This window comes from Capricornis sumatraensis, chromosome 1 (assembly GCF_032405125.1).
Source record: "Capricornis sumatraensis isolate serow.1 chromosome 1, serow.2, whole genome shotgun sequence".
In the NCBI taxonomy this organism is placed as follows: Eukaryota; Metazoa; Chordata; class Mammalia; order Artiodactyla; family Bovidae; genus Capricornis; species Capricornis sumatraensis.
Window position 1 is genome coordinate 189429282 of NC_091069.1, and position 121896 is coordinate 189551177.

Genomic DNA, 121896 nt, shown 5'->3' on the forward strand with positions numbered 1-121896 from the left:
ACAAGAGGAAAGTCATTAGCCCAGAGGGTGCTTATCATATGATTCTGTTATTGATGGGACAGAGAAACAGCTACCACATTTGTTAATGTTCTGGGAGCTCTGTGATCTCAAAGTTTCTGTCTGATTATCCATTGTGTGTTAAGATCATGTGTTCAGATTTTGATTTTGAAAGAAATAAAATCACTATAACTGCATCATACCTTCTCTTACTGAAAGGAGATATGACATCTTAATCCATATGTCAAAAAAGATAAAGTGCGTATTTTCTATTCAGAGGGAACATAAAGTTATGTAATGGAAAAAAATGTGAAGAAAATAAGTAGAGAAATATGTACCATGAAGATAGGTGGGAAAACCAAAATGATGCAAGTGGATCTGACGTAATTTCTGAATCTCTTGAAATCTGGGTAAGTGAGCTACTCTGCAAAGTCAAGTATGAGTCTCCATGTGAGGTGACTGTCTCAGGCTAGGGCACAAGAGAGGAACATCCCAAAGTATCTGGCAATAGATATCAGCAGCAAAAAGCTAAATCTGTAGAGAATATAAAGGGAAGAGGGATTGCCCAGATCAGATTTGGGGAAATATGTGCTTCAGAAAGCAGTGGAGGAAGTACATAGTGAACTTGGGTGTTATGTGGGTGGGGGAGGGAGGGGTGAGCAGTCAAAAAGACTGAGGGAGGGAGTAAAAGGAAATTGAAAAGCAAGTTTGTCTTAGGGACCCTTATCAGGGACTTCCTCTTCCTGGTTTTAAAAATATTTATTTTATTCATTATTTATTTGGGTGCACCAGGTCTTCATTGAGGCATGTGGGATCTTTCAGTCACATCATGCAAGTTCTTAGTCATTGAACTACCCGGAAGCCCCACTTTTCCTGTTTTTAATTCTCCTATAGTGTTAGCTGATGAAGACTTTCAGTGGGTTGAAGTCTCAACAGGAGACTCTTAGAGAACCTGTCTAGTTTCATCAGTCCGGAGGGCTGTGTGGCAGAGGCTCAGTCCTGGGTCTCTAGCTAGTTGCCTCTGTTCACACTGCAGCTCTGTCACCTGCCTAGCCATGGGAACTTGGGAGATAGTGGCCATCACTGCACTCTGTACTTCATCTTCTCATTTATCTTATCTCATTTATTTGAATATATAAAATGGGGATAGTAATACAAAATACAACAGTTTTAAAACCTAAAGAGTTTTGAAAACCAAATTATTTTTTATAAATCATTTGGTGGCAAAAGCTGACCTGAACTGATGTGGGGTTGTCCTTAATTTCATTTTTGCTACCAAGTGTGAATATTCATAGATTTCACTGCAGAAATATTGTGTTTGACTAGAGAGTGCAAAGTTGGCTTAAAGCTCAACATTCAGAAAACAAAGATCATGGCATCTGGTCCCATCACTTCATGGGAAATAGATGGGGAAACAGTGGAAATAGTGTCAGCCTTTATTTTTTTGGGCTCCAAATCACTGCAGATGGTGACTGCAGCCATGAAATTAAAAGATGCTTACTCCTTGGAAGGAAAGTTATGACCAACCTAGATAGCATGTTGAAAAGCAGAGACATTACTTTGCCAACAAAGGTCCGTCTAGTCAAGGCTATGGTTTTTCCTGTGGTCATGTATGGATGTGAGAGTTGGATTGTGAAGAAAGCTGAGCGCCGAAGAATTGATGCTTTTGAACTGTGATGTTGGAGAAGACTCTTGAGAGTCCCTTGGACTGCAAGGAGATCCAACCGGTCCATTCTGAAGGAGATCAGCCCTGGGATTTCTTTGGAAGGAATGATGCTAAAGCTGAAACTCCAATACTTTGGCTACCTCATGCGAAGAGTTGACTCATTGGAAAAGACTTTGATGCTGGGAGGGATTGGGGGCAGGAGGAGAAGGGGACGACAGAGGATGAGATGGCTGGATGGCATCACCGACTTGATGGACATGAGTATGAGTGAACTCCGGGAATTGGTGATGGACAGGGAGGCCTGGCATGCTGCAGTTCTTGGGATCGCAGAGTCGGACACGACTGAGCGACTGAACTGAACTGAACTGAACTGAGAGAGTGCTACCTGACTTGGGGTGTTAGTAATTTATATAGTACATGTATAAGTGTTACCTTTTAAAAGTCTGAAAAATTTCACATTTGGCTCCAAGATATTTGTGGATCTATAGTTCCTACTTCACGAGTTTACTGTAAGGATTAAATGTGCTTCTTCATATAAAGCACCTAGAAAAAGTGCCTGTCACATATTAAACTCAGTAACTGTTGGCTGTTATTATTACTATATTGTGTATTTTATAAAGGCCCACTTTGTTGAAAGCTGTGAGTTGAGAAACTGCCAAAATAATAACAGACAGGCTAATTTATTTAGGTGAATGTCAGGGCTCCTGATTTAAGCTTAGCTAGATCTTCCACATGCCTGGAGGGGTGGTAATGGTGAAAGGAGTGTTTGACAAGGTTCCAGAAACTGAAGAGTCAAAGACTTTCCTGAAATTAAGCAAAGAAACAGACAACAACAACAAAAAAAGGCAGAGAAAATTAAAAGCAGAGTTAAGAGCCACAAATTTAGTTGAAAGACCAGGAATCTGAATGAAAGGAGCCATTCAGGGTATAGCAGGGTATTTCTGCCTCCACACACCCTGATTCCCATGAATTTCTACCTGAGTCCCAGCAGAAGGGGACTGCAGGGAAAGAGCATTTTACAGTTGCTCCTAGTGACTCAGTATCCAGCTGGGAACATCTGAGCTGTGGATTCAGCCTTCCAGTGGCCTAGGCTCCAAGGGGGCAGAAGCTCCTGCAGCGTACACTGGGGTAGGACCTCAGGCCCACACCACCAGCAGTATTTCTGGTGGACACTGACAGCTTTTGCCACTCTTTGGGCATCTACAGTGACCAAAGGAAGCCATAAGAGGTTTCCTGTTTGAGGAAGAGCAGTGGAGAGGAAAAATCAGGGAAATATAGTTTAGTGAACAATATTGTGACTCTCTTTTTACTCCCAGCCTGATCAATGCAAAGGAAAACAACAATGGGAAAGACAAGAGATCTCTTCAAGAAAATTAGAGATACCAAGGGAACATTTCATTGAAAGATGGGCTCGATAAAGGACAGAAATGGTATGGACCTAACAGAAGCAGAAGATATTAAGAAGAGGTGGCAAGAATACACAGAAGAACTGTACAAAAAAGATCTTCATGACCAAGATAATCACGATGATGTGATCACTCTCCTAGAGCCAGACATCCTGGAATGTGAAGTCAAGTGGGCCTTAGAAAGCATCTCTACAAACAAAGCTAGTGGAGGTGATGAAATTCCAATTGAGCTATTTCAATTCCTCAAAGATGATGCTGTGAAAGTGCTGCACTCAATATGCCAGCAAATTTGGAAAACTCAGCAGTGGCCACAGGACTGGAAAAGGTCAGTTTTCATTCCAACCCCAAAGAAAGGCAATGCCAAAGAATGCTCAAACTACTGCACAATTGCACTCATCTCACACGCTAGTAAAGTAATGCTCAAAATTCTCTAAGCCAGGCTTCAGCAATATGTGAACTGTGAATTTCCAGATGTTCAAGCTGGTTTTAGAAAAGTCACCAGATATCAAATTGCCAACATCTGCTGGATCATGGAAAAAGCAAGAGAGTTCCAGAAAAATATCTATTTCTGCTTTATTGACTATGCCAAAGCCTTTGACTGTGTGGATCACAATAAACTGTGGAAAATTCTGAAAGAGATGGGAATACCAGACCACCTGACCTGCCTCTTGAGAAACCTATATGCACATCAGGAAGCAACAGTTAGAACTGGACATGGAACAACCGACTGGTTCCAAATCAGGAAAGGAGTACGTCAAGGCTGTATATTGTCACCCTGCTTATTTAACTTATATGCAGAGTACATCATGAGAAACGCTGGGCTGGATGAATCACAAGCTGGAATCAAGATTACCAGGAGAAATATCAATAACCTCTGATATGCAGATGACACCACCCTTATGGCAGAAAGTGAAGAGGAACTAAAAAGCCTCTTGATGAAAGTGAGAGAGGGGAGTGAAAAAGTTGGCTTAAAGCTCAACATTCAGAAAACGAAGATCATGGCATCTGGTCCCATCACTTCATGGGAAATAGATGGGGAAACAGTGGAAATGGTATCAGACTTTCATTTTTTGGGCTCCAAATCACTGCAGATGGTGACTGCAGCCATGAAATTAAAAGATGCTTACTCCTTGGAAGGAAAGCTATAACCAACCTAGATAGCATATTGAAAAGCCAGAGACATTACTTTGCCGACTAAGGTCCATCTAGTTAAGGCTATGGTTTTTCCAGTGGTTACGTATGAATGTGAGAGTTGGACTGTGAGGAAGGCTGAGTGCCGAAGAACTGATGCTTTTGAACTGTGGTGCTGGAGAAGACTCTTGAGAGTCCCTTGGACTGCAAGGAGATCCAACCAGTCCATTCTAAAGGAAATCAGTCCTGGGTGTTCATTGGAAGGAGTGATGCTAAAGCTGAAACTCCAATACTTCGGCCACCTCATGCGAAGAGTTGACTCATTGGAAAAGACTCTGATGCTGGGAGAGGTTGGGGGCAGGAGGAGAAGGGGATGACAGAGGATGAGATGGCTGGATGGCATCACCGACTCGATGGATGTGAGTTTGTGTGAACTCTGGGAGTTGGTGATGGACAGGAAGGCCTGGTGTGCTGCGATTCATGGGGTCACAAAGAGGTGGACACGACTGAGCGACTGAACTGTACTGAAACTGAACTGAACTGATGATCTGGGAAATTTAGTGTTCAGATAGAAAGTAGTAGAATAAACTAAGGAAAAGAAATGCTTGCTAAAAATGAAAGATTGTGTTCAAGTTGTAATTAAGTTGCTCCCAAATCTGTGCTTTTCTGAACCTGCTGTCCCACAAATCATACCACAGCTCTGGTGTAGAGCGATACAGTCGGGTCTCCACTTCCCCTAAGAAGCTATTGGAGGGGGCTTCCCAGGTGATCCAGTGGTTGAGACTGCACTCCCTGATCAGGGAACTAGATCCTACATATCACAACTTAGAGTTTGTATGCTGCAACTAAAAGACCTATCACAGGCAAATAATAATGTTTCCAAAAAAAAGCTATTGGAAATAATGGGCCAAAACACTAAGACTTTCAAAATGAAAAGGCAAGTGTTTGGAAGGGAAATTTTCCAGTTCATGTGGGGTCATTTGTGTTACTCCCAAGTAAAGCAGATGCCATTTTCAAATGTGCTCTCCTTAGCCCAGTGTTCTTTTCTTAGCATGATTAAGGACAGATCAACTCTGATTGCAGTTAGCAGAATTTGGGATTATGTTAACACTCTTAGCCCTTAATGATGAATGAGTCACAGGTCAGGCTGTGACAAAAGGCTTCACTCTATAAACAAGGGCTGCCTGGTTCTGGCACATCATTAATTGCAGAAGCTTAAATCCAGGATAACTGGATTTAGGAGGTTAGTCCATTTTATAATTCCTTGTAATAGATTTTGGCCCCTTCTCTACCATTTCCCTGCTTTCACATGTTATCTAGTAGAGTTGAAAAAAAAAGAAACAAGAATATCCTTCTTACTTTGGTAGTGAGAAGTTTCTACAAGAAGTCTCTCAACTTCAAAGTTTTCAAACTACAATATAATGCAGAGAAGAGCCAATGCTTTCTTCAAATGGGGTTTATTGGAGGAAATTCCATCAAGGAAGTATTCTAAGAACCTGAATCCTAAGGAGCCAGAAAGGCAGGACTCACCAGAGGGCTGAGGGTAGCTGATGGCATGCCAGAGCAAGGACTTGACTTGGAAGGGCTTAGGAAACCATCCAGATCTGGTCTGAAACTGTAGAGGAACTGGGATGAAAACAAGGTTGTTGCCAGAGCTGTAAGGTGGGATTTGGGCAGGGATGAGAGCCTGGCTGGTTTCAGGGGGCAAGAGAAGCTCTGGCCTGGAACTCGCAGGTAGGTATCTGCCTAGGTGTTCCAGAGGATGATGACTGTGACAACAGAAGTGGCCATGAAGAGCAGGTAGAGACAGAAGAGCAGGGTGTCCATCATGTGGCTTAATCGCACCCACAGACGGACCAAGTGCAGCTTCTGAGCCTCGTCTTCCTGCTGGTTCCTCACTGAGCCAGGGCACCCATTTAGCTCTGTCTCTCTGGGATGTGGCACCTTCCCCACCAACTCCATGGGCTCCTTCACACCTACGGTGAGACAGACTCAGCTTTGGGCCACCAAGGTCAGCTGGGGAGTTATGTGGGGAGGGAAGGAGGTGGGAGCAGAGAAGTGGAGGTGATGGAAGAGGAAGCCTGGGCAGTGCTGACATCCCTCACGAGGCAGGTGGGCAAGGCCTGTGTTTCCCTTCTGGGGCACAGCAGGGCAGCATGTCCTTGGGCTGGTGCAGTGTAGAAGCAGGGAGTGGAGCCAGCGAGGCATGGGTGGGGGCTGGGTGGTGGCCAGGTGCAGCAGGTAGGAGATGAAGATGGTCTCCAGCAGGCTGAGCACCATCAGGGACAGACACAGGGCAAAATAGACACCTGGAGGGAATTGAGCCTGCCTGAGGGTCAGAGGCACCAGCCAGGACTTTTTATTTTCTCTTTCCCCAGAAAAGAGGCCCTTTTCCAGGATCTCTTTTCACTCTGACCTGATTCATCGGTCTGTGCCGTGCCCCACCCTACTTTTCTTCTCCTAAAGGCAACAGGGGCCATACTGATGAGGGAGGTGCTACTGGAGGGGAGTAAGTCATTCATCATGAGCAGGAAGATGTTGTAGCCCAGCAAGAGTGTCATCTTGAATGAGGCATGGTTCTTACTTTCTACTGGCAGGTAGAAGCTGAGGGCTTCGATGGTGAACAGAAAGCTGCTGTGCACCAGGAGGTTTATGACATAGAGGGTGGGCCTGCGCCTGATGGCCACCTGGTAGGGAGGAGAGAGGGAGGCAATTGAGGAGAAGGCTGGGAGGCTGCCAATCCAGGTAAGAGCAAGAATTTAGATTTGTCCCAGATCAAACTTTCTATTAAGGAAATGTTACCTCAAGTCCCTTTCTCTGTTCTCCCTCTCCAGCAAAGTCATCTTAATCACCACATTGTCTTTCCATGGTTAATTCTACCATGCTGCTTACCGTTGAAATATATTTCATTCCTTCTTGGCCCATGTGTCAATTTTCTCCACCTAATTTTTTTATTCCTGCCAATGTGCTCTCAGCAGAATTGAGGGACCAAATTCTTAGGTATTGTGTGCATTGTATTTCTGCTTGCTTTCCTCATCAAGGTGTAATCTCTAGTGCCTTTGCTGGTAGATGTTTAAAACCAGTGGGAGAGAAAGCAAGACAGAGCAGCCATTTTGGGATCACCAGGATTTGGAATCATAATATCCCTAAGACAGTGTTTCATAACTTTTCCACCCCTTCTTTTTAAAAATAAATATAAAGATTCCTGTCCTCCCAAAAGTTCAAATAGCCTTGGCAGCCGGTGAGGGACTGAGGGACATGGAGTGGAGGTTCATGCTCATTGTAAATCACTGCAGTGGGAGCTTTGTTTCTTTCTCAGGGAGGATCCATTCAGTCAACATTTCCTGAGTGCCAGGTACTGTTTTAGGTACAGAAGATTTTTCAGTGAAAAGAGTGATAGAAACCTCTGCCTCCATGGAGCATGTTTTCTTGTGGGAGAGCTTACATTCTAGTGGAGGACATGAGCTATGCATGTAGAAGAAGATCCCACCCAGGGCCCCCTAACTCATATAGAAGACGATTTGGTCCTAGCCATTGGTGCCCGCAGTCATCTTCGTCATTTGATGGATACTCTGAAGTACCCACTCCCCCTTGCTCCAAACGATGTTCTTTGTTGTTTCCAAAATCTCCTGCGCATCCTGCTCCATGTCCAGGACCATCTTTTCCACTGCAAAGGAGACCCAGGCAATTCAGCCTTCCCCAAGCCTCCCAACCCCTTTGCCCAGACTGTTGGATTCCTTACCACTTAGCTTCCACACCCCTTTCAGTGAGATTCACTCACTCTTCCAAGCTTTCTGTCCTCTTCTTTTCAAACCCTTTCTTTCTCTTTCAGCATGTGATTCTCACTTACTTGTGTAGATGAAAGACCTGAAGGTGAGGGTGCAATTCTGTTCATCAAAGGGGAAATAGAAGATGTCCAGGTTGCAGATGCTGGTTACCCGCATTGGCTTACTGTATTTAATGTGACCATTACTGTTGACGTAAGCCATGAGAACTGGCGGAGTCTGATCTGTATCCATGCTGAGTGTGAAAAGGACAGAGAGGTAAAAACTGTGGGCTCCCCATCAGACCTAGCCCTCATCCTCTCCCAGGCTGCCCATTTCTGTGCTCCAGCCCCACTCATCTGACCTCCCCCTTCTACCTATCTGCGTGTTCTGAGGGTTTCAGATGCTGCTCCTTTCTGGTTGAGTCTGTGCTTGGCCCCCATTGGTTACATCATGCTCTTCCCTGGAAATATGGTCTCCTTCTTGCTTTTTTCAGCCCTGACACTCACAGCTCCTCAGTGAAGATATCTGGAAGCCACAGGTTCTTAGTTGCCATGCCCAGCTTCCTGATGCCCCCGCATTCCTCTGGGTTCCAGGTGATGAATGGATTGTACCAGATCTAGAGAACACCATGGAATGGGATAAACAGGAGATGGGAACTGGCTTTAGTCTTCCTCTGTCTCTTCCACTCCACATTCCTTTCTTTACTCATTTCTTTGCTCTCCCACTGCACCTCTGGTTACAACTGTCACACTGTCACTGACAAACTTGTTCTGCTTTCACTTCTTCCTCAATGCTCTCTGGGGAGACCTGGAGCTTGGCTTTGGATTCCCTGGGATGGAGCCACTGAAGTATTGGCTTCCATGATCTTGGTTTATGCCACTTGCTTCCTGAGCCCTGTCTCTGCCCTCCTTAAACTGGCAAAATAAATCAGAAAATTTTATATTTTCATTATTGGTCCGGCTGTTTGAACTTGTTGAATCTGTGGATATTCTCAGCTTTATCCATTTTAATCCTCAAAGTTGGACCTTGCAGTGGAAAAAGGGAGGTACTATAGCAAAGGGGAAACTGAGTCCATCATACCATATTTAGCCACAAAAATGATGTCCTCAACTGAAGCTGTGCATCCTGGAAAAACAGTTTTCATCTGAAATCATTAACTTAATGAAGTGAAATCCAATGACACCACCCACCTCTTAATCATTTCCAAGGCTGTTCTGTATGGCAATTATGAGTTTTAATCATAAACCACTAAAAAATGTAGGTCATATAATCCAGGGTCCATGAGAAATGCAAGTGAAAACACCAGTATGAGAGTAGTCCATTGGGATTATGTTTCTTGTGGTGTATCCCCCCAAAGGGAGAGCTTTTATCTGCATTGTATCATTGTAGCATTCCCTGTTATGCCTCCCTATCCCGTAGACTGAGCTCTTAACTTACAAAATCCAGTCAGTGCACCCACTGCTCATCACTAGATCATTACAGAGTTGGGTCAGGACTTACTACTTCCATGATGGCAGACAGAGTGAAGGAGATGTTAACACGAATGGGGATGCTGACATTGGTGGCTGGACGGAAGGCCCTTCTGGCAAATGCTGCTTGGAAGGCAGCAGGATCCACCCCATGCTGGTCAAAGCCTGAGCAATTGATGGTGAATGTATCTCTTCTCCCTGTAGGGAGAAGGAACTATGAGAAGAGTGCCAGGGCTGGGGTGTGGGGAATGTTTCTGCACAGAGAGACAGCAGGGGTTATGGAAGAAACAGGTAGACTCCTACTGCTTGGACTAGGCAGTGTGGGCTAGGCTGGAGTAGTAGGCAAATGGTGGAAGTTGATGAGGTGAGCTGAGTCAGAGCCCCATTCTCAATTCCATTCTCTCTCTCTCCATGCAAATCTTGTCTACATGTGTATGCAAACAGCCCTGAGCACCACTTTTTAGTGTCCTGCTATGTTCTTAACAATCTCACCACAGACCTCTGTCCTTGAGCCATTTGGGTGAATGTCACTGACAAATTTTGCAATCACATTTCTCCTCTTCACTATATGAACAGGGCATAGATGGTCATGAATTAATAATGAGAGAAATAATCAGGTGGGTAGTGAGAAATCCGGAGAAGGCAATGGCACCCCACTCCAGTACTCTTGCCTGGAAAATCCCATGAATGGAGGAGCCTGGTAGGCTGCAGTCTGTGGGGTCACTAAGAGTCGGACACAACTGAGTGCTTTCCCTTGCACTTTTCACTTTCATGCATTGGAGAAGGAAATCGCAACCCACTCCAGTACTCTTGCCTGGAAAATCCCATGGATGGAGGAGCCTGGTAGGCTGCAGTCCGTGGGGTCACTAAGAGTTGGACACAACTGAGTGCTTTCCCTTTCACTTTTCACTTTCATGCATTGGAGAAGGAAATTGCAACCCACTCCAGTGTTCTTGCCTGGAGAATCCCAGGGACAGGGGAGCCTGATGGGCTTCTGTCTATGGAGTCGCACAGAGATGGACACGACTGAAGTGACTTAGCAGCAGCAGCAGCAGTGAGAAATCCATCCGTGGGACCTTAAGGAAGGAACTCAGTTTTCAATTTAATGATTATATGTCTTTGCTTTGTGGTGTGATTGTTCTCTTCTAAAACTCAGAACTCATCACCACTGAGACTATCTTATAAACAGTTCCTTGATACACCTCTTATACCCAATCTTTTTTTAATCATACTTTGTGGGGCAGAAACAAAGAATGTATGTAGTAGCATCTCCTGGTCGAGTCTGTTTTTTTCTATCTCTAATTTTGTGCTATACCTCATTGCTTAATCTCAATAATGAACAAGAAATTACTCTAGACTGGGAAATTATACTGAAAAGTTGTGCTGAAAAGTCACAACAGAACTTTTCATCTACCTCAATTCCCTTGGTATCTTTCCTTTTCATTTGCTTAAGAGAAATAAGGCTTCCCCAGTGGCTCAGCAATAAAGAATCTACCTGCCAATGCAGGAGATCTGGGCACTCAGGTCCGATCCCTGGGTCGGGAAGATCCCCTGGAGAAGGGAATGGCAACCCACTCCAGTATTCTTGCCTAGAGAATCCCACAGACGGAGGAGCCTGGTGGGCTACAGTCCGTAGGGTTCCAAAAGAGTTGGACACAACTGAGGGACTAAACAACAACGACAAAGAGAAATAAGGAACAGTTTTCTTCTCTCAACAGCAGTTGATACCCAGAAACCGTGGGGTAGATTATATGCCTGGAAAGAGAATGACGTGGAGAAAGGAAAGAGGCCCATGGAAGCATGGGGAGTGGAGAAGTAACTTAAGGGAAAAGCCAGCTAACACTTAGGACCCTAGAGAGTGCTATACCAAACTGTCAGTGTCATGAATTTCCATTTTTCCAAAATGAACACCCATTTGTGAACTAGAAATAAAAAGAATTAGCCTGGTTTCTCCGTTCCCAGACTTTATATGGATGCTGTGCTCTTGTTCTTGTCCCATCTTACCTTGAAGCGGCAGGTAGAGGATGAAGCAGAGGAGGAATCCTTCCCAGCCTCGTTCTGTCTTCCTCTCCTTGGCTCTTCTCTGGGAACTTAGTGATGATGTTAATCTTAAAAGATCATAGGCCACACCTCACGCCCTAGCTTTGAATAATTCCGGTGTCAGGTGTCAATAGCCATCGCTCTAACACCCCCCCAGTGACAACAGAATCTCATAGAGGACTCCCCTACCCAGTGCCCTAACTAGACCTGAACCTGGTCTCCAAAAGTCATCTGACAAACCAGTCTGGAGAGGAGGAAGAAAAAATATTTTGTCAGTGGAGCAGTGCTAATGGCCTCCTCATACTTTAGAATCACTCTGGCATATAGGGCACCATGGGAAAGACACAGAATGCCTGCTGTTTCCTTCAAGTAGCACACACACTTGTTTTAACCCTGCTGTCATCTTTCCCCTCAAAATGGCGGGGGGCATCTTCTTTTATATAATCAACATCAGACTCAGAGGTTTTATATATGACTTCTGTACTGGCAAGTCTTAACTTTTGACTTTTTGAGTGTGTCAGAAGCAGTTTGGACTGGAGGAGGAGTGGGTGGAGGGGAGATGGCAGGGTTTTCAGCGGAAGTTGACTTGTAAGGTCATGACCAATCTGCATACAAATTCATGTTGCTTTTGGACCCGCTGGTGTTTTTAGGAAATTTATTAGTTGTCAACATTTTAAAAATTGGGAGATTTCATGTAAAAACTGTGTTTCTGGCCTCATTTGAAAAATAAGATCAAGCAATACTGGGCTCACATTTTTACTATACACAGTGCTTTCTGCCAGAGCTGCAAAGTGATTAACTCTTTGGATGAAGAATATTCTCTCTAGATCATCACAGTGTCTGTCACCAACTACTGTCTTACTCCTGACCAGCTCCCCTCACTTATGTTACCTCCTTGGCCTCAGTAGGTGTTCAATTTGCCTTTGAGTGTTAAGATTAATTTTCTTGTTTGATTCTTAAAGAGCCTTAGGAAGTAACTTCAAAATACCATGCCATGCCTAGGTGATCACGGTTTTGTCAGATTCAGTTCAGTTCAGTCGCTCAATCGTGTCCGACTCTTTGCAACCCCATGAATCGCAGCACACCAGGCCTTCCTGTCCAGCACCAACTCCCGGAGTTCACTCAGACTCGCGTCCATCGAGTCAGTGATGCCATCCAGCCATCTCATCCTCTGTCATCCCCTTCTCCTCCTGCCCCCAATCCCTCCCAGCATCAGAGTCTTTTCCAATGAGTCAACTCTTCACATGAGGTGGCCAAAGTACTGGAGTTTCAGCTTTAGCATCATTCCTTCCAAAGAAATCCAAGGGTTGATCTCCTTCAGAATGGACTGGTTGGATCTCCTTGCAAGAATGTGCAAATATTTGGTTCCTGGTAGAAGCCAGACATATGCGTACATGGGCCAAAGTCATCAGTGGTTTCACCTGTTATTCTAGAGTGATTTCTGTTAGGGAAAGCTCTAGGGAACCAAGGGAGATGTTGCTTCAGGGAAGAAGCTTTTCAGGCTAGTTAGTATGAGATAGTAAGAAAGGTCTAAGACCAAATCCTATTAGAATCATGTCACCCTCTCTCTGCCTCCTCTCGAAGGTTGAGAGGATAAAACCTGTCTTGCAGGAGTTTTATGTGCCTGGAGATAATATGTATACACTGCCTGTCCCATCCTAACCAGCTAATGAATTGGAGCAGCAATAAACAGTGAAAGTGGCAGTAAGAGTAGTTGTTATTGTTATCCTCGATGTCTTAAGATTATTCAGGTTGCTTCAGCCTGCATGGAATCTTCTGGACTTAAAATGTCTGAGTTGACTGAATCAACCCCAGTTCCCATGAGCAAGAGTGTTTCCTCTCAGCTTCACTCAGCTGAATGCTGACAAGGACAATCTCTCCATTCTTCTCAGCATCACTCTTCATCTTTTGAGATTTCTTTCCCCTTTAGGAAGTTTATTTACTTATTTTTTCTTTTTTAAAAAGATGAGTTTGGACCATCATTTCTCAAAGCATTTTCTGCAGAACTCTAGTTCTATGGAATGTTCAATGCTTTTCTGAAAAATCATTTTTCATTGTTCAAGTTCAAATAACTCTGAGAAATGATGAATTAAACAAGGAGAATCAGGTATTATTACTGTAGGATTTCTCAGAGTATTTAACTAAAATGTTAATGTGACTTGAAAATGTTGTGTATATGATTTCCCACATGTAGTTAACTTTTGGAAATTTCTTTTTCTCAGACTAACTTCAGAACTAGTACTCCATGAATATTTTTGGGAAAACACTGCTTTAGGTAAATAGAGTAAATCTAGAAGAAAGAAAACTTGAAAAAAATTTGTCTTAGATTTCCTGCAGATAGAATGTAGAATGCTGCAGCTTAGGTAAAAATCAAGAAATTTAAAAAATAAATGAGGTAAGTGGGTTTTTTTTAGATAAGTATTTTAAACCTGAAGTTTGATTAGAACCATGAGACCCCACAAACAAATAGGAGATAAAAGAAGTATCGATTTCAAGCTGTTTCTGAATCCCTGAGCAATATAAACTTAGACTGCCTCAAGGAGGAATTTTCTTTTCTCTCTTTTTCTTTAGATCAGTGACCTACCAGCCAGAAGCCATGTGTCATCCACCTAGATCTAATTTTAGGATGAGAATTTAAAAACATGCTTTGGTATTGTTACCTCTCAAAGATACTCAGAAAGAAAACTTTTTAGGAGCTGAAGGACAGTGTTGGTTTTTCTCATTTGTTGTCTTGCAGTCAATAGTGGGTATAATTTATGCTTTAAGAGTACATATTTTCCCCTTATGGAATTCAATAAGTGAATTATTTTGAATGAAAAATAAACACAGCCTGCATCAGCTTAAAATTTTCCTGACATTCATGCCAGAAATGTTATTACCAAAGTAGACCATAGATATTTATCACTTCGTCTGATCAAAAGCCCATATTTATAAAACATCACACCTGAGAAGCTTTTTGGAATGACTGGGAGTGACCATTCTTCCAGTCTGTCTAGGCCTGTCCTAGTAAGAAGGCTCCATCGTAGCTGGACTGTTGGTTCTGGCTTCTCTGGCTTAGTGGGACCCTGTTGCCTCTCAGTTGTGACCTAACGGGTTTCCAGTCCAATACTTCTTGATGTGGGAGAATCCCTCGTGCGTATATTACTGTTAGAGATGTTAGATATACTGAATCCATTTATTGGCTTGAGTAAGTAATCCTTACTTGTCATTCTGGGAGGAGTAAAATTCTAAGGCCTGTAAAATCCTACACTGTGATGTTGGTTATTTTAATTGAGTAGATTTATGTGGATGTTCTGGGTGGTGGCAACAGCTAGAGTAAAAACATGGAAGCTTTAGTGTTGAGAGGACCTCAGATTTGAGTAGAAGAGCGACAAGAAATGAAGGTGTGGTATTATGTGGGGCCAGATCACAGAAGGTCTTGTATACCAAGCTAAAGTTTAGTTTAATTGCATAGCCCAGGATTTCCCAAATTTGAATAAAGTTCAGATCTCTTTTAAGGGAAATAATTCTCCTAAACCCCTGATATTGACTTCAATTATTTATATTATAATATTACTTAATATGTATCTTCATAAAACCATGTATAATGTCCTTATGCTCATAGTTCTTATACCACTATAAAATTAAAATAAATTTATAAATTACTACATACAAGACTACAGAATCAACACATCACTAGTTTAATGAGGTAGATAATATTGTTTTATTAATATCAGATAATTGCTGTCATTTTTTTCCTCTTAATAATGAAGAGCTAGTTTTTAGAATACCTGTCTGTTATTTTGTTGAGCCAATTTGATAATTCATCTCAGTATGCTGCTGCTAAGTCACTTCAGTCGTGTCCGACTCTGTGCGACCCCATAGATGGCAGCCTACCAGGCTTCCCCGTCCCTGGGATTCTCCAGGCAAGAACACTGGAGTGGGTTGCCATTTCCTTCTCCAATGCATGAAAGTGAAAAGTGAAAGTGAGGTCGCTCAGTTGTGTCCGACTCTTAGCGACCCCATGGACTGCAGCCTACCAGGCTCCTCCATCCATGGGATTTTCCAGGCAAGAGTGCTGGAGTGGGATGCCATTGCCTTCTCCGATAGTAGTTCTTAAAACTTTTTTTAAAAAGTAATCATTCATTTCATTCTAACTACTCCCCCTAGTTGGGAAGTTATTATTGCAAAGGTGGGGAGTGTGTAATTCTTTCCTACATAAAGTGAATATGGGATATGATTTATCATAACATGCCTATACTGCTGTATACTGTGTGAACACTCAGCTTCTCCCACACAGTTCTCTATTAAAAATTGTGTGAAACCTTTGTCTGTAAAACATGTTATGATGTCATTTGGCTTTCATTCAGTATTGTTTACATTTTAAATCCCCGTCTCTTCTTTCCTAATTTGCCTGAGACCATTAAAGGCACATTATTCTGTTGTACTGTATTGTTTCCATGATCATGATGTTAAATAAAAGATTCTGTTTATTAACTAATCTTTAAATATATTTATATTTGGCTGCACCAGGTCTTATGTTAGTCGCAGCATGCAGAATCCTTGATCTTTGTTGTGGCATGTGGGATCTTTAGTTGTGACATGTAGGATCTAGTTCCCTGACCAAGGATTGAACTTGGGCTCCCTGCATTGGGAGCTCAGAGTCTTAGCCACTGGACCACCAGGGAAGTCCTAACTAATTTTTTTTTAAATCTTATTCTATGAAAATTGTAAAATTGATGTGCAAATGAGAAATTTTGTTTTATAATTGGCAGAAGAATTCAACACGAGTGCCACAGCAGATGTGGGGTGATCACTCTTGACATTAGCTCCTGACAAGCTAGCTAGGGGAGGGTGTTGGGGGATTGCTGCAGTAGAGCATTTCTTATGTCACTGAATGGCACCACCATCCATCAAGTTCTGCAACCAGAAACCAAGGTGTTACCCACGACACCTCTCTTTCTCATCCTGCTGTATCTAATCCATCAATAAGGTTTGTCAATTTTACCTCTTAAATTTTTCTCATGAGTCTGTCCACTTCTCTCCATCTTCTCCACCACAATTCTAGTCCAAACCACCATCCTGGATGACAACAGTCACTCCTAGTTAGAAACTTATCTTCCATTCTAAGCTATCTAATTCTTCCTCCAGTCTGCTGGCCTCAGAGACATTTTCAAAATGTAAATTTGATTTCTCAACCCTTAACCTATTCACTTTTTAAAACCTTGCCGTGGTTGGCTTCTGCTGTTACTCTAAAGACCTTAGCATGGTCTACCTCTGGAGACCTTCCCTTCCTTCTCCCACCACCTGGCCCTTGTTAAAGTTCCCTCTGCTTGGAGCGCTCTCTTCTTTGCCCCCTTCTACCATCTTCACTACTAGCTCCTACTGCTGTACTAATAGCCCCTAGACTTCTTCAGAGTAACATGAACCTGTCTTTCCCAGTACACAGCACAGTTACAGTTTAAATTTGGATTGATATTTATCTGACTCTAAAGCAATGAGGTCAGGAAGCTTGTCTATTTTGCTTCCATTGTATCTCCATCAAATATTGAATAAATGAGTAGACTAGGTACATTACATAATATAAATATATTTAAAGATGCATACAATTCTGTATTGGAACATAGATTCTCTAGCTCCTTGCTTGAAGGTTGGAGAGTATCATCCCCTAAAACACTTCAAAACACAAATACACTTCAAGAAGGGGATGCTTTGCAATTAATACCATGTAAATAAGTTAAGTCTTTGGCCCAAGCTATCCTTGGACAAGCCAAAGCAGTTGGTACCCTAATGTATTGAAGCTTTGATCCAGGGTTGTATAGTGTTCATCTACATATATATTTTTTAAACCTACATAAACAAACCAACATATTTAAAGTATTTCAGGGAGATTTTTTGAGGCTTTTTATTTTATATGAAGGTATCAGATATGCACTTTTGGTTACTACAGTGTTTTAAGCAGGGTCAGAAGTACTAGTATGCCTTGGAGAGGTGGCTTGAGGTGTGTTGAGAAAGAAGTTTTCTTCTCCCACTGGATGGCCAGAGGTGCTTAAAGAATTCTCAATAGATACATGTTTATATATCTATAACTTTATATATCTATATGTACATAAACCCTCAATATTTTTCTGATAAACTGCATGTATCCTTATAGAGAGGAGAAATTATTTATTCCTATGATACTAAAACTTTTTTTTATTATGACATACTTACAGGTTACCAAAAAGTACAGCAAATGATTTTAGAAGCAACCTGTGTACCCACTGTGAAGCTTTGTTAAAGTTTAACATTTATAAATCATTTTTAAAAATTGATGTATAGTTGATTTACAATGTTGTGTTAGTTTCTGGTGTACAGCAAAGTGATTCAACCATATTATATGTATATAATATAGATAAATATATATGTGTTCTTTTTCAGATTCCTTTCTATTATAGGTTATTATAAAATATTGAATATAGTTGCCTGGGCTTCCCTGGTGGCTCAGTTGGTAAAGAATCTGCCTGCAATGCAGGAGACCTGGGTTCGATCCCTGCATTGGGAGGATCCCCTGGAGAAGGGAATGGTTACCCACTCTAGTATTCTTATCTGGAGAATCCATGGACTGAGGATCCTGGCGGGCTACAGTCCATAGAGTCACAAAGAGTCAGACACAACTGAAGCGACTGAGCAAGCAGCACTCATAGTTGCCTGTGCTATACAATAGGTCCTTTTTGCTTATCTGTTTTATATATATTAATATGTATTAGTTAATCTCAAACTCCTGATTGTTTAGAAGTTAATCCCTCCCCCAACCTTTCTCCTTTGGTAATCATAAATTTGTTTTCTATATCTGAGAGGCTGATTCTGCTTTGTAAATAAGTTCATTTGTATCATTTTTTAAGATTCCACACATCAGTGATATCATATGGTATTGGTCTTTCTCTTACTTACTTCACTTAGTATGATAGTCTCCAGGTCCATCCAAGTCATTTCTTGAAGAAATAAAATATTACAGGACAGATGAAGCCCCTTGTGTATCCCGCTCTGTTCTCACTGCCCCCCAACAGTAATTGGACCTTGAATCTGTTCTTTTTCCTGCTGAAGCCTGGCTTTACATTTTTAAATACACATCTTCATCTATAAACAACATATAGTTTTATATGTTTACAAAATTAATAGAAATTAATTAAGGATGGGATGTTTAGATAGCATCACTGACTCAATGGACATGATTTCGAGCAAACTCAGGGAGATAATGGAGGACAGAGGAGCCTGGTGTGCTGCAGCCCATGGGGTCACAAAAAGTGGGACACAACTTACCAACTGAACAACACAATAGCGATGAATACAAATGAGGTCATACAATTTGAGTCTTTTTGTAACTTAATTTTATTTATTTATTTTTGGCTGTGCTGGGTGTTTGTTGCTGCTCTGGCTTTTCTCTAGTTGCGGCGAGCAAGGGCTACTCTCCAGGGCTTCTTGTTGCGGTAACTTCTCCTGTTGTGGAGCGCGGGCTCTAGGGTGTGTGAACTTCAGTAGTCGTGGCAGGCGGGCTCAGTACTTGTTGCTCCCGAGCTCTAGAGCACAGGCTCAATAGTTGTGGTACACAGGCTTAGTTGCTCCACTGCATGTGGGATCTTCCCAGACCAGTAATTGAACCCATGTCTTGTGCATTGGCAGGCAGATTGTTTACCACTGAGCCATCATGGAAACCCTTTGTAACTTATTTTTGCTTAACATTTTTTTTGAGGTCTATACATATTGATAACATTTTAACTCTTGTTCTTTAACTGTTGTATAATACTCTATTGTACAAATATCATAATCTTGTTCTCTTGTTAATGAAATTTAGATTATTTTCTCTATTATAGAAAATGCACAAGGAACATACCTCTTTGTGTGAGAGACCCTTTAGGGCAGCTTTTCTCAGATGATAGTATTAAGCCATAACACCTGAAGGTATTCACTGTGTATAAAGAATTAAGTTCTAGGCATCTAGAATGAGTATGCTGTGCGTAGTTGCTCAGTTGTGTCCAACTCTTTGTGACACCATGGACTGTAGCCCACCAACCGCCTCCATCCATGGAGATTCTCCGGGCAAGAATACTGGAGTGGGTTGCCATGTCCTCCTCCAGGGAATCTTCCCAACCCAGGAATCAAACCCAGGTCTCCTGCATTGCAGGAGGATTCTTTACCATCTGAGCCACCAGGGAAGCCCAGAATGAGTTCAGCTATGTGTTATCCTTGGGAGAATTGAGAAAATAGTCACTCATAATTTTGTGTAGGGTTTGATTCATTTGCAGAAGCTCTGATTGAGAATGGCTACTGTAGAGCATATATGTAGAAATAGAATAGCTAGGTTCAGGATAGGCATATGTGATAGAACATTAGCTTTCACCAAAATCTGTTCTTTCCTTCTTCCATTGTGACAGAATTGTAGATGGCTCCTAGCTGTCTCATTGAGAACTGCATTATCTTGCTTCCTTCTCAGTTAGATGCAACCGTATGACTAAATTGTTACCAATAGAATGTGAGTGGAAATGAGAGATGTTGCTTCTTGGCTGATGCCTTAAGGCCAAGTCACACCTCCTTCACACTCCATTTTTCCTTCCCTCCACTTGGGTGACTGGTGGTGGCAATTAGTAGAGCAACTTTGGAAGCCAAATGTTGAACTTGACAGAGTTCACCCTGGGTCTCCACATAAGTGCCAAGACTACAACTATACTGTTGATCTGGTATACTCACTCACCTGGGACTTTTATGCAGGAGCGAAATAAACTTGACTACAAGACACTGAATTGTAGGGTTTACTTGGGATCTTTTTCATACTGTTCACAGGGTTCTCAAGGCAATAATACTGAAGTGGTTTGCCATTCCCTTCTCATTTCAGACGCTAGCAAAGTAATGCTCAAAATTCTCCAAGCCAGGCTTCAGCAGTACATGAACTGTGAACTTCCAGATGCTCAAGCTGGATTTAGAAAAGGCAGAGGAACCAGAGATCGAATTTCTGACATTGGTTGGATCATAGAAAAAGCAAGAGAGTTCCAAAAAAAAACAAAAAAAACCCCAGCTGCTTCTGCTTTATTGACTATGCCAAAGCCTTTGACTGAGTGGATCACAACAAATTGTGGAAAACTCTTAAAGAGATGGGAATACCAGACCACCTTACCTCCCTCCTGAGAAATCTGTATGCAGGTCAAGAAGCAATAACTAGAACCAGACATGGAACAACAGACTGGTTCCAAATTGGAGAAGGAGTACATCAAGGCTCTACATTGTCACCCTGCTTATTTAACTTATATGCAGAGTACATCACACAAAATGCTGGGCTGGATGCAGCACAAGCTGGAATCAAGATTGCTGGGAGAAATATCAATAACCTCAGATATGCAGATGACACCACCATTATGGCAGAAGTGAAGAGGAACTAAAGAGCCTTTTGATGAAAGTGAAAGAAGACAGTGAAAAAGCTGGCTTAAAACTTAGTATTCAAAAAAATAAGATCATGGCATTCGGTCCCATCACTTCATGGCAAATAGATGGGGAAACAATGGAAACAGTGAGAGACTTTATTTTAGGGGGATCCCAAGTCACTGCAGATGGTGATTGCAGCCATGAAATTAAAAGACACTTGCTCCTTGGAAGAAAAGCTATGACCAATCTAGACAGCATATTAAAAAGCAGACATTACTTTACCATTACATAAAGGTCCGTCTAGTCAAAGCTATGATCTTTTTAGTAGTCATGTATGGATGTGAGAGTTGGACCACAAGAAAGCTGAGCACCGAAGAATTGATGCTTTTGAACTGTGGTGTTGGAGAAGACTCTTGAGAGTCCCTTGAACTGCCAGGAGATCCAACCAGTCCATCCGAAAGGAAATCAGTCCTGAATATTCATTGGAAGGACTGATGCTGAAACTGAAACTCCAATACTTTGGCCACCTGAGATGAAGAACCGACTCATTGGAAAAGCCCCTGATGTTGGGAAAGACTGAAGGCGGGAGGAGAAGGGGACAATAGAGGATGAGATGATTGGATGGCATCACCGACTCGACGGACATGGGTTAGAGCAAGCTCTGGGAGTTGGTGATGGACAGGGAAACCTGCCGTGCTACAGTCCTGGGGTCGCAAAGAGTCGGACACAACTGAGCGACTGAACTGAACTGAACTTGGGGTCTAACAGTACAGTTCATTTCCAACCTATTAATTTGGCCAACTGTAATGTGGTTCCATCAGTCAATACTCCACCAGCATGTGTGAAGCATCGTGTCTCTCTAGATCCTGAAAACACAATATTGTCAGATTTTTATGTTTCCCTATCAGGTGGGCATAAAATGGTATCATGTTGCTAATTCAATTTCCATTTCCCTGATTATTAGTAAGATTGGGTGTCTTTTCCCCTGGGCCCTGGTGTGCTCGAGACCTTGTATGTGCCCTTCAATGGCGAAGTTTCTGTATTCCCCAGTCCTGTGGAATTCCTGCAATCAAACCCTGATGTTCTTCAAAACCAGATTCTCTGGGGGCTCCTTCTCCTGTTGTCAGACCCTCTGGCTGGGAAGACTAAGGTGGGGCTCAGAACTTCACTCCTGTGGCAAAGCTTCTGTGGTATAATTGTTTTTCAGTTTGTGGGTTGCCCACCCAGCAGGTATGGGATTTTATTTTATTGTGATTTTGCCCCTCCTACCATCTCTTTGTGGTTTCTTCTTTGCCTTTGGATGTAGGGTATCTTTTTTGGTAGGTTTCAGTGTTTTTTTTTTTTGATGGTCATTCAGCAGTTGTTTGTGATTTTGGTGTTTACATAAGACAGGTGAACTCAAGTCCTTCTACTCTACCATCTTGAGCTTATCTCCCTGGGTCTCTTTTGATATTTGAATGGCTGCTTGAGTTTCCTTTTCCATGAACTGTCTATTCACATCATTTGCCAATTTTTCTATTCAGTTATTTAGCATTTCTTATTGAGTTGTAGGAATTATTTGTATTAAAAACTTTGTCAGTTATAACTTGTAGTTTATCTTTTTGCTTTATGGCATCTTATATAGAAAGAAATTTAAATATGATAAAAATTAATCAAACTTTATTTTATTAGTTTTTGTATCTTATTTAAGAAGTTCACAAAGATATTTCACATTTTCTTCTAAATGTTTGAAGGTTTTCCCTTTCAGTTGGGCCTTTGATCTATGTGGTATGAAGCTATAACCCCTGAGTTTTAAGAAATATGGATAACCAGTTGTTCCAACATTATCCATAGTCTTTTCTTTCTTTCTCTACTGATTTGTAATGTTTTCTTTGTTACAGATCAGGTTTACATGTATGCATGAGTCTGTTTCTAGGCTCTTTATTGCATTGATTTATTAATCCATTCTTGGGCTGCTGCTGCTGCAAAGTTGCTTCAGTCGTGTCCAACTCTGTGCGACCCTATGAACGGCAGCCCACAAGGCTCCTCCGTCCCTGGGATTCTCCAGGCAAGAACACTGGAGTGGGTTGCCATTTCCTTCTCCAATGAATGAAAGTGAAAAGTGAAAGTGAATCGCTCAGTCATGTCCGACTCTTAGCAACCCCATGTACTGCAGCCTACCAGGCTCCTCCATCCATGGGATTTTCCAGGCAAGAGTACTGGAGTGGGGTGCCATTGCCTTCTCCACATTCTTGGGCAAAACACTGTACTAATTACTTCAGCTTTATTGTACATTTAGTGTGCATTTTGTTTGTTTGTATTTTGCTGTGGTTCAAGTCACTTGGGATCTCAGTTCTTAGTTCCCCCACCAGGGATTGAAGCTGCATGTGACCTTGTCAATGAAAGTGGTGCATCCTAACAGCTGGACAGCTGGGGAATTTCCTACATTGGTGTTTCATACTAGCTAAAGGTATAAAGGTAGAGGAGTCATTTTACCTTCCATTAAAAAAATCTTTGAAATGGATAATCATAATACCTATACATCAGGTTGACATGGAGATTTAAAAAACAAGTATGTAAAGCACAAGATACAGACTAGGTAGGCACTAAACACAGTAGTTATTTATGTTATGATGGGAAGGCAATGGCATCCCACTCCAGTACTCTTGCCTGGAGAATCCCAGGGATGGCGGAGCCTGGTGGGCTGCCGTCTATGGGGTCGCACAGAGTCGGACACGACTGAAGCGACTTAGCAGTAGCAGCAGCAGCAGCATCTTGAAGGTACAAATGAAACACAAAGAGAAATGATCAGTCTATTTGGAAACCTCAGTTTCATTTATAAAAAGAAAGGGATGAATTGGCATGTCCTTTCTAAGGCTCTTGCCACTCTAAAAACTTATCCTGGCGTTTATTTTCTAGAACGTGGGCAGCACAACAACATGTGATGGACAGTGGGATTAAAGTGAGAAAGGTGACAACGCAGAGTCTGAGCACGCAGTGGTAAAACGTTAAGGGCCATACAGATAAGATTAGGGGCCGGCTGGTCTCCTATAGGCTACGATGACCTTCACAGTGTTTTCTGGTGCATAAACGGCCAAGCATCGCCGTGACCGTCCTGCCTACAAACACTGGGCAGCCAGCCCACAGAAGGCTACTGTCAACCCTCCCGACCACTCAACTGGAACACAGAGCCTTGGAGAAGATTCCAGACAGGATCGCAGAAACTCTGGGGAGGATGGTGCCAGAGCCTGGAGCGCAATGGAAGAGAGGAGCGGCCTGCACCTCCTCCAGGGCTTCTACAGGGCTTCTGGGAAATATAGTTCTTAGCCGCGAAAGGAGCCTGGGGCTCCAGGAAGCGGGACTACAATTCCCTTCAGTCTTGGAAATTCTTTGTGCAGCACGCCTGCGCAGTCTGGCGGCCAATGCCGCTATAAAGGCTTGTTTTGCTCCGGGGGCTAATGCTCCGGAGCGTGGTCGAGTGGCCGGCGCGGCCGTCCTGGAGCTGGGGCACAGGTAGGTGTCGGTGACTGCCGCACTCCTTCTTTCTCCCTCGGATTGTCGCGGGGGCCATCCCCACCCAGTGTGTTTCGGCCCAGGGTAGGGGACTGCGATCGAGGATGCGAGCAGTCCGCGGGAAGTCGGAGAACTGAGAAAAGCGGCCTGGGCTTTCTCTAGTCTCCCGCCGCCTCATTTTCGGGACGCGACCGGGAGGGTTGGAGGTGAGGTCCTCGGAAGGCAGGTAGGGTGGGATGAGTGATCGGGGTGCCGGCTACATTCCCGGCTAACGCCACCAGGTGGTGCTACGCACGCGGCCCTTGTGTGTGGGTCGCTATCGCCTTTCCAGGCCAGAATTGGCCGTGGGAACGCCCTAAGGCCAGGGCATCCTAGGGGATGCTGGCCTGAGAGAAGGCCCCCTCTTCAAGGTTGTAGAGAGGCGGTTTGGGGCACCCCGGCATAAGGCGCACAGAGGGGATTGAGCAGCCAGCGACCTCAGAATTCATCGTCTCGTTTTGGCTGCGGGGTAGATGGAGGTTCGTGACAGAAGCACGCACAGGAAACCCTTGGCAGAGTTCGGAATGGAATCCAGATCTCTTGACAGTCATTAGTGCCCTTTCCCTTTCCACCGCACAGAGCTGCGTGGGTCTTTGTATTTATCACATAGGGGTCATTCGGTTTCTGCACAGACATGGGGGAGGCAGGAGGCAGATGGACACAGAAAAGACTGGCAAAGTTTCAGAAGGTTTTGAAGGAGAAGATGGATAGGTCATTCTGGGGTCTCCAGGGTGAGTCAGTGAAAGGTGCCGTAGGCTGGAGACAGGTAGATTTCAGGGAGGTGGTAAGTACATACCCTTGTAGCTTCAGGTCTTTTTGTGTGGCTGCAGGGCCTGGAACCACATTCCTGAGGTGTTAGAAACCTAAGGAATATTGCAGTGAAGGCAATTTGGGAACACCAGTCTGGCTACTTCCAGTCCTTGCAATCCTGTGCAAACTCCTCCCCCCAGGCAGTTTTGACTGCATCACTGTGCAGGAGAAAGTCTACACTTAGCACTGAAGGAGTCTTGGTTAAAAAAAAGTCGCTGACCAAGAGACCTCTGTGCCAAGCAACTCTATGGGTTCTCTCACTTTGACTATTCTGTTAAGTGTCATTGTATAGCTCTGATTCAGAAGTAAATGAACATCCTTTCCCTTTCTTCTCTCTTAAAAAAGACTTTTAAACACCTTTAAGGGAGAACAGAAAGAAGAAAAGAGGGAAATACAAATAGTACCCTCCCCTCCTGCTGGCTCAGAGGTTAAAGCGTCTGCCTCCAATGCGGGAGACCCGGGTTCGATCCCTGGGTCGGGAAGATCCCCTGGAGAAGGAAATGGCAATCCACTCTAGTATTCTTGCCTGGAGAATCCCATGGATGGAGAAGCCTAGTTGGTTACAGTCCATGGGGTCGCAAAGAGTCCGACATGACTGAGCGACTTCACCTTCACCTTCACCCTGCCCTCCATCCCCAAACTCTGGCCTAGTGATCTTTCCTTAATTGTTTTCTTCAGATTTGGGCCTTGTTTGTTTCCCAGATCTTATTGGACTTTCTAGCTCTTGGCTGGCCTTCCTGATACACAGAAGATGGAATCCTCCTTATGTTCAAGGCCAGGAGATAGTAGCTTTGTCCCTGGACAAGACCTGCCTACTTTCATTGCTCTACCACTTGGCCCAGGAAATTAAAGAAGCAGCAGTGTTAGAGGGAATGGAAAATTACTCCCCACACTCTTCCAACTTAGAATAACCTGGAACAAAGTGACCAAAAGAAGCTGAGGTTACATGAATTCTTAGGCAATTAAGGTGATCCCTGTGGTCTTTCTGACTTGGCATTTGGCATTCTGAGTGAGTTTCTATGGCCTCCTTCCTTTCAAACTTGCTCCCCCACTCTTGCCTTTTTTCAAAGCAGGACTGATTTTTTTTCTGCTTTCCAGATAGTTGGCGAGGTTGAGGAACCTTTGGCGGGGAAGGTTGGACTTCAGTGATCCCTGTAACAAGCAGGATTATTCTGATCTGCAGCTGTATCCTGACACTGGGGACACTGGCAGATGCCAGGTCTGTTTATAGTTTAGGCTTAATGAGGTCTCGGTGACGTGATTGCTGCGCTCTTGGTGGTAAGCCGGTGTTCTTTATGGTGCAGTTTGTCATTGGACAAGGTGACTTTTTTCTTTGAAAGATAAGTAGTTGAGCAATATCAACTCAGGGTACTGGAGCCAGACCTCTGAAAAGTAAGAAGTCAAGCTTTCTTTTGTGCTGGAAACAAGTCTTTATGGTGGAGATTTAGTCCTTTTTATTTAGAGGATTCGTAAGTGTTCTTGTTTTCTGATACCTTAAAACATGAATTGTAGCTGTCAGAATTATGTCCGCAATGTTGTACTTTTCATTCTCAGTGATTTATAGGAATTTATGGAATTCAAAAGGCAACACAGCTACAATTCTTTAGTTTCTAGTGAGGCTGTTATAAAAAGTGTTTTCCCAGCTTGTATCTGGGAAGCTTTGACCATCTTAGGGTGGAGGAAATGTTTTAGAGAGGGTATATATATGTTTTACTTTTTCTAAAGTAACCAGAATTGATACCGGGTATTGATTAATCAGGCTAACTGGGGTTTAGAACAGTGTTTCAGGTAGATACTAGATAAGACGTCGTAGAACAAGGTGGGGAACAGGGTTCAGAACAGGGTTTTTGCTATTGTTTTTTTATAACAGCTTTGTTGAGAAATTTGCATACTATGAAATTCACCTGAGTATAGAGCTTGGTGTTTGGTTAGTATATTAACAGAATTGTGAAATCATCACCACTAGCTAATTTTAGGACACTGTCTGTAATCTACGGGGAATTTGTTTTTAAAATTCAGGTGTAAAATTTTTTTTGGAACAAACAAATTATTTCTGGAAAGCCTTTTTTTAAAAGACTTATCTAAATGCTCTATGCATTGCAATTGAACTTAGTTGAGAAAAATAAAATGGTACTTGAAAGATGTTTGAGAATTTATTTTTATAGATATAATGACAGAAAACTTTAATGCTTTTGTCTCTTTCTACCTATTTTAAAGTACTTTTACTTATTAAGCACAATTTAGGAAATACCTGTCCTGGATGCATTTTTAATTCCAGGAATTCTCAAGTGGAACCAAGAGTCTGTGAACCCTCCACTCAGAGAAGATGAAGGACATTGACATAGGAAAAGAATACATCATCCCCAGCCCTGGTTATAGAAATGTGCGGGAGAGAACCAGCAATTCAGGGCAGCACCGAGACCGTGAGGAGTCCAAGTACAAGAGAACTCAACCGGTCAGTGTTGCCCTGCCCGATTCCCTCTCCTTATCTGCTTGCTGTGCTAGACCATACCTTCTTTCTTCACAAAATGCATAACTGAAAAAAAGTTTCTTTTTCTTTACTGACTTTAGGTCATTGTTAAGAATTTATGGTTGTTTGTGAAAGAGAAGAGGTTGGCTCTCAACCTGTCATCTGTTTTTCTCCTTTGAGTTCTCCTCTGAAAAGGTGTTGCTTGAAAGAAGACAGTTTATGCAGGGTTGGGGAGGGGAAGGGCTGGGCAGGGAGCAGTGAGAATAGGAACCATTATACTTCTTTCTTGTACTTATAATTGTTCCCTCCCTCTGCCTCTGTTGTCTGCTTTTAAAAGGTAACTGGAGATTCTCATTCAGATTTCAGAGCGTACTTGGAACAAATTCTAGATTGATGGAGGATAATCAGTTGAAATTTTCAAGAAAACCTATGAGTGTAAAGGAGTCTTTAGTGAATAATTTCCTCCAAGGGAAATAATGAATATGCATTTTAATCTGGAAGAAACATCGTCGTCTGGGGAAAAACTCTTGAATTGCAGAAGTAATAAGAAAGAATGGGGGTTGCTGGGTAGGAAGTTGAGGTTTGTGTTCATGTATTTGTTCTGTGAAAATTGGAGCAAGATATGGCTCTACAGCTGACACTGGAGTTTCATTAGCCTGACCTTACTTGTCCCTCTTTGCTATGTAAAAGCTGTTGCCTTATTAATCAACATTTTCTCACTGATGGGTATTTTCTGTTTCGACTGTCTGTGGTACAATGCTTTCCTATTCAAGCTTAACTTTGGAGAAACATAGATTCACTGTAATCAGTGTCAAATCCTTAAGGTCCAGTTCTGTACCGTTTCTGTGTCCTTTTGTCCAGACTTTATGTTAACACATTTATTGAATATCTTTTGAATGCTTGACTTTTAGTATAGCACTTATACTGGAAAAAGTCAGAGAGGATGAATAAAGGGATGCTGTCAAGCCGTTAAGTCATCTGTGCCTTAGTGGCTTAGGAATTAAAATAGTATCAATGGTAGAACCTAACTCATGAGATGCCTTGAGTATTAAATGAGCTAATACATATAAAATGCTTAGAATGGTGCCTGCCACATAGCCTGTGCTCAAAGAATGTTAGCTCTTAGAGCTAGTAGTCTAGGGCATAAGAGGTGTGTGAGAAAGTTCTACATGTCATGCTAAGGAATCTTACTCTGGGCGTAGGGGAACTACTGGAAATTATTGAAAGGGTTTTTTTCTCTTAATTTTTTATTTGGAGATGACTGCAGATCCACATGCAGTTGTGAAAATAATACAGAGAGATCCCATACGCACTTTATCTGGCTTCTCCCAGTGGTAACCTCTTGCATCCTATAGTATAAAGTCACGACAGGACATTGATTGACAGGGATAACATGCACCCACTTTATTAAGACTTTGCCAGTGTCATGCGCACTTGTTTGTGTGTGTTCTATGCAGTTTTTTCCCGAGTAGATTCATATGACCACCATCACAGTCAAGGTACAAATCAGCGCCACCAAAAGGGTGTCTTGTGCTCCCCTTTTAGAGCCGCAGCCTCCTCCCTTGCCCTCTCCCCGTCTTTGGCAACCACTCATCTGTTTTCCATCTCTGTAATTTTGTCATTTTAAGAAAGCTGTACCAATGGGATTATATAGTAGGTAACCTTTTGACACTGAATTTTCTCACTCAGCATTATTCCCTTGCGATCCATCTAATTTGTTGTGCATCAATTGTATTTTCCATGTTATAGATAGACTACAGTTTGTTTAACCATTCATCTGTTGAAGGAAATGTGGGTTATTTCTAGTTTGTAGCTATTATAAACAAAGCTGCTCTGAACATTTGTGTATAGGATTTTTTTGTGAATAAACCTTCCATTTCTCTGGGTAAATTCCAGGAATGTAATTGCTGGGTCATATGTTAAGTGCGTGTTTAGTTTTATCAGAAACTTCAATACTCTTTTTTTCCAGAGTGACTGTTTAATTTTACATTCCCATCAGCAATGTGTGAGTCATCCAGTTTCTCTGCATTCTTGCCAGTATTTAATGTTATTAATTTAATTTTAGCCATTCTGATAGGTATGTCTGATATCTCATTGTAATTTTACTTTGCATGACCTAATAGCTAATGCAGTTGAGCTGAGATTTTTAAGACTTCATTTATCTTAGGAAGATTAATTTTGAGGCAGTAGATGAAAAATGTGTATGAGAGAGAGAGAGACAAAATACAGGGAACAGTCTGGAGGCTTCTGTGCCAGCCCAGGTGAAAGAGACCAGGGGTCTGGATCCAAGTCTAATAGTGAAGATGGAGGAGAGGGGGGAGACTTAGGCGTATTTCTGGAAAGAGGGAGGGAGACATTGGGGTGCCTGTGGTAAGGCTATTAATGGGCATATGGGGAGAGAAAGAAGGAGAAGGAGGTGAGCATGAGTTTACTTTTGAACATGTGGAATTTGAGGTGCATCCAGATGAGGTGATCAGTAGACAGAGTACAGATAAGGAATGGAGCTGGGACAAGTTTTAGAGTCGTTAGTGCATCCATGTAGATGAAGCCTTAGTGAGCAAGCTTGCCCATGCCTAGCTTGTAAAACAGGAAGAGATGGAACCTGGAAAGATAGAGCGTGGTCCTGTGAAATTTCTGAGGACAGAGGCCCTGTCCATTTGGTTAGAGCAGAACTGACATTAGGGTCTGCAGTGGCAGCAGGAAACTTTTCCTCTGTGGGTAGAGAAGGGTTGGAGGTGGAGTCACTGTTGTGCCTTTTGTCCTCTAAATTATTAAGTCAGGCACCAGACAGAAAGTTTCCTTCATGTGACTCAGCCTCATCTTGAAGAAACAGGAGGCTAATACCAACCACTTTTGTGAGATCTCCGGAGTACACATGAATTTAATTTTCATTATCCTTTGATGTTTCCTAAACTTTTAAATATGGGTACTGTTTTCCTGTTTTTATTACCATATCCTGTAGCCTCTGAACTTTTTTTGTTTTTAACTTAAACTATTTCTTTTAATCAACATTTTTCTTTTTGCTCAGTCTTGACCTAAGGAATAGAATTATAGGTTTATATAACATATTTTTTTATACATGTTAAAAGGCATATATAATGATCAAGTGGTTTTAAAAATTCACATATCACCTAGAATGTTCTTGCATATTATCTATCAAAACTCCAGATTTCATAGATACAAATACATCTTCAACTTGTCTCATGTGTTAGCAGTTTGCTAAGAGGAAAAAGGCAAAATGACAAATTTCTGGTTCAGCGATGGTATAAAAATGGACAATTTAAGTATCTGGGAAGTGGAATGGCTGTAAAAGCATACCATTTACCTTTTTTAAGAATGTAAGTAGGTAATTGGGTAGAGATTACAGTTTCGTGTCTTATGATCATAGCCATTGTTTCTGTATTAGTTGGTAGAGATGAAATCTGGGACAAGACCTCCCAGATGCCAGCTCTTCCTATTATTATCCATCAGAAATGAAAAACAGTACCTCCCAAATTAACAAAAGATAAGGATACATTTGTGGCTCTTAATTGGAAAACAAGGTTTTATCCACCACCATTAGCCTTTGATAGGCTCAGTTTAGCATGGACACATGAGACTGTCAAACAGAAGTCAGAAGTAAAGCGCCAACTAGTAAATGCATTTTAAACAAGTTGGTGATTTTTTTTTTTTTTTTTTTTTTTGCTGTCAGCAAAGTTGCAGAGTATATAGCTTGCCCCTTTCCTAATATTGTGACCAAATCTTTTGGAATACTCTTTGGGAAAATTGCTCTAATCATTCACACCTTCAGATATTTGTATCACATCTGCTTGCTGCTGCTAAGTCACTTCAGTCATGTCTGACTCTGTGCGACCCCATAGATGGCAGCCCACCAGGCTCCCCCGTCCCTGGGATTCTCCAGGCAAACACAATTGAGTGGGTTGCCATTTCCTTCTCCAGTGCATGAAAGTGAAAAGTGAAAATGAAGTCGCTCAGTTGTGTCCGACCCTCAGTGACCCCATGGACTGCAGCCTTCCAGGCTCCTCCGTCCATGGGATTTTCCAGGCAAGAGTACTGGAGTGGGGTGCCGTTGCCTTCTCCAATCACATCTGCTTAGAGCTAGTTAAAATAATGCATTTTCACACCTTCCTTTTGTTCAAGACTATTGAGGTAAAGCTTGTGGCCACACACAACTTGATGATTTGCAGACATCCTTTAATCCTAAAGTGCTAATAGGGGTGCCTTCTGGTGCTGTTAGTTCTTTTAGCCTAAGTACTAATCTTGGCTGGTGTTAGGCTGGCATTATTTCAACTAACATAAAAATTTATGTCCAGACCACTCCTTAACACTGTTCCCGTGTCTGAGGCGTGACTCTCTGAGCATAGATCCTTTTCTTATAATTGCATTCAGATATGTACATGTTGATCACATAACTCTACCAACTCTGGTTGGTTTAAGATGTGATATATATTCTTTTTTTTTTTTTAATTCAGCAAACATTTGAGCACTCTCCAAGATGTACACACAGCCCTGAATGAAGTGTTCTGGTGCACATGATGATAAATTGAGGCTGGCCCTGCCTGCCCTCCCTAGAAGCTTCAACTCATAGTCATGTATGTAGATTACTAAAATTTAGTTGCTGTGGAAGTTAACAAGAAGAAAAGAATTCTTCAGTCTCTGAGATCAGGGAAGACTTCAGGAGGAGGTAGAATTTGGTTGGAGACTTGAAGAACAGGTAGAATTTGGAGAAATGAAGAACATGCCTGGTGGAAGAAAGAGCTGTGGGTAGAACCAACAAGCTGTGGGTAGGCCAACCAAAGAACTGTTGGCTTTGAGCATCAAGTATGAAGTCATAGATATAGAGGGCTTGATCATGAGTTTCAGATGATGTGTGTATGTGTTTTTTTTTTTTTTTTTTTTTGCTAAATCTGCAGTTTATTTTGGTAGGTTTTTTTTTTTTTTTCTCATTTTAAAAAAGGCCAGTGGGGTTTTTTGTTTGTTTTTCAAACTTTTAATTTTATATTGGAGCATAGCTGATTAATAATGTTATGATAGTTTCAGGTAGACAGCAAGGAGATGATGTGTGTTCTTGAATAACAGGCCAAGGAGTTGGTATTTTAGTTGCTTTAAATTAAAATTGAAGCAAAAATAAGACAAAGCTCTGTGATGCTTTTATAAGCTTTTTTTTGGTGGTGCTGGTTTTCTCACTGTGCTTAGGCTAAAGCCAAGGGTGACTGTTTTTTCCCTAGCGTGTCTAATCTAACTAAGAAAGGAGGAAACATGCAAAATAAGGAGTAGTCAACTAAAGTTCATGGGCCTTTACTACTTTACTCTTTTTGTCCTTTCTGTCAAGTGTACCACTGGTGGAATTTGCTTTCTACCCATGTTAGAATATTCTGCCTCTAGGCAAAGTAACAAAGCAAGTATTCACAGAGTCCAGTGACCTTTACCAAGTGTCTCCTTTAGTTCTGTGTCCGGCTGACACTTTAGCCTTGGTTGGAGTATTTGTGATTAGTGAGTGGAAGAACTATTTGGGTGAGCTCAAGTTATATGCTAGAGACAAGGATGTGAATAGTAATCTCTTACCAAGAAATAGGATTCTAGGATATGTTATTATGAAAGAATTATGGTCTCTTGCAGAAAATGTACAGATTATGGAAGATTACAGGAAAAAATAAAATCACCCTTAGCACCTCTACCTAGGGACAACTATTGTTGTCATAAAATAGTTTTGTTTAGTACTTTAACAAAATTTGATTCTGAAAGCCCTTCTTTATGGATGAAAGGTATGTGAATTTTTCTATGCCCTTGTGTTTTCAGTGTCAAAAATATTACCTGTGAGTCTCCTTGCTGTTAGGAAGGAGAGCGGGGTGAAGGAGATTAGTATTGCAGTCTCCGCATTATTTTCTCTTGATTGGTACTCAGTGACTCAGCATATTTTCTGGACAGTCAGTAATAGGATGAGTAAGAACACCTGCCTCCCTACCCCCTTTTCCCTGAAGGCATCTATAAAGCTTTATAGAGCTTAGTACGGTATGATATGGTCTCTGGTCAGGTGCCAGATGTTGGTCTCCAATAGCAGCCTGGAGCTCTCTGCTGGGGATGACAACAGCGCTGCCATTGGTGCAGAGCCCAGGTGGCTTTCCTGCATGGTGACTGAGTCTAGAGCCCGCAGGTCTCCTGAGGTTGGCCCGCTGCCTTGATCATGAGCTCTTTTACGCCATCTGCAGCACGGCTGCTGCTTCTTAGCTAGGAAATGCTGCTTAAGGGGAATAAATATAGCTTGTTGGCATGAGTTAAAGAAGCTTTCTGTCAAAAGGGAAGAAAAGTATTGGAACTAGCAGCGTATTTTTCAAGCAATTTTAAATACTCAAGCCTTTATTTTGTTAAAATCTATAACTTGGAAGTGACAAATGGTTAATGAAAAATTTTTCATTGAAACCTGGATTTTGCTTTGAGGTAGCCTTGTACTGAAGGCTACACAACTGAAGCAACTTAGCAGCAGCAACAGCAGCAGCAGCAGCAGCAGCAGCCTTGTACTAGGGCTTCCCAGGTGATGTATTGGTAAAGAAACTCACCTGCCAGTGCAGGAGATGCAAGAGACATGGGTTCAATCCCTGGTTTGGGAAGATCCCCTGGAGAAAGAAATGGCAACCTGCTCCAGTGTTATTGCCTGGAAAATTCCATGGACAGAAGAGCCTAGCAGGCTACAGTCCATGGGGTCACAAAGACTGAGCATGCATACGCAGCCTTGTGCTAATGCTTTCTAAAATGTCTCACCATTCTGTCCCTCGCTTTCTCTTAATCAAAAATAAAAAAGGCCAATGCCAGGAACAGGGAACAGGGCCTCTGTAAGTCTTTGCAATAGTTGAACCTCTCAGTATCAAAGTTACAGACTAATATGAAGTTAATTTAGTGCACAAAAGTCCACTAATTAGTAGAATTAATCTTATTAAGTCGATCCCTTCCCCCCTTACCCCCCTTTTTGTGAGCTAACCTATTTAGATAATTAGATGCCATATTTTTAAAATTATTTAAGATTATTTTCTGAATTAGCTGTTCAAAGAATCAACTCTTATTAGATATCAAATGACAATTTCTGTTGACTAAAGCAGGTATGATGTTAGGCAGTTACTTAGTTTCCTTAAATGTATTCTCACAGTGGAAAAATAGGCCAGCTGCTCAAATACTCACCTTTACTTTGCATCTCACTATTGTCAGTGCTTCCAGCCTGCTCTCCAGTACAGGTCACATAATGGACCCACTCATGTCTTATTTGAGGCATTTAACACAGGTACACACAGTACTGGGGACTGAAGGGAGTTTCATTTACAGATTATATTTTGGCTTTTTTTTTTTTAAGCTAAAGCCTGAAAGTCTTCAAGGGATTTTGTCAAATGTAAAATACCAACATTTTGTTATCTGCATTGGTGGTTCTCAGTTTAGGCTGCATATTAAAATCACTTGAAGAATGTTAAAAAAAGATACTAACACTCCAGACAAATTAAACCAGTCTCTGGGGTCATGCTCCGGCAATCAGTGCTTTTTAAAGCTGCCCTGGTGATCCTAATGTGTTACCAGCGCCGAGAACCTCTTCCCTAGATCTCACAGGATCGTCTCTTCCATCCCCTCAACCAGTGGGGCTCCGAGTGTTTCCCTTTTCTTCTTCTGAGATTTATTTTCAGTTTATCCTTTGAAACCTTATCATTGTAATAACAAAGTTAATTTCATCCCCCGATGTAATAGGAACTTGGGGAAGTTTCTTGTAATTTAGCTTATGAAACAACTGAAAGCCCTCCAGTTTTTCTCCTGATTCTGGGGTAATGCTAGATTATGAGGTGCGGAAAAATACCTGTTTTACCATGGTGGTAACAAGGCATATCCACTGGTTTTACGTATTTATACTTGTGGATTGTATTAATAGCAGATCCTGGACATTAGGGTAACACAGCCTAGTTACAAATGAGTGAGCTGGGGTACAAATTAATCCATAGCCACTGAGCAATAAGACTGAGGTTAGCAGGTTCCCCAACTCTGACTAGTGAGCCATTTCTAATATATTATGCTTCCTTCCTGTGAAGGTTGCATTCTGAAATTTTGCTGTCCCTCTAGACTGAAGTGGCCACTCTCTGGAATTTCTTTAGGGAAATGCTTGAGATGATCGGGATCTTGTTAATTATGCATTGGAATAAGAAATTGCTGAGATCTGGGGGAATTGTCCTTTGTGGTGTTAATTTATTGAGAGGGAGGATGGGAAAGCCTGAAGTCAGATGTTCTTGGAAGGGCATCAGCTTTTTTCATTTCTTTTTAAATTTAAAATAAAATGTAACTTTCTCTTTAATTTTTAACATTTTGAGTCTCTTTGAAAACTGTTACCTTTGTAACAGCTTCCCTTAAATGTTTGTCTTTCTAAATGTTTATGGAGTGGGACACCTACAGCTATCCATTTTGTATTTTTGTTAATATCTTGTGAATTGAGAAGAAAAATATGCTCTAGGCTTTTGAGGCAAGTCCATTCTGATTGTGCCCCTAGGGCGGCTTTCTTTGTGGGGCAGGTCAGACTGGAGTATTGTAACCTTTAATCCCCTTGGAAGCTGAGAGGTGCACCTGGTTGGTTCCTCAGGCCCTGGGCTTCGTTCAGAAGGCTACCCTGCTGTTTGCTGTCAGGAAGGAACTGTTCAGCCTGAGGAATGACCATCGGCCCTTGGTATCTTGTCCCAGGGGCCTCCAGGCAGGGGGAAGCCCGAGGTTGCCCTTTCAGCAGACATTCCACTCTGGCAGCCTGTTAAAATGAAATGGACAAACCAGATAAGCAGAAGCCCTGTGGTGTGACAGTGAGCCTGTTATCACAGCCCTGGGGATGGTCTTGGAGCACAGAGGAGGGAGGGTCCCTGTGCAAGTATCTCTGTTTGCTTATGGATCGAAAGTTCCTTACTTTCTTCACCCGATGGGCATATAAATGGCTCTGTGTTTCCCTGACCTTTATTCGAACAGTGGCTGAATCTAAATTTCACTGTCCCCTTTCGGTTCCCCAGCGTCCTCACCCTGCTCCACCTGAGTCTCTTAGCCAGAGTCCTCAGGAAGATACAAACAGCAGCAGTAATTTCTTTGTTGAATGTTTTCTCAACTCCTGGATCAAGCAGTATTTTTCCCTTTGGAATGAATCAGCTGCTGTGGACGCCTTCTGTGGCTGTGTCCTCTGTCCATGGAGAGCCCTTCAGTCTGCAAAGCTCCTTAGGAGCAATACAGAAAAATTAGTGCATCTCAAGAGAAGCCTTAAGAAGTTACTTCTAAAACTGACTTAAAGCATTGTAATATAAAAAACAAATAGGCCATAAAACACATTTCCCTAGGTCAGCATACACCAAATACTAGCATGTGAGCTAAGTTTAGCTCTCTTGGACTACCTTAGCACTACTGACATTTGGGGGCCAAATCCTTCTTTGTTGTGGGGGCCTGTCCTGTGCCTGGTTGGCTGCTCGGCAACATCCCTGGCCTCTACCCACTGAATGCACAGTTATGACCAAAATGTCTGCAAACATTACCAGATGTCTTCTGAGCAAGCAAAAATCCTCCTCAGTTGAAGACTACTAGGCTACACTATCCAACACTGTAGCTGCCAGCCACAGGCAGCTGTTGGGCCTTGGAAATGTGGAAAGTCCGAATTGAGATCTGCCATATAGAACACACGCACCAGGTGTCAAAGACTTAGAACCAAAAAAGAATGTAAAATACCTTGTAATTTTTTATTGATTACATGTTTAAAAGATACTATTTTGTATATATTGGGTTGAGGTATATTCTTATGGTTAATTTCACCTGTTTCTCTTCCCTTTTTAGTATGGCTACTAAAAACATTTAAATTACATTTGTGTCTTATATTTTTTTCTGTTGGACAACATTGCACTGGAGTGTCAATCTACTGTGGTTTAACCATTAATCTTCTATTAAGCATCTAGTCCCCTGTATACCATTGGGTTTAAATTATATCTTTTCTTGGGGAGAATTTTCTTTCTACAGTAATATTATGAAGATAAAACATGTATAAAGTGTTACATGTGACCAGTTTGTTTCCCTGACTGCTGCTGCTGCTGCTAAGTCACTTCAGTCGTGTCCGACTCTGTGTGACCCCATAGACGGCAGCCCACCAGGCTCCCCCGTCCCTGGGATTCTCCAGGCAAGAACACTGGAGTGGGCTGCCATTTCCTTCTCCAGTGCGTAAAAGTGAAAAGTGAAAGTGAAGTCGCTCAGCCGCGACCCCATAGACTACAGCCCACCAGGCTCCTCCGTCCGTGGGATTTTCCAGGCAAGAGTATTGGAGTGGGGTGCCATTGCCTTCTCTGGTTTCCCTGACTACCTGCCAGCAACTCACTAGAAATCCAGTCAAGGTTCAGATGTATGTTTTCTTATGTTTCCCGCTTTGTTCGCTTGGATTTTATCTCTATTTCTACTGATATTAAGGTATGTATAATTGTATCTTAAAATTTAAGTTTAATTTCTTGCTTGGTGACATTGAATTTAGAGGGTGAGAGATGGACACTTTTGAATCAATTTAGTAGATTATTCTGGATTTTGAACTTTTATAAATACTAGACTATAACCTGCATGAAAGCAGTGATTTTGAGGTGTGTGTTTTTTCACTCCTGTTTCCCCAGCACCCAGAGCTGTGCCTGGCGTGTTGTAGGTCCCTCAGTAAATACTGAATGGATGTGTAAAACATATGTTTTTCAGTAAAAGCTGACTGTTCAAAATATTATGTTAGTCCTGGTCACTCTTTTAGCTGCATTCTCCTTTTTCTTGTGCTAATTTCGTTACACAGAAAGTTTTCCTTTTTATATTCAAGCCATCCATTTTGCCTTTGGTAAGTTTCTGACTTTGGGGGAAGATGGAGACTATTTTCCTTCCATCAGTGTGCTAAAATGCTATTTAATTCTCTTCTGTTTATCTCACCATTTTAATGTAACTTTGAGGGTTAATCCTAGATGAATTAATGTATGGTATGAAACATGAATCTCAGTTCATCTCCATTCTGTTTTTTATTTGTCCCAGTGATAACCACTGAATCGTATTTCCCTACCCTGTTATATTATTTATGTGTTCATATAGCAAGCCTATATAGCTTGAGTATATAGAGTCAGTTTTCTTGGTTCATTTCCATTTTTAATCCAGTCAGTCTTAGAACATTGATAACTTGCTTTACAGAATGTTAATATAGTAGAATATATTTGTTTTTACTTTAAATAGACATTTTTTTTTTCGCTCGACTTGCTTGGCCAGGTAAACTTCTTTTGGAAAGCCTAGAAAGAAAGATAAGTTAGGCATCCAGCCAGATACAATTAGACATTTGTGACATCTTTGCAGTTACTAGCAGGGTGATATAAATATGCTTTTACTTTATTTTAAAATATCAGTCTGTAATGTATTCATCTGTTAGCATCTACTCATCTTTGGTTGAAAAACCACCTGGAAGTGCACTTTTGCAATTAAGTAAACTCATCTGTTTATAGTCTAGTGTTCTAATCATGTATTTGTGATTTTGACTTTGGAAAGTACTATTTGCTTATAATGAGGTTAGTTTGGAGAGTCAGAGTTTATTGTAATCTGATACTCACCCTGGGAAAGAGAGGAGAGCTGGCTGTCTATAAAGATACATCCGAGGTCATCTTATACAGTAATTTATTTGCTTGTTTTTTCTTTGAAAGGCACATAGCTTAGTAATTAAGAGCCTTAACTCTGGAGCCTGGATTCCATCTCTGCTATTTAAAGATCTCTTCAAGTCTTTGTTGTTACTTCACAGTTGCCTCAGCTGTAAGACAGGGGAATGAGAGTGTCTACCTCATAGGGTAATTGTGAGAATTATAAGAAGTTAGTATCTGTAAAACATTTAAAACAATGCCTGGCACACAGTAAATACCATATTGGTTTGTTATAAGTTCATTTGTCCACATTTTCCCATCACCTTCAAGTAAGTGGTTTGCCTTTACAGATATATGCTAGTCATGAGATCTGGCTGCAGACAAAGAAGGCTGTCCTAACTTCCTCTATTTCTTGCTAATGTCCCAGAGTAGGTGGGACAAAGGCAGCCTTGAGTCGACAAAATAGAACTGAAAGTACTAAAGCTAATAGAAGTTCTCTTTTGCAATATCACTGTAATACACATTTTATAATGAGTAGTTAAGCAAACTGGATATATGTCTAGTTGCTAGGAGCTATACTTTTTAATCCTATAATCCCACTGGTGGAATTTATCCTAAATAATCCAGAAAGAGAAAAATAAACTATAATTGTTTATTATACTGTTAATAATACACAAAACATTAGAAGTGTATTGGTTAAGAAGATTTCTTAGCGGTATATCATGTAGCTTTAAATGATGATAGTACAGACTGTGGAGCAATATTGAGATATTCTAGTTGACAATTGCATAATAGGTGCCAGGCCGTGTACTGAGCCAGGGGCCAGGGATACAAACAAGAATTAGTCAGCCTGCCCTCCAGGAGCTCTTCTCTTGCCAGAAGCATCCCACTGCAGTGGTGTAGTACAGGGAAGACATAGGAAGGAGGAAATGAATTCCCTAATCTTGAAACAATTAGGGAAAGCTAAAGGAAAGAAGAATGGTTGAGATAGTCCATAAGATTTATCAGGTGGATCAGTTGGTGTGTAACTAATATGTATTAAATGTTTGTTTAATACTTATACCCAGTATTTTGCTAAACACTTTTCATTATCCTATTCATTCTTCTCAACACTTTGTGGTCTTCCCTGGTGCCTCAGCAGGTAAAGAATCCACCTACAGTGCAGGAGACCTGGGTTCAGTCACTGGGTTGGGAAGATCCGCTGGAGAAGGGAAAGGCTACCCACTCCAGTATTCTGGCCTGGAGAATTCCATGGACTGTATAGTCCATGGGATTGCAAAGAGTCAGACATAACTGACTTTCACTTTAATTCATTCTTCTCAACACTTTGTGGTAGGTGCATGTACCATTGTAAAAATGAGTAAGTTGAAGCTTAAAGTGACTTGGTAATGCAGAAAGTTGGTGGCAGAATCAGCCTGTGAGCCCATATCTTATTTTCTAAAAGCCATGTGCAGGGACTTCCCTGGTGGCACAGTGGATAAAATCCACCTGCCAATGCAGGGGACACGGGTTCAGTCCCTGGTTCAAGAAGGTTCCCATGCCACGGAGCAACTAAGCCCATGCGCTCTAGGACCCTCAGACACAACTCCTGAGCCTGTGGGCTGCAACTACTGAAGCTTGCATGCCCTAGAGCCTGTACTTCACAACAGGAGAAGCCACCGCAATGAGAAGTCCTTGTACGGCAAAGGAGAGTAGCCCTTGCTTGCAGCAACTAGAGAAAGCCCACATGCAGCAATGAAGACCCAGCATAGCCAAAAATAAATATATAAACTGAATTATAAAAATAAGAAAATAAAATCCGTATGCAAAACCACTATACTTCACAGAGGCCTCCAACTATGGGAAAAGCCCACAGTGGCCTAAGGAGTGTAAATACTTTATTTAAGATCATAGAGAGTATAGTTTTATTGGAGTAAGGGGGTTTTGTCTTGGTTTTCTTGATAGTGTTGTTTTATCATTCAAGAATTCTTGCCAGGAGCTAAACACCTGCTACTTACTGTTTTGAGAGTCCTGTCTTTGAAGGAGCTGGGGGCAAGTATGGAGCAGGACTTAAAACAGGATTCTGCGCGGATCCTATCATCTCCAACAAATATTTCACTGTTGTTATCTAGGCAGTGAGTAGGATATGGCAACAAGATTGACAGTTTAAGAAGCAGTTTTCCTAAAGCTATTCTTTAGGAAAGAATAGCAAAAATATGATGTAACTTATTAAGTGGGTTGCTTAGAATGATAACTTTCAGTTGTCTTAGATCAACAATATAGACTTTTCCATACCCTTACAGTAGTCATTCCTACTCCATGTGTTATTATTATATGAAAATATGAGAATTTATTTAGCCACTTTCTCAACTACTTTTATGGGGGTTTTTCTTTGTCAGGATAAAATTATACTGAATGCCTTGTATGAAAATCAAAAACAGTACAAGAGCCCTCAGTCTCTTGATATGTTACAGGCGTTTTCTCATGCTGGTGTAGCACTCATGATATGCCTGGGGGAGTGAAACCTCGCCGTCTGCTCTCATCTGAGTGTTTTTAGAGAACCTTTGAATTTCACATTCTCCACTATGGGAAGTAACTACCTGGAAGGTGGTAGAACATGACATCATGCATATAGTCAAAGGAACAAAACTCATGCATTAAGATCAATTTTTGTTTGTTGTTATCATTAAATCCATTCACTTTTCTTTTCATAGCTTTTGATGAAACTAGGCATTTTAGAGATGAATAAAATGAAATCAGTGTACTATAAAGATAGAAATTGGAATACTTTTATTCCCAGTATCTAGGACAGTTTTGTATATAGGTGCTCTGTAAGTTATTTGTTGAAAGAATGAATTAAATAAGATGTGAAGATTTTAGTTTTCTCTTAATGCTACTATGCCATTCTTATATAAGAATGCTAATGGATGGCATACCAAGTCTTCTTTTTTAAAAAAAAACATAAGCTTTGATGCTTCTTTCTTTCTTTCTTTATTGGTCATACTATGTGGCATGTGGGATCTTAGTTCCCCTACCAGGGATTAAACCTGTGCCGCCTGCAGTGGAAGCTCAGAGTCCTAACCACTGGACAGCCAGGAAATTCCCCCCAAGTTTTCCTTTTCTGATTCTGTACTGTCCAAAGATGTTTATAAAACTCTCCTAACTCTTGAACTTGGTTCTCCTGGAAATACAAAAGATCTAGAACAGCTAAACCAGGTTTGTAAAGGAAGAATAATAAAGTTGGAGAGATAGCACACTGTGCTATTGTAAGACTTACTAAATAGCTGCCTCTTAATATTTGAGTTGCTTCTCTTCTGTGTGTAAAAGAGGTAGTGTGTGAAAATAGAGACTCCACTTTGTGTAAGGTCCAGTGTGTTAGGTGCTACACCACTTAACTTTTTCTTGATCCAAGAGTCTATTCTTTCTTGCTAGTTCACAATAATTGCTAGAAATATTTGTGAGAATGTCAGAAAAGAATAAGGTTCCTTATAAACCCTTTCAAGAGGAAAAGAATGGTTCTGCTTCTGTAACAGTAACTGCGGAAGTCACTTTGGGTTGATAAACAAGGCCCTATGGTATAGGACAGGGAACTATATTCAGTATCCTGTGATAAACCATAATGGAAAAGAATATGAGGAAGAATATGTATGTGTGACCCTGTGATCCCACTCTGTATGGGGATCTTTGTGACTCTATGATCCATGGCATATATCTGGGGAACAATAAGATCCCAAAAGATATATGCACCCCAGTGTTCATTGTAGCACTGTTTACAAAAGCTAAGATATGAAAGCAACCTAAATGTCCATTGACAGAGGAATGGATAAAGAAAAGGTGGTACAAATATACAATAAAATATTACTCAGCCATTGAAAAGAATGAAATAGTGCCATTTGCAGCAACATGGATGGACCTAGAGATTATCATTCTGAGTGAAGTAAGTCATACTGAGAAGGGGAAATATCATATGACATCCCATATATGTAGAATCTAAAATGAAATGATGCAAATGAACTTATGAAACAGAAACAGACTCACAGACCTCCAGAACGAGCTTCCGGTTGGTGGAGGGGGAAGAGGTAGGTAGGGAGTTTGAGACAGACATGTACACACTGCTAAAATGAATAACAAACAGGGACCTACTGTATAGCACATGGAACTCTGCTCAATGGTTAATGTGGCAGCCTGGATGGGAGGGGGTTTGGGGGAGAATGGATACATGTATATGTATGGCTGAGTCCCTTCTCTACTCACCTGAAACTATCACAACATTGTTTGTTAATCAGATATATACCCCAATACAGAAGTTTTTAAGAAAGAATGTGTATGCATAACTGAATCGTTTTGCTCTACTGTAAAAATTAATGCACTACTATGAATCAACTACACTTCAATAAAATAAAATTTAAAAAAAAGTAATTTGGGGTTACTTTTAGAATGAACAGGCAAAAATCTTAGATGTGTCCAGATTTTTGGCCCACCCTCTTCTGCCATAGTCAGGGTTTGAATTACATGCATTTTTATTAATATGATTAATTGGTATTTATAAACTTTGTAGTAAATATGTATAACTTTGTATTTCTACCCATGAGACCCTCTGCTTGTGGAAGTCTGGAGAGGAGCTCTTTAGCTGGGCAGCCAGGATGAGAGCCCCAGTTCTGCACTCCTTGTTGCTAACAAGAGGGGGGGGGGGGAGGCATGTGTGCATTCTGGATTTTTCTGCCTGACAGAGCTGTTTAGTGGGGAGGGGTGTTGATTATTAACTTTTTATCATAGAAAATAGGCAATAGAATTTGCAGTTAGTAGTGAAGTAATTGACTCTCAGTCTGTATTGGGAAATGAAAGATAAAACATTTTGGTGATAAAAATATAAATTTTAAAACATACAACACAATGAGTGAATCCTAATATAAACTGTGGATTTCAGTTAGTGATAACATATCGGTCTTGGCCCATCACTTGTGGCAAATGTAGTGCACTCATGCAAGATGTTAATTACAGAGGAGAAGAGGGTAGGTGAGGAGGTCTATGGGAGCTCAGTACTTTCTGCTCAGTTTTTCTGAAAGTGCTCAAATAATAATAATAAATGAAGTCTATTAGTATAGAAGTTTTAAAGTATCCGGTTGAATGTTCCTTAGTGAGTTCATATCACACAAGTGAGTGTTTAACTTCCTGACCCTTGGGATTTCCTGGATGAGATGAATCAAGTTTGCAGTTTGAGCTGTTGTGTCAGTAGATTTGGTCCTCTCTGATTCTCTCATGTTCATTAACTGTGCTTTGCCTTTTCTCCCTCTCTGTTGAAACAGTTGGATTGCCAGGATGCCTTGGAAACAGCAGCCCGAGCAGAAGGCCTTTCCCTGGACCCCTCCATGCATTCTCAGCTCAGAATCCTGGATGAGGAACATCCCAAGGGAAAGTACCATCATAGCTTAAGTGTTCTGAAGCCCATCCGGACCACTTCCAAGTAAGAGGTTCTGCTAATTAATGGCTTGTCTGTGAAGCACCAGAAAAATTTGGGCTAAGATTATTTGGGGAAACTTGAGTTTAGTCATCAGTATCAGTTCAGTCGCTCAGTCATATCCGACCCTTTGCGACCCCATGGACTGCAGCATGCCAGGCTTCCCTGTCTATCACCAACTCCTGGAGCTTACTTAAATTCATGTCCATCGAGTCAGTGATGACATCTAACCATCTCATCATCTGTTGCTCCTTCTCCTCCTGCCTTCAATCTTTCCCAGCATCAGGATCTTTTCCAGTGAGTCAGTTCTTCACATCAGGTGGCCAAAGTATTGGAGCTTCAGCTTCAGTCCTTCTAATGAATATTGAGGATTGATTTCCTTTAGGATTGACTGGTTTGATCTCCTTGCAGTCCAAGGGACTCTCAAGAGTCTTCTCCAACACCATAGTTCAAAAGCATCTGTTCTTCGGTGCTCAGCTTTCTTTATAGTCCAACTCTCAAATCCATACATGACTACTGGAAAAACCATAGCTTTGACTAGATGGACCTTTGTTGGCAAAGTATTGTCTCTGCTTTTTAATATGCTGTCTAGGTTGGTCATAGCTTTTCTTCCAAGGAACAAGTGTCTTTTAATTTCATGGCTGCAGTCACCAACTGCAGTGATTTTGGAACCTAAAAAATAAAGTCTCTCACTGTTTCCATTGTTAAGAGTGCTGTATACTAACTAAACAGCATATTTTAAGTGTTGGCTAGCCTCTCCATGTGTGTTGACAATTTTGTGCTCTGGGTTTTCTCTCCTCAGACACCAGCACCCAGTGGACAATGCTGGGCTCTTCTCCTGTATGACTTTTTCTTGGCTTTCTCCTCTGGCTCGCAAAGCCCACAAGAAGGGGGAGCTCTTAATGGAGGATGTGTGGTCTTTGTCCAAGCATGAGTCTTCCGAGGTGAACTGCAGAAGGTAGGCGTCTCTGGTCCACCCTCGTCTCCCACAGACTGGATATGTAGGGCCTGAGCTAGGAGTGTGGGTCTGGCAGTGCCACGTTCAGAACTCTGAGTCTTTTTAGGATTTGAGCTGTGCTATAGAGGGAGGGTAGCCTGGGGGGTGACTTTCTCTTTGCTCTTCTGCTTTATCTCCTATTTTACCTTGAATCCTATTTTAACTACGGGCTTTCTCTCTCTCTCTCAGCCCCGCTTCTCTTCCTGAGTCTGCAGGGAGATTATGTCGCTGCCTTGTGACAGAGTACATTTTTGTGGTAGCCGATTGTCATGATTAAAATCTAGTTTACAACTTTATACTTTACCAGAGGATCCTTCAGCACGGGTTGGGGACCCTTGAGAAAGACAGATTCTATTCAGGGATAATTTTTGTGGGTGGAAGGGAAGACTTTGGTTCTCATCATTTTCTGAATCCTGAGAGGCTGCCTATACAGGGTAAATATGTGGTTACCAGGAAGGGTCTTTTTTCCTCAGAAGGTGAAGACTCTGTACATAACTTTAAAGGAGAGACTGGTGTGAGTGGTGGCAGCAGGGAGGCTGGGGTGTGCATATTCCCTGGAAAGATGTGTAACGGAGGATATGTGCCCTTGTTAAGACTAGAGAGACTGTGGCAAGAAGAGCTGAATGAAGCTGGGCCCGACGCTGCTTCCCTCCGGAGGGTTGTGTGGACCTTCTGCCGCACCAGGCTCATCCTCTCCATCGTGTGCCTGATGATCACGCAGCTGGCAGGCTTCAGTGGACCAGTAAGTCCTAACCATCCTTTCTGACAGTCTCCAGGGGCCCGGCCATGGCCAGCTCTAACATTCTTATTCTGTTTCAGGGGTTGTGCTCACCTTTGGGCTAGTTAGCAACCTTAGAGATCCTCCAGGTCTGTTGCCAGGGGACAACTGATACTGAGTGAATAGTGGTTTGTGAAGACTGGAAGGATGAGGGGGCCGTGTTACCAGAGACGAAGCGGAACTGGCTTGCTTCCCTGGGGTGGGGGTGAAGCTGAGTGATTCCGTTTCTGCACAGGACCATGCTGCTGTGCTGTGTGTTGACATGAAACAACAGTCCTGGTTCAGGCAGTGTGTCTTGCTGTGCTGTGAGTGGCGTTGTGTGGCATAGGCTGTCGAGTTGGTGCTGGTGACGCAGCGAAGGTCTGGAGGCAGAGTTGTCACGTGTTTGCCGGTTCTGTGGCAAAGGAGCCCTCAAGAAGCTGGAGGACTGTTGAGATTTTTAGAGTCTAACCTGAAGTTCATTTTCAGTTTTGGTTTATAGTGTAAGCTGCGTAGCAGGTGTCGGGGTGGCAGCCCTGGTTTTCCTAGTGTTGCTGAAGCAGAGTAGGAGAGAAGAGTGACCGTCACACTGTTCTCTGGACACCTGTTTCTTACACCCACTGTGCTGCCCTTACACTTTAGACTTTGATTAAATCTATTTTCTACATATTTGCCTTGAGGCATCGAAGCAGTAGTACTCCTTATTCTGTGCATTTTCCGTGTGTGGGTAAGCTGGAGGTTCATGGTTTTGGTAAGTATGGGCCTAAGATGCATGGTAATTAGGTAAAACTAATTTGCAGTTTTTCTGTTATGTTCTCTTTTTGTTGTTGTTTGTTCATTTGTTTTTTGTTTTTAATGTTTGATGCCTTTAAAAAGTTTTGATCTCTTTTCTGAAGCAGAGAACACTCCTTTTCTGGTATTGGGTTTCTTATTAATTGACCAACTAACACACTTTGGTATAAGTTTTTAAGTAAGAGGGACCATGTACCTGAATATCATGTCACTGACCAAAATGGCAAACGTTTTCATAGGACCAGCTTCCCCCAAGAAGAGCTTCTGTCATTGTTTCACTACAGGGCTGGTGGCTGCTCTGATCTTTCGAAGAATTCTTTCAGCTGGGTAGCACGGTATACAGGCTTCCTTGATTCTGTTTGGTCAACGCTAGAATTTCATTGGCTCTCCCACCCCACCCCCCCCACCAAAATTCCATATTGTTGGGTTTTTAATTTTTCACTTGGGAAAAAAAGTTACTTACGCTTGTTCAGCTTGGGGGCCTTACAGTCACTCCCTTGAGCACCTGCATATTCTTTCAGCTCTCTTTTAAGGCACTGTGCACTGGACTACTAATCTCTAGTAAAGTGTCCTCAATGCCAGGGAAACCTGAGAGCCTTCCTTCAATAGGAAAACAGCAGCACGCTTTTCCTTTTCTTCACTGTCTTTATGAAACAGCACCTTAAGGCCTGTGTTATTTCAGGAGACTTTTTCCCTGGAACGACCAAGAAAGCAGTGGTTCCATCCACAGTCTCTCATTGACAAAAAAAGATTTCAGATTGTAAGCAATGGAAATTTCTGTTTTTCAGAGCTCCAGTTCTAACAAATTTCTTTTTAACTGGAAATTGAAGAATTGGGTTTGAGATGGCTATTAGCAGTGAGCATACCTTCCATCTGTGGATTTAAATCCTCTGGAAGAATATCCATTTTTTATTTTTGCACATTTTCTAATATGTCAGGGCTTTCAAACTGTCTTCACCTGTTCTTACAGAAATCTACGTAAGAACTGAGTCCCCAGATACCATATATATATATATATATATTTTAAAATCTCCCCTCCAGCCTCACTGAACCTTGGTAGCCATATGCAGAGCTAATGAAACACAATCAAGTGAATGTGTGTTGTTTCATTTTTTAAACTGCTGGCTGGCCAGGGCTGGACATTAATGATCAAGATGGGTTTCAGTCACACCAGTGGACCAGCACTCTGCACATGGCGTCTAAGGGTCACCATAGTGTTAATGGAGAACCAAAATCTATAAGGGTATGATCCTGAACTCCGATGAGTGGCCAAATTGCTAAACTTGCAGAGGTGATCTGTGGCCTTCTTGGATAAAACACTTTTAGAAGACCAGGCCTGACTTATGATTTGTGTGTAAAGAATTAGCATCCGCCCTGTAGATTTGCAAGAGACGGCTTCCTCCTGCAGTGCAATCTCTTGGTGAATGCTAACTCTGCTCATGGGCCTTTGCGGGAAAGGACAGTGAAAAGCCTCTAGAGAGGTAAGTTTCCCGCCCTTCCAACCTCTCTCCAGCTGCAGCTTGCTTGGTGCTGTCAGGATCTGGATTTGGGGGGAGTGTCTCTGTAGTGGAACCAGTGACAGAAGCTGTTCTTTAGAATTTTCAGGATGGCTGTATTCTGCGGTCAGAAAGAGAGTCAAGCTGGGCAGAATCTCTCGCCAAGAGTTCAGGTAAGGTAATGTTTATTCACTGGGAATGGACAGCCAGACAGCTATGCTGACAATCTCAAGTTTTCTCCCAGTTTGTTTAAATTTAAATGATAAATTTGTAACCTTTTAAGATGAAATTTTGGTTGGTTTTTTCATGAGAACCTTTTTATTTCCTTTGTTCCATTCAAAATGGTTTGAAATGTAATTGTTTTTTATAAACACTGTGTGTGTTGAAAATTCTTTAATCTGCTGTTTCCTCTTTTCCCTCCCCTTTGAAAGTTTTATATAGTGTAAGCATTCATTTTGTCTTTTACCTTCCCCCTTCTCCTCCCCTCTGGGAGTTCCTAATGCTATTGCCTGGTGCTGAAAAGTGGCACAATAAAGGTATGGGAAGGAAGGAACCCCAAACTACAACCTGCTGTCCTTTCACGCCTTCCTTTGGAGACGGCTCCGTCAGTGCCGAGGTGTGTGAGAAAATGCTTTACCGCACCGCCATCTTACTGAGTTGCTTCACGTGAGGAAAATGGGGTTCTGGCCCTGCCACTCAGTGACTCAGTTCCACATTTCGGATTGCGTACTGGAAAAGAAGCCAACCTTCTTGCTAGTAAACCAGCAACCCAGCTGTGTGCAGTGGTGACCCAAGCAGTGGATATAAAACCCAAAAATCCAAGGGAGGGGAGCGATGGGATACACAGTTTTTGGCATCTGAAATCTCCTATTTACTTAATCAGGTTGTTTTCTGAGACTTGACGGAAATCTGATTGGTGGGGATCTCTTAGGATCTAGTCAACATCTGGTATTAATTTCCTCTTAGGAAAAAAAACAAGAAATACTGATCCACCCAGAGAGAGTCTGGAATTCAGCATTAGCTGCTTCAGGACGATTGCATCTGGCCTCCATTTTGGGCTGTCAGTCAAGCTCTGGCTTCCAGCTTCAGTGCCCTATGCTATAAAGATTGGGGTAGATGGTGGATGGGTTTCTCCTTAATTTTGTTTTCTTCCTTTAGGGAGGGGGATTGGTTTGGCTTTCTTTTTGCTGTGGTTTGTTTTGTTTCATTTTTTGCAAGATCGACTTTAGCTGTAAGGACTCGAAAAGACTCTGAAGGATGCCACCCGTTTTTCCTGAGGCCTAGATTTTTGTATTGTGTCCTGAGCAGAGGTCACTCCTCATGGCCTAGTGACCCAATAGCACCAGTGATTTTAAGCAAGAGTCACCCCTTTGGGGAATTTTCAGTTTTGTTTTGTTTTTTAACTCTCTTTCCTTAGCAGCGAGGTCTTTATTCCTGGAGAATCTCCTCTGTTGCAGACTCACTGCAACTTCAGGAGCCCTAACCAATTTAAGTGCCGTCAGCTTGATGCGCTCCTCCGGACTTTGGAAACAGATCTCGGTTCAATGCTGTATTTCCACTGTGTGTAGTTAAAAAACAACAGTCGCAGCCAGACGACCTGTTGGCTGGCTAGCCCTGTATAACTCAACTCTGTATGTTCCCATGTATGTTACCGCAATGCTCCTCCTGTTGTACAGTGTCTGTGAGATGCTCTTTGAAGATGGTACTTTTTTTTTTTCATTTTCAATAAAAGTACATGACCTCCCACTTCCTGGTATTTAATCCTGTTGCTGAATGTGCCTTGTGTGAGTGTGTGCTCCGGCGTTGCAGGACCTCAGAGCTGGAGGTGGCACTCGGTGGTTCTGGGGGCTGCTGCCTTCCCTCCCTGCAGGTGGTGTTAGACATGTGCTACCTGAGGTAACATGTTTTTGTTTTTGGGAGGGAGTGGGGCATGGGGGAGGGCCCGTGGGAGGGGCTCTGGATTGTGGATAGTCTGCTTTGTTTGCTTTCTTCTGTACTATTAAACTGCTGATGTTTATTTTCAGGAATGTTTTGCAAATGCACTTCTCACTCTTCCCCAGTCCAACTGTAGGTACACTGTTCCTTTTTATCAAATAAGCACGTTTGAAACGATCCAAAAAAAAGAAAGGTCTTAATTTCATGTAAAGAAATGTATCATTGTGTGGAGATACTGGAATAAGGTCAAATATATACTTTTTAATGATCAGTGTGTTGAGAATGAATTTCAGCTCACGGACAGGTTTATGTTACATTAGAAAGAGTATTAGTTTTGATGGTATCCAAAGGAAGAAAAGTTTCAAATTAGACCTGTTTCCTGCAAAATGCCCTGCATAAGTTGCCGAGGGTGGGCCATCAGCAGTAATTGGTCCTCCGAGAAGGTCTTTCTCTGCTTAGGCACTTGTCACTGTACAGTGGAGATGCCTTCTCTTTCTAACTTAACATAAAACTGTGGTGTGGTGTGTGGGTGCGGTGGAGATGCTGACAGCAGTGTGTGTTTCTCCCTGTAGGCCTTCGTGGTGAAACACCTCCTGGAGTACACCCAGGACACAGAGTCTAACCTCCAGTACAGCTTGCTGCTAGTCCTGGGCCTCCTGCTGACAGAAATCGTGCGTTCTTGGTCACTCGCACTGACATGGGCGTTGAATTACCGAACTGGGGTACGCTTGCGGGGAGCCATCCTAACCATGGCGTTTAAGAAGATCCTTAAGCTGAAGAACATTAAGGAGAAGTCTGTGGGTGAGGTGAGTGAGGGGTGATGGCTTCAGGGCAGAGAGAGAGCTCCCAGCCTGGATGGCTTTTTCCTTCCCTGGAGCCCCTGCTCTGTCCTTTACCTTCCTGCTGAGCCAGCATCTGTGTCCACTCACCGCTGTTTGTATCTCGTAGCTCATCAACCTGTGCTCAAACGACGGGCAGAGGATGTTTGAGGCAGCTGCTGTTGGCAGCTTGCTGGCTGGAGGACCTGTTATTGCCATCTTGGGCATGGTTTATAATGTAATTATTCTGGGACCAACAGGCTTCCTGGGATCAGCTGTTTTTATCCTCTTTTATCCTGCAATGGTGAGTAAGCCTTTTTACTGTATTTTGGCAGCTTCTCCACAGATGAATTACTTCTATTGGGCTTTATATAGTTGACACCTCTGAGGTATCACATCTTTGATTGGAAAGTTCTTTAAGCAGGTACCTGATTTGGAAATGTCTGGAAAGAGCTAAACAGTGTACAGTCCATACAGGCAGAATTTTGACTTCAGAGGAAGTTGGATGTCATTAGAATAAAGGCAGTAGCTCCTACGTGAGATTTAAAAAGAGAGTGTGAGTGAGGAGAAGGTCAGCAGGTGAACTCTGCCCCCAGGTAATACAGGAACTGCTGAGTCACTCCATTTCGAGCGGATGCTAACTGATATAGCTCTCCTGCTTCCCTTTGGTAGCCTCGATATCCCTGATTGTTCTGAGGGCAAATACTTGCGTTAACTTTCTTCCAGAGGAACGAGTCAAGTACTATTATCATTTAAGAGACCACTTTTATTAAAAGGCAGTACAGGGACTCCCCTGGTGATCCAGTGGCTAAGACTCTGCCCCCAGTGCAGGGGGCCCAGGTTTGATTCCTGGTTAGGGAACTTGATCCCACATGCCCCAACTAAGGATTCCACGTGCCGCAAATAAGACTCGGTGCAGCCAAATAAGTAAATAAATAGTAAAAATATTAAATTTAAAAAAAAAAGGCAGTACAACTACAGGATGCTCACTTTTATAATAATCTTAAGTGGATTTACTTCCCAGAAAGAGTAGACACTTCTTAATTCTGAATAAGCTCTGATTTGGCATGACATTGTTTTTCCTTTCAGATGTTTGTTTCACGGATCACTGCATATTTCAGGAGAAAATGTGTGACCATCACAGATGACCGTGTCCAGAAGATGAATGAAGTTCTCACCTATATTAAATTTATTAAAATGTATGCCTGGGTCAAAGCATTCTCTCAGAGTGTACAAAGTGAGTTTAAAAACTTGGTATATGTATATTGGCTTCTTTGCTTTCTGAGCACATTAGCTACTGGGAATCCTAATGTCGTATGAGCAGAATATCATATGTTCTTACAATATCCTATGACCATTATGTTGATAGGGATCTTAGAGACTGTCACTTATGACCTCGCCTCGTAAATGAGAAAACTGAGACCTGACTTTTCCCAAGATAACTCAGCTGGTTATGAGGAGCTGATTCAGTTTCAAAACCCCCTATCTATACTGTCACCCTGCCTGTGATTTTCTGGTCTGGACATGAGGCCGTCACAGAAAACAGTAGCAAGTGGCTGCTGAGAGCTCCGCTTCTGCCCCCTGCCCCCCACTCTCTGGGTATGTGTGCAGTACGAGTAGGCAGGTGTAAGAACCTGGGGGTGGTACTGGGAGAGGAGCTGGGGTTCGGGACAGCTGGACTCTGGGCCTCACTCAGTAGTTTTTAAGTTTCTTTTCAAATAATTGATTTGTGTTGAGTCACAAGGTTTTCAGTGCCTGGCCCTACTCTAATCCATAAATTCAGTGCAGACATAAGCATGTTGTACGTAAATGCCACAAAGTTTGGAGGAATAATTAACACCTTAGCTGGGCATTCCTAAAGATCTTAACAAAAGTTGAAATCTTGGGCCTTAAAAAGTGAAATTTAAGAAAAAATATATTTAAAGGCACTTTAGAGTTCAAATGAGAAGACATAGTTACAGTTAAATTTAATTTAAATATAATAGAAAATGCCTGTTCATCAACCATAATCTCATAGAGAGCTAACCTGAATATGTTCCAATTAAAAATTTGGTGCAGCTTTGGGTTGAACAGAAGAAATACAGTGTTCAGATTAAGGAAGCTGTTTTATTTTCACTGCTTGATTTGTTGAGTAAACCTTCAGGGACACTCCATAAACTTTATTTATGAGTGGTCATCAGAAGGAAGCGACCACTCAGAAGTTCCAGCAATGGATCGGGCCCCTTCTTTAACTTGTGAATTTGTTGCCAGTAGAAAGCAACAATTGGATGCTAACAGGATGTCTGCCAAGCCTGTTGTTGGCAGGGTCACCACTGATGGTCCCTTCTGGCTCTCGAATTCTGATTTTCTCAGTTTTCTAATCTTCTTTCTGAGATTGCACTCATCCTTCAGCTCCTGACTTTGGTATCTTTACCTATGTGTATTAGCTTGAAAAGAGCATTCTTGCTCATTACAGACTTGGGTAAGTTATATGATAAATGTTACAGCAATGAAATGAAATGTTTTTTAAAGTATGGCTTGAGAGCTGGCTCTTAATATATTTCTCAGTGTTTGGGACAGTGGTAATACCTTTAAGGTCAGTGTGTAGCCTCTCAAAAGAATTGCTTCTGTGTTTGAAAATGTTTTGAAAAGACTTCACTGCTTTATTGTCATACTTCCTACTCTGTGGTCTTTTGAACTCCATGGTTACTCTGTTAATACGGTTGTTAGTTTTGTAGATATTTAAGAAAAGTCATTCTGCTTACAAAAATTGTATTTTATCTCATTCATCTTCTTTCAGTCTTCCTTACTGCTTTTTTGTGTGAAAGCCTCGTTCCTAGCCCCAATATACAGTAGGCACCCTAGTAAATCTTAGTTCCTTTTTAATTCTCCATTATTGTTGTATAGTCTTCCCTATAAGTACTTAAGCTAGAAATGAACAACCAGATAAGCAAACGTAACTGCCAATAGCAGACATGATTAATGTGTTCATTCCTTCTGAACATAAGAAATTTGCAAAAAGAATCAGACCAAGGCAGAAGGTGATTATTGTACTGAGAAGTAATGGCTTTTCTGTTAGATTCATTCCTATGACTTGATCCATTTCAAACCTCAGGCTTGCATACCAGCTTTCATGATTAAATTATAATTGATGGTCATATTGACCTAGTTTTTGCATCATAGATGTTACAGGGTCCTTTTAAAACCCATGGTGGCCAAAGATCTACCAAGTTGTGTTTGGTGACAGATAAGCAGTATCCCATAGTTTCTTTCGACTTGCTTTTTAGCAACTGCCTTGCTTTTTTTCCTTAGAAATCCGAGAGGATGAGCGTCGGATGCTGGAAAAAGCTGGGTACTTTCAGAGCATCACCGTCGGCGTGGCTCCTATTGTGATGGTGATCGCCAGCGTGGTGACCTTCTCTGTTCACATGACCCTTGGCTTTGATCTGACAGCGGCCCAGGTCAGTGAGCTTGGAGACATTTTAGAAACACCACATGTAGAGATTGCTACATGTCCTCTTATGACTAGATTTGGATTTTTCACTCATGCAGTTAATCCACGTGGAAGAATGGAGATTTAGCCCCAGTGCCCACATAATGTACAGCTTGTTTTTAGTCAGCTCAGCTTTGGGTTTAATTCTGAATTACAGATCATCAATTGATTTAGATTCACTGAGAATTTTAATTGGAGGTCTCATAAAAATTCTACCTTTAAAAAAATGTATTGGAAATATATCTGACTCATACCAACGTTTGACAGTCAAGCTGTAGCCCTCCTTAAACCTGAGAGGAAATTGATGATGTTGTGTTACTTTAGTCACAGAGCCTCATCAGGCTCAGTTTCTCCTCTTTTCCTATTTTCAGGCTTTCACAGTGGTAACTGTCTTCAATTCCATGACTTTTGCTTTGAAAGTTACACCGTTTTCAGTAAAGTCCCTCTCAGAAGCATCTGTGGCTGTTGACAGATTTAAGGTAAGTGGCTCCCTTCGCCCCCTTCCATGTCAGGATCCGTCCATGGCAAAACCAACTGCTGCCTTTATTCCAGTGGGCCACATGGGCTGGCTACACTTCATGTTTTTCACCTTTAGCCTTTTGGCAAGTTGGTAAGAAAGAAGTCAGTGAAAGACTCAGAGGGCCTTTCCATAGAAATACGACTTTTTGCATTTTACAGACAGCCTATGTAGTTTTCGGCTCCCAAAATTTCATTGTTCCCCTTCAGAGCTAGTCTCTTTTGTCTGGACTTAACATGGATATTTGTTATAATTTACTGGGCCTTTAAGTGATTCAAACCTAGGCAGTTAGAATGATCAGGAGACTGTCAGCTTTTTCTCACCTTGATCTACATCCACCTTTACCAAAATGCTGCTGGTCATAAACTCTTTTTGATTCTTTTTTCTGTCCTGTATGTTGATCATTCATGGTACAGGAAGTGCAGTGACATGGGAATAGTATAAAGCTAGACCAAACTGAGAAGTGAAGTAAGGATTTTTTTTTTCCTTGCAAGGGATTAGTTGATCATGCCTTGACTATGTTCTTTGTGCTTTCAGAATAACACAAATACATGATACAAGAAGTAGATATATTTGGGAGGGTGGAGGGAGATAGATATTTGGAAGTGTTAGTACTTAAAAAAACGAAAACAAAAAGAAACAGCACCTGTGTGGCTGGATTCCCAGCTGTTGGCAAAGTGGCTGTTGACAAAGCCACTGCTGAGAGTAGCTCCTGCTAATCCTTCTTGGCTGCTGAGAGCAATACAAAAGTAAGGTTCTCAGCCTTGTTGGTCAAGAAAGGTAGTCCTCAAGAATGTGCCCCCAAGACCCAACCCTCCATCACCCCAACCTGGTTGCTAGAAGGCCAAATTCCAGAGCCACGTGAAAAGAAATGGTTTAATTGTAATCAGAGCTTTATTTTGCAGAACCCACAATGTCTAACTTTGACGAAGGCAGATTTTTTTTTTAATTGAAAAAATCTTAATTGGATTTATTCAGTGATTCATGAATTGGGCAGCAGGCAATCTAGTAAAGAGAAAGAGCTCTGAGGAGCTATACAGAATGAAAGGATTTACAGGCAGAAGGGACTGGGAACAAGGATGTTTTCCTAGGCAGAAAACTGCATTGGTTATTGTGAGGTTACTATCCTTTAGGGGATAATAGAGGTCTCTCTGGAGAAGGCAATGGCACCCCACTCCAGTACTCTTGCCTGGAAACTCCCATGGACGGAGGAGCCTGGTAGGCTGCAGTCCATGGGGTCGCGAAGAGTCAGACACAACTGAGCTTTCGCTTTCACGCATTGGAGAAGGAAATGGCAACCCACTCCAGCGTTCTTGCCTGGAGAATCTCAGGGACGGGCGAGCCTGATGGGCTGCCGTCTACGGGGTCGCACAGAGTCGGACACGACTGAAGCGATGCAGCAGCAGCAGCAGCAGGGGTCTCTCAGGCATGTTTCCTAGCTAGTGCTGATCAGGTGATTCCTGACTGACTGGTTTAATATTCCATTCCTGGGAGAGGTGAAACTGTAGTTAAGTCCTAGTTTGGGGGTTACCATCAGCGACTCTATTTGAGGCCTGTTGTTTTTAACACCCCATAGGAAGCAGACCAGAATTGATCCTAAATGGATCAATTTCCTCCTAAAACAAAAATACAACATTTTTGATAGGATTCAAAACCAGGACCTAGAGTCTCATAGTGTAATATTCAAAATACCCAAGATACAATCCAAAATTTCTCTACATACAAAGAACCAAGAAAGTCGAAAACCCTGAGATGACCCAAATGTTGGAATTATCAGAAAAATACCTTAGAAATGAAAAGATAGTTTCAGCAGAGAAATAGAAGAGCTAGAAACTAACCAAATAAAAACTTTTACACTAAGAAAATATATTAATCAAGATTTGAAAATATATTGAATGGCCTTAAAGATAGATCAGTTGAAATGATCTGTAATAATCAGAGTGTTCACCTCTAAGGCAGATGTTTTGACCATTAATTAGTCCCCTGTTTGTTTCTCAGTCTTCTTTAGTGAATGGCTTTGGTGACATTTTGGATGAAGGGATAGGAATTTACAGTGTAGATTTGTTCACTCCTATTGTTTCTTGAGAGCTCTCTTTTCACTTACTAGTGAGAACTTATATTAGCAGATGGCTTTTCCCACTATAGATCCTTCCTCTACCCAGGAAGTTTCAGAGTTAATAATAGAAGCAAAACCACCCACAGCTCTGCTCTATACCCCATGAGAATAAGTCGCGTTCTGGCTAGTTCCTTTTGTCAGTCTTCTCCTCCTCCCCCGCCTCTACTTCTAGGAGAATGATAACTTATAGAAAGGCAGTGAGCGGCTGCCTTATAACTTTTCTGATAAGACAGTCACCACTATAGTGTTGCCAGGTTTAGCCAATAAAAACACAGTTAAAACCCAGTTAATAACTGCATGAGATGTACTTAGACTAAAAGATTAGTCATTGTTTATCCTGAATCAGAATTTAGCTAGGTGTCCTGTATTTTATCTGGCAACTCTACGAGTGGTCCCCTCTTCTGCTCAACAGATACACTCCAATTTGATTGTTTCAATGACTGAGAGTAGTGTCTGGATGGTCATCGTCCTCTGGTGAAGCTGAGGTTTATGGGTGATGTACCTCTAAGATTCTTGCCTGGCAGGTGCAAATCCATGTAGATATGAATTCAGGTGCGTGGGGCCCTTGTGTGCCTCAGTGTGTCCGGGCAGAGTGGCTGAGGCTGAAGTCCTCCTGGGAGGAGTACGGGGCTGTAGGGAGCCTGTGGGAAGGGAAAGTGTGGACAAGCTGTGCAAGTCAGAGGCACTAGCATAGTTTTTATAGTACATGAGCCCTAAGGGATCCTTCTAGTAACTCTTTAGGGGAGAGAAATGACAGGAATTCTGTCAGCATGTGGTTCAGTCTGTGAAGGTGGGCAGAATATTTGGCATGTTATTCTCAGCCCAGTCTTCTCAGGAAGGCTCTGAACTAATGAAACCAATGGCTCTTTTCAGACAACTAAACTTTACTCTTTTTTTTAAAGGTTGACCAAGAGCAAAGATTATCCAGATTTAGAAACATGACACTTCTGGGAAGATGGAGGATTGGGAGTGGGTAGGAGATGTGGCAGTTTAGGAGTGGAAAGACCAAGTTTAGGCGTTTAGGATTTAGGAGAAGGGGCTTGCTCTCAGGCAACGGGATTATGTGGTACACCTAATAGCACCTGCAAACTTTAAAGGGCTTTTAAAATAGTTAGGGGTTCTTGGTAACGAGGTGACTAAGGAAAGAGTCCTGCCACTAAAAGTTATCTTTTTTCTAAAGACTTTCTAATGTTTAAAAAAAAATTGTTTAATCATGTTGGGAATCCAACTGGTATAGCATCCTGTAGAAAAGATCACTTAGTTAAGGGAGGTGTCAGAAGTGGGTTCAAAGTCATGGGCACCTGTTGGTTCTGGGCAGAGGTTTATTATGGTCAGTGTTTCCAATGTAATTTCCAAGACATTTAGCTTTTCAAGCATTCCTCTTTTCTTCCCCTGACATGCCTCAGTGGGTTTGGGGAATGGGTGGGAGGGAAAAGTCTTGCTTTCTTCTCAACGGGGTGTCTGAAGGAGATACCCTTCCCTTTCATGCAAGCCCTTTGTTTGAATTCTCACAAGTTCCAAGGTAGGACTTGAAAGACATGAGAACTTGTTGGTGAGAAGATGTACTCTGCTGTCGATCAAACCTTAGGTACTCCTTTCTAACTGGAGAGAGCTAGGGCTGGTCATCAGCTCACTTCAGCCTATCCCTGTGCCATGTGGTACGTGAGGAAAGTGCCCAGGCTTGGGGGCCCTGCAGGAGTGGTCTGGATGGCAAAGTGATGAGGGTCAGGGCAGGAGAGCAATGTGCCCTTTGGTTTTCCTGCTTACATTTTACTGCCTACCACTCAGCAGCTCCTGAATGAGAACAGAGGGCTGCAGACCAGCCAGTTAAATATCCCTGGTCCTCTTGAGAGTGGTGGAAGAGGAAAGAGGAGTTTAGCATGTAACTGGTAGCATAGAGTGTAGGCCGATTGAGGAGGCCCCTGTCCCTCCCAAGGTGTCCCCACATTCCCGTGACCTCTCCATGGGCCTGAGGCTGGGCTACACTAATGAGCTACCTTTTGCCCTTCAGCTTCCTTCCACTGTATAGCCTGATGTGTTTTGCTACGTGAGTGTACGCCCTAGGCTTGTCTCCCTGGTCTTGATCCAGTGTCTCATCTTTGCACCTCTCTCACAACTCCTATCAGAGTTTGTTTCTAATGGAAGAGGTTCACATGATAAAGAAAAAACCAGCCAGCCCTCACCTCACGATAGAGATGAAAAATGCCACCTTGGCATGGGACTCCTCCCACTCCAGTATCCAGAACTCACCCAAGCTGACCCCCAAAACGAAAAAAGACAAGAGGGCTGCCAGGGGCAAGAAAGAGAAGGTGAGGCAGCTGCAGCGCACTGAGCATCAGGCGGTGCTGGCAGAACAGAAGGGTCACCTCCTCCTGGACAGTGACGAGCGGCCCAGCCCTGAGGAGGAAGAGGGCAAGCACATCCACCTGGGGAGCCTCCGCCTGCAGAGGACGCTCTACAACATCGACTTAGAGATCGAAGAGGTAACTGTCTCCCGGCTGTCCTCTGGGGAGAGGGGGCTGCTACTGGTCGTTTTGGCAAAGTGCTTCATGGCTGGGAGTGATTTTGCACTGAAGAGCCAACCTGGCCAGGTCGACTCTAGAAGGGATTCTTGGGAATTTAACACTAGAAATGAATAACAATAGAAATAAATAATAGAAATGCTCTCATGAGATACTCATTTTGTAAACAAGGAAATGAAGCATTCAAGCGGGTTTTCCACAATCTTGCCCTGAATAGATTTGATTGTTATGTGTGAGCTGTAATAGTGATTTCTTATTATAACTCTGTGTGAGCTGCTCATTAGTGCTGGGCTATGCATAGCACAGAACCTGGCGTATAATAGGTACTCCCAGTGGTGCTGTCATCAGCAATTCTATCGTAACTTTATTTTTTCGTGAAAGTAAAGGCCATTATGGTATATGTGTTACAGCCCAGGACTAGAGTCTCTCAGAAGTCTCCCTATAAGGAGTGACTACCAGACACTCCAGCTTCAAGGCTTAACCTACTGAATATGACTGGGGGCCAGCAGTGTGTTGAGGACTGCAGCATCCAGAAAACCCCAGGGGTATATATATCTGCTCACTCCACAGCCATTTGTCTTTAAACTTTTTATTTTGTACTGGGGTACAGCCAATTAACAATGTTATAATAGTTTCAGGTGAACAGCAAAGGGACTCAGCCATACATAAACATGTATCCATTCTCCCCCAAACTCCCTCCTATCCAGGCTGCCACATAACATTGAACAGAGTTCCTTGTGCTATACAGTAGGTCCTTGTTGGTTATCCATTTTAAGTACAGCAGTGTGTACATGTCCGTCCCAAACTCCCTAACTATTCTTTCCCCCCACCCTTCCCCGACTGGTGATCATAAATTTGTTCTCTAAGTCTCCACAGCCATTTTGAGTTCCATCTGTCTGTCAGGCACTGTTATAGAGCATCAGAAACCAAAATCCATGCCCTCCTGGATTTTGCCTTCTTCTGAGCAAAGGCAGCTGGTAAACAGGTAAAGGGGCTACAAAGAAAAGGGGATGAAGGGCTTGATGGACAGCGAGCAGGTGTCAGTGCAGTTTAAATAGAATACTTGAGGGAAGGCCTCAAACTAAGATTCTGCATTCCTCAGAGCACAGCAAAAAAAAAAAGTGATAACAGGCATGATGCTTTTATTTTATTTTATTTTTTTACAAATTGAGGGCTTCTGGCAACCCTGCATCAAGCAAGCGTGTAGATGTTTTTTTTCCAACAGCATTTGCTTACTTCATATTTTTGTTATGTTTTGATAATTCTAGAAATATATCAAACCCTCCATCAGAGAACATTACGACTCATTGAAGACTCAGATGATGGTTAGCATTTTTTAGCAATAAAGTGTTTTTACATTAAAATAGGTACAGTGTTTTTTCTTAGACCTAATGTAATTGCACACTATATAGGCTAAAGTATAAAGTTCAGTTCAGTTGAGTTGCTCAGTTGTGTCCAATTCTTTGCGACCCCATGAATCGCAGCACGCCAGGCCTCCCTGTCCATCACCAGCTCCCAGAATTCACTCAAACTCACGTTCAACGAGTCAGTGATGCATCCAGCCATCTCTTCCTCTGTCGTCCCCTTCTCCTCCTGCCCCCAATCCCTCCCAGCATCAGAGTCTTTTCCAATGAGTCAACTCTTCGCATGAGGTGCCCAAAGTACTGGAGTTTCAGCTTTAGCATCATTCCTTCCAAAGAAATCCCAGGGCTGATCTCCTTCAGAATGGACTGGTTGATGTCTTTGCAGTCCAAGGGACTCTCAAGAGTCTTCTCCAACACCATAGTTCAAAAGCATCAATTCTTCGGCGCTCAGCCTTCTTCACAGTCCAATTCTCACATCCATACATGACCACAGGAAAAACCATAGCCTTGACTAGATGGACCTTTGTTGGCAAAGTAATATCTCTGCTTTTGAGTATGCTATTTAGGTTGGTCACAACTTTCCTTCCAAGGAGTAAGCGTCTTTTAATTTCATAGCTGCAGTCACCATCTGCAGTGATTTTGGAGCCCCCCAAAATAAAGTCTGACACTGTTTCCACTGTTTCCCCATCTATTTCCCATGAAGTGATGGGACCAGATGCCATGATCTTCGTTTTCTGAATGTTGAGCTTTAAGCCAACTTTTCACTCTCCTCTTTCACTTTCATCAAGAGGCTTTTTAGTTCCTCTTCACTTTCTGCCATAAGGGTGGTGTCGTCTGCATATCTGAGGTTATTGACAGTTCTTCTGGCAATCTTGATTGCAGCTTGTGCTAGTAAACATAACTAATACAAACACTGGGAAACCAGAACGTTTGTGTGAGTCACTTTATTGCGATATTTGCTTTACTGCAATAATCTGGAGCCAGACCTGCAGTATGTGCAAGGTATGCCTGTATTTGAGCAAAGATTTGAAGGAATGGGCCATGAGAATACATGGAGGAAGAAGAGCATTCAGGCAGAAGGAACAGAAGCACGAAAGCCCCGTGTGTGTTATCTGTGCTTTTCACAGGAGTAGAGTGAGCCGTGGGAGAGAGGGGAGGGTGCTAAAATCAGAGAGGATTGGAGTGCCAGAGCCTTCGTAATGACTTCTGCTTTACTCTGAATGGATAGAAAAGCCACTAGAGGGATTGGAGAAGAGTGATGTGATCTGACTTACAGATGCAGAGAATCATTCTAGCTTTTAGATTCAGAAGAGTGTAGGAAAACAAGGAGTGAAGCCAGGAGAACCAAGGAAAAAAGCATTGGTTTTCTGGACCGTGGTGGTGGTGACAGAGGTGGTAAGGAATGTTCATCTACCTCATTGGAAGTAATCTTCAGAGGTTCTAACGTGGTGTGAGGCATGTTGTTGTTCAGTCGCCTAGTCGTGTCTGACTCTTGCGACCCCATGGATTGTAGCACGCCAGGCCTTCCTGTCCGTCACCATCTCCCGGAGTTTGCTCACGTTCATGTTCATTGCATTGGTGATGCCATCCAGCCATCTCATTCTCTGACACCCTCTTCCTCTGTCCGCAATCTTTCCCAGCATCAGGGATTTTTCCAGTGAGTCATCTGTTTGCATCAGATGACCAAAATACTGGAGTTTCAGCTTCAGTCCTTCCAGTGAATATTCAGGGTTGATCTCCCTTAAGATAGACCTGGTTTGATCTCCTTGCTATTCAAGGGACTTTCAGGAGTCTTCTGCAGCTCCACACTTCGAAGGCATCAGTTCTTTGGCATTCTGCCTTCTTTACAGTTACAAGCTGGAATCAAAACAGACGGGAGAAACATCAACAACCTCAGATATGCAGATGATACCACTCTAATGGCAGAAAGTGAAGAGGAACTAAAGAATCTCTTGATAAGGGTGAAGGAAGAGAGTGAAAGAGCCTGCTTAAGACTAAATTTTGAAAAAACTGAGATCATGGGATCCACCCCCATTCAGTTCAGTTCAGTTCAGTTGCTCAGTCGTGTCTGACTCTTTGCAACCCCATGAATTGCAGCATGCCAGGCCTCCCTGTCCATCACCAACTCCCGGAGTTCACTCAGACTCAAGTCCATCGAGTCGGTGATGCCATCCAACCATCTCATCCTCGGTCGTCCCCTTCTCCTCCTGCCCCCAATCCCTCCCAGCATCAGAGTCTTTTCCAATGAGTCAGCTCTTCGCATGAGGTGGCCAAAGTATTGGAGTTTCAGCTTCAGCATCAGTCCTTCCAGTGAACACCCAGGGCTGATCTCCTTCAGAATGGACTGGTTGGGTCTCCTTGCACCCCAAGGGACTCTCAAGAGTCTTCTCCAACACCAGTTCAAAAGCAGTAATTCTTTGGCACTCAGCTTTCTTCACAGTCCAACTCTCACATCCATACATGACTATTGGAAAAACCATAGCCTTGACTAGACGGACCTTTGTTGGCAAAGTAATGTCTCTGCTTTTGAATATGCTATCTAGGTTGGTCATAACTTTCCTTCCAAGGAGTAAGCGTCTTTTAATTTCATGGCTGCAGTCACTGTCTGCAGTGATTTTGGAGCCCCAAAAAACAAAGTCTGACACTGTTTCCACTGTTTGCCTATCTGTTTCCCATGAAGTGATGGGACCAGATGCCATGATCTTCGTTTTCTGAATGTTGAGCTTTAAATTTTTTCACTCTCCTCTTTCACTTTCATCAAGAGGCTTTTTAGTTCCTCTTCACTTTCTGCCATAAGGGTGGTGTCATCTGCATATCTGAGGTGATTGATATTTCTCCTGGCAATCTTGATTCCAGCTTGTGCTTCTTCCAGCCCAGCGTTTCTCATGATGTACTCTGCATAGAAGTTAAATAAGCAGAGTGACAGTATACAGCCTTGACGTTCTCCTTTTCCTATTTGGAACCAGTCTGTTGTTCCATGTCCAGTTCTAACTGTTGCTTCCTGACCTGCATATGGCAAATAGAAGTGGAAAAGGTGGAAGTAGTGACCAGTTTCCTCTTCTTGGGCTCCAGAATCATTGTGGAAGGTGACTGCAGCCATCAAATCAGAGGACAATTGCTTCTTGGCAGAAAGCAAGGACAAACCTAGACAGTGTGTTGAAAAGCTGAGACATCACTCCGTCGATAAAGATCTAGTCAAGGCTATAGTCGTCCCAGTGGTCACATACGGTTGTGATAGCTGGACTGTACAGAGAGGCGTGTTACACAGATCCAGAGCTGTACTAAAGGGAAACAAAAAGCTCCTAGCTGTTGGAAGTTACAGACAAGAGGGAGATGGATGAGACCACATGAAACATGGCCAGCATGGCTCATCATTGGAGGGCGTGCAAGTCAGTTTTTTGACTTCAGTTACCTTTTAACAGCAGGCTTCTTATTTAATAACAGTTATCTTGAGGCAACTCTATTACATTGCTAATCAACTCTATTAGAGGATTATTTCTTGTAATCAGATAAAGTTTACTCTCTTCTTTCTATCTGTCGACCCTCCTTCTGCCCTTTACAGTCCATGTTCACATGACAGACGTTTAGCTATTATTCCCCCCAGGCCCTCTCTTTAGGGAAGAGGAGGGAAGTTAACATTTGCCTGATGTCTTCTGTGTCCCAGGCACTTGCTTCACTGTTGACATCTTCTTTAGCCACCATGTAGTCGTCAGAACAGAGTTTTCTTTGTGTTAACCTGCCTGACCAGAGCAGAGTCTAAGCCTGTGACTTGGTCTCTTTGTAACCACTGGTTTGTAATCTCTCAGCCCCCTGGACCATGTCAAAAACTTTGTCAAGAATACTTTTATAAGACCAGTCTGCCTCCAGAATCCGTGTTCTTTCCACACCACCACTCTCCATCCCCTTCCTCCATGCCAGGCTTGAGGCGACAGAGTGTTGCTGAACAAGTGGGCCTGTTAAAATCATCTGTCTGTTCTTGAAAACTGTTAATACTGCCCATGGAGAACTCATCATTTTGCCTGGGGATATTCAGTTAATCACAGGCTTGGTTTTCTACTTTCATGTGGGATTGATGGTAAAAATATGCCCTTAGATTCTTGGGAATGTTTTGTAGAAAAATGGAAACAACAGTGCACATTGCACATAGTTTTTATTGAAAATGATTTCTAGACCCTGAGGAAAAAATCATATAAAATAAAATGAAAATAAAATGATTTTCAAGAGTCCTGTCCTCCCTTTCAAAACCATCAATAAAAACAAGCAAGTTATCAAAAAGCATGGGTTGCCAACAAAGTAGGGAAAGGTTTGGGCCTTAAGTGATTGGGACCCCTTAATGCCTGTGGCATATTTAAATTTTCTAAAAGGCTTACACATCTATTACCTCAGTGCATCCCCACAGAAACCCTATGACATGGGTGGCCGATGAGGGAAAAAACAGGTAAGTGACTTGCTGGGTCCTCAGGATGACAGTTCCCATAGTGATGGACTGTCATTAATGTTTTTTTCCTCAAAGAAATCCAAAGTCCTTGACATGAATGGTCAGTATCCTTTAATGACCTTCCTCTCGCATGTGCTTTGTCCAGGGTAAACTAGTTGGAATCTGTGGCAGTGTGGGAAGTGGAAAAACTTCTCTCATTTCATCCATTTTAGGCCAGGTAAGATTTTGTTATTGTCCTGGGCATTTTCTGCTTCTTTCTCTGGATTCTGCTTAACAAGAGTCTCAGGAAAAATAAGCTTATTTCCTGAAGAGAGTCAGGAAAGGTGGAAACAAAAGGACCCTTGGTCTGTATCATGCTCCAGCCACTCCCCGCCCACTCTTACCCCTTAACCAACAGCATTGTATCTGGGATGGGATTCAGCGGGCGTCTGGTGAATGACCCATGGATACCCAGCTCACTTGTTCCTCATGCCTTCTTTTATTCAGCGTGTATTTATTGAGTGCCACAGGTGTGCCAGACAGTGTGTTGGGGAATGTCAGAGGTCAGGGACTGACAAACTACAGACTGCCAACAAATGGACCAGCCTCAGCAACCTCCCTGTCAGAGAGAGGGCCTTCAGGATTTGATCTAGCAACAAAGACCTGCTCCATTTTCAAGCTAACCACTGAAAGAATTATGCCCTCGAGGAGTTCATGGTTTGGTTGGGGTGCTAGGCCTTCTAGACACACTAGCATTAGTGCTCAGAGGGCCCAGAAGTCAGCATTTCAAGTAGGCATCATCCAACTAAGACAGATTGTCTTCTACTATGTTTTAGAACCAAATAATCAGGAGTATAAAGCAAAACCCCATGTGCTTCTAAAACTTGAATTAAACGAGCTTGGCTTAGATGATTGAGATGAGGATAAATGTAAGATTATTCCTGCGATGGATAAGGTCCTCCGAGACATTTATCCATGTTGAAGAAATAAAACAAGGGATTGGGGAAGATTTTCATGTAGCATCCACTCTATGGGTTATTTTGTCTTGTTCGGCATCATTGTCACAGTTGGTGGAGCAAAGGTGTTCAGGGTGGTCTGAGGAAAGCTGCATCCAAATCATCGGGAGGAACAGCTCCCCACCCCTGCCCCTTCTGGCTTATGAGACTGTGCAGAGGTTGGGCTCAGCCGCTGGTGTTGGCTAAGAGCCAAGAACCTCCTACATAATTTCTGGTCATCAGCCAAATTTCAGGGCCAGTGATGAGAGACCCAGGCGGACTGAAAGGGAGGATTGGTGGGCAGCAGTGAAATTGAAAACTGAATGGGTCTTTGCTTCTGGATCAAATCCTGACAGAGAGGCAGGGGCTACTTGTCAGCCCTGCTTCTTTAGAGTTTAACTCCTTATTGGTGGTCTGCAGTGTGGGGTGTTTGTTCTGTAGCAGCTGGAAGAGCTGGATTTCCACAGTAGACCCTCCAGGTTTCTGAACACTATGCATGCCTTATCTGGGAGAGTGCTTACCTGTGTGTGGGCAGTTGGCAGTATGTTACAGTCTTGTGTGTGTCCGCTGTGCGTTACTGTGTTTGAGAGGACAAGCTTGTATGTGCATTGGTTAATGAAACCGTTTCAAGCTATAGCATTCATAACCCAAGACAAGCATCTACTGTTAGTCCCTTCGAAAGGAACCCTGAAAGAGAGTAAAATGAGTAAATTGATTCATGTCAATCCCTGCAACTGAAAACATAATTCAAAGCACACAGCTTATCGTGTAATCTCTTCACATTGGAGTGGAGGGTCTGTCACCATTATGTAAATACTCTATGCTGCTGCTGCTGCTAAGTCACATCAGTCGTGTCCAACTCTGTATGACCCCATAGATGGCAGCCCACCAGGCTCCCGCCTCTGGGATTCTCCAGGCAAGAACACTGGAGTGGGTTACCATTTCCTTTTCCAGTGCATGAAAGTGAAAAATGCTAGTTGATGTCTAACTGGAATTTTTTCCCCCCTCTGGTCCTCATTTTACAAAAGCAGCTGACCTACCAACAGCCTGGATTAATTCTGTAGATGAGTTGGTCTGCCCTCATCATGAGGCAGGGACTAGCTCTAAATCCTTGCAGCATCCTCCCCAGGGGAATTCTGCAAGCGCTTTCTGGGTTCCTTTAATTAGAACAGTTTGCAGTTAGGAAGAAAGGATGATAAAGTAGCTTATGAGCTGCTGAATGAAATTTTCATTCATTCAAGTCATGGGTTATGCCGGGCTACCATCACACATAATAAGCAAGGAGAACTTTGATTTTCTTGACTGCTGTGGAACAAAGGTGAGAGTGGGATTTGGATTCCAAAAGAATCCAAGGAAACCGACTAGACTGTCAACTCCCTTGTGGAACGTGGGGGTTCTGCTGACTCAGGGTGATGGCTTTGCATTGTGATGCCATTGGATGGTGTCTCTTTCCCTAGATGACACTTCTAGAGGGCAGCATTGCAGTCAATGGAACCTTCGCTTATGTGGCCCAGCAGGCCTGGATTCTCAATGCCACTCTGAGAGACAACATCCTCTTTGGGAAGGAATTTGATGAAGAAAGGCAAGGAATGTTTGGTTTCTGTCATGCTTTCCTCTTGGCCATGGGAGATCCAAGGCAGCCCAAGTCAGCAGGCTCTACCCCAACCATGCCCCTGACTGGGTCTTTTTGTGTCCCTCAGATACAACTCCGTGCTGAACTGCTGCTGCCTGAGGCCTGACCTGGCCATCCTTCCCCACAGTGATCTGACAGAGGTACCGGCCTTCTGCCCCTGGTGGGCCAGGGTGTCTAGCAGAGAGGGTTCTGGTAGTTGGGGGCAGAGCTGTACTGGAACTGCCTCCTAGGCATGCACCTTAAATTGTGGAAGAAGAACTTTCACAGGAGTTTTGCTCTCGTTGGGACTTTATGTTAGGGACATGTTTGTTCCTAAGGGCAGGCATAGCAACATTGCCTATTTTATTGCCAATCATATACCAGTTGAGATTCCTTGAACTTTATTCTTCCAACCTCTTTTTACTCATGTAACTCTCTAGAGAGCCGACTCTCTCTAGAAAGAAAGAGGCCTTAACATAAAGCTGCCTTTCATTGCTTCTCTGCCCTTGAGTAGTTCCCCGAGGCTTGTCTTTGGAACTGGCCCTCAGTGTTAATGCTCATCTTCCATGACCTGCCCTTGAGGTCTCTGAGGCTGACTTGTATTCAGTTGACTTCCGTTTAAGCCCTCAAACCAGATTGGAGTGGTTTGATTAATTTACTGGGTCTCAGATTCCAGTCCCCTGATTAGCAGCACATCAGCAACGTCACTGCAGACTCTCAGCCCCACCAGAGACCTGAATCATGACTCAAGAGGTGGGGCCTCTCGGTCCATTTTAACAAGCCCTGCAGGTAATTCTTATACATGCTCTTATTTGAAAACCTCTGAATTAATTGAATTTTTTTTTTTAAGGACAGCATTTAAAAAAAAAAAATACAGAGCCAGTTACTGTTTGACAATCAATTTTTTTTTTTCACTTAGTAACATTTATTAAGTGCTTGTTATATGCCAGCTGCCTGTGCAGAAGCTTCTGGGGGCACTGGGAATATAAAAGAAAAGGACAATAATCTGTAATCTCAACAAGCTTACAATTGGGAAAGACATACTGACAGATAGGCACAAAATAAGGTGATGAAAGAGTCCCCTTTCTTTTGGATGTTAGTGGAGAAGGGGAGGGTAGGCTTCACAGAGGAGAAGATGCCAGAACTGAGCAGACAAGTACAGGAGAAGGCAAGACAGTAGTCATGCGTGTTCATAATGGAGACACAATTTGACTGAGCAGACACACCTGCTCAGATCCCAGGGTATAGAAGGGGCATTGACAGTGGAGGCTAAGAGTTGCTGGAAAGCCAGTTGGTAAAGGGCCTGCTTTATCAGCCATATCTGGGGACTTAGATTCTGTCCTTTAGGACTAAGCAAAATGGTCAGCTTTGTGTTTTGAAAAGTCATTCTGCCCGTGGAGAATGGATTGTAATGGGGCATCCAGAGGATGTGGTAAGGCTCAGACACAGAGCTAGTTAGTAACCAGATGGTTGTGGGAGAAAACGAGGCATTTGGGTTGATAACCCCCAGTTCTGGTGTGGGCCCTAGAGGATACAGTGGCATTCCATCCAGGAGGGGAAATGAAGAGAAGGAGCTGGTTTGGGTGGAAGAGAGGAGAGGTGACTGAGGCAACCGCTGAGTGTCGTTCTAGATTTGGACTGGAGACTTCCTTGTGCTTTCTGGGCTCCTATAGATTGGTGAGCGAGGAGCCAACCTGAGTGGCGGGCAACGCCAGAGGATCAGCCTTGCCCGGGCCTTGTATAGTGACCGAGACATCTACATCCTGGATGACCCCCTCAGTGCCTTAGATGCCCACGTGGGCAACCACATCTTCAACAGTGCTATCCAGAAGCATCTCAAGTCCAAGACGGTTCTATTCATTACCCACCAGTTACAGGTATGTGCTTCCTTCCCCAGGCTATCCACCTTGACTTGGGCAGTCAGAAACAGGGAGGTGGGCTTGGTCCAGGTACCTTCATGGGGCTCCTTGAAGTCCCTGGAATCATGGTGTTCCCTTCCTCAGCAAATAGCCTCCTGGCTCATTGTACCAATAAAGCTTGTTGTACCAGATGGCCATCTGAATCAGAGATCCTTGGAGCATGTTAGCTTCTGCATATAAATCAGTAAGTAAAAGGGCTAAGAGGAATAGGCTGAAAATGGAGTCTGGGTAAGAGATAGTTTGGAAAGCATTCTGTTAACATCTATATGTGAGTGGGTACTGTTTAGGAAAAACAAGCTCTCTCACTCTGTCATTCCATAACAAGCAGCCACTTCAGAGAGCATATCAAGGAGGTTGCCATCTGCTTTGCTCATGTTGTCAAGTTTAGGGGGCTAACCCCCCATTCTGCCACAGAAAGTCTAATTATGTGTACTTCTGCGTCTAGTAAAGGGATGTAAAGTTTAATATAAGACTGTGTGGCTTCATCAGCAGATTTATATCAAAAACTGGAGAACCTGCTTTTTGAACTATATCACAAGACAGGATAAACTAAAGCAGGAGTTCTCAGTCTTAGCTCTCTGTTGTGGGGGCCTGTCCTGTGCATCCCTGGCATCTATCTACCAGATGGCAGTAGTACCCCCTCCCCCCCCACCAAATTATAACAATCAAAAATGTCTCCAGATATTGCCAAGTGTCCCCTGCGGGGGGCTTGGTCACCTCCAGGTGAGACCTGCTGAAGTAAGGTATAGGTGTTTGGATGTATTTGCACAAATAATCAGCCACACTATGTTGTCCCTGTCTTTGTCTCCAGTACCTGGCTGACTGTGATGAAGTGATCTTCATGAAAGAGGGCTGTATTACAGAAAGAGGCACTCATGAGGAATTGATGAATCTAAATGGTGATTATGCTACTATTTTTAATAACCTGTTGCTGGGAGAGACACCCCCAGTTGAGGTAAGATTTGCATGGTGTGTGTGTGTGTGTCTTTCTAGTGAGAGACAGATGTTACCATAGTGAATGATGGAGAAATCTCTACTGAACTCATTGTCTGTGTCTTGCTGGTAGGGGTCTTGTTTTCCAGTGACCAGACTACTATGCTTTAGTCCACACACTGGTTCTGTTCTAGGAGGGCAGGACTGTGGGACTAGAGAACCAGGGTCTTCTGTCACTGAGAATTCATCAGTGAGGCAATGACAAGGAAAAGGATGTGGGCTCCGTGTGTGCTATTGTTCAGTCGTAACTCAATTTCTTAAACTCTATTAAATCCTAACCAGAGCATTACGAAAGCTCCTTTCTTAACAATCAAATGAATAATGTGGCAGGGAAGAGACATTAAATCCTGCATACATTTGAAAATTATCCATGGTGTCTTGGCTGCCAAGTTGGCACTTAATAACTAGCACCGACTATGTCCCAATTACTGGTTTAGGCACTTTATAGATGTCATCCAGCTGATACTTTGCACAAGTTAGAGTGGATAAGAATAGCATAAAGTCTACTGTGTTTGGAATTTAGGTCTTTAGTGACTTTGGGGAGAGCAGGGTCTATGGAATGGCTGGAACCCAGACCTCAAAGATGTCAGGAGTTAGGGAAGTTACATAAGTTAACTTTTAAGAAGTTGGAATGTCTCTTTTCAATAAGAGCAGCAACTCCATGGATGATTTGCTAAATGTCCTTTGGACATTTATCTGAATGGCCATATCATGATAACTGGAGACACTTTTTTTTTTTTTATTAGATTAATTCAAAAAAGGAAACCAGTGGTTCACAGAAGAAAACACAAGAGAAAGGTCCTAAAACGGGATCAGTAAAGAAGGAGAAAGCAGTGAAGCCAGAGGAAGGTAATGAACCTTTTTGAGAATTGTCATTGAAGTTTTTGCTTTTGTTTTGTTTTGGCATTTTATTTGCATGTATGTATTACATCCCTAGAAAAAGGATCCCATGGTTTTCCCTCTAGTGTGTTTTCACACACTTGCCTTTTCATGGTCCATGATGCCAGATGAGATTGTCATTGTACAATGACATTGTACAATGAAAATGATGGGATGGGGGCTCCCGTTTTTCCACATATTTGAGTTGCCCATCATATCTGGGGCTGATCCCTCCTCACTTGTTTAACCTGCCCATGAGGTTCACAGTAATTTTCCCAGCCCTGTGATCATCAGTTAAATTTGCCATTATAACCACACTTCACCATCAAGTCAAAAGCCTGATGATGACTGTGGCACATGGACTGGTAAGAACCTGGTGCTTGCCTCTCTTTTTGGCATTAATGATGCTCTTGAGGTCATCAGCCAGCCAGAGTGTTCATGAACGCCAGTACGGCAGTGCAGATGCAGAAAGATGATGTAAAGTGTGTCGTTAAAGTTTATCGGAAATTATGCCATGTAGCACTTCATGCTGCCTGATACCATTGTCTGTTGTGGAACACCTGGCCTTATATTTCTAGAATAACAAGATTCTTATATGATTATTGGGAGACCATGAGGCAACTTCTGTTTGCTCAAATAGACCAAGGCAATAAAAATGACCTTTACTCCTATGCCTTTTTTTGCTATGCAGGGTGGAGTGAGGTGTAGGTAGTCATAGCTGAGTCATCTTGACTACGGAAAAATTAAATCATGGGTAGAGGTATACCTTTCTTTCCTGTGATTCATCTCTGCTCTTTAAAAGTCATGCCAACCAAAGCAAAGGCATGCCAGCTCTAAGAATGCCCACATCCTCAGTTAACCCCCCTCTGCCCCCTCCCCTGGTACAGTGATCACTCCTTGGCTTGTCCCAAGCAGGCACCAGCAGGGCTGTGGTGAAGAGTTACAGCCAAGATTTTTCCTGCTTGATTTTCCTATCCAGACTCCTTGGTCCTGTTTTTTAAACCCTTCATCTTATCAACCAAAACAAATCTTGAGAGTTAGAGAAGCTGTTTGCAATACCTTAGGCATTTTCACTTTTGTAAATAATAAATAGAAATGCATTCCTGTTTTAAAGTTATTTCTTCTGTGTTACCTTCTCACCTGACATGTTGAATTCAGGACCTTTTTTTTCTGGTTTGCCGTGTTGTTTTCTTTTCCTTGGTCTTAAAACCGCAGCAGACATTGGGTGTTAGGAGTTGACCATACTGATTCTTTTCTTTCTTTTAATAAGCCCTGTATGAGCTCTTGAATTCAGGTGTGATTGGAGATACCTTACTCTCACAAAGCAAACACAGCACAGAAGGCTGAAACATCTGTCAATTCCTGCCACAGGCAGTAGGAAAAAACAGAATGTCTTTAGGGGACATGTGACCTAGAGACTCTCACTGTAAAGTGGTCTCATTATAAAGAGGCCTGTGTGGCTTGTTCCAAGATAATTGCACAGCATGTGTGATAAAGAGGTGGGGCTTTCTCTGTATTCTCTTGACAACATCAATCTCCTGACCAGTCCAGGGAGCCCCTAGGAAATATCCTTAAATGTTTTTTCTCCTCCCACAGACAGTCACCCCATCCTACTGAATTTACTTCCTGAATACTCCATCCCCATGGCCACAACCCTGGTTTTCAGTCAGTCAGTTCAGTTGCTCAGTTGTGTCTGACTCTTTGTGATCCCATGTACTGCAGCACGCCAGGCTTCCCTGTCCATCACCAACTCCTGGAGCTGACTCAAACTCATGTCCATCAAGTCAGTGATGGCAGCCAGCCATCTCATCCTCTGTCATCTCCTTTTCCTCCTGCCTTCAGTCTTTTCCAGCATCAGGGTCTTTTCCAATGAGTCCGTTCTTCACATCAGGTGGCCAAAGTATTGGAGCTTCAGCTTTAGCATCAGTCCTTCCAATGAGTATTCAGGACTGATTTCCTTTAGGATTGAGTGGTTTGATCTCCTTACTGTCCAGGGGACTCTCAAGAGTCTTCTCCAACACCACAATTCAAAAGCACCAGTTCTTCGGTGCTCAGCTTTCTTTATGGTCCAACTCTCACGTCCATACATGACTACCAGAAAAACTGTAGTTTTGACTAGACAGATCTTTGTCAGCAGAGTAATGTCTCTGCTTTTTAATATGCTGTCTAGGTTGGTCATAGCTTTGCTTTCAAGGAGCAAGCATCTTAATTTCATGGCTGCAGTCACCATCTGCAGTGATTTTGGAGCCCAAGAAAATAACCCTGGTTCTGACCTTTATCATCTCCCACTGAGACTGTTAACAGTTGCCTCCTTTTAAATCTGTCCTCCACATGAACAACTAGGAGATCTAGTTAAAAACAGGAGACCAGCCAACTGCCTGGGGCCTGAGGCCTTTCAGTGGCTTCCCAGTTTCAAAGCAGCATTTTAAAAATCTTTTTCCTCATGTGGCACAGATAGAAAATCCATTCTTTGTCTGAGATGCTGGGATGCATGAAAGAGGCTGCCTGAGGTGGCTGGTCTGGCCATCCCAAGCCCATCTCCTACAGTAGGGCTGGGAGTCAAATCTCTACACCCCTGTAGCCCATTCTCTTGAGAAGTTCTTGTTGGAAGGATAATCTTCAAATGCCTTTATCCTCTGACCACAGCCTGCTTAATCAGCCTTATCTCCCACCACTCCTTAGGCACACAGAATGTTCTAGCCATGGTGAATTGGATATCTGTGTATACTGATTTCCTGTTTCCTCACACCTACGCCCATCATTTCCCCACCTGGCTGACTCTGGCTTACCTTTCAATATGGGGATTTTTCCTGGCAGTCCAGTGGGTAGGACTCCACACTTTCATTGCAGAGGGTGTAGGTTCAACCCTGATAGGGGAACTAAAATCCGAGTCATGCTGTGCAGCTGGAAAAAAAAAAAAAAAGACATAATATGGACCACATAGAAAGTCTCACCTGGAACCTCCCTGCTAAGCCCCTCACAGCTCCCCCAAGTAGGTTAGGTGCACTTCTTGAATGTCCCCATGCTGCCCTGCAAGTAGTTCCAGCATTGAGGTTAGCACATTTTATTATAATTTTGTACTTATGTATCTGTATGTGGATGAACTGAGCCAGGGACCTGGTCTTAATCCTCTTTGCCTCTCCAGGGCTTATTCCTGGGCCTGGTTCATAGTAGGTACCTGGTAGATAGATATTAAATGGATAAATGAATGCCCCTGGAAAGGGAGAAATAATTCCAACCTAGAGCTCTGTGAAACTGTGGGCTTTGGTTCTACTCTTCTACAGGTGACTTCGTTTTGGAAAAGCAGCTTTTCCTTTCTGAATTGCGTTTCTCTTTTCCTCACCTAGGGCAGCTCGTGCAAATGGAAGAGAAGGGGCAGGGCTCTGTGCCCTGGTCAGTGTATGGTGTCTATATCCAGGCTGCTGGGGGCCCTTTGGCGTTCCTGGTCATTCTGTCCCTTTTCATGCTTAATGTGGGCAGCACTGCATTCAGCAACTGGTGGTTGAGTTTCTGGATCAAGCAAGGAAGTGGGGTAAGATTCCTCATTGATGGGAAAATTGTACATCTAATAATATGGCCGTCTCTTCATATTCCCTGGCTCATCCTAGGGAAAGTGCTCTAGTTTTCTGTTAAAAGAGGTAATTAAACCCAGGATTAAAGAGATGAGTCCCTAAGATAACCTCACCAGGTAGTTGCTCCCTGACCAACTCACAGAGCAGTAGCGCTTACCAGGAGTACATCTACAGGCTGTCTGTTGTCATTAGAGAAGAGAGGGGGAACAGGCAAAGCCTGCCTTGTGTTTATCTCTACCAGCTCCCAGAGTTTGTTTCCTGTACCCTGCCTTGAGCCAAGAGTGGCCCTGACAAGGGCTTCTTGGATGTCCCTAAGGGTCTTGCCTCACAGAACCTTGCTTCCAAACAGAACACCACGGTGACTCAAGAAAACAGGACATCTGTGAGCAACAGCATGAAGGATAATCCTCTCATGCACTACTATGCCAGCATCTACGCCCTCTCCATGGCAGTCATGCTGATCCTGAAAGCCGTTCGCGGAGTGGTCTTTGTCAAGGTATGCACTGGGGCCTCTGCTCCTCTTCTCCCTGGTGGCTGTGTGGTCAGGCTTCTGCCTGGCACCTCTTGGGTTTATTCTGAGTTGGGGAGCTCCTCTGAAGCAGGATGCCTCTTGCCCAAGTGACCTGCATCCCGTAGCCGTAGCCCTTTCCGGTTAGCCACCTCCTTCCTCCATAGCCACTTGCCCTTCTCTGGCTTTGGACCCATGGAGTGGGTACTGAGCCTGCTGAGTCCTGAGTCTCTGATTGCTCTGTACTCTGCTCCTCAGGGCACATTGCGAGCCTCCTCCCGGCTCCATGATGAGCTTTTCCGAAGAATCCTTCGAAGCCCTATGAAGTTTTTTGACACTACCCCCACAGGAAGAATTCTTAACAGGTTTTCCAAAGACATGGATGAAGGTATTTCTCACTGCTTCTCTCTGTTGTGCTCCAGAGCACAAACCCCCCAGCACAGTGGCTGCAATATTTGCATCAGGAACATGTTAGCTTGGGCATTTTCTCCATGTTGCAATTTCTCTTTAGGCTAAGAACCTATCTGATTTTTCATCTTTCATGTGAGCTCTTATTTGATCTTATTTAACCTGAAAACCAGTTCAGAGAGCTGAGCATAAAGGCTTTGGACAGGGTGTCTGAGAGTCCAAAAAACATATTTACTTGTGGGTGGTGCGTAGGTTCCTGGACAGGTTTGCTGGATGCTGAATGCTTCATGGTCTGTGCCAGCACCAGAACTTAAATACCCTTGACCCTTGAACAACGGGGTGGTTGAGTCTGAGGATATGATACTGTGGGTGAGGAACCACATCTATGGAGGGCTGACTGTAGATTATATGCAGAGTTTTGACTGCATGGAGGGTCTGTGCCTCTAACCCCCATGTTATTCAAAGGTCAACTGTACTCCCATAGCCCGTAATAATAGTGATGCTACCTGACATTTTTTGAGGGCTTACTATGTTACAAGCAGTTTTACATGCATTATCCTAGCCATCATAGCAGTCCCATGAGGTGTGGGTATCATTTCACCCACCGAATGCATGGGAAAGCTGATATCTAGAAAGACTGACTAGCTCAAGATGGCACAACTATTAAATAGCAAGCTGGGAATTGAGCTCAGATCTTTTCGACCCCAGAACTAATGTTTTTAACTACTTACTGTGCTGCCTCCATAGAAGGAGTTTGTTTCACATGTTGATAGGCCAATGTATAGCTATGGCCAGAGGTAACAAGAGATCGAAGCCATCACTGATACACAAAACAGTGATGCACATGTGAGTAATATGATCACGTTTGTATTAAACTCACATACGCACAGATGAATAGGAAAGAGACTGCTGAAAATCAGTGGTATCAACATGTCTCAGATTTGTATGAGAATAGGTGGGGGGAGATGTCCAAAATGGGCGAAGAAAATGTTAACTCTTGGAGGTTCTATATTCTTCCAGTTTTTTGTATGTTTTAAATTTTTGTGTATGTTTAAAATTTTCCATGAAAAGTTTCTTAAATGTTAGCAGCAGTTCATTCATATTGGTAAGAATAAGACTATGTTTATTTAATTTTTTGCATATTTATTTTCCAAATATTTTATAGCAAACATATATTACTTTGCAAAGTGGGAAATGTTTAAGGGGGTTGGGCAGCACAGTGAAACAAAAAGAGGACACAGGTGAGAAAGATCACTTAAATGCTCTTGGGACAAGAAGAATTAGAGCAACTACATTTCCAGATTTTTATTTGGTCAGACTGTTTAAAATACAAAAAAGTCACAAATTTCAGATATGGCTCTTTGGGAGCCTCTTTTTGTTTTTTAAAAATTCTGGCTGTTTATGGATCCCAGCATCTGACACATGTTCCTTTGCCGTTTCCCCAGTCGACGTGCGCCTGCCGTTCCAGGCCGAGATGTTCATTCAGAACGTCATCCTGGTGTTCTTCTGTGTTGGAATGATCGCAGGAGTTTTCCCATGGTTCCTCGTGGCAGTGGGGCCCCTTGTCATCCTCTTTTCAATTCTGCACATTGTCTCCAGGTAAACAGGAAGTCTTTGTGTCTTTCAGTGCAAAGGGTGAAGCCAGAGTTGCCAGTCCACCCCTCTGACACAGAACTTGTTCTCTCTCCAGGGTCCTGATCCGAGAGCTGAAGCGTCTAGATAATATCACGCAGTCACCTTTCCTCTCCCACATCACATCCAGCATACAGGGCCTTGCCACCATCCACGCCTACAACAAAGGGCAGGAATTTCTGCACAGGTTAGTTCCATGGGGGCCAGAGGGCTCATCAGGGAGCCAACATCTCAGCATTTAATGAGAGTTTAAGAAGCCTTTCAAAGTCAAAATTGGGGATTATAAAGCTCATTACTAAGAGTATTAGTGATTTAATGATCTCTGCTGATTAAGATTCACTTGCTTGGTGGAACTCCCTTCTGAGAAAATGGGAAGACAAAAACAGATTTGGAGTCTTCATTAGCTTTCAGTTCTGAATGGCTATATTTGACAGAGTTTTGCTCCTTTTTTTTTCTTGGAAAAGTAAGATATTCATAGACAATAGATTGACATTTTATTTAGTTGTTAATATTGTTTGTGTGAGAAATTTCTATACTTATATAGTCATTGTGGAGATTTATGTTAACTAGAGGTTGAACTAGACTAAATGTCCTTCAGTAGAAGACTGGTTAAATAGGCTATGGTGTCCCCATATAATGGAATATTATGTGACCCCTAAAAAGAATGAGACTGCTTCCTAGGTATTGATGTGGAATGATCTCCAAGTTATATTAGATGAAAGAGCAAGATACAGATGTGCATGTATAGTTTGGCCCTTTAAATATATGTCTGTAACATTTAGAATATCTGAAAGAACACACAGGAAACCAACAGCTGCCACTGGACAGTGGAAGTGAGTAGCTGGAGGAGGGCAGGAGAAAGACTGACTTTTCATGGTAAAACTTTTTGTACCTTGTGAATATTCTGTCTTACAGAGTATATAGTTCATTCCAAAAATTAAGTAATTAACATTAAAAAGTAACTCTAGGATAGAAAGGTTTGGTTAAATAATTCTGAAAAATCTATCCTAACTTTAAGCAAAAAAAGAGTAAAATATGTTGACCATGTACATGTGTAGGTATGTACCCACATAAACGTGAGGGCATTGGAAAAAATACCGGGAGGAAATGCAGCAGAATATGGATTCTGGTTTTAGCTGAGTGGTGAGAGTACTGGAATTTTACATTTCCCTCTTTTTTATTGTGTTTCCTAAATTTTCTCTAAAGTACACATATCTTCTTATAAGGAGGAAGGGATTTTCTTTAAGGCAAAGTATCTTTGCCTACCCAGGCCTCCCACTCTGGAGTTCTAGTTGTGTGTGACCCCAGACCCTCAGGTGGGCTGAGAGCTGCTCTCTAGGACCCCTGATGACAGAGGGTCTCCTTCCTGCAGTGACAAAGGTTGTCTCGGTCTTTCTGTTCTGGTTTAACTCACTCACTGCTTCTGGTTCTTTGCTCCATGGCCTTGGGAAACAAGTATGTCAGCAGACCATTTCCACTTTCTCGCATTCAGTCCAAGAGTCTTTTTCCTGCTCTTGTGCCATTTCTGCAGTTTGCATTTGTAACCTCTCTTTCCTCAAAAAAATGACCACTGACCTAAAACAGTTCTCTAAAGCTTAAACAGCCTCTTTATTTGGTCTTCTTCCCTCTTGCTTTCCCTGTGCTGTTGAAGTAGATATGTTTTTCCTAGTATCTGGAATATGTTTCTTTCAAAGGGTAAAACTGGGAAACCGCCGTGTCTTCCTGTGTGTGGAGCCTGGAATACTCTGCACTCCTTAAGTTTCCATATCACTCTCCTGGTTACAAGCAGTAGTGTTATACTTTAGTATTAGCCCTCTACCCAGAACTCACCAGTGCTTTGGCATCCTCCATGACTGGGGTTGTGTGGTACTTTATTTACTTTATGAGGTGTTCTGTCTTCCTCACAGGTACCAGGAGCTACTGGATAACAACCAGAGTCCTTTCTTCCTGTTCACTTGTGCGATGCGGTGGCTGGCGGTGAGGCTGGACCTAATCAGCATTGCCCTGATCACCACCACTGGGCTGATGATTGTTCTCATGCATGGGCAGATTCCCCCGGCATATGCAGGGCTTGCCATCTCCTATGCTGTGCAGGTTAGTCTTTGGGATGAGGGCATTGTCCTTCTCATACATTGGCCTAGGAGAGGCCTGGTAGGTGGCTCTGCCCTAAGCTGTTGTTTTACTGCTGGCTCCTAGAGCTTCTCCCCATCTGCTTTGGCAGTAGCACTGTGGACTGGAACACAGTCAGCCCTCCACATCCCCGAGTTCTGCATCCATAGAGGAAACCAACTGCAAACCAAAGATATTTGGGAGGGGAAATTCCAGATAGTTCCAAAAACTGAATTTACTGTAGATGTACAACTATTTATGTAGCACATTGTATTTATAACTATTTACCAAGTCTTTACATTCCATTAGTTATAAGTAATCTAGAGGTGACTTAAAGGATACAGGAGAATGTCTGTAGGTTGTAGGCAATTACTAGGCCATTTTATATAAGGGGCTTGAGCATCCTTGGATTTTTGACAGAATCCTGGAACCAGTTCCCCACGAATGCTAAAGGTTGACTTTATGGGAATAAAGGGATTTAACTCTGTTGCACGTGTTTATGAAGTAGGTGCTGTATTTTCTTAAATAAATAGATTTTGAAAATTGTTTCTTAATTGTAGATTTATGTCTTCACTAACCTTTCTTCTCTGGCCTCTTCCTAGTCTTCTAAGAAATACATATCCTCAATATACTACTTCTGTGTGTTTTATTTTCAGGCCCCAAATTTTCCCAGTACTGTTACATACGTAAACCTTTTTGGTTCTTAGGGATGGTTGAAGGTCTTCAAATAGCTCAGAGAACAGCGGGGAACTTAGCACTGACTAGATAGTTAAAGATGATAAAGAATTGTTAACTAACTTTTTAAAGATATGGTAATGGTTTTCAAGGAGATTTTAAATTTTAGAGAGATAGAAGCTGAAGTATTTATGGATAAGACTTAGGCTATATGAGATTTGATTCCAGATATATGGAAGGATGGGGTGGTACAGATGAAACAATGCTGGTTGTAAGTTGATAATTTTTTTAAGATGAATGTTTGATAAGTGGGAGCCCATTATACTGTCCTCTCTATTCTTGTATATGTTTGACATTTTTCTATATTGGAAAGATAAAAGTAAGTGGCCAAAGGAAACCTAAGAAGAGATCTATATCTTTACAGATACTCAAAGGTATTTGTCCATGTCTCGCAGACGTAACTTGATTCTTGGAGGGCTGGGGGTGGGGCGTGGGAGAAATCTGTGTTATATATACTTCTGTTTCAGAGTACTCAGTCTGGGGTGCACAGGCTGGGGCTCTGCATTCAGTTTTGGCCCAGTCTCATTTCTGCTAACCTCCCTGGAAGCATTCTCACTGCTGCTCACAGGTTGATACAGTCTCCATTTATTGTTGCTGCTATATCCAGGTATAGGTGCAATTATGAAGCCCAGAAACTATTCAGCTACAGCTGAATTTCTGGAAATGTATAAACAGACAGAAAGCCTTTAGGTATAGAAAAGTTAGTGCCAGTACTGCAGTGCCACCTGGATTCACTGAGAGTTGCAGTTGACTGGGGGCTATTAGGCATTGTCTTAAACATTTAAAGAATGATTTGGTCCCTAAAGCCAGCTGCTGTCTATCCACAGTTAGTTCTCACAACTGAGTTGTGATCCCTGAGGTGAAGGAGGTTTGCTGGCATTCCTTTGGTGTATATTAATAATAAATTCTCTCTTGGATTGTTGTTTTCCATGATCAGTTGACAGGGCTGTTCCAGTTTACTGTCAGACTGGCATCGGAGACAGAAGCTCGCTTCACCTCAGTGGAGAGGATCGACCACTACATCAAGGTCAGGCTCCTGCAGGCCTTCTGCTGCAGTCTGACTTTTCAGGCAGCAGTTTTACCCTTTCACCGCCTGGAATAAATGTCCCAGGAAGATGCTTGTTTTCTCTGCCTCATCTTGTCCCACAGGAGAGGCAGCATCTCTCCAGTATGCATGGAATGCAAAAGAGAATATCATAAGATTTTCCTAAGTATATTTGTGAATTGTGGTCTGATTGAGAACTTACATTCATCATCTAATTTCCAAAGTGTTCCTAACCTCATTAATTCAGTTAAGCAGACGAATGTAATATTTTCCTTATACTATTTAAAACCAGGTGTTATTTCAAGTCTTAGTCTAGTTCATTTGGTTCTTAACCAGGGATGGCCATCAGAGTCCCATAAGGAGCTTGAGGCAAAGACTAACATGGGCCTCATCTCTAAAGATTCTGATGCAATAGGTTTGAGATAGGACCCAGACTTCTGGAGTTTCAGTGGCTCCATGCCTAATTCTATACTGTGTTCACAGTTCAGAAACCAGTTAACTGCATTGGTACTGAGATGATCCAGCTCTTCCCACCTTCCCCCAGGAACCCCTGCAGTCCTGCAGTGGGGCGGTATCTTCCTCCTAGTTCAAGGTCTGAAAGCAATTTTCTGCAGAGAGAAACAGCAATTTTCTTGAGTAGTTAACATTCTCACGTTGAACTCATTTCTCAGGAGTTACCTATTTTACAAACTGCCCAGAGACTTTTTTTCCCACTTATATCATCATTTACATGGGCAGAATACATTCCAACTTCCAACTAGAATATTGACTTACAAACACTGTTTTGAAGAACTGCCATTTCACTGAGAACTAGTATGTTATGTAACTGCTTTTTCTAGCAGGGACATGTCCCACTGATTTGTTTTGGCAATGAACCTGATCAGTCGTAGGATATTTCTTAAACTTATAAATGACTGTTATCAGGAAGAATGGCAGATAGCTATCTGATAAATCTGCTAATAGCCATTTATGTTTATACATGAGCCTCTTGGCTGGGTACTCTGGTCTGTGGGCAATTTGTGACTGTACATGTTGTGTTTGATTTAGTATCACTGTTGGTGTGGGTTTCTTGCTGGAAAGGTCAGGGTGATGGTCAGCCATGGTACAGAGTGTACTTTGCACAAATCAGTCACATTCCTGAGAACTGGTTCCCTGCTGCCCATCCACAGCCTGGAAGCCTGTCCCAACACAGAGTTTTAGACTTGAGTCCCTACCCCCAGCCACCAGAGCACCGCAGTCTTTGACCTTTACTTCCCTGTGAGGCTATAGGCTCCATGACTAATCGCCAGAGAGTTTTAAAAACATGGGGAGGTGTGACTATAGCTGGCCAAAATTACCCAATAATTATTATTAAGCACAACATTATTAAGCTGGAATGGATTTCTAAAATCATCTAATCCAGTCCCTAGAGTTTACAGATGAGAAACTAAGACAAAGACTGAAGAATTGGTGTATCCAGTTCATGCAGCTGTTAGTGGTAGAGTTGGGATTAGTGTCTGAGTCTCCTGGATTGACTGAGATGGGTCAGGGTGCTAGCCTCTCATTAAATGTTCCATGAATGCTTGTTTTGCTTCTTTGAGTTTCAGTTCAGTTCAGTTCAGTTGCTCAGTCATGTCCGACTCTTTGTGACCCCATGAATCGCAGCACGCCAGGCCTGCCTGTCCATCACCAACTCCCAGAGTTCACTCAGACTCACGTCCATCGAGTCAGTGATGCCATCCAGCCATCTCATCCTCTGTTGTCCCCTTCTTCTTCTGCCTCCAATCCCTCCCAGCATCAGAGTCTTTTCCAATGAGTCAACTCTTCACATGAGGTGGCCAAAGTACTGGAGTTTTAGCTTTAGCATCATTCCTTCCAAAGAAAGGCCATTGGTTTTCAAATGATGGAACCCTGTTTCAAGGGGAATGTTTTCAAAGAATTCCACTAAAATCTGCTGTGGCTAAAGAGGGATAGAAGGCCATTGTAAACTGCCAAGGGTAGAGGCAATTGTTCTCTGTCTCTGTTTATTGGTGATGAGCGTTTACTGCCAGGGACTCTTTCATAGCAAGGGAACAGGGCAGCAGCTCTCTCTATGGTTGCTACGGGTATCCTGGTCTTACTTCTGTGACAAAACCTTGCAGCTACCCTAGAATCTGTGGTCAGTCTGAACTGGCCTTTTCTGTCTCCCCAGACTCTATCTTTGGAAGCACCTGCCAGAATTAAGAACAAGGCTCCCTCCCCTGACTGGCCCCAGGAAGGAGAGATCACCTTTGAGAATGCAGAGATGAGGTACCAAGAAAATCTCCCTCTGGTCCTGAAGAAAGTGTCCTTCACCATCAAACCCAAGGAGAAGATTGGCATTGTGGGTCGAACAGGATCAGGTAAGGATCCCCTCTCTGAAGAAATGTTTGAATCAACCAGAGTCAAGTTTAGGGCCCACGATTTGCTGCTTATTGAATATCACTCTCATCTCTTCAAACCAGATTCCTGTTAGATGAGTAATTAGTGTCTCACATCTCTGAAACCACTTTTTTTTTTCTTCCCACATAATTTTTATTTAGTTGCAATCATAGGATATGTATGGAGTAGGGAATGGAAAACCAATTCAATATTCTTGCCTAGGAAATTCCATGGACAGAGGAGCCTGGCAGACTACAGTCCATGGGGTTGCCAAGAGTCAGACATGACTGACCATGTGAGCATGTGTGCACACAAACAGGATATGTAAAAGATGGTGTTATACTTTTTAAATTTAATTTTCATAAGGTGAAACCACTTTTTGAGGTTTATTTTCAACACTGCTTCAAAACATTTAATATTTTTTCTAATCATCAAAGTATACATTCTCAATGCAGAACACTTGAAACATGTCAGTTCAGTTCAGTTGCTCAGTCATGTTCGACTCTGCAGCCCCATGGACTGCATCACACCAGGCCTCCTTGTCCATCACCAGGTCCTGGGGCTTGTTCAAACTCATGTCCATCGAGTCAGTGATGCCATCCAACTATCTCATCCTCTGTCATCCCCTTCTCCTCCTGCCTTCAATCTTTCCTAGCATCAGGGTCTTTTCCAGTGAGTCAGTTCTTCACCGCAGGTGGCCAAAGTATTGGAGCTTCAGCTTCAGCATTAGTCCTTCCAGTGAATATTCAGGACTGATTTCCTTTAGGATTGACTGTTTGATCTCTTTGCAAAGGGACTCTCAAGCATCTTCTCCAGCACCGCAGTTCAAAAGCATCAATTCTTTGGTGCTCAACTTTCTTGTGGCCCAACTCTAACATCCATACATGACTACTAAAAACACCATAGTTTTGACAAGATGGACCTTTGTTGGCAAAGTAATGTCTCTGCTTTTCAATATGCTGTCTAGGTTGGTCATAACTTTTCTTCCAAGGAGCAATTTCATGGCTGCAGTCACCATCTGCAGTGATTTTGGAGCCTAAGAAAATAAAGTGTGTTACTCTTTCCATTCTTTCCCCATCTATGAAGTGCCATCTATGCCATGAAGTGATGGGCCCAGGTGCCATGATCATAATTTTTTGAATGTTGAGTTTTAAACCAGCTTTTTCACTCTCCTCTTTCACTTTTATCAAGAGGCTCTTCAGTTCCTCTTCACTTTCTGCCATAAGGGTGGTGTCATCTGCATATCTGAGGTTATTGATATTTCTCCCAGCAAACTTGATTCCAGCTTATGCTTCATCCAGCCCAGCATTTGGCATTACGTACTCTGCATATAAGTTAAATAAGCAGAGTGACAGTATACAGCTTTGATGTACTCTTTCCTAATTTGGAACCAGTTGGTTGTTCCATGTCCGGTTCTAACTGTTGCTTCTTGACCTGCATACAGATTTCTCAGGAAGCAGGTAAAGTGGTCTGGTATTTCCATCTCTTGAAGAATTTTCCAGTTTGTTGTGATCCACACAGTTAAAGGCTTTGGCTTAGTCAATAAAGCAGAAGTAGAATATTTGGAAACATATAGCAAAGTACAAAAGGTGAAAGGTACACATAACTCCACTACCCAGAGATAATTAACTGCTAGCATTTTGGTGGATATCTAATTAGGCTATCAACAAATGTATTTTACAAAAATGAGGTACTTTTACCCACACTGTTTCATGGCCTATTTATAAAATTACCACGTATTTTCCATGCCAATTAATATTCTATGACATGATTTCTATGCAGTATGACATAAAATTCTGTTTTATGGATATATCATAATTTATATTAACCCAGATCCAATTGAAGGGCAGTGAGTTGTTGTCAATTTTTTGCTTTTATGAATAGCACCACAGCAACATCCTTATTTCTATGAAGTCAAAATATACAAAAAGCTTAAGGTCTTTGTGATGTGTTACAAGTATAGTCTCGTATTTATTAGAAGGCAACATAGCTCTAAATAAGGAATCTGTGTTCCTTCGAAGACAGAAATTATTTGAGTTCCCTACTGTTCTTAGAAGTGTGTTTCTTTCCGCCTTTCTTTCCTGAATAACATTTCAAGATTGAGTCTTGGCTTCTTTCACTAACCTGTTCACCCTTGTGTAAGAGTTCTCTCTGAGTCACTTCTCTTGAGCTTTCTGGGCTCTGTGCTCCCTTGGCACCAAAACTCCTTTAGCTTTTTTTTTTGCTTGCCATTAAAAAATAGTCTTTTCTAGTCAATTTACTTTAAAGAATGTGGTAAGCAGAAAAGAAAAAGCTATTTCCTGCTCCCTCTTTGAAGGCATTATTTCACGTCAAAACAAGATACGGCCTCTAGGTTTTTACGCTGGAGAGAGAATGCCCAGCCATGAGGGTGACTGTACCCGTGGCTCTTACTTTGCTCCCTCCCATAGATTCCCTCTGCTGCATTGGCCCCCTAGGGGTGCACTGCTCACCTAAAACCTCTGACCTCCCTTCTTGTGATGTCCTTTTAACACACTAAGACAGATCAAAATTTTCACCAAGACTTTATTAAAGTATAAGTAGATGAGAAATAAAAATAAAATAAAATAATTCTAAATAGCCTGACTTACAAAGTCTAAACTGTAATCTTAATAAGGTCCTTTCAAGACTGTGACATAGGTCCTGGCTCTCTGCCATGGTTTTAACCACCTGAGGACATCATGGCTTTTTTTTACCAGCACATTCCATCTGTGCAAAGGTAGTCTAGACTCAGATCTTTTGTTAGAACAGAACAACTTAACCTGTTTACTTAAGCACTGTTCCTTCCATCATTCCTTCGAGATTTATGGTGCTCAGATAAATGGTGCTTATCATTTATTTGAGCACCATTCCTTCCTTTGAGCATCATTTATTTGAGCACCTTATATCTTGAACCACTGCCTTGGCACTGAAGGGGGCCCTCCACCTCCTCCCTTCTACCTGGGTGAGAGACCACTAGCCAGATCCCCCAGTCCTGCAAAAGCTACTCCCAGGAGGAAAGGCTCCTTGAGAACTGTTCTGCTGCATGGATTCGGGCTTCCCAACTCGCAGATGGACATGAAGAGCCCTTCCATAAGGAGACGGACAGTCAGGGTTCCCAGAGGTTGTTTGACAGGGGTCAGATCTAGACTGCAGGTCTGTGGCTACAGACACTGGGCTAAGGCAGATATTTGTATCCTCATTGACCTCTGAGTAGACAGTCAGGAGGCTGCCATGAGGAGTCTCTAAGTACATGGAGGCAGAGCAGGGAAGGAGAGTCAAGAACCAGAAAACTGGAACTTCTCTGGCAGTCCAGTGGTTAAGACTCTGGCTTCCAATCTAGAGGGTATGAGTTTGATCCCTGATTGGGGAGCTAAGATCCTGTATGCCTCAGCGTGTGGCCAAAATTTTTTTTTTAAATAAATAAATCAAACTAGTTTTAAAAAGGTGTGTTTTTTTTTTAAAGACAACCAGGAAAACTGCTCAAACAACTAAAAACCCATAGTTCTGCATCTAAATTGTGGGTCTGACTTGCAGAAAGATAGACAGGACTATGTCAAACTTATTTTTTTTTTGATGGGGGAAGAGCACTGAGCTTTTTAAATATATATGTAAGTATTTAACAAAGTCGTTTCAGTTCTCAGAATCTGTTTCAAGGAAATTTTCTGAAGTCGTTTCAGTTCTCAAAATCTGTTTCAGGGAAATTTTCTGAGGTAGGAGCAGTTTGAGTGATGACAAGGTCACCATAGCATTATTCTGCTGCTGCTATCTGGTCACTAAGTCATGTCCAACTCTTTGCAACCCCATGGGCTGTAGCCTGCCAGGTTCCTCTGTCCGTAGGATGTTCCCAGCAAGAATACTGGAGTGGGTTGTCATTTCCTTCTCCAGGGGATCTTCCCAACCCAGGGATCAAACTTGGCAGGCAAATTCTTTACTACTGAGCCCCTGGGAAGCCCTATAGCATTATTCTAGCAAGTTTTAATTAAACTACATGTGCAACATTAGAGGACTGTTTAAATAAGAGTACAGCCACAGAATGGAAATTATTGTAGCCACTAAAACTTTATCTCAAAAAGGTAATAATATAATTGAGTGCTTGCTATGTAATGTTCAGTGGAGAAGATAGTTACAATATTTCTCTGCTATCATCTCAACTCATAAGGAAACAAACTAAAAGGAAAAGTGTCCCCAAAAAAACAAAAAAAAGCAGGACTTTCCTGGTGGTGCAGTGGCTGGCGCTCTGTGCTCCTAGTGCAGAGGTCCTGGGTCTAATCCCTGGTCAAGGAACTACACTCCACATGCAGCAACTTAAAAAAAAAGATCCCACAACTGAGACCCACTGTAGCCAAATAAATAAACAGATAATGTACATACATAATTTTTTTTTAAAGCAGTAGTTAGATAATGGGAAATTGATGTTATCTGCTTGAATTGTTTATATCATTTTTTAAATGAAAAGTCAATTATGAAAGGCTATTCTGCCTATCACTGTGATCCTGAACTTGCTATTTTATCTCCCAAACCTGCTTTTTTATATTTTCCTATCGGTTGAGAATCCACAGTCACTCATTTTCTCAAATCTCAAACTCCTTTCCTTGTTTGTTTAGCCTAGAACTCCCTTCCCTAGCTTCGTGGCAGTGAAAGGCCTCGTCCTGTTTTTCTCTCCTGAGATAAGGGGACAGAAGAGAGACAACAGCTTGTCCTCTGACTTTCCTCAAGCTCCTAGCTCTTGGTTCTTGCCTAAGAAGCATCAAACCCTGTGTACCTGTACCTAAGGTGAAAAGGAGACGTTTTTCCATTTTACTCTCAGGAGAGTGTAATGGTCCCTCCCACTCCTTCTCAGGCTGCAGTATGTTGTATAAGCGTATATGCTCGGTAGCTCCAGAGAGTTCCTTGTTTTTTGTTTTTGTTTTTCTGGCTATCACTTTCTGCATTATCTGAGTTATCTACGTTATCCATTGAAATAATGATTGAACAGAAATAGAAAAATAGATGATGTTGCCCTGAGAAGAAGCCAGTTTTGTCTTCCCAGAATTTGCCAATCGAATGACTCTTGCCTGTCTTCTGACTTATCAGGGAAGTCCTCTCTGGGCATGGCCCTCTTCCGCCTGGTGGAGTTGTGTGGAGGCTGCATCAAGATTGATGGAGTGAGAATCAGTGACATTGGCCTTGCTGACCTCCGGAGCAAGCTCTCCATCATTCCCCAGGAGCCAGTGCTGTTCAGCGGTACTGTCAGGTGAGACCTCAGCACCATGCGCTTCGTGCCGTGTCACAGGCCAAGTGAGTGGGATAGAACCCCGCCAGGGACTGAGATCCAGTGGCCTCTGGTGCGGCACTTTCTCAACACCGTGCACTCCCTGTTGCAGGAAGAGCAGCTCCACAGTACTAGTCACCTCATTAGTTAAGCAGGACCCGGGGGCCTTGCAGCGGGATGGTAAGAAGTCAGACAGATCTGGACTGTCTGTCTTCAGACAAGTTACTTAGCCACTCCTAAGCTTGTTTCCTCCTCCATGAAATGGGGATGTTACTAAGATCTGTTGTTGTGATGACTGAATGAATTTGTACAAATTTTATAGAAGCGTGGAGGCTGGCAGAGGGCGAGCATTCTGTGCATGGAAGCAGCCACCATCATCCCTCGCTGTCCTCTCTCCTAGGGACACTCAAGAGTTGCAGTTCTCTCAGTGGTTTTTGGGCATTATTACTACTCATGGTTTCTCATTTTCTAGTATCTTCTGCAAACTTTTGGTTCTTACTCTGGAATGATGTCCCTCTCTGAAATCTTCCAGATTGCCAAAGAAAACATTTCTTTTCTCGACCTGTTATAACAGTAACTATTAAGGAAATACGTTTAACCCCATTGTCTTTTCCTGTGCTTTATCAGGCTAGCCTTAAGCTTTTGCCTCCTAAAAACAATCGGTTTCCATAATTTGTGTTCATTTCTATGAAAGTTGACTCTCTAAATAAAAATAGCTTCAACCATATAGTTGACCTAGATAGCACTTCTTTTTTAAAATCACTCTAAAAGTGATATTGTCATTTTCTCTACTTTTTAGCAGCTTCCAAGAAAAGGTACCAATTTAATTTCAAATAACCAGTGTTCAGAATTGTCTTTAAAACAGACTCATCCCCCCCACCCCCCACCACTTTTAGAAATGGCATTTGAACTCACTGATTTGAGGAGGTTCAGTAGATAAATTGAATTCTTACCTACATTTATGTGGGGTCAGTACTCTTGGGTGTGTTTATTTTGGCATTTCTCTAAATCACTTGTGAATTTGTATAGTACAGACTGGCTCTGTTGATGATGATAAATGAAAGTGTTAGTCACTCAGTCATGTCTGACTCTTTGCAACCCCATGGACTGTAGCCCACCAGGCTCCTCTCTCCATGGAATTCTTCAGGCAAGGATACTGAATTGGGTTGCCATTCCCTTCTCCAGGGGATCTTTCCCACCCAGGGATTGAACCCTCGTCTCCCAAATTGCAGGCAGTTTTGATGATGATTAATCATTCCCTTTGGGTAAATAAATAACAAGGTCAAACAAGCAACATCAAAGAGAATTAGAATTTATTGAAGACTCAAGTCTAAAGTTAAGAAATTGAGAGATATGACCAAATCTGCTCTTCTTTCCTGTAAATCTCTATTGTTAGGTGCCACAGGAATGCCTTTGAGAATAATATTGGCCTAATGATTTTTTGGCTCAGGACAAAAAAAAAAAAATTTTTCTGATTTTTTGAAAATCACCATTTAGAAGAGAACTAGAAAGTAAGACATGTTATAGACTTCCCATGAATATGCTGCTACCAAGAAGTATCAGTGTTCATTTCACATTTTTACAGCACTTCATTTAAGTCTGTGACTTGGCTTCTGGAGTTAACGGTTAAGAACTGACCTGCTGGCTGCTGTGGAAGCGCAGCCTGTTTGGGAGTCGGGGCCGTTTGTTACCAGCTCCAGAGGCGTGTTGCCACGCGATGGACAGGCTCAGTGGCTGGTGTGCTGCTGCCCGAGTTTTTAGTCATTGAGCTTGGAGCACTGTTTAGTTAGTCAGCTGTGCAAACCTAGGAAATCATATAAGTTACATTTTCTGCTTACTGGAATTTTGACTTTTTAGGTCAGTAGTAGACACTGAGGACAAATTCAATCCCAGACCTTCTACCTTTCCTTTATCCTCTCAAGTTTCTCATAGATCCCAAAGAATATCCAGTGTTTGATATTGTTTTGCTGTTCTTAGAAAATTAGAAGACCTGTAATGAGTTTCCCAAGGCAAGGGCAGGCTAGATCATCTGCTCCCTCAGCTACCTCCTGCTGCTGCTGCTAAGTCGCTTCAGTTGTGTCTGACTCTGTGCGACCCCATAGACAGCAGCCCACCGGGCTCCCCCATCCCTGGGATTCTCCAGGCAAGAACACTGAAGTGGGTTGCCATTTCCCTCTCCAATGCGTGAAAGTGAAAAGTCAAAGTGAAGTCACTCAGTCGTGTCCGACTCTTAGCAACTCCATGGACTGCAGCCTACCAGGCTCCTCCGTCCGTGGGATTTTCCAGGCAAGAGTACTGGAGTGGGGTGCCATTGCCTTCTCCAGCTACCTTCTAGAGACTCCAAATTTTGGAACTGTATCTCCACCGCCATTAAACAGCATTGGGGTGGGTACATCTCCTGGAGATTCCAACTTGCAGTTAAAGTGTATCAGAAGGGAATTCAAGGTAAAACCAAAATTGGACAAACGAAATTCAGAATCTCGAAAGATAAAAATGTCTGAATTGTTCTGCATACAAATATCGATAAATCATAGACCAGATCGTTTAGGGGCACACCCCTCCCTGGATTAGCCCTTTCCAATAGCTCATCCTAATCCGATCCATTCCAGTAGCTCATCCAGGCCTGCCTCATCCAGCTGTCTGGGTTTGAGCTCCTGTGTCTGGGCTCCTGTCTGTCTGAGGCCAGCCAGTACTTTCCTCTGCCGTTTGCTCTGATGATTATCTCCATGAAGAGAGGTCCGTTTTCATCCAGACCTAAATACTTTGGCTGACCTTCTCTCTTTCATAGTCCTGGCAATACTTTTCTTTTCCCAGAGGACCTATGCTTCCTGGTCTCAGGAAGCCCATCTCTTTGCCTCCACCCTCGCTTTCCGTCCTTGTGGACTGTCTGCAGTCTGGCTTGGCTGGTGGTTAGTCTGCCCCTCAGAGGGACTAGTTGTCCTCAGCTGTCACTCTGGTGTGTCTGCGTCTCAGTCTCCTCACCGGGAGCCTCTCTACCTAGCGTCCATCCATTATCAGGAAGCAGTGTTCTCACTTCTTCCTGTTCAGATGCTTTCTCTCCTTTTCTACTTGCCCATTTTATTTTATTTTTTTCCACTTTTGAGGAATATCTCAAGCTCTCAACTCAAAATCACAACAAAGATACCCGAGCCCACAGCTGATCCACCTCTGCTTTGGTTCATTCCGGGCCAAAACACCTTCAGGCAGAAGCACGTAGTGCTCTAGAAGAAATGGAAGCTGCTCCAAATTTGAAGCAGTTCTTAGAATCTCAAGGTTTTTCATTTGTCTTTTTATTATTTTGTTGTGTAAGAGGCCCCCCTTTTACTTTTTTTGACATCTGAGTCTCTGTGGAATCAAGGAATCCCCAAAAGCTTCTAGTCTCAATGTCAGCAAGTAATGGTAAATCTAGGATAACTATGAAGAACACTAGATGTTATCTAAGTTTTGTTGAAGTCTTTCTGGCTGGGATTTTGTATGAAATCTCTGTATCTTCGTCTCAATTTTGCTGTGAACCTGAAACTGGTCTTTTAAAATTGTCTTTAAAAGAAGGAAAAGATCATTCTGGGGCATTCCCTGGTGGCCTAGTGGTTAGGATTCTAGGCTTTCACTCCTGGGGCCCAGGTTCAGTCCCTGGTCAGGGAACTGAGATTCTGCAAGCTGTGGCATGGCCAAAAAAAAAAGTCACACTGTACCAGACACTGCTACTCTAAAGAACAACAATAACAATAGTATTAGCTAAGTTTATTGAGGATTTACATGGCCTACCGTCCTAAGCATTTAAATTGTATTAATTTATCAAAATTAAAGTACTCAAAATTTGATGAGGGTAGGTACTATTATTATGCCTATTTATAGGTAAAAAAGCTAAAGCCCAAAGTGGTTAAATAACTTGCCCAAAGCTAAGAATTTGAATCTGGGCTATTTGGCTCAGAGCCTGGGTTCTTCCTCACCATACTTGCTGTGTTGTCTCCTGAAGTTCCCACCACACCCTCCTCAGTCATAACCTTGAGAGGTAACCCTGTCTCTCCAAGCACTAAGGTTGGGCCTGCTTCCTCAGGCGTCTTGACCGTTAGTTACCTTTCTTTTTCCAGTGTCTTTAAAATTTCATTATCTGCTTTCAGATTTGCAGTAGGTCTCTGTCCCCTTTCCTGAGAAAAATTGTCATACAAACTCTGCTCTTCTCTTTGGTCTTTTTCATATGCTCTACTCTTAACTAAAAGCCAAAATCAGTCCATATTTCTGAATGACTATTTTGAGCTTTCCTTTAGCTTCCTGTCAGAAGGTCTGAGGGTCCCGTAGTCTCCTACCCTGAAATCCCAAGGCTGCAGGGAGGTGCCCACATGGACAGAGGACAGTGTGGTTCAGCGTGGGGTCTTCTGTGTGCCTGGAAGGGATTGCTGTATCCTCATTCCCCTCAGGAGATACTCTTGACCTTATTTGGTAGTTGTCAATAGGTGAGCTTAGAATATTGCTAAAAATAAAATATAAAAAACCAAAGATGAAAATACACTTTGGGCAACATAGGACTCCAGGACTTCAGACTGTTAAAAATAACCTTCATTCTCAGATTTTCTTTCTGTCCATCCACCCAGCTGAGTACTTAATGCAGTGGATGCATAACTTTGCTTGCTTTCATTTTTGTGGGTCAGACCAGGACCATCTGGCCACTGTAATGAGGATGTGATTTTGTTTTTTTCATTCTTGATTGAGTTCCCTGTTGAGATCAGTCTAGTCTGCCTTAATGTGTAGGTATACCACCTGCTGGGGTTTCCCCAATGGCTCAAGCAGGAAAGAATCCGCCTGCAATGCAGGAGACAAAGGTTCAATCCCTGGATAGGAAAGATCCCCTGGAGAAGGAAATGGCAACCCGTTCCAGTGTTCTTACCTGGAGAATGCCATGGACAGAGGAGCCTGGAGGGCCACAGTCCATGGGGTGGCAAAGAGTCAGACATGACTGAGAGACTAAACAGCAACACCTGCTGGTGTACATAAATATTCCCTATATATCTGGAACCCATGGCTTAGTCTTGGGGGCTCCTTCAGCTGGCATGATGGGCCTGGGCGAGGTTGAAGGTCAAGCCCATCCACAATGTCTGCCGAGTCTGATGGGGCGGCTGCTCAGTGAGCAGGGTCTGCACTCTGGTGTGCTTCCTGCTTGTCTAGTAGGCGTATCTGATGGTTTTACTGGATGTGTTTGTGTGCTAGGGATGCTGCAACAGTGTACCACAAACTGGGTAGTTTAAAACCACAGAACTTGACTCTCTCACAGTTCCTGGAGGCTAGAAGGATGACATCAAGTGTCAGCAGGGCCGTACTCTGAAGCCGGTAGGGTCCTTCCTTGCCTCCACTACGTGTTAGTGGTTTGCCAGCAGTCTCTGGTGTGCTGGGCTTGTAGAGTCATCATTCCAGTCTCTGCCTCCATTGTCACATGGGTTCCCTCCCTGTCTGTCTCTATGTGGCCCTCTCTCTAGGACTGGTGTCCTAGATTGAGAGTCTACCCTACTTTACCACTCCAGGCTGACCTCTTCTCACCTAATACTATCTACACTGATTTATTTCCAGATAAAGTCACATTCTTAGGTACTGAGGATTAAATTTCAGCATATCTTTTGGGGGGATACTCTTCAACCCATGATGCTAGGCATCAGTGTACAGTATTAACATTTCCTTGGGACTTCCCTGGCAGTCCTGGGGTTAGGGCTCCTCACTCTCATTGCTGAGGGCGCCAGTTCGATCCCTGGTTGGGAAACTAAAATCCCACAAGTCTCACAGCCAAAAGAGAGAGAGAATACTTCCTAGACTTAACTCTAGAGAAATTATCTGCACATTCCTTTCCTGAAAACCAGTACTATGGACCCTTCAGTCTTGAACATATATTTATTGAGGTCTTAACTCTGTGGAAAGGACTCGACTCAGCAGAATTGGGAAGAATCTGAACAAGTGATAAAATCTAAATCCTAAAATTATACAGTCCTTCCAGGAAGACATAGAGAAAGGGAAGATTTGAGCAGTAGGTGACGGGCTAAGCCAGAAATCCAAAAAGTGAGGTATCAAACCATAGGTAGCAGTTTATCAAGTTACTGGTGCTGGGAATTCCAGCCTTAGGTAAATACAAATTTTCTACAGGCAAACAGATCACAGTAGTAGAGACTGGGCAGTGTTCCAGGGAGCTTGGAGCTTGGAGGTAGAACCAGAGTAAGGTGGGGCCTCAAACCTTAGGAGCCTGAGCAGGCTGTCAGGCTAGACCTGGATACATGGAGACAGAATAGGAATTGACCTAGCAGAGCTGGCTAACAGGTAGATTCTAACTCAAGAAGAGGTTTTGCTGGCTCTAAATGGGAACTACAGTCAGAGCAGGAGCCAGATCAGAGCAGCCGGGTGCTAAACCACAGATCCTATTGCCTGAGGAAGAGTTGACTCTCTATAATGGGCAGAGGCCGCTCTTCAGCATGCAGTCCTGTGGGGTGGCTGTATAGAGAACGCAGTGCAGGGTGAGACCAGGCAAAGCATGGTCTTTGCTCAGGTGCTTTAAACATAACCCCTGTTTAAAGCCAGTCATGATTTCCCAAGAGAGTAGGTACCCCTTCTAGGATGATGAGGAATTCTGGACCACCACAAAAGTCCTGGAACTTTTTTTTTTAAGTCTTTATTGAATTTGTTACCATATTGCTTCTGTTTTATGTTTTGTTTTTGACTGTGAGGCACGCGGGATCTATGCACCCTGCATTAGAAGGGGAAATCTTAACCACTGGACCACCAGGGAATTCTCTTGTTTTAAAAAAGAGCTCTGAGCATTTTGGTTCAAGACTAAGAACCCTATTATGACCCCCAAGGTCAAGAATTCTGCTATAAAAGTATGAGGAAGTCCATATTAGACCACACAAATAGGAGAGAGAATATTTTATTATGAAAACTTGCCTTGCTGTCTGGATAAATGTCTCTCAGAGGATTGTCTTGCTAATCTTGCTCCATGGAATTCCCACCAGTCTGTTTTGAATCAGGGGAAAATGATTAACCTTTTATTCCCCCAGACTTGGGATGGAGAACATGTGTTTGAGTCTGTCCCTGATCTGTGGTATAACAAAGTTCCCCTAAAAAGGTGGCTGGAGAGGAGAGCCATAGACCCAGATTTCATCAACCCTGATGCATGTGCAGACAGACTCCAGAGTGTCAGAGGGACAAGGATGATCAGGTGCTTTCAGCGTCTTTCAGTTTTGTCTTTTTGATTAGAAACGGGTGAGATTCCCCTTTGACTTAGCCTGTGGCTGCCATTTCAGTTTTAGGTTATCAACAAATCGAACTGCCTTCTTTAACTGAGAGGGCTCTTCCTGGATGACATCCCTGCAGAGGTCAGCCTTCCCCATCTAGACTTTCCATTGGAAGGATCCTGGTGTTCAGGATCATGGGATTATTGTGTCCACTTGGAAAATGTGCTGAGTATAAGAGTCAAAGCCACCAAACAGTGTAACCAGGCATTTAAAGTGACCACATCCCCAGTCAGTTTAACAGCCACCAGCTGTCAAATGTCTACCATGTTCCAGGCGCTGTATCTACACATCTCTAATGTTCACAGCAACCTACCAGGGCGTGTCACGTCACTGTCTCCCCATTTTATAGGTGAGGAGACCGAGGAGTGACTTGTCCAAGCTCATGCAGATGGTAAGAGGCAGAGTAGGGATTCGGCCCAGTTGGCTCTTACTCTTACAAAAAATATTAGACAGTATACCCGGGCTACAACAGTGAGTAAGATCCAGAGAGGGATTCTAATCCAACGGAGGAGAGAGACAAATGAAACAGTGACGAGTACCATCATAAGGGTGAGCAGGGGGAACCCCCAGTCCAGGCCTGAAGGGCCAGAAGACACTTCCTGAAGACACCAGCTAAGTTGAGAGCTGAAGGATGAGAAGGAGGCATAGCCAAGGAGCAGGAACAGTGTAATAATGGTGCAGTAATAGTAGCTCTCACACACACTGCCAAGCCTGCAGCAGGCGCTCCTGCAAGCGCTTTACATGCGTGAATTGTAGTGCCCACAGCTGCCTTTTGAGGAGTTGCTCTTTTATTTTTTGGTTGCACTAGGGCTTCGTTGCTGCACAGGGGCTTTCTCTAGTTGCACGGAGTGGGGGCTGGTCTTGGTTTTGGTGTGCAGGCTTCTCATTGCGGCGGCTTCTCTTGCAGAGCACAGGCTGTCGGTGCTCAGGTTACGGTAGTCGCAGCACTTGGACTTGGTGACTGTGGCGTATAGGCTTAGTTGCTCTGAGGCATGTGGAATCTTCCCAGACCAGGGATCGAGCCCATGTCCCTTGTATTGGCAGACAGATTCGTATCCACTGCACCACCAGGGAAGTCCAAAGAGCTGCTCTTTTATCCCTTACACTTAAGGAAACTGAGTGTAGAGAAGTTAGGCTAACTTGGCCAGGGTCACACAGTTGTCATTGATAGAAGCTGTGAAGGAATCAAGCAGTCTGGCTCCAGAGCCCTTTCTTTTTACCAGTGCCGCTCACCTCAAAAGGTGGGGAGTGATCTCGTGTTCTAAGTGGTGGGAAGCACATGTGTGAAGGGACACGAGGAAGTAGGACTGTTTAGTGAGTCTCCCAGGAGTCCAGAGATGGCATGTACCAGCCTGCACTCTCCTCTAAAGAATTCTTCGGTAATGACCTGCTTGTGTTTGCATACCCGAGATTAGTCACCCCAGACATGGAGACGAGTGTGGATCAGAGCTAGAGTTCTCCCAAAGGTTTTTCTATTTCCCACACCTCAAGTGTAATTTATGAGCAAAGCAAATTATATTTAATATCTTTAAGATTACGAGACCCACAAATGTGATGTTTAGATCGAGACAAGACACCCAAAATTAATTCTACAGCCCACCTTCCACCCAGTATCTGTTTCATCACCACCTGTTCACCTCATCCTCCACGACAAAGAGCTTCCTCTCCTGTCTTTAACACTTTAAGAGCTATCTAGTCCTGTTGTTTTGGTGTCAATCTTAATCTCCTTGAGGTGCATACTTTTGGTATAGTAAGCAAGAACAGTTCCCAAACTGATTTTTGGTGCCAGTTAAATCCTTCCTCTTGAGCCCCTTTCTGCTTAGCTTTGTCCCTCCCCCTCCTGCAGGATCGGCTCCTTTCCTGGTCAGCTAGCTGTTGAGACCCCTGCCCAGTGACGGGGCTCTCACCCTGGTGCAGCAAGAGAGAGGGAGTTTCTCCTAGTTTATACATATAAGAGATGTATTTTAGTACGCATATGCGTAGGAAGAAGTCTAGAAAGATATATGCCAAAATGCTAACAGTGTTTGTTTCAAAGGATCTGATAAGTGATTAAATATATATTGGTTTTAGGGAATTCTCTGGTGGTCCAGTGGTTAATACTCTGGACTTTCGGTGCAGAGGACATGGGTTTGATCCCTGACTGGGGGACTAAGATCCCACATGCTAAGATCATATATATATATGGGTTTATATATCTTATATATATATATAAGATCATATATATATACGGGGTTTTTTTACTTTTTATGTCTATATTTCCTAACTTTTCTATAACTAACTTGTATCACTTACATAATAAAAATAATACAGTTCTGTAAAGACGAAAGGGAGGCTCATTCCTGTGACGGCCAGGCAGCAGCACGCCTGTCTCGGCTTCCACCTGTGGCCTGAGGGGTCTGAGCCCACTGTTTAAACCTTTACCACAGTCAGCCTGTGCAGGGTGGTTGCTTATGTGTTGGATCCCTAAGAAATTCCTATTATGTTTCTCATTAGATCAAATTTGGATCCCTTCAACCAGTACACAGAAGACCAGATCTGGGATGCCCTAGAAAGGACACACATGAAAGAATGTGTAAGTAAAGAACTGAGGGAGAACTTTGCTAGAATTTCAAGGATGGAAACTCGGTGATGCCATGGTCATTCCCCAGCCACCTCTGGCTGCCTCTGTCCAGCCCGGCCTTTCCCGCCACCTCCCGGATGTCTGTGGAGGAGCACTTCAGAGCAAGGCTTCCCAGGCATTTCACAATGGGTATAAAAGTCGGTATTTCCCTATCCTCACTTCCCCTCTCTTATTCCCTCCCATGGTCATATTTCCCTTTTTATTGTACCATCCATTGATTGAGAAGATATTAATGACAACCACTCAGAGTTCAGTAGTGCTTTTAAATCAAGTTCTATTTTATTAATCATAACAGTACAACATCCTTTTGAAGCATGTATATATGTGCAAAAGATTTATCACTTCTTGAGTCCGCAGAAAGCATGCAATGTGCATATGAACCTCTCAGAGTAACTTACCAGGCACCCTCCAAGGGCCACGAACTAAGATTACCCCTGGCCTGGAGTGGGGTCTCTTGTGCTCCTGCACACTAGTCCAGGATCTCCTGCCCAGATTCAACTAGAGCAGCTCTGCCTTCATGACCTTTCTCTTGGGCTTCTTCAAGCAATTTCATTTGAAGAACAGGTTCTATAGTTTATAGGAAGAAAAGTTTGACAGCCATGGGTCTACAGCTTTGGCCTTCAGAAAGAGAGTAGTTTTGTTTACCCCATCTCTCATTGCATGACCGTATTTTCAGGACCAAAAATGACAGGATTTCAGGACATAAAAAATATTGGAATTTCTGGGACATTTTGATGACATGAGACTAATAGATAGTTTAGTTGAAGTATGGAATGGCCTAGAAAATGTGGTCCTGCTACATGATCATCACACCTGTATGTTCTTTCTAAGTGAGCCAGATTCTTGGCTAATAATTCTTTCATCTGTTTAAGAATAATTTTGCCACTGGGTTTTTTACCAAATTTAGCTTTGTTTTCTTTCTTTCAAAATTTAGGTTTGTTTTTTTTTCTTTAACCCTTCTAATCCCTATTTCCTTTCTCCCTAGATTGCTCAGCTACCTCTGAAACTTGAATCTGAAGTGATGGAGAATGGGGATAACTTCTCAGTGGGGGAACGGCAGCTCTTGTGCATAGCTAGAGCCTTACTCCGTCACTGTAAGGTAAGGCAGTCTGGTGGGTGGCAGAGGAGGGAGTCAGCAGAAGCATAGGAAGATGGAAGAATAGCCATTGCCTGTGGCATGAGGTCCAAAGGCATTCTTGGCTCCGAGCCCAGTGGCACTTTTTTTTTTGGTTACACTGAATCTTTGTTGCTAGGCTTGGGTGTGGGCTTCTCATTGCATGGCTTAAAGCTCAACATTCAAAGAACTAAGATCATGGCATCCGGTCCCATCACTTCATGGCAAATAGATGGGGAAACAATGGAAACAGTGACAGACTTTATTTTCTTGGGCTCCAAAATCACTGCAGATGGTGACTGCAGCCATGAAATTAAAAGATGCTTGCTCCTTGGAAGAAAAGCTATGACCAACCTAGACAGCATATTAAAAAGCAGAGACATTACTTTGCCGACAAAGGTCTGTCTAGTCAAAGCCATAGTTTTTCCAGTGGTCATGTATGGGTGTGACAGTTGGACCATAAAGAAGGCTGAGTGCCGAAGAATTGATGCTTTTGAACTGTGGTGTTGAAGAAGACTCTTGAGAGTCCCTTGGACTGCAAGGAGATCCAGCCAGTCCATCCTAAAGGAGACCAGTCCTGAATATTCATTGGAAGGACTGATGCTGAAGCTGAAGCTCCAATACTTTGACCACCTAATGGGAAGAATTGACTCATTGAAAAAGACCCTGATGCTGGGAAAGATTGAAGGCAGGAGGAGAAGGGGACAACAGAGGATGAGATGGTTGGATGGCATCACCAACTCAATGGACATGAGTTTGAGCAAGCTGCAGGAGATGGTGAAGGACAGGGAAGCCTGGCGTGCTATAGTCCATGGAGTTGTAGAGAGAAGGACACGACTGAGCGACTGAACAACAACCACCCTGTTGAGCAGGGACTCCAGGGCTCACAGGCTTCAGTAGTTGCAGCTCCTGGGTGCTAGAGCACAGGCTCAGTAGTTGTGGCACTTGAGCTTAGTTGCTGTGTGGCATCTTCCCGGACCAGGGCTTGAACCCATGTCTCCTGTGTTGGCAGGTGGATTCTTCACAACTGAGCTGCCAGGGACGTCACTCAGTGGCTTTTTTTTAAGAGAATACCCAGAGATGTTTAACCTCGACACAATTTGGGTATATGGATATTTTATCTGCTTTTTTGTTTTTATTTTTGATGGCCTCGAGCCTTCAGTTTCCAAGGGCAACTTGTTTCTGTCCTGTGAGTAGTTTTAGTATTGGAAGCCATAGACTTAAAAGATTTTAAAACTGTAAGACATGTCCAGACCATCAAATACAGTCCCCTCATGTTAAAACTGGAAAAGGGAAGTCCAGAAAAGTCACTCTTCAGAGTCACAGAGCAAGTGAGGTGAATAGTTTGTTAGATCAGTATTTTACATATTTGTGGAAATCAAGGCAAACATATGAATTTGAAGTTATATCAATTCTAAACAAAATAGTATTTTTACATTTGTGTGTACTTATTTAGAAAAAAACAATATATGATATAAAATTCAAAGCCTAAAACACATTTTGGTGAAACCTAGATTAACTAGAATGCTTAAGGAATTGGTTGGATCCCTCTTTCTCCTCTCTTCCCCGACAGATTCTGATTCTAGATGAAGCCACAGCTGCCATGGACACCGAGACAGACTTACTGATCCAAGAGACCATCCGAGAAGCATTCGCTGACTGCACCATGCTGACGATTGCCCATCGCCTACACACAGTCCTAGGCTCTGATAGGATTATGGTGCTGGCCCAGGGGCAGGTACTGAGCCCCCAAGGGACCTTGATTTGGCACGTGTCTGGGAGGAGCACTGGCCCCTGGCAGGACTGGGCTGATGGCCCTCGTAGCATTCAGATAAGCAGCCACAGTGACTCCAGCCTGGTTCCCTTTGCATGGGATGCAGCCCTCGCAGTCAAGAGCTTGAGTCTGGAGCATGCCTGTTGGGTTCTCATTATGCTTTCCTACCTGCTCTTTTGTTGCTCGTGAACAGTAACACTTTGACTTAGGTCAGAGAGCATGTGTACTTTGTAGTTCACTCACAGGCCTTTTCCAAAGCTGTTGAGACCAGCCACCACACGTCTGCTTTTCACAGTCATGTAGTGGTGCCAGACTTCTTGCTGTTCCCAGCTTTCCCACATACTGGGCCCCAGGCTTTTTCATTTCCTACTATTTCCTTTCAGTGCTGTTGGCTATAAACCATCTTGGGTCCCCTAAGCATTTCCACCTCTGTTTACTCATACAGTTCCATCTACCTAAAATGCCCTTTCCTGTGCTCGCTCTCCCGTGTGGACCTGCCTATGCCCTGCCTGTCCCATAAGAGAGCCAGTGTCTGCCTCCCCCCTTACTGTACAGGGTGTCTGCTCTGGCAGCCAACCTCATACCGTCACATGGCCAGCCCCAGGAAGACACTTTGTCCTTACGCCTGTCTCTGTTGGACAGGATAGCCTTTCCTAAGAGCATCCCAGGAGATGTCCTGTTCTCTCTCCTGGGCCAGAGTCGTGTCACACACCTTTGCCCTGCAGCAAGGGAGGCTGGGGGAGTGAGTATGTGGCCTCTGTCTGGAGGCAGGTTCTGCCAGCACACTGTTCCGTTTTCTACTGCAGTGTGATTTCCGGTGACTGCCTAGTAGTCTATCATGGGAATGGATAATTGACTGAGTTGAACCCTTATACTCACTTCCCTTTTGTTTTTCTGCCAACTAGGACTCTTTTCCATCCATAGGTTTGGATCAGCTTGCACAGCAAGATGCCATTTACTTGGTATGCCTTTGACTTGAGCTGCAGTTTCTTCCCTCTGCAGCATATAGGACCTTTTGATTGATTCCTTCTTACACAAGGCTGAAAGAATGGAGACTTAATGTGAAGGCACTCTGGAGGTGTCTCTAAATTTTCTCTTCACTAAACTCTGGTTAGTTTTTAAAAAAGAGAGAGAACCCAGATGGGCATGGCAGAGCTAGCTGGAACTGCCACGTTGATTCCATCCTCCAGGGTTTGGGGCTTTGCCCCTCTTCCTGAGCTGTGGATCCTATAGGACACCCCGAGTGTCCCCAAGTCACCTTCCGTTGCTCTCTCCTTCCTCTACAGGTGGTGGAGTTCGACACCCCATCCGTCCTTCTTTCCAACGACAGCTCCCGGTTCTATGCCATGTTTGCTGCTGCAGAGAACAAGATTGCCGTCAAGGGCTAACTCCCCCAGCGCCGTCCACATCTCATTTTTTTGGAGCATTGCCATTCCCTGCCTGGGGCGGGCCCCTCACCGTGTCCTCCTGCCGAAACCTTGCCTTTCCCGATTTTATCTATCGCACAGCAGTTCAGGATTGGCTTGTGTGTTTCACTTTTAGGGAGAGTCCTATTTTGATTATTGTATTTATTCCATATTCATGTAAACAAAATTTAGTTTTTGTTCTTAATTGCACTCTAAAAGGTTCAGGGAACCGTTACTATATATGTATCAGAGGCCTATAATGAAGCTTTATACGTGTAGCTATATCTATATATAATTCTGTACATAGCCTATATTTCCAGTGAAAATGTAAGCTGTTTATTTTATATTAAAATAAGCACTGTGCTAAGAACAGTGCAGATTCCTTTCTATCATTTTTGTACAGTCTGCTGCACTAGAGGTCTGGTTTTGCTATTAGACTATAGGAAGGGTAGCGTGCGTTCTTCCCCAGCTGGCTGTTTCACGGTGCCAGGATTTCTGGGTGTCTGAAGGAAGGAGTGTAGCAGTAGCCGGCCCTCCAGTGGCCCCCCTGCTGCCTTCCCAGCAGCCACGCCGGGGTGGGGCAGAGCGGGGGCCACGGAGGCGGCGCAGAGCACCGTGAATTCTCAGGGCTCCTGCTTTCTGTCCTCTTGTCACCTCACCGCTTCTGTCGGGAGAGCAGTGGGTCAGAGTCCCAGACCCCTCTCCTCCCCCTCCACCGGGACCGAGAATCACAGACCCTTCCTTGGCCAAGGGGGAGCATCCTCCTGCCGTCCGCTTTTCTGCTGTTGCTTCTCAGCAAGCATTGAGTCTGCCCCGAGTGTCCCACTGCCTCAGGTTCCCAATGCTGGCCGGCGCACGGAGCTCTGGCTCCTTGAAACCGTCGGTTCCGAGCCCTGGAGCCCACTGCTGCTTGGCCCGATGGTCCTTCTTCATTTGCCTGGCCTCACACCCCCACAGTTGAGTGACAGGGTTCAGGATTTCGTGGGTCTGTTTTCCTTTCTCCCTGCGGTTGCCGCAGAGTCTCTTCCTCTCTCCAAAGTCCGCGACTTTAAGCAGCTCTTGCTAATCAGTGTCTCACACTGGTGCAGAAGTTTTTGTACTGTAAAGAGACCTACCTCAGGTTGCTGATTGCCGTGGGGCTCGGTGTGTTCCCACCAACCCCGGTTGTGCCGTGGGGCCAGTAGCTCAGGTGGGCGTGCTCACTGCTGTCATCCGTTGAATGGTCAGCATTGCATGTCGTGACCAACTAGACATTCTGTCGCCTTAGCATGTTTGCTGAACACCTTGTGGAAGCAAAAATCTGAAAAAGTGAATAAAATTATTTTGGATTTTCTAAAACTCTTGGTGTGGAAAATAATTCTCTGGGAGGGGAATAAGCTGTCTTTGAGTGGCTTTGGAGTCCCAGAACCTTGGATCTGAATATCCAGCAGTGAAGTGACAGAGGGGAGGGGCCAGTAGTGGAGCTGACTAGTTGCAGCGGATGTGGAGTACACCTTGCCTTGAATCACTGCATCGGGCCGAAGTCCCTGCAGCCTGTGTCCTGGGTGTGGTCACCAAATCAAGCTCCTGTGCTGCTGAAAAGAGTCGGAAGTGGAAAGGGTTGTAGTGAGATCGGTGGCTGTGGAGAAATATGTTTTAAACGAACAGTTTGTTGAGGGTTCTCAGCAATCCAAACAATGTAATTGCTCTTTCAGCCAATTCATTCAGATTAATTTATTGAGGATCAAGTGCCCATTCAAAAGGGTACTCATTCTAACATTTCTCAATATGTCATATTGTATGCAGAAAGCTTTTAAACTATTTGGTATCAGTTCTGCTGAGTCATCAATAACCTCAGATATGCAGATAAAACCACCTTTTATGGCAAAAAGCGGAGAGGAATTAAAGAGCCTCTTGAAAGAGGAGAGTGAAAAAGCTGGCTTAAAACTCAACATTAAAAAAATGAAGATCACTGCATCCGGTCCCATCACTTCATGGCAAATAGATGGGGAAACAATGACAGACTTTATTTTCTTGGGCTCCAAAATCACTGCAGATGGTGTTTGCAGCCATGAAATTAAAAGATGCTTGCTCCTTAGAAGAAAATCTATAACCAACCTAGACAGCATATTAAAAAGCAGAGACATTACTTTGCCAACAAAGGTCCGTCTTATCAAAGCTATGGTTTTTCCAGTGGTCATGTGTGGATGTAAGAGACTACAAGAAAGCTGAGCACTGAAGAATTGAGGCTTTTGCACTGTGGTGTTGGAGAAGACTCTTGAGAGAGTCCTTTGGACTGCAAAGAGATCAAACCAGTCAGTCCTAAAGGAAATCAGTCCTGAATATTCATTGGAAGGACTGATGTTGAAGCTGAAGCTCCAATACTTTGGCTACCTGATGCAAAAAACTGACTCATTGGAAAAGACCCTGATGCTGGGAAAGATTAAAGGCAGGAGGAGAAGGGGAAGACAGAGGATGAGATGTTTGGATGGCATCACTGACTTGATGGACATGAGTTTGAGCAAGCTCTGGGAGTTGGTGATGGACAGGGAAGCCTGGTGTGCTGCAATCCATGGGGCCACAAAGAGTCAAACGTGATTGAGCAACTGAACTGAACTGAACAGCCCCTAACCCAGGTCCTCAGCTCCTCAAGCTGGGATTACATTGGAAGAACCTCCCAAATATCTAACTACCTGCAGGATTTTCCTGATCCATTCTGACTTGTACTCTGACTCAATCTGTCATTGATGTTAATCACACGCTCACGTTTTCAGTCTAATTTCACACAGCTCCCCTGTTTCAAACAGATGAATTCCTTCATCTGTGTTCAATTTGGATCTTTCAGGCTCTTTACAGCCATTCTGTGGGCATTATTGGGGTCTCCATCTGTCCAACTGGCTCCATCTAAGTCACCTTGTGCATGTCCTTTTCCCATCACTCTTGTCTGCTGACTTCCCCTCATCTGGTGTGAGAGGAATAACCTGGCCGTAGGCCCTGGGAGGACCATCCATCACCTCCCATGGATGACCATAGGAACGTGGACCTGCTGCTTTTCCTGCCTGAATCTCAGCTTCTTCCTCAGAAAAATTGGGAGCATAATGTCTATCTTATCTTACAGGGGAAAAACACTGAAAACTGTTTTGCAAGCAAACCACATTCTTTAGCTATTTCTGTGCTTGTGTCCACACCATAGAGACACATCCTCCATGAAATCATGAACTCCACGTTGCAGAGTCAGACATGACTGAGCGACTGAAGTGCTGAGTCATCAGAAAGTGGATGTTAAACCCAGCCGTTTTTACAAACCAGTATCATAGAAATTAAGGGGCTCAGCTCTTAAGTTAAAAATGTTCCTCAACTGCCACATTTCAAGTGCTTTGTCACCACCTGTGGCCTGTGGCTACACAAACATATTCAATAGAATGTTCTCGGCATTGTGGAAAGTTCTCTTGGATGGCACCAAGGTAAGTAACCACTTTTTTGGATGCACTGGAATTGCCCTCCAAGAATGGTAACAAGGGTGGCAGAAGGAACCCTGCATGGTCATCCCAGAAAAGCTCGCTGCTGCATATGACACTGACTTCCCCTCCTTCAGTTCTGTTCTATCTTGGGTCTCCTCCCACCTCTGTAACCTGCTTTGTCCCTTTAGGAGGAGGCATTGCCCTGCCTTCTGCCCTCTCCCTTTGTTCTTCTTGCCTGGATTCCTTCACTCCCAGCAGCACAGTGACAGACCTTCAACTATGGGCTTGGTCTGTCTTTAGGACCAGTCTCTGCTGCCTGCTGAGCGCCTCCACTTAGCACCAAGCCCCTCAAACAGCCTTTTGAAAATCAGTGTTCCTTGTCTTAATTAGTGGCTCCTCTGACTTCCTTGGGTCTTTCAGGCTAGAAGCCTTTAGTTATATCAGTTCTCCTGCCCCTTCCCAATAAACTCAGTCACTTCAGGTCCTACGCGTCACCATCACCACCCCCTTCTCTCTCCTTTTGCCATAATTTAGACTCACCTCCCTTTCTTTTTTTAATTTGGTAGTTACAGCCTCATTGCTAGTCTCCCTGCCGCAGTTGTCCTCTCCAAATCACTGTATATACCACTTCCAAAATACAAACCAAAATGCAAGTTGATCAAATATTTTGCCTTCCAAAAGTCTTCAGGAGACAATTACCTGTAGAGTGGCCTATATTCCTGAGTTTGGCAGGGTGTTCATTATCTGGCTCCAACCCTCCTTTTCTACTCAGTATTCCTAAATATAAGCCAATATTTTATTTTTTATTTCTTTTTGGCTGTGTTGGGGCTTCATTGCTGTGAAGGCTCTTCTCTGGTTGCAGCGATTGAGAGCTACTCTAGTTGCAGAGCACAGGCTGAGGTGGTTTTTCTTATTTTGGAGCCCCAACTCCAACTCTAGCCCCAACTCTAGGCTCACCAGCTTCAGTAGTTTCCGAACACAGGGGCAGCTCCCGGGTTCAACAGCGCAGGCTCAGTAGTTGTGGGGGGGGAGGGTAGTAGTCGTGGTTCACGGGCTTAATTGCTTCAAGGCATGTGGGATCTTCTGGGATCTGGGATCTTCTGGGATCAGGGATCTAATCCATGTCTCCTGCATTGGCAGGTGGATTCTGAGCATCAGGGAAGCCCAAGTTGACATTTTCACACCTCTAAATCTTTACTATTTTCTCAACCTGGAATCTCTTGTCAAACAAATCCATGTTTTCCTTCTCAGGCTTCTCTGGTGGCTCAGATGGTAAAGAATCTGCCTGCAGTGCAGGCGACCTGGGCTCCATCCCTGAGTCAGGAACATTTACTAGAGAAGGGAATCTACCCATTCCAGTATTCTTGCCTGGAGAATTCCATGAACAGAGGAACCTTAAATTCAGTTCAGATACTATGCCTTGCACAATGCCTTTCTCTTAAAACCAAATTCCTCTTGGTTCCTACAACACTTTGCTCACAAATCTATTTTAAGGTTTATTTTCCTTTTGCTTTGTATATTATGGCTGGTTATTTCCTTATATTTCATCCCATGAATATAAACTTGAAGGCAGTAAATAATCTTATTAAATATACCCTTAATTATAAGGTACATTTTGTATACCTTTTAATTCCTGCCTTAAGTATTATATTTTACATACAGAAGGTGCTCAATAAGTATCATACTACTTAGCCAACTTTTGAATGGTGCCTCAGTGAATATTTGTTAATAGAAATCAGTGTTACAGATTTTCTTTATGGTCATGGCAAAAAATGAATTTAATTTCTCCAAAGGCAAAGAAGTGGCATTGAGGGAAAGAGGCCTTATATAGAATGATGGGGTGTTGGGGTCTTTTAACGGACCAGAACCTGGTGGTCCGGAGTCGACGATAAGAACATGAAAGAGAGAGCTGGAGGGAGGGAGAGAGAGTGAGAGAGAGAGAAAGAAAGACATGGGGACCCAAGCTCTGATGGCGCAAAAGTGCTTTAATGATCCTTCTGTGAGTATATACGGGCTGTTGTACAAGAAATGTCTTTTGACGATGATAAAGATCAGAAAACCAGACGAGGTACAGCGACCATTACCAAGGGAACAAGGGATTAATAATGGTCACAAGGTCAGGAGACAACCCATATCTCAAGAAAGGGGGTCAAGACTAAGCAGTTTTGTCCTAAGGAGAATGTTTACTGAAGGAGATTCAAGCCTGTCTCATCCTATGACCTCAGTCCTGGGAGCAGCTTGCTGCTCCACTAGTTTCTGACAACAGAAACTGACAAGGAACAGAGGATTTATGAGAAACAGCACTTAGGAATACTCCTGTTAAACATTCCTTAACAACCGGGAATACCAGAGAGTCAGAATGCCCAGCATTTGAGGTGTGGCTCAATGATGTGACCGCTCCTCTCCTGCCCCTTTCCTGATTGATCACCTAGAAATAGGGCCCAGACTAAAAGAAAATGAGCCATGGGGGTGGGGGAGTTGTGTCACAGAAAGGCTCAGCTACTGAAAACTGACCTTGCACTGATGGTTGCCTGCTGATCATGTGCCATATTTTCTAAAGAGCTTCCTTTTTTTTCCTGACTATAAAAGTAATGCATGCTTCTTGTACAAAGTTTGGAAGAATGCAGACAGATGCAGTGAAGAAACCCAAAACTGCCTGAACCCTGCCATGGCGGTGTGTTTAGAACCATGGCCATAGCAGTGTCTCCCATCTCACGGGCTCTCCTGCCCTGTGACCTTGCCACCATCCCATGAAGAGATGGGGTCTGTTTCTCCACCCCCTTGAGTGTGGGCTCTGTGATGACTTTAACCCACAGAATGTGGTGGTTCTCTGCTAGTTCAGAGCCCCTTTGTGGCCTCGAAGAGTGGCTGCCTCTTGGAAGCCAGCCGCTGTGTCAGGAGTGCATCTATTGGGAGACCAGCGTTTTGTGAGATTTACAGAGCACATGGAGGGTTCCAGGAGGGTGAGGGAGCGTGTAGAGAGAGAGTGAGGCCAGGGAGTGCTGAGGCACCCAGCTTGTGTGTGAAGAGGCCACTTAGGGAGTAGAACCTCCAGCCCCCATCCCAGCTGATGCCTCGTGGATTAGAGACGAGGTACCACTGAACTGTCCCCAGATTCCTCAGCAAAATTAACTTTTTTTAAGCCATTACATTTTGGGGTAGTTTTACAACACTACTGAATCATCCATTACCCCAAAATAGCCAGTGTTACCTTGTATTCTTTATAGCTTTTTCTAAACATGCATTTTTTTTTCTTTTTAAAAAAATTATAAAAAATGTTATGGATGTGTTTTTGTTAGAAACTAAGAAAGTACTTAAACATAAAAAATATAGACAGTGGAAATGCATCTTAATCACATCCTACAAAGAAGACAACCACTATTAACAATTAGATCTATATTTTTCCAGGTCTTTTTTCTAAACACATAACAGCATTATTCATTTAAGATAGAACTCATTAAACACAAAATTAGGATAACTTACAACCACAGTTTGTATGATCTCAACTAATATATTATGAATATTTTCTCATGTCAAATATTCTTCAGAAACATAATTTTAATAGTTTTATAGCATTTTCTTATAGAGATTCATTTATTTGTTTCATTAAAAAAATATTTATTGAGCATATAATATAAGGCAGGTGCTGTTCTAAGAAATGAGAAGTGATAGTACAGTAGTGAGTGAAACAGTAAACATCCTTGCCCTCATGGAGTTTACATCTTATTGGGAGAACTGGTAATCAGTAAGATATGTGGAATATTAGATAATGATAAGGAAGAAAAAGAATAAAACAGGGAAGGGCACCAGAGGGTAAACTTTAGAGAAGCTGGTCAGTCTTACTGAGAAGATGGCTTTGGTGCGCTGTTCATAGGAACAATCCAATTTTGCTGGATATTTAGGTTGTTTCCGTTTTCATTTTTCCATATTTTGACTTTAAATTGATTTTTTTTTTAATGGAGAAGAAAAGAGTGGCTTTATTTCTTTGCCAGGCAAAAGGGGAACGCATTAGGCTAGTGCCTTAGGAACTGTGCCTTTTAAAGGCAGTTTTCACATCATCACTTTGTGCTCGCCCAGCTCATAATTCCCTGAATCCAAACAGATAGAGCGTGCTAACTGCTCTAACCAGCCAAGCTTTGAGCAGCTTATCACCATGACCCCACGCCTGTCACAGAGCAGTGTTGTGCTGGAGGTGTGGAGTGAGAGTCCTGCTCCTGTAGTCACTCTGAACGCAGGCTTCCTCCCTCCAGTCATTCTGCTGACCTCTAGACCTAAGTCCTCAGCCAGCTCCTCTCTGTAAGGCTAGTAAACCAGGGAGGAAAGAGCATGGCATGTTGAACAGGAAGTTTTTGTGGGCCCTGCCTAAAGATGGTATGTATTGCTTCCACTCAAATTCCACTGGTTAGAACTCAACTTCTGTAGCTGCACCTAGCTTCAAGGGAGGCCATGCAGTGTCTAGCTGTGTGCCAAGGAGGCGGAAACTGCTTTGAGGACAAAGCAGCTTTGGCAAATACCTAGCCACCTCGGCTGCAGGGAATTCGTGACCTGGCAAAGCCCGTTAAGGTATAGAAACAAACTACTTGTCTCATAAAATCCTCTATTTCATAATAGGTATTGATTTATCATATTTTAATTAAGGTTTCAAACATAATGATCTTTATAACCTATCAGTGTTTTCACCTTTGACTGGGAGCGAGAGTACTCATATTATCTGAGCACCAGTGTGCCAAGCACTGCAGAGGCACCTGCAATATGACCTTATTTAATTTTCTCAGTTATTATACTGGGTGGTAGTGGTGGTAGTTTAGTTGCTAAGTCGTGTCTGACTCTTCAGACTCCATGGACTGTAGCCCACCAGGCTCCTCTGTCCATGGGATTTCCCAGGCAAGATTACTGGAGTGGGTTGCCATTTCCTTCTCCAATTATACTGGGTGGGTGTCATTAAACACATTTTTCTGATGAGGAAACAGGTCCATGGAGATTAAGTTCTCTCAGGTCACACATGCAGTATGTGGTAAATTACACAGAACTCAAACCCAGATGGTTTGATTCCAACTACTTGTAGTCCTCTTGCTTCAGAAATAAATGCACGTGCTGGACCATATCGTTTCTAAGATTCCTTCCAGCTACGATTCTTTTTTTCTTGGCCACGGCCACCCAGCACACAGAATCTTAGTTCCTTGAACAGGGATCGAACTCTTGCCCCCTGCAGTGGAAGCGCAGAGTCCTAACCACTGGACCACCAAGGAAGTCCTTCCAATTCTGGTTACTGTTGGTCAAATACACCCTGAAAACCCTGGGTCCTGGTAACCTCACCTGAAGCATAGCTCCAGAACTGCGTCTCTCCTCCTAGCTCCCACGAGGGAGATGAAGTGTTTCTGCAGGCAGGCAGTCACCTCTTTCCCTGGGAGCTTCTCCCTGCTCCTGCTGCTGTTTCCCACCTGAGCCCAGGCCAACTTCCACCCGCCCTTCTCAGGGGGACTCAGCATAGGAAGATGAAGCCAGCTGCTGCCAAGTGAAAACAGTCAGCGCTGGGAACTGGTCTCCCACAGCCCCCTTCCTAAAGGGAAGCCCCACCTCCCAGCTGGGGGAGGCGCTGTGGGCACTCGGTTGCTGGGGCAGAAACACTCACCTTGCCCAGAACCGTTGGTTCTAGAGACTGAGGGACACTGTCCTGACCTGGGACAGATGTCCTAACAGCACCTGAGCTTCCTTTGTGTCCTTGACAAAGAATCTAGTAGGCTGAGGTCCTGGGGGCTAGTCTAACCACTGATGACAGAAAACGTGTTCCTTTCCCATGGGCCTGTGAGAGACCTTCCCTCCAAGCCCTCAAGGATTGCGAGCCCTCACTTCTCATTCCCATGTTACTGACCAAGCCGCTCTTCCCTCCCAGCTTCCCGGTACCTGAACTCTAGCTTCTTCGGGATTCTTCCCACCACCCCCACCCCACCTCACATCTCCCCCCAACCCCTCACCACCCCCCGCCCCACCCGGCCCCAAACTATTTATGGAGCATTCATTTAGTTCAGTTCAGTTCAGTCGCTCAGTCGTGTGTCCGACTCTTTGTGACCCCATGAATCGCAGCAGGCCAGGCCTCCCTGTCCATCACCAACTCCCGGAGTTCACTCAGACTCACGTTCATTAAGGGCTGGGAAATCTGTTGAGTGCTGAAGATCAAAAACAGACACAGGTAGCTTTGAAAAAGAAGAAAAAAATGTCTCTCTGTCTCTCTCTTTCCCTCCTTCCCTCCTCTGTGATCCTCTGCTCTTGCTCCAGACAGCCAGCACAGGAGAACAGCCAGCATCTTTCACCACCGGGGAGGTGCCTGGACCAGCTCTGCCTGGGTTCTACAGACACCCTTTCCTCCTGTCAGCAGTATTCTTTACCTTGAGGTCATGCCTTCTCATCTTGAGTGTGGAAGGATCTAAAGGTCTAATACAAGGATGTGAGCCCAGGGCCACTCCAAAAAGGCCTCTGGGTACCCCCTGAGACCAGCCACAAGAGTTCCCTGCCCCAAACTATCCAGACTAGCCCGCCAAGCTGCCTCATGGAGGCCAAAATCTTGAAGCAATCAATAGAACGGTTTTCCCTAGAACTGTGCTGTGCTCAGTCGCTTCAGTCGTGTCCGACTCTTTGTAACCCCGTGAACTGTAGCCCGCCAGGCTCCTCCATGGCATTCTCCAGGTAAGAACACTGGAATGGGTTGCCATTTCCTTCTCCAGGGGATCTTTCCTACCCAGGGATTAAACCCACATCTCCTGTGTCTCCTGCACTGGCAGGTGGATTCTTTACTTGCCTAGAGGAGGCTTGGTGCCTATTTCCTTTGGGAGCTCAGCAGTTGATCAGGACTATAGGCACTCCGTCCTGGCCACACACCAGGTGATACAACCACTGACATTCATAGGTAGATAAGCAAAACAACGCTTGCCTGAGATAAGCAATACCACCCATTCCTAGGTATGGCCAGGTTTTCCCCATAAATCACGCTGTCTGAGACGAGCCTCCTTGTACCCACAGAGAGACCACCTCTCTCTGCTTTCAATAATTTGTCCTGGGTCAGTACTGGAGTCACCCTCAGAGTTGGGCCCATGAGGAAAGCTGCTCATCTTCCAGAAGATCTCTGTTGACAACGTTGTCTACTAGGTAGCAGACTCTGGAGACCCCTTTCAGAATCTGCTGTTGGGAAAACTCTTGGCTTCTCGATGGAGTTTCTGGAGCACAGTGTGTCTCCACTCATTCCAGCTGACAGGAAGCTCAGGCGCTGTCAGGACATCTGTCCCAGTTCATTTCTAGCGTCCTTCATAAGATTTTGGATCTTTCCATTTGACTGTTTAAAATACATTTGGTGTTTTTAATAAAAGCTTTCCTAAATCTTGTTTGCATGGAAGGAATAAGCTGAGTATAATAAAGACATTGGTCCAGTTTGTGAATAATTCACCTGCCCCTGGAGCTCTGTGGAGGCAGAGGGTACTGGATGTGGGTGTGACTATGTGCTTTCCTGTGGGGAGGGCATTGACTGCACTTTGCCATGCTCTTCAAACACCAAACCTCCTCCTGAGCCCTGGGATCCTACACCTGGGCAAACAGTGGCATGGGAGTGTCTTTTGCAGCTTCACTCACCCTCTTCAAATTGAGGTTGAAAGAAAGCAACTCCCTGTGGGAACTGGAACACTCAATAGTATTCCCAAGGCCAAGACTTCATTACAGTGAGATGTCATGTCATCATTTCCCCACTTGCAAAGCCTGGAGACCTTCAGAGTTGGAGGCTGGAGGCTGTTCGTGGGGAGTGGTCAAACAGGGATCCTTTGGAGAATGAAAGAGACACAATTATTATTATTATAACATGCAAAGCAGGGTATGTCCCTAAGGGCTGGCCTTTGCCCAGGTTGCCTGGGTCTGGTCTGTGAGTCTGACCCTCCTTTACTTAGGGATCCGGGGGTCTCCCAACCTTTCCCAGAAATAGCTCCAGTTCTCTGGGGACCTCCTCTAACTGCCCAGAGCCCGCTGCATTTGTTCCCACTCACTTTCAGTAGGCACTAGTCTCATTGTGCAAATTCAAAACAAATATAAGCAGCGCAAGTCCCTCTCTTTGTTCATGTATACCGAGGTAAACTTAGGGACCTCTCCTCCCCCACCTCTTCCCATTTCTTTTATATCTCCTGGTCTCTGTTCCTCCTTATTTTTGTCTCCTCCCCTCTAGAGTGGAGGGAGAGGTGGGGCTGGGGCTACAGATAGCCCAGACCTTGCTGGTGCCTGTGGAGTGTGTGTGTGGAGGGGAACACCCTCCAGGCCCTAAGTGCAGGTTAGGCCGGGGGTTTGGGTGGATCTCGAGATGGAAGCAGTCTTTTATCTGACATCTGTCACACTGCAAGAAGCAGTCTGTTTGGGGAAATAGCTCCTGCCTGGGGCACAGGCCCCTTAGCTGAGGCTGTGATATGTAGTCCTTATCCACTGTTTCTTCAAAAGCCTTGGAAGGCAGTCCCCCTGGATGGGGGAATGCAGAGAAAGGAAGAGTGAGTGGAAAGGGCATCTTAGTTCCAAAGAGAGGGTTTCTGGGTGCAGCATAAGACAGGATGCAGAGGCAGGCCTGGGGCCAGCCTGGTCCTGTGAGGAGGCCTCTGCAACTGCATCGGGACCTCTGGAAGTGTGACTGGCTCAGAGATTCTCACTTCTCTTTTACTCCTGGACTTTAATAAACTTCATTTTGAGTGTGTTGGCATCCTCCCAGACAGGAGGCAGCTGTGGAAAAAGAAAACTGAACTTGGAGACAGAAACCTGGGTTAGAATCGTAGCCCTAGCACTTTCTTGAGCAAATCAGTCCATCCTTTCTTTCTTCATCCGTGAAGCAGAAGCAGCAAACGTTAGCCCAACCTGGATTTGCCTTGTGGTGGCTAGAGAGCCAAAAGATACAACCCAAGCCAAAGAGCAGGAGACGAGAAGGAGGTCTTAACTGCAGAAGTAAGGAGAACATGGGAGATCTTTCCCGAAGCAGTGTCTCCTCAAGAGCGAAACTGGGGAAATTTAAGCTAAGGAATCATGCAGTTTCATGAAGGGGCCTGGGTGGTCCTTTAGTCAACCGAGCTTTGGTTGACTAAAGTCAGGAGGGTCAGAAAAGGGCAACATCATGGTCCCTCCAGCTTCCATTGATCTGGTGGTTGAGCCCCTCAGGCTAGTGTTTACCATCAAAACAGAGACACAGAGCTGGGAATCTTTACAACCCATATATTACCACTGTTATTTATACTTCTCTTGCCTGATAACACTTGTTTGTTTCTGTATTCTTTTGTTCCTTGTAGATCATTAATTACTGAAACCTGTTCAAGGGCCAGTGGTGTGGCCAGGCTTAGACTATAAGATGGCTTAGGCCAAAACTGGCTTCTCTATGTCAAGAAGACTGCTTGATTTTCTGTCTCTGGGGATTCCGTACCGTAACTGCTTAGTGGAACATCCTCCACGGTACTGTAGAAAGAACTGGTTTAGGGATTCGATGTGCAAACATCTCACCAGGGAAGGTGCTTAGCTAAGACATCTTTAGCTGATTTGAGTTGTTCCTAGAGGAACAAGAGGCAGGACTCTGAGTTTTGTCCACCCTTGGCTTAGAATTCTAAAAAGAAAACAGGGAGCCTGATAGCCTGGGTGGCAATGGTGACTGGAATGATATGGAGGTCAGCTAGGAAGGTACAGCTTGAGGGTGGTTTACCACAGGGTCAGACACTTTGCGTGGAAACTTCCTTCTAAGTGGGAACTGTGTGGACTTCCTTCCTCCATCTTACTGGGGAGCCCACACCCCACAACCCAACACTGAGGGCCTGGCTGAGCACTGAGGAACGGGTTGGTGCCCTGGGCCCGCCATGCCTAGAATTTGATGGCAGTCTGGGCCCTTGTGCTGGGTGTGTCTCTTCCAGGAGCCACATCCCCCACTCAGGAGCCAGGGGGTTAGTTGGGGAGGGAGGGGAGTTTGTCAAAGTTCAACACGCTTAGGAATGTTGACCAGGCAATCTCCCATCTGGGGAGGTTGCCTGTCTCTTAAATAAAAGGCTTCAAAGGATATATCTGTTGTTGAGGAGGCTCGACATTCCTAGCCAAGACACCCAGAATATATCTGGACCTGACTGGAATGTGGTCAGTGGGTCACAAGGCAGATGACAGACCCATCTTTCTATCCTACCACCATCTCCAAAACCAGAGCCACCACCACAGGCACTGACCAACTCCCTGCATCTGTGCAAAAGCCTCTATTAAAACCCTCATGACCGCCAGCACCACCCACCCCAGCCACCCCTAGAACACCATCCTCACGTGCCCAAACTGCCAAAACCACCTGAATTCCCTCAGAAGGGTGTACCAGGTTACATGGGAGGTACTCCAAGCCCTCCCCCCAACTGCAGTAGGGAGAGAAGGGAGTGAAGCAGAAGTTTAGATGTGTGTGGAAGGACCACCATGGAGGAGCTCTCATGCAGGGGACACTGGTGTGCTCACACACAGGAACGTGAAGAGCCATGGGACTGGCCTCGGGGGCCGCCAGTCCTTCTGTTAGTGAGTCCACATCACCTAATGGCAACTTGGGACTCTGAGCAATCAGGTGACACTGTTGGAGAAACCCAAAGGGGGGAGATAAGGCATCTGCCCTTAGGAACATGTCATATTGTAGAAAAACTGGAATGGATGCCCACTTAGTTAGCAGAGCCAAGGAGTCAAGCCAGAGCAAGGTGAAGACCATCATGGGTGATGGTTGGGTGTCTGGAGCAAGTGGATAGAGACTAGGGAGGTTGGCTGGAGAGAGGCATTTAGAGAAGTGTAATCTCTTAAGCTTCCCTAGTAGCTTAGACGGTAAAGCCTCTGCCTACAATGCAGGAGACCCGGGTTCCATCCCTGGGTTGGGAACATCCCCTGGAGAAGGAAGTGGCAGCCCGCTCCAGTATTCTTGCCTAGAAAATCCCATGGACCTGGAGCCTGATAGGCTACCCATCCATGGGGTCACAAAGAGTCGGACACGACTAAGTGACTTCATACTCACACTCAATCTCTTAAGCAATAATTTGAGAAAGAAGGAATCTGACATGTTGGAGAGGGGAAGGCAATGTATAAAAAGCAGAAGGTGGTAGTTTTGTGGAAACTGCAGCAGTGACAATATTTGTACTGGTATGTACATTATTCACAAGCACTTTCATCTCACATTGTCTCAGCTCATCCTTCTAACAGCCCTGTGGGGGGAGCATCCCTGTCATCATATCCAGATGAGATAGTCCTTGGAGACAGATGAAACTTCCAGAGGAGGAGACATGTGGGAAGGGCCTCCAGGCAGAGAGAACTGTGTGAGTGAAGGCATAAGAGATGAAGAAGCACTGCCTGTGGGGACGGAGTTAGTGAAGCGTTTCCACATGCAGAGTGAGGTCTGAGGACCATTCGTCAATCGATGGACCATTCATCATTCTGGGCCATTACAAATGATGCTGCCGCAAGCACTTGTGTACACATCTTGGTGTGAACACATGTTTTCATTTCTTTCGGATGTATGCCTAGAGAGTGGAATTGCTGGATCACACGGCTGTGACGAACCATTTGGGACTAGATTGTTTCCAAAGCAGCAGCACAACTTTACATTTGCTACCGGGCTTCTCGCTCTATAGTTTTTAATCGGATTTGACCAATGGGAGACCAATGGGAGGCACATTACTTTATAGACATCAGAGGGTAGAGCAGAGTGTGGATGGGGTATTTATTTCCTGCAGGGTTCCCATAAACAGCTACACCCCACTACTGAAGGCCAGATCTCTAGTCAATGACCCACCAAGAGTTGCTGGGGGGTCTCCACCAAACGATGGGCTCCAGGATCTGCTCACATCTCCGTCCCTTGACTTTTTTTAAAAAATTGGGGTAAGATGTACACAACATAAAGCTTACAATTTAAATCACTTTTAAGTATCACTTTTTCAGTGGCATTAAGTACATTCACACTGCTGTGCAGCCATCTCTCCCATCCATCTCCAGAACTTTTCCATCTTCCTGAACTCAAAGTCTGCACCCATTAATCAAGGCCCTTCTCCTCTCTAAGGCTGTAGTGGGCAGGCCTCCCCAACGTGGCTGCCCTGAGCACTGCACTGTACCTTGTGATTCCCCTAACCCCTGCCCACACACCTTTGTAAATCTGTCTTTTTAAAAATTTTTATTTATTTTTAACTGGAGGATAATTGCTTTATAATATTGTGTAGGTTTCTGCCATACATCAACATGAGTCAGCCATAGGTATATGTATGTTCCCTCCATCTTGAACCTCCTTCCCACCTCCCACCCCATTCCACCCCTCTAGGTTGTCACAGAGCACCTGATTTAAGCTCCCTGCATCATCTCTTCATTAAACTATCCTCAGTTTACTCGCGCATACCATTTATCTCCTGCCACACCTGGCACAACAGTTCTCTGAGGCAGTGCCTAAAATTAACATCTCCATTGTACGAATGAGAAAACCAAAGCAGGGGGAGGCCGAAAACTTGCCCAAGGTCCTCACCTAGTGAGGGGAGGGCTAGGATTTAGACTTCACCATCTGACTCCAGGATAGCTGAGATAAAAGCAGAGGTTACAGAACGTGACAAGTGACACACGCGGTCACCCCTGGGCAGGTAGAGAGTCCCAACTGACTAGAGGATGGGGCTGGGGTTGGGAGGTTGGTGGGGCCTCCAGAGAGGCTGCTCAGCACCTGGGCAGAGGGGAGCAAGACAGTCGAGCCCAGCTGGCATCGTGCTGAACCAGAAGAGCATCTCTTGGGGGAGGACCATGCCGCAGCCAGCGACTGCCCTGCCTTCCTTGGATTGACCTGGGTAGTCAACTGAGAGGGGCTGAGCTCCACGGGCCAGGGGTGAGGCTGCTCTGGGAGTGAAAGTGTCCCAACCTGTTGCAGGCCAGAGCTCTGTGGCCCTGCTGAGTAGCAGGCCGGCTGTGACCGGTGTGACCAAATGGATTTATTCCATCGTGAGAAGACTCCCGGGGTTGCCTCCCTTCATGACACTGCCCGAAAGTGCTGGCATAAAAGCAGAGGTCAGGCAGTGGAGAGAGGAGGGTGGCCAGGGAGGACTAAGGAAACAGCTGGGGCGCATTGCAGCAAGGGCCGGAGGCCAAGGGGAGAGGGGGGTGCAGGCCTGAGATGTGCCCCCTGCTCAGTTGGCTGGCTTTACGGGCCGCCTCCTTCCTGCTCCTGAAATTCGGCATCATCTACTGGGAATGGAACCACCTTCCTCCTGGTCCCTTCCCCTTCCCCATCCTTGGAAACCTGTGGCAACTAAGCTTTCAGCTGCACCCGGCAACGCTGCTCCAGGTAGGGAATCTGTCCTGAGTTGGAGGCCCTCTGAAGGGGTGGGCACAAGGACCCTCCCCCTCAGCCCAGGGACACTAGAAGTAAGAAACCGGGCTCAGACACACATCAGGGCGAATCCTGCTCCTGCCGTTCGCTCGCGTTACGGCCTCGAGCCTTCATTTCCTCATCTACCCAGTGCGGGGTTGTTGGGGGACTGCGAACACTGACTGTAGGGACTTTGCCCAGAGCTCACCCAAGAGGGTCCTGAGGCAGAGCTCCACAGCCAACGTAACGCGGTGGAGGGCACTATTTCACCAGACTCTGCTCCAAGAGGGTGCTGTTTGTGGCTGGAAGCCATTTTCTGAAAAGCCACTTGGGTTGGGAACTGGGGAGATTGGGACCCCCAAGGGCACACTCAAGGAACGCTGTGGCATTAAGGCCCTTTCTAGGTCAGGTGGGTCCCACCAGTAGAAGGCTTCTGTTGCAAGGAGAGGGGTTCGAAATCCAGGCCAAAACTGATTTGTTGCTGAGAACTGGAGTTCAGTTCAGTTCAGTTGCTCAGTCGTGTCCGATTCTTTGCGACCCCATGAACTACAGCACACCAGGCTTCCCTGTCCATCGCCAACTCCCGGAGCCTACTCAAACTCATGTCCATTGAGTCGGTGATGCCATCCAACCATCTCATCCCCTGTCATCCCTTTCTCCTCCCGCCTTCAATCTTTCCTAGCATCAGGGACTTTTCAATCGAGTCAGTTCTTCGCATCAAGTGGCCAGAGTATTGGAGCTTCACCTTCAGCATCAGTCCTTCCGATGAGAACTGGAGGCTGGAGACAATTCCCTTCTGCATGACAAGGCTCAGCTCTCATCGATGAAAACTAAGTACTCTTTAAAATTCTGGCTGAAGATATGCGAGGACCATGGTTCCCAGGCTCCAGCACTGCAGTGAGAGTCATGGGACCTGGGTGTGAGGTTCTGGTCTTTCACTTTCTTCATTGGCCTCCATTTTCTTGTCTTTCTTCTTCCTCTTCT

The 121896-nt window shown here is 43.7% G+C and overlaps 2 protein-coding genes across 2 annotated transcripts; one reads left to right on the top strand and one right to left on the bottom strand.

Annotated features, from left to right (window-relative positions):
- Positions 1–5946: 5946 nt before the first annotated feature.
- On the bottom strand, positions 5947–16536 carry LOC138076521 (5-hydroxytryptamine receptor 3C-like). The gene is made up of 10 exons (XM_068968733.1): positions 16464–16536; positions 9468–9634; positions 9048–9092; positions 8474–8583; positions 8051–8220; positions 7782–7867; positions 7540–7544; positions 6683–6933; positions 6282–6509; positions 5947–6176 (listed from the first exon to the last, which is right to left on the bottom strand). Exons 1-10 carry the CDS (start codon positions 16534–16536, stop codon positions 5947–5949), a joined length of 1365 nt encoding a protein of 454 aa, XP_068824834.1.
- A 7720-nt stretch (positions 16537–24256) lies between these two features.
- Positions 24257–104226, top strand: ABCC5 (ATP binding cassette subfamily C member 5). Its single transcript, XM_068982262.1, has 30 exons — positions 24257–24343; positions 27471–27647; positions 44563–44720; positions 45517–45672; positions 46306–46453; positions 51264–51497; positions 51640–51813; positions 52599–52746; positions 54801–54949; positions 55353–55460; positions 59741–60097; positions 66084–66155; positions 68370–68494; positions 68613–68685; positions 70198–70401; positions 71255–71398; positions 72183–72285; positions 75663–75847; positions 76237–76383; positions 76654–76783; positions 78249–78402; positions 78494–78622; positions 80343–80529; positions 82217–82306; positions 84495–84684; positions 89777–89936; positions 99716–99794; positions 100828–100941; positions 102530–102694; positions 104017–104226. Exons 2-30 carry the CDS (start codon positions 27519–27521, stop codon positions 104116–104118), a joined length of 4314 nt encoding a protein of 1437 aa, XP_068838363.1. The 5' UTR covers positions 24257–24343; positions 27471–27518; the 3' UTR covers positions 104119–104226.
- The last annotated feature ends 17670 nt before the right edge of the window (positions 104227–121896 follow it).

Bases quoted from the DNA above. Each gene is read 5' to 3' on its own strand.
- ABCC5 (XM_068982262.1), top strand. From the start codon at position 27,519: ATGAAGGACATTGACATAGGAAAAGAATACATCATCCCCAGCCCTGGT. The intron at 45,673-46,305 runs GTAGGCGTCTCT...GCCCTTGTTAAG, and splicing joins TCCGAGGTGAACTGCAGAAG to ACTAGAGAGACTGTGGCAAG. The intron at 72,286-75,662 runs GTAATGAACCTT...TTCCTCACCTAG, and splicing joins AGCAGTGAAGCCAGAGGAAG to GGCAGCTCGTGCAAATGGAA.
- LOC138076521 (XM_068968733.1), bottom strand. From the start codon at position 16,536: ATGGTGGTTTGGACTAGAATTGTGGTGGAGAAGATGGAGAGAAGTGGA. The intron at 9,093-9,467 runs GTAAGTCCTGAC...CTGTTTTTCCAG, and splicing joins TGTCTGCCATCATGGAAGTA to GATGCACAGCTTCAGTTGAG. The intron at 6,177-6,281 runs GCTTCCTCTTCC...GTCTCACCGTAG, and splicing joins GGGATGTCAGCACTGCCCAG to GTGTGAAGGAGCCCATGGAG.